General features: G+C 33.2%; 9 protein-coding genes and 1 non-coding gene across 12 annotated transcripts; 5 read left to right on the forward strand and 5 right to left on the reverse strand.

Annotated features, from left to right (window-relative positions):
* Nucleotides 1-16,753: 16,753 nt before the first annotated feature.
* On the reverse strand, nt 16,754-21,794 carry LOC126655200 (uncharacterized). 2 transcript variants are annotated; one of them, XM_050349243.2, is made up of 7 exons: nt 21,617-21,794; nt 21,099-21,196; nt 20,768-20,919; nt 20,340-20,419; nt 18,319-20,202; nt 17,629-17,770; nt 16,754-17,513 (listed from the first exon to the last, which is right to left on the reverse strand). In XM_050349243.2, the coding sequence occupies exons 3-7, from the start codon at nt 20,904-20,906 to the stop codon at nt 16,822-16,824; spliced, it is 2,937 nt and encodes a 978-aa protein (XP_050205200.1). In that variant the 5' UTR covers nt 20,907-20,919; nt 21,099-21,196; nt 21,617-21,794; the 3' UTR covers nt 16,754-16,821. The 2 variants fall into 2 exon arrangements, with proteins under 2 accessions (XP_050205200.1, XP_050205199.1); XM_050349242.2 differs by lacking the exon at nt 21,099-21,196 and having other exon boundaries at nt 21,617-21,793.
* An 11,745-nt stretch (nt 21,795-33,539) lies between these two features.
* On the forward strand, nt 33,540-35,144 carry LOC126657149 (uncharacterized). The gene is made up of 3 exons (XM_050351791.1): nt 33,540-33,956; nt 34,044-34,326; nt 34,438-35,144. The coding sequence occupies exons 1-3, from the start codon at nt 33,540-33,542 to the stop codon at nt 35,142-35,144; spliced, it is 1,407 nt and encodes a 468-aa protein (XP_050207748.1).
* A 13,243-nt stretch (nt 35,145-48,387) lies between these two features.
* LOC126654722 (uncharacterized) lies at nt 48,388-52,812 on the reverse strand. Of its 2 annotated transcripts, XM_050348677.2 has the most exons (8): nt 52,542-52,812; nt 52,400-52,453; nt 52,184-52,306; nt 51,961-52,092; nt 51,371-51,442; nt 50,860-50,965; nt 50,725-50,782; nt 48,388-50,657 (listed from the first exon to the last, which is right to left on the reverse strand). In XM_050348677.2, the coding sequence occupies exons 1-8, from the start codon at nt 52,645-52,647 to the stop codon at nt 49,263-49,265; spliced, it is 2,046 nt and encodes a 681-aa protein (XP_050204634.1). In that variant the 5' UTR covers nt 52,648-52,812; the 3' UTR covers nt 48,388-49,262. The 2 variants fall into 2 exon arrangements, with proteins under 2 accessions (XP_050204634.1, XP_050204635.1); XM_050348678.2 differs by lacking the exon at nt 52,400-52,453.
* A 1,839-nt stretch (nt 52,813-54,651) lies between these two features.
* On the forward strand, nt 54,652-55,847 carry LOC126656497 (photosystem I reaction center subunit IV B, chloroplastic-like). The gene is made up of 3 exons (XM_050351075.2): nt 54,652-54,992; nt 55,384-55,449; nt 55,625-55,847. Exons 1-3 carry the CDS (start codon nt 54,747-54,749, stop codon nt 55,727-55,729), a joined length of 417 nt encoding a protein of 138 aa, XP_050207032.1. The 5' UTR covers nt 54,652-54,746; the 3' UTR covers nt 55,730-55,847.
* Nucleotides 55,848-57,851: 2,004 nt separating this feature from the next.
* Nucleotides 57,852-61,170, reverse strand: LOC126655332 (protein LOW PSII ACCUMULATION 1, chloroplastic). The gene is made up of 4 exons (XM_050349462.2): nt 60,838-61,170; nt 59,005-59,577; nt 58,870-58,920; nt 57,852-58,473 (listed from the first exon to the last, which is right to left on the reverse strand). The coding sequence occupies exons 1-4, from the start codon at nt 61,077-61,079 to the stop codon at nt 58,335-58,337; spliced, it is 1,005 nt and encodes a 334-aa protein (XP_050205419.1). The 5' UTR covers nt 61,080-61,170; the 3' UTR covers nt 57,852-58,334.
* A 146-nt stretch (nt 61,171-61,316) lies between these two features.
* Nucleotides 61,317-67,745, forward strand: LOC126657150 (uncharacterized). Its single transcript, XM_050351792.2, has 8 exons — nt 61,317-61,726; nt 62,053-63,087; nt 64,836-64,936; nt 65,016-65,770; nt 65,847-65,946; nt 66,023-66,418; nt 66,493-66,882; nt 66,973-67,745. Exons 2-8 carry the CDS (start codon nt 62,055-62,057, stop codon nt 67,639-67,641), a joined length of 3,444 nt encoding a protein of 1,147 aa, XP_050207749.1. The 5' UTR covers nt 61,317-61,726; nt 62,053-62,054; the 3' UTR covers nt 67,642-67,745.
* Nucleotides 67,746-85,753: 18,008 nt separating this feature from the next.
* Nucleotides 85,754-87,549, forward strand: LOC126656225 (probable glutathione S-transferase). The gene is made up of 2 exons (XM_050350740.1): nt 85,754-86,125; nt 86,965-87,549. The coding sequence occupies exons 1-2, from the start codon at nt 85,814-85,816 to the stop codon at nt 87,322-87,324; spliced, it is 672 nt and encodes a 223-aa protein (XP_050206697.1). The 5' UTR covers nt 85,754-85,813; the 3' UTR covers nt 87,325-87,549.
* A 25-nt stretch (nt 87,550-87,574) lies between these two features.
* On the reverse strand, nt 87,575-90,588 carry LOC126656226 (monothiol glutaredoxin-S10). The gene is made up of 5 exons (XM_050350741.2): nt 90,182-90,588; nt 90,002-90,075; nt 88,728-88,802; nt 88,159-88,185; nt 87,575-87,887 (listed from the first exon to the last, which is right to left on the reverse strand). The coding sequence occupies exons 1-5, from the start codon at nt 90,445-90,447 to the stop codon at nt 87,817-87,819; spliced, it is 513 nt and encodes a 170-aa protein (XP_050206698.1). The 5' UTR covers nt 90,448-90,588; the 3' UTR covers nt 87,575-87,816.
* Nucleotides 90,589-116,481: 25,893 nt separating this feature from the next.
* TRNAV-AAC (transfer RNA valine (anticodon AAC)) lies at nt 116,482-116,555 on the forward strand. The gene has a single exon. It is a non-coding gene; the product is annotated as a tRNA-Val (tRNA).
* Nucleotides 116,556-118,324: 1,769 nt separating this feature from the next.
* Nucleotides 118,325-120,305, reverse strand: LOC126654914 (probable indole-3-pyruvate monooxygenase YUCCA8). Its single transcript, XM_050348919.1, has 3 exons — nt 119,485-120,305; nt 119,015-119,386; nt 118,325-118,846 (listed from the first exon to the last, which is right to left on the reverse strand). Exons 1-3 carry the CDS (start codon nt 120,154-120,156, stop codon nt 118,619-118,621), a joined length of 1,272 nt encoding a protein of 423 aa, XP_050204876.1. The 5' UTR covers nt 120,157-120,305; the 3' UTR covers nt 118,325-118,618.
* Nucleotides 120,306-144,179: the final 23,874 nt, after the last annotated feature.

Raw genomic sequence — 144,179 nt, forward strand, 5'->3', positions numbered from 1 at the left:
TTCGTAGCTTCCAATCAACATTTTGCTTTCATTCTGTTCATGATACAATTTCAAGTGTTCTCTAGAATATGATTACTTCTTGTCCTTCCATTGTCTCCAAACGGTATGCTCCTCTTCCGGTGGTCTTGGTCAATCGGTATGGTCCTTTCCAATTGCTTTCCAGCTTTCCTACTCCAGCGCTGCCTTTTCCTTTCGCCGTATCTCTTAGAACAAGATCTCCCATTTTGAAGCTTCTTGACTACACCTATTTGTTGTAGTATCTAGCTGTTTGGTTTCTGCTCTGATGTTTGTCGTATGTCTCCTTCCTTCTAGCTGGTCCATGGGCCTGTTGGGTTTTATAGGTTCATAACGCAGCGGAATTTCAAAAATTTATCTAAAAACCCAAACCAAGATCCATGTAATTCGAATTAACAGAATAATTACTTACTTGTATGTCGAATTCAACAGCAATGTAGGAAGGAAGGAGGTGGTTCACTTTGGTGATACCTGGCCTCGGATCAGAAACGCCTCCAAAAGAACGCGTCCTCTACGAGTATCCACACGAACAGACCTTAGCCAAAACTAGTGCTTGTGTGCTAGCACTATTGCTTCACAAGAAATTTCGAATTTTAGTGATTTAGTGAATAATAAATTTCGTGATTCTCAAACCAATTGCTTAATGAGTATTTATAGTGATAAATAACACTAGGGTTTGAGACAAATTCGAATTTCAATCTCATTGCAATTCTACAAGTTTATGTTTATCAAAAACTTCTTTTTGATAATTATCCATATAAATATATATTAATTACTATATTTATTATCTTTCAAAAATAATAAATTAAGGAAAACACTTATCCTTAAATTACGAATTATATATATATTACGAATTATATATATATATATATATATATATATATATATATATATATATATATATATATATATATATATAATTAATTTATCACTTAATCACATTGTGCTTGTACAACCCATAACTGTTTTGGGTCTGTTCTTAGTGTGCGACCCTGTAGGTTCATATAACGTTGGCAGTAGGCTCGAAATCCCTATTTCAGCCCACAAGTCATAAGTGGCCTCTAACAAGACATTATGACTACCCAAGTTATATGAATATCGATAATCCGATTTAACCATTTACAATAATATTTTAATCCCTTTGTCTCTCGATATCCAGATTGAATATAAGTGTCACGACCCAAAATATTGAGCCGCAACCGGCGCTAGGGAACGGGAGTGGTAGCTCCGGAACCCGTAGCAAGCCTAAAATCACAATTTATTTTTCGCAAATAATATAAACAAACAGCGTGACACAACAGAAGCAAATATATCACATATATAAACATTTACACTAACTGTTCCGTTAACCTCGCGGGCTCTGGTTACCGTACCCTGTACGAACTGGCCTCGCGATACTATATACATCAGTTAGTGTCTCAAAACATCACACCGGCATCTGGGGCCGTGGACCATATACAAAACACGTAGCCTATCAAGAAGCATATAAACAAATACAGCAGTTGATATATACAATCAAAATGAACTACTGACTAGGCTACTATTCTGTTGACACAGGACCACTACTGCAGCATTAACAGAAGTCATAAACTAACATATACAGATGACTTCTGCACTCCAAAATTGGCCTCTAGCTAAGTCCACAAGCTAAGCACCTGAAAGACATCAAAGGTGAGGGGTCAGTATTTGGGGAAATACTGAGTGAGTTGACATTTACTAACAGTATTAATATAAAAACATAGCATCGCATTTCAAATCAATATTAATACAAAAATACATATGAACAAGTACTCGATCCTTTCGAAACTAAAATCCTGAAACATAACGTAACTCACTATTATTCAAATCATATTGATTCCAATAGTCTGACCCGGGAGCGTTCACGTTCAACCACGTCAGTCAGAACATATCTCTTAATCCCAAAGTGGCACTAGATACGGGGCTCAGGTTACTCTAACCGAGTTCACTCTCGTGGGGCTCAGGTTATTTTAACCGAGTTCACTCTCGTATCAAATTCATATTTTAACTTCCATAATCATATCATCCATGCATATCAGATCGTACCTCATAGTCAGACACGCTAGACTGACACATTACTGGTGATCACACAGCCTATTGACACCCAATAGGTAGCTAGTTTCGTTGGATCGTATACTAGGTCCTTGTACGTAAAAGCTTATTCAAAACATATAACATATCAATAATTCAAATATATGTAGTGCGATGCATATCAACAACATATAGATAATAATACCAAAATAGTATCGATTGATAATACATGAAAGTAAAATACAACTCACTGTGACCGCAATCCAAGAAATGATATGATCGATTTGATAGTACGCTCTCGCTAGTCCGCCTCTACTGACTCCACTACTTGCTGGCACGTCTGATAAATCGTTAATAGTTAGACGTGATTCTCGCATTCTTATACGTATAATACTTTTAGGTTTTAGGATTTAGTTTTGTTTTACACTTATTTACGTATTTAATATCTCTAGTCGTATAAACGACTTAGCGAATACAATTTCTCATAATTGAGAATCGCTTAACGTCCTTGACGTTTTCCATTATTATTATTTATCTAAAACGTCGAGCTAATCTCGGATTAATGATTCTCAAGTCTGAAACCCGTCTTTTCACGTACAAATACTCTAAACGTCAAACACTTAGGCCAATTATAGTTTGCATACGCGTGGGGGCGAGTTGGGGTGCACGGGTGTGCGTTTTGGTGGGTGCACGATCGTGCAACTGAGTACACGTTCGTGCACCTCAGGGGTACACGTTCGTGTACTCATTGTACACGTTCGTGTACTATGAGAAGTACACGCTCGTGTACTTCAGTACACGATCGTGTACCTCACTAGGTGCACGTTCGTGTACATCAGTACACGTTCGTGCACCCGTGGTACACGGTCGTGTACCACGTGCACAGCCCCGGAAAATGCGTTTTCCGTGGTTTTTCCTCCATTCCGACATGCTTCATCCACCCGCACTCAATACCCATATCACGGTTTCTTCAAAAACGCTATAATAAACTCAGAATCATCAAATTACAACCTAAACTCAATCCTAACCCAAAACAGCCCATTATTTCGAATTTAGCACCAAATTTCAAGAACTTTACCTTGAAACGAAGCTTAATATCCGTAGAGGACAAGATTCTGAAGAGATTGCCGCTTGAATCGCTTGAATCGGACGTCGAACGGAGAAACCGTAAAGAAACGAAGTTGATCGACGGAAAATGAAGCTTCTGGACGCTCACCCTCTGATACCTTCCTTCATTCAAATGGTTTCCTCTTATATTGAATGGCTAAAGGTTCACTTTGGTCCTTGTTCTTTTTGTTTCTTATCATTTATCTTTTAAACTTTTTAATCGTACGATTTAGTCCATAGCTAAATCGTTAAACTCTTTTATTACGACTTATACGTATTATTTATATCCTATAAATAATACAAAACCCGATAATAACACTTTCCCGTAAAAATCCAATATTTCTATTTTCGTCACAAAGTGGCTAAATTACCACTTTGGTCCCTGTACTTTATTTTAGACTTTTCTTGACATTTTTCCTTTTAATTCCAATATCGCCACTTCCGCGACTCAAATCTGGACACGTGGTCCAATTAGCTAATTAATTATTTTGGGGTATTACATTCTTCCCCCCTTATAAAAATTCGTCCTCGAATTTTCATAAAACTTGTTGGGACCTTACAATTATTCTTATACCTTCCTTGTTATTTATCAATATGTTTTGGTCACAGCTTTTCCTTTTTACTTAACTCTTAGTTTTCATGCACAGTTATAACTTCATACTTGTTGCTAATCGATTGTCTATTCCACTCTTAATAGTTGCTTGCTGTTACATCGTTGAAAATTTTCTTACTGGTACCTTCGTCTCATCTGTTATCCTTTCCGAGATAGAATGGTCCTTGGATGTACTCTTAATGTCATAGTCCTTACATCATTGCCACTTAGTTGTCATTAATCATAATCTAATGTTTTCTTGTTTCATCATTTCATTCTTAGTAGCCATAAGGTTGCTACTCGTCTCCTTTATACATGAATAGTCACGACTTGTCGACTTCATCTTACTTTATATCTAACACATTTACTGTCTTTTCACATAGCTAAGCCTGTTGCACCCTTTACTATCTACATTTCTCCATCCTTTGCTTTTCTGATCTACCGTGAATTTCATGTCATTTGTTGACTATGATCTTTCATTCCTTTTTCCGTTACCCTAAACGTTCCACTTCACGATACCTTTAATCGTGTAACTTATACAGCCGTTCTCTTTGACCGATACTATTCGTATTCTTATCTCCCTTAACTTTCTGTAGTTAATCCTTAAAAATCTTCTCGAGTCAGTAATTGACTTGTCAGTCAAAAATGTCTCTCCTTTATGTTACAATTCCCTATTTATAATAACCCCATTTATAATAACTTCACAAGAATTTCCTATATTTCTTTAACATTTAGCTACTTCGAGAACTTTTCTCGTTAATTAGCTTTTGCTTAACTTCTTTCTTATCTCTAACCTTTAACTAACTTCACCTTTAACTTTCAACATTAACAGAATCATTAGATCCTTAATAATTTAATCATTTCCTTATCTGTCATTCTTCTTCTTCTCGAAATGTTTCCGTAGTACTTATATCAGGATTCTAATTATCTCCAAATAACTTGATCTCTTTGTATTAGTACCAACTTTTGTCTTGTCTTTTACTTGTTATATTCGTTACGTCTTTCCTTCGTTTATAGCAGTTCTATTGCTGCTATTCTATTACTGCTTGTCTTCACATCACCCACCATTCATACATTTACTGAAATATATGACTATACGTGTGCCTTTCTCCTTTCTGTTAACGTAACTTACAATTCTTAAGGCTGATATAAGTAACTTTACTTAATATCACTTGTATATCATCATCATCTCTCTTGATTTATCTAACTTAAACTTTCACATCTTGCAAAATCGTATGTTTCACCATTTCGTACCCTTTTCTCTTTCTACTTCTGTGTCCTTAAACACTGATATTGATAATATTATATCTCCTTCAAATATCACTTGATATTCATCATTCGTATTACCATTTCCTTTGCCCTTCATACTTTTAATTTCCTTTTTCTATTGTATTTTTCGTTTACTATGCTACTTATTTCACCATAAAAATAATCGTTATATTCTTTGTCCTTGCGTAATTATTACGTTTCTTTCCTCTAACATAACTCTCTATCATTTCATCCTTCGATTTATCATAAGGATAAATATCGTACCCTTAAGTATTGCCAGTGTATCGCAACTCAGCTGCGTATGCTTCCCGACGATAATTCCTTGTTCATATTCTTCCTTGGCTTCATTAGTCTTATGGCAATAATTATTAGCATGGCTTTGTTCTTCTATTGGAGTTTCTTTCACAATTTTTATTCTTATTTGTTAAGAATCTTTTATTATTTGTCGCAGGGCTTTACATCCGAGTTTACTTACTAAACGACACGATTTTAAAACTTCTTTTGGCTGCGCAGCTCTTTCTAAACCACTTTTCATAAATCATTTAAAATCGTTAGTACAATTGTTGCTCAGAGTGATGACATCTCTCATCACCAAGGAGTTGCTCAAAATCGCAGTTCTTTTTCTATTACAAAGATATGATGCATGATCTAAAATTTTGAAAATCATTCTTTTATGCATTTCTATCGTGGTTATGCAATGTCACACGCGATGTCTGAGCACAATTGTACTTTGAAAAATCATAAAAACTTTCAAAATCTTCATAAAATCGTAAGTCTTACTCTAGATTATACGCTCTGCGACTATTAACGGCTTTCTTTACACTTATTAAGTATATTTCAGATTTTTGTACTGCTGTCAAATTTTTGTATTGCTGTCATTTTCTGTCATTTACAGACTGTTCGTCTGTCACATCACTTCTTTCTCCATATCTCCGATAACTCAATTAAATTCAAAGTTTTCTATTGCTGTAATCATCACATCCACTTCTGCAACATTCTATTCTACGTCATATACAGACGCAGATACCGATGTTTCACATCGACTCCCGGTACACAATCCATCTCTTTCCTTAAATTCTAAAACGTAATATGGGAATTACGTTCGCTACAAATGTATTGTGTAGTATATATTATATTATTGTTTTCGTGAGTTATGTTTATATGTTCTCTTATTAGGCGCGTGTTTAACTACAACGCTTCCTATAGGTTCTCGCTTTCCGGGGTATTATCCTAAAGGCAAAACCTATTACTGACATTCTACTGTGCAATGCAGCAAATATAAAAACACAATAATACAAACACATAAACACAATTACTCAAAGCATATAAATTACTAATACCTGGAGGTGCCTGACGCGGAACGTTAGGTTCCCTAATAACTACACCAGTATGTCGGCCCCTAACTGTTCTACCTGAGTTTCGTCCACCTCTCTGCACAAAATAAGGGTTGGTTGTAGTTCTGGAGGACGTACTGACGTAATCTGGGTGGTACTCACGTCTAAAGTAATAGGGTCGTATCGGATCACCCGACCACTCGTGTTCTGTTTCAATCCTACGGGCCATTGTAGTAAGCGTGCTGAAATGTTCGTCCACATGCTCATACAGCTCATCAAACTGAGGTCCTAAACCCCTGACATATCTATGATTAATGGTCCTATTGTCTTCGTTCAGATTAGGAACTCCCTCTGCCATCCGCAGAAAGTCAGTAGAATACGCTCCTACAGTTAACATCCCTCTAGAAAAAGAACGCATCTGCCTTCTAACCTGATTTAGGGCTATCTGCGCCTGACCGTTAGCTATGTCCGCATCTTCCCTCAAATTGCGGTATCTCCGCACACTTGACCAGAAATAGTCACCTCTGTATTCCTCGACATCTAATTCATCTAATTCTTCTTCTTCTTCAGACTCTTCTTCTTGAGGATTTTCCTCTTCTGCTTCTTCTTCTAATTCTTCTTCTGGATCCTCCTCAGGATCCTCCTCAGGGTCTTCCTCAGGATCTTCTTCAAGATCCTCTTCCGGATCTTCCTCCGGTTCCTCTTCCTCTTCTTCGCTGTATTCAATCTCCGGCGAATGTTCTCTAACTCTGTTTCTGGAAGAACTACCTATCTCCGACACAGACATAAAACCATTTTGATATATCTCTGACGACGCTCTAGTTTCTGCGTGGAATCCATTCTGATGGACCCCAGATGGTTCGCCCACTTCATTGTGAAACCCGTTTTGAAATATAGGAGGCGCTTCCTCCCGTTCTTCATCAGCATGCGACTGAGCTCCGTTTTGCCCAGACATGCTGAAAAGAAACAATTTCGAACGTAAGCGACCATCTGAGCCCATTTCACACGCAGTTCCAAAATCAGCTTATAAATGCTGTAAACAATTAGCATTTAATCCAGTCGCACGTAATTCGCAACAATTATCCACTTAATAACCTCAGTGCAAGTAATAAATACTTTACCATCTCAATCATTCATAATTTGCAACCACATAACCACTTTCTATTTCTTAGTATAAACAATAATTACTCAGCTGTGTTCGTCGTCCGTATAAACAGATACTATTCACTTACTAACTTAATAGTCCTGGTTCGCGCGCGTAATGCCACATACTACTAATGCACACATAACACAATTACAGACAACCACGGTCTGACTCTTGCTGCAGTAGTTCCTAGGTATACTTACTGACAAATATTTCCAGTCAAACAAACAATCAGACAAATTTAGCAGTGGTAACTGGACCAAACTGCTCTCAAACAAGCATTGAAACAAACTTGCAGTGGTAACTGGACCAAACTGCTCTGATACCAACATTGTCACGACCCAAAATATTGAGCCGCAACCGGCGCTAGGGAACGGGAGTGGTAGCTCCGGAACCCGTAGCAAGCCTAAAATCACAATTTATTTTTCGCAAATAATATAAACAAACAGCGTGACACAACAGAAGCAAATATATCACATATATAAACATTTACACTAACTGTTCCGTTAACCTCGCGGGCTCTGGTTACCGTACCCTGTACGAACTGGCCTCGCGATACTATATACATCAGTTAGTGTCTCAAAACATCACACCGGCATCTGGGGCCGTGGACCATATACAAAACACGTAGCCTATCAAGAAGCATATAAACAAATACAGCAGTTGATATATACAATCAAAATGAACTACTGACTAGGCTACTATTCTGTTGACACAGGACCACTACTGCAGCATTAACAGAAGTCATAAACTAACATATACAGATGACTTCTGCACTCCAAAATTGGCCTCTAGCTAAGTCCACAAGCTAAGCACCTGAAAGACATCAAAGGTGAGGGGTCAGTATTTGGGGAAATACTGAGTGAGTTGACATTTACTAACAGTATTAATATAAAAACATAGCATCGCATTTCAAATCAATATTAATACAAAAATACATATGAACAAGTACTCGATCCTTTCGAAACTAAAATCCTGAAACATAACGTAACTCACTATTATTCAAATCATACTGATTCCAATAGTCTGACCCGGGAGCGTTCACGTTCAACCACGTCAGTCAGAACATATCTCTTAATCCCAAAGTGGCACTAGATACGGGGCTCAGGTTACTCTAACCGAGTTCACTCTCGTGGGGCTCAGGTTATTTTAACCGAGTTCACTCTCGTATCAAATTCATATTTTAACTTCCATAATCATATCATCCATGCATATCAGATCGTACCTCATAGTCAGACACGCTAGACTGACACATTACTGGTGATCACACAGCCTATTGACACCCAATAGGTAGCTAGTTTCGTTGGATCGTATACTAGGTCCTTGTACGTAAAAGCTTATTCAAAACATATAACATATCAATAATTCAAATATATGTAGTGCGATGCATATCAACAACATATAGATAATAATACCAAAATAGTATCGATTGATAATACACGAAAGTAAAATACAACTCACTGTGACCGCAATCCAAGAAATGATATGATCGATTTGATAGTACGCTCTCGCTAGTCCGCCTCTACTGACTCCACTACTTGCTGGCACGTCTGATAAATCGTTAATAGTTAGACGTGATTCTCGCATTCTTATACGTATAATACTTTTAGGTTTTAGGATTTAGTTTTGTTTTACACTTATTTACGTATTTAATATCTCTAGTCGTATAAACGACTTAGCGAATACAATTTCTCATAATTGAGAATCGCTTAACGTCCTTGACGTTTTCCATTATTATTATTTATCTAAAACGTCGAGCTAATCTCGGATTAATGATTCTCAAGTCTGAAACCCGTCTTTTCACGTACAAATACTCTAAACGTCAAACACTTAGGCCAATTATAGTTTGCATACGCGTGGGGGCGAGTTGGGGTGCACGGGTGTGCGTTTTGGTGGGTGCACGATCGTGCAACTGAGTACACGTTCGTGCACCTCAGGGGTACACGTTCGTGTACTCATTGTACACGTTCGTGTACTATGAGAAGTACACGCTCGTGTACTTCAGTACACGATCGTGTACCTCACTAGGTGCACGTTCGTGTACATCAGTACACGTTCGTGCACCCGTGGTACACGGTCGTGTACCACGTGCACAGCCCCGGAAAATGCGTTTTCCGTGGTTTTTCCTCCATTCCGACATGCTTCATCCACCCGCACTCAATACCCATATCACGGTTTCTTCAAAAACGCTATAATAAACTCAGAATCATCAAATTACAACCTAAACTCAATCCTAACCCAAAACAGCCCATTATTTCGAATTTAGCACCAAATTTCAAGAACTTTACCTTGAAACGAAGCTTAATATCCGTAGAGGACAAGATTCTGAAGAGATTGCCGCTTGAATCGCTTGAATCGGACGTCGAACGGAGAAACCGTAAAGAAACGAAGTTGATCGACGGAAAATGAAGCTTCTGGACGCTCACCCTCTGATACCTTCCTTCATTCAAATGGTTTCCTCTTATATTGAATGGCTAAAGGTTCACTTTGGTCCTTGTTCTTTTTGTTTCTTATCATTTATCTTTTAAACTTTTTAATCGTACGATTTAGTCCATAGCTAAATCGTTAAACTCTTTTATTACGACTTATACGTATTATTTATATCCTATAAATAATACAAAACCCGATAATAACACTTTCCCGTAAAAATCCAATATTTCTATTTTCGTCACAAAGTGGCTAAATTACCACTTTGGTCCCTGTACTTTATTTTAGACTTTTCTTGACATTTTTCCTTTTAATTCCAATATCGCCACTTCCGCGACTCAAATCTGGACACGTGGTCCAATTAGCTAATTAATTATTTTGGGGTATTACAATAAGGCATAGTTATGTCATCATTATAACATTCAATCATTAGTTTCTTGACTCCAAGTAGACTGAAAATGATAACTTCTTATCAATTAGCATGGCCATGCATTTTCTTCAGTCTATCTTCTTCAAGGGGCCCATAGATATCTTACTCAAATACATGAGGGACAAATTCCTTCTCAGTCACTTACATTTCTGACATAGTTACTTTCATATCCAATGACAATCTATTCCATTATCCTGTTAAAGATAATGTAAGACTGTATCAAAATATGAAATAGCTATGTAGAAATCCATGATGATTTCAAGGTCAAAGGATTATACTAATAGAACTGTAATGAGAATTACTTATGACAGTGATCTATGTAGTATTCTCATAGTGGGTCATCCAGTGCCTTATTTCTCAAATAGCACCTATGATTTGACTTAATATCTCATATACATGATTAGTAAAACATAATCACCAGTCAACATCATACTAGTCTCAATGTTCTATTAAGACTAGGGATAGATGGTATATAATTCATTTATTAAACCTAAGGGTTCTACTATCAAGTCACATACTTGATGACCTTAAAAAGAATTAACCATTCAAGTATTTTAATCATTAATATAAAATGATAAAAACCGCCAATCAATAAATAATAAAATGATAAAGTCAAAACATGGTCAAACATGATTGACCTAGTGCATATCACTAACAGGGCCTCCTTAGCTCTTCTTCGTTTGTCTCTTCATTGTAGTGTTTTGTTTTTATTGATGGCATTCTAATTTCCACTGGGATGACCGCTTCCACTCCATATGTTAGGCAGAACGGCGTTTCTCCTGTTCTCTTTCTTGGGGTTGTTTTGTATGCCAAAACTACGCTGTTCAGCTCCTCCTCCCAATTACCTTTTGCTTCATCTAGCCTCTTTTTCAATCCTTTGCAGATTGTTCTATTGGTAACCTCCTTCATTCCATTTGTCTGGGGGTGCGCTACCGATGTGAACTGTAGGCTTATGCCAAGGTTTTCACAGATACCCTTGAAAGCTGCACTATTGAATTGCTTTCCATTATCATTTTATAGCGTCCTAGGCATCCCGAACCTGCATACCACTTCCCTCTAGAAGAACTCTTCTATCTTGGCTGCTGTTATTGTGGAGATTGCTTCTACTTCAACCCATTTTGTGGAGTGGTCGATTGCCACAAAGATGAACTTCTTCTGGTTTTTTGTCGTTGGGAATGGCCCCAGGATGTCTATTTCCCATTTTACGAATGGCCAGGGGCTGAGCGCCGGTTTTGTTTCTTGAGCCGGGATGTGCGATCTGTCCCCGTGCTTTGGCATTTGTCACATCTTTTCACTAGTTCTTTGGCGTCTTCTTCCATGTCGGCCACCAATATCCTTGTAGAGATGTCTTTCTCATCATGACGGTTGGCCCTTCGTGTGCTCTGTATGTTCTGTCATGCAGCTCGTTCAGGACATATTGTCCTTCTCTCCGGGATACGCATTTGCACCATGGGTGACTTGCGGCGGTTCGATATAGTGTTCCCTGATAGACCGCGTGTCGGTTGGCGGTTCTCCTCAGTTTTTCTGCTTCGCTTTGATCTTCAGGAGTTTTTCCCTCTTCAGGTATTTCCATATAGGTTCCATCCATTCGTCTATCTCTTGTATGGGGTAACTTGTTGGCACGTTAATTGTTGGTGATGTTATTTCTTCTTTGAATTCCATTGTTTGGAATTTGTCATTTTTTTCTGACGCTGCTTTTGCTATCGCGTCTGCTTCTGCGTTTTCTTCCATTCCTTTCTTTTTTATCATCCATTGTCCTCCTCGCTTTTCAATCTCTTGTAGAAGCTCCTTTGTTCTGTTATTGTACTTTAACAGGGTTTCTTCCTTTGTGGCGAACGTTCCCTCAATTTGTCCCATCACTAACTGTGAGTCGCAATGAATCTGCAAGTTCTCGGTCTCACTTCAATGGCTAAGGCTAGCCCTGCTAACAATACCTCATATTCCGCCACGTTGTTTGTCGCCATAAATTCAGATCGACTCCGTATTCAATCTGCACCTTATGTGGGCCTTTGAGGATGACTCCCGCTCTTGCTCCTTTTTTTCACCCCATTGACGTGGAGTTCCCACCGTTCTTTGACTTCTGGCTCCACCATGGAACATCCGGTCAGTTCTGCTACAAAGTCGGCTAGTGCTTGGGCTTTCATTGCTTGTCTTGGTTCGTAGCTGATGTCGTACTCTCCCAGCTGTATTGACCACTTGACCATTCTTCCTGAAAGTTTCGGCCTCTTAAGTGCCTGTCGCAGAGGTTGATCAGCTCGCACGACTATTGGGTATGCTCGGAAGTACATCCTTAATTTCTTTGTCGTTGTTGTTAATGCCAGCACAATCTTTTCAATTTCTGGGTACCTAAGCTCCGCTCCCTTTAAGGTTCGGCTTACGTAGTCCACCGGTAGTTGTTGGCCTGTCTCTTCTCTTACCAGGACTGTTGCAGTCGCGTCTTTGCATAAGGAAATGTAAAGGAATAAGGTTTCTGCATTTTTGGGCAGACTCAGCAACGGTGGCTTTGTTAGGAACTTTTTCAGATCGTCGAAGGGTTGATCGCATTCTTCTCCTCATTTGAATGTCTTTGTCTTCAGCGTGTTGTAGAACGGGAGGCATCTTTTCTCTGATGACGAGATGAACCGTCCCAGGGCCGTTACTCTTCCGTTCAGGATCTGTACTTCCCTTTAGTTTTTTGGCGAAGTCATTTCCAAGATGGCCTTAATTTTCTCTAGGTTTGCTTCCACTCCTCTTTTTGATACCATGTATCCCATGAACTTTCCTCCTTCTACTCCGAATGTGCACTTTTCCGGGTTCATCTTCATGTTTAACTTGTCGAGTATCTAAGTCATCGTGCGTAGGTCTTTGGGGTGCTCTTCTTCATTCTTGCTTTTTACGATCACATCGTCGACGTACACCTCCATTGTTTTTCCGATTTTCTCCTTGAACATAAGCTTCATTAGTTGCTGGTATATTGCTTCTGCATTTTCAGTCCGAACGGCATCATCGTGTAGCAATAGGTTCCTTCGTCCGTAACAAAGCTTGTTTTTGTTTGATCTTTTTCTTTCATCCAGATTTGGTTGTATCCTTGTGCCATATCTGCTAGGTTGTACATCACGTATCCCGCGGTGGAGTCGACTAACTGGTCGATGTTAGGCAGGGGGAAACAATCCTTTGGGCATGCTTTGTTTAGGTTCGTGAAGTCAACACACATGCGGTTTTTTTCGTTTGCCTTCTTCACCAGGACCACGTTGCTCAACCAGTTTGGATACTTGACTTCTCTGATGAATCCTGCTCCGAGTAGTTTCTCTATCTCTTCTGCTATTATTCTCTATCGTTCTTCCGAATATCGTCGTTTCTTCTGTTGGATTGGTTTCACAGTTGGGTCGACGTTTATCTCGTGACATGCTACCGCCGGATCTATTCCTTTGATGTCTGCGGCATTTGTGGTGAATGTTCCTTCAAATTCTTTGAGAACTTTTTGGATCTCCGTTTTTGTTGATTCTTTCATGTCGGCACCTATTTTCACGCTTTTCCCTGTGTGGACTTTCCAATGCTTCGTTTCCCCTACTGGTTCGGATGTTGATTCCTCACATGGTAACTCTAGTATCTCGTCTATGTGGAGTAGCTCGGTCATGGTTGTGCGGTTTTGAATTTTGCTTCTTTTTAATTTCCTTTGATCACCATCATTCCTTCCTTTGTAGGAATCATCACCCTCTCGTTCCTCGTGTCAATTACCATTCCCGACTCAGAGGAACGGTCGTCCAAGTATGAGGTCGTACGGGAGGTTTCAGTCTATGATTTAGAAAGGGGGGTAATCATCCTTTCCCGCCCTTCTGGATTTCCGAGACTTACTCGAATATACGATGCTCCTACCGTTCAGAGTCTTCCGCCTCCCGCTGCTCGAACATCTTCGGACATTTGTTTCATTCGGATTTGACTCCCTCTTGTCGCCCAATAGGTCTTCTCAGCAATGATATTGGCAGCCGCTCCAGGGTCCACCGATGCTCTTCAAATCTCTTGCCCTCTGACCTTACTGTTATCACGACCGATCTATCTTGTTCGCCTTCCGGAGGGCCAGACTTGTAAGGCACTTGACTTCCGGTAGGGTGGTTCTCTTCCGCTTGTAGCTTCGTTCCTGACCTTCTTCCTCCTCTGCCCTCCCTCTCTTGGTAGGTAGGTTTTTGTTGTCCATCTTAGCTTGATTATGAATGGTGTTGTGGATCTGTGTTGCTCTTATTGTTCCCCGCTTCTTTCACTAAATTTATTTTTGAAAACAGATTTCCACAGACGGCGCCAAATGCTAGATGCGGTGATGTTAGAGTTTATGAAATTATGCTTAATAGTATTTCATTTGGCTTATACATATGAATAGGTGTCTGAATGTCCGCTTCCTGTATGGGTGTGAGGTTGATCTATTTATAGACGCGTTGGTTTCCTAGTTTTCTTTAGTCGATGTGGGTTGTGTGCCAATGATAGTATTTTGTGGGCTTATTCCATCAATAATGTTAAAATAAATTAATATGAACACATCACACCAAACTCTTAAAACCTAACAAAAGAAAAATTAACCAATTCACAAAAGAATAGATGCAGATATTTAAAAATATTTTGTGTATACCTTATAGAAAATAACACCAAACTCTTCTAATTTAGCTTGCTTTCCCGATTTTCAGAATTGACTGCATTGTTTATAGAATTATGAGCAGTAAGCTATTACGTATTGGTACGTGTTTCCCACTTATGTTATTGCATGCCAACATGGTATCTCATACATTTGGAACTGTTGCATGTACATGTCCTCTCTTTTATGTTTAATATGGAAGTATGCTTCTCATTCATCACATTAAATGGATTCGGCACTATCTATATTGAATTGTAGTAAAAAATTACACATTAAAAATATACATAAAATATACGGATAATATACATTAAGTATACAAATCGCTGTAAATAGAAACTAAAAAAGTAAAAGGTATAATAAAAACATATATAAAGTATATATAAGATAATACCGAATACTGAAAAAATATACAAAAGGCAATGTCAAATACTGATAATAAATGATGTTGCCACTTTTGGAACATTAAGAAAATACAATAAATATATTGATAAATATACATAATTTGATTAGCATAAATATTATAATTATTAAAAAAATAAGCACATATAGCAAATGTACAGCATATGCCACATCAGTATTATGTAGGCGCCACATGAGCAAATTTATATAGTTGGACATTATTGAAAGAAATCATGTGGTTTTGACTTTCGTGAAATTTTCATGAAAGGTTTGGCCTTTTTTTAGTCATTTGGCCAAAATTTTATTGTAATGTTACTGTAACAAACCCAATTATTTATAAAGTTGAGAGACATCTGAAAGGATAAAACAAACAGAAACTGATTTGGAAAGAGATATTGTCACCATATTCTCACCAGAACAAGATTTTAACTAAGATCTTAAATGATATTGATTGGAGAATAATTTTGCAAAACCAAGTCACTAGTACACTAGTATTTTCATTTTCATAGGAACATGTGAAAGCTACATGACAATTAAAAAGCAATATCTATTAGTACAATTTTTGTGACATGGGTTTATTTTAAAAATCACATTTCACAGAGCCATTTTTTTTTTAAAAGAGTGCAATTTATATAGCTCATTTTATAATGGATTGGACTCCTTGTGTTTCTTTACCGTTTAAATTCGGATTAGTCGATACTAATATGTCATCATCTTGAATCCAAATTTGTCAAATACTATAATATGATATCCACATGATTTGAAAAATTAACAATATCAACAAAATACTTTACTGTTTTGATTCAAAATAAGCATGGCTAAGGGGTGCATTCAATTCAAAAATATAATTTTTTATTTTTTAAAATTTGCACCGGTAGGACGAATATAAACCGCAAAGTAGACAACCAGAAAAAAGAAGTTGATCTGAGTTCTGACCCAATTGATTTTATAAGAATATTAATTATTTTAGATCAAACCAAAAACCGATAAATTCGGCTGATTTTTTGTATTTAATATTTTTATACCAAAATATCACACCAAACTGAAAACAAATTTATAATTTTGATTTAAATCGAACTAAATCTATCGATTCAATTTGACTAATCGATTTCAATTCAAATTAACATACCTCTAAACGAGAGGCAAGTTATGACCAAAATTTGCTTTAACATACTTGCATCTTTTTCTTGAGAAACACTAAATAAATGAGAAATACAAGAAGAAAATACTCAAAAGATAGAAGAATGTAACACAACAGGTTAGCCAATGTATACAAATATACATGTAACAAAGAGCAAAGAACAAAACTGGAACAAGTAGATGAATAGACAATAATTTAATAACTTTTTAGCAATGTTAAACAAATGTGGTGGGAAGGGGACCATTACCATAATTGTTAATATTAATACACCAAATAAGAGTTTACAATAAATATAGAAAAAACAATCAAACTCAACTTGTCAAATCTACTACAGCATCCTCCACAAGCTCTGCCAGCAATTTTTCTTCTATTTCAACTCCCAATTTATCTAATTCCATTCTCATATTCTCAACCCACCCTTTCCCCACCACTTCCTTCCTAACCACCCTCTCCACCACCAGGCTGGACCTGTCCCCACTTTCCTCATAACTCAACTTTCCAAACCATTCCTTCATTTGGCCCCACACATGCTCCACTACCATGGATGATGGTGTTCCTTCTTGTATCAACCCGGGCACCACCATTGCGCTCCTATCGAACCCGCAACGGGTGATTTCCGCGAGTGCTGCATTAACGCAGTCGAATACGAGTTTCCTATTTGATCGTCTTTGTCTTCGCCTGGCCTCATGCAGGAGTTCCTTGTCGTTTAGGTTAGCGTATTTGTTTCTTAACGCGGGGTCGATTGGGCTTTCCGGCGAGTGCCATCTCGAAGAAAATGAATCTAATTGTGTGTTTCCGTCGAGGCCAGCTGCGGATAACAATGTCTGGATGAAGAAAGGCCAGTCTTGTTCTTCTTCCTCGGGACATATAGACATGGAAGAGGGTCTTAATGAAAATGATGTAGCTGTCTCTGCATACGAATCATCCCATGATAAGGTTCTAGCTATTGATTCTATCGGTGGTGACTTGTCGATCAAATTAGACTTAAGAGGCACCTCAGCTCCTGTTAGAAATGAATAAAAATAATTACCAATTAAAATGCAAATTTTGAGTTTAAGATGAATAAGGATGCAGAAAATGCATCGGAAATTTCTTAATAGTTCTAAAAGCTAACTAACCACGGCAATTTAGCCTGAAATTGCCAGAAGATTCTGCAGCTGTGTTGTCATCTTCATCAAAGTTGGGTTCCAAAACTGATACTGGGCTTGGTTGATCCTGGTTCTCTCCCATATTCCCAGGCTTTGCTACTGATAGGGCATCCTGCAAAAAATCAAGTTTACGGAGTTATTCAACATTCAATAGTCGGTTAAAATGATTGGAAGTGAATATTGATATTCAACTTTGGAAGCCAACAATGCAGAGCAAACTAAAAATGCTCCCATTGTCATTATAAGCTGGTAACTTGGGACATTGAAGAAGCCCGTGTATGGATAATTAAATACGAAGATGGTCTCAACGATCCCATTTCAGATTGCTATTCCATTTTTCCACTATAAATATTTCAAAGAGCATGGGAAAACACCATTTCAAGAAAAGACGCTATTTTTCTGTACTATTTCCCATTGGCGCCGACAAGACAAACCCATTTCAATGTTCCCTTCATTCCAGGTAGAACTGCAACTAGGAGGTATTCATATTTCTCCACAATCAATCGATTTCATTGTTCTGAACTTGGCATGTAGAAGAGGACGAAATCCAAAATTTTGAACACAAACAGAAAGTCCAACAAGTCGCCCAATAACAAATTAACAATAATAGCAGCAAATGCAAGCGAAACTAAACATAAAACATGAATAAGCAATACATACCTCTTGGAAAACAAGCCCTTGTTTTCTTGCCGTGCCAATCAAGTCTGGAAAAGTAGTTTTACTTGACGATCCACGTAAACCAGGGGACAGACAATTATCAAGACCACTACTATTAGCACATTGAGACGCGTCATTACCAATCTTTCCAGGAGAGGAAGGCATTGGTGACCCTGGTGTTTCAGGGGTTGCAGATTGAGATTCATCATTAGATTGAGACACACAGTCTTTTTCTTTACTTGATCTCTTATTACTTGAGAAAAATAAACTAGAAACTTTCCATTTGAAAGATGATTTTGTACTTTTTGCCTTCCTCAATTCCTTTGAAATTTCTGATTTTCCTACCTCTGAATTTGAAACATCAACGCTGAGCCCGGTATCATATACAGTAACAGATACAGGAACAGATCTAGACCTGAGAAGACTTTTAGGAGAATTAGACACGCCTTCTTCTTTGTCTAAATTATTTGATAAGCAAGAAGATGATTCCCTCGATTCTTGCTCCTTGTTAGTAACATCTACTTCAGATTTTGCCAATTTCTTTGTATCTGATAGAGCAAGCATCTCACCCAATGTGCTAGAACTTCTACGAGCATTTTTTTGCTCCTGAGAACTCCCAGTTGATGCCATCATGGCCCATCTTTCAGAAAGTCGTTTTTTTGCCTCTCTGCAAACAGATGACTCAGGAGAACACGATGCACGGCTAAAGGAAGAAGAAGAATAGGGACTCCCAAACCTATTAAGATATTCCCATGAATGTCTTGAAGTAGGGGACATGATTTCTGAATCACTAAGATTTCCCACTGCGTACTCATTTTCAGATTTGTTAAAGGAACTATCATCACCAATATAGCCATTGGAAAAAACAGAAGAAAGGAGAGTTTCATCTCTTCGATGACCCATTGAAGTTTCATCCATGGGATGAGTGGTGCCCTTTGCCACCTCTCTCGATTCTTGTGCCTCATCATCTTCCGGTACGTAAAAATCTTCTCCCTGCAATGTTCTTGGCGGCGACAAAGGTGGTGAAACTACAGTCTTAACGTCATGCGTCTTCCCAGAGCTAGGCTTCAATACTACAATTCGAGTAGGTTGAGCAGGATATTCTTCAAATTTTTGATTCGCATAAATTGGAGAACATCCAGAATTATTTTTCTCCCGAACAGTGCTTTGGCCAGTTGGAGCTGCTCTCTTGAACTGTTTATCACCTTTTTTCCCTGGTCCTGAAAATTTCTCAATATCCATCACATTCGAAGGTCTAAGAACGGTGATGCGTTTTGTCTCAGGAGATGGAGTAGACTGCACATCATACAGATGTGGAGAGAACATGGAATTGGGTTCCTGGAGAAATTTGAGGAATATATCTCTATTTGAACTTAAAACTTCTAATGCATCTTGAAATTCCTTGGACTGGCGACCTTTTTCATCTGTAGCCAATCGTTTTGCTTCCATGAACTTTTGGCGAACGAGAGTCATCTTTCTCTCATTTGCGTTCTCATGATGCCTTCCCTTATGCAGTGAACTATCTCTCACGTCTGTAGTTTGGGATTGTTGCCATATCTCATATACATCTCTATACTCATTACTCTCTTCATGGTGATGACCTACACGCTGTATTTTCTCATCCAAGCTATGATCTTGCTCCCAACACTCCACTAGTATACCTGAGTGACTTAGAGAACGTCTTGAATAGCCTCTCGAGTGACTTCTTTCTGCAGCTGAATTGGACTGCTGATGTGGGAGGGTATCAAGTCCCATCAACTTGGCAACCACATTAGGCGGGTTGTGTCTACTATCAACTTCTTTAGACATTTCTCGTGCTATGAGTGTCTTTATGGGTGTTCCATTTGATTTCTTATTTGAAGAGCTTCTTTTCAACTCGGAAACAATCTGCAAACCAGCATAACCAAATAAATTGTAGAATAAAAGAATGCAATGTTGCAAAACGCAAGCAAGTTTTGCATAAAATTTGTATCATTGCTAATCTATAATTAACAAAGACAATAAGGTTATCTCCGAAAAATTACCATTTTATCCTCAATCTGATCTCCAAACGGTGAACTCATCATCCTTGCAACATCTGAGCGACTCCTCGAGAGTGATGAAACTGATAAAGAACACTTACATGTCAAAGAAATTTTAGATTGATGACTAAATTAAAAAGAAGAGAACCTCATCATTTCATAGAGTTACTACTTGGGCAGAAAACTTAATTTGACAAGATTGGGAACTTCCCCAAGGAGGAAATCACCATCATAAACCAACACAAATATATAAATAAATCACAAGAATTATGTCGGTCTAGCTCGAGCTACTTAAAAAGAAATTAAAGAAGTTAACAATGTGAAATCACAACTTCACTTCTTCTGATCAAATCTGAAGCTTTAAATAGTCAAACAAACCCTAGAGAACCTAGTTTAAGTCCTAAATGTATGGGAACATAACGAAAGCCTACCATCACGATGTGGTTTATCTGTGAGCAGCCGGTTTCCGTTTACGCCACTGGTCAAATCGAAAAGGTTAACCATTCGACCCAAGCATCCTGGAAACTGTTTCTCTATACTCTGAGCCTTCTTATCCTGAATCCCATTCATTTTAGCACCCGCTCTGGCCGTCACAAACACATAATTCAATGTTAATCTATCAACTCAGACATATACAAGAGTGCATTTCACAGAAAGTTCATATCTTGCTTATAGTGTAGATCACACAAAACCCCAAGCTTAAGATACTCAAAACACATTCAGATTAAAATTAATATACAACAAAACAAAAATAAATCATACCCACTTCAGTTTATGGTTTACTAATCAAGAAGCAGCAATTTCAGAGGTAAAAGGAGTTGATATGAGACAAAACAAATGGATAAAATTGGCTTGGTAATCTGTGACAATTAATTAAAAGGCCTTAATTATTAATACTGAAAATTTATAAAATAAAACTTCAAGTAATTGCTAATAAGGATATGAAAAAAAAAAGTTTGAAATAAATAGCTTAAGTTCTACCTAAATTATGACCAAAGACTCAAAATTTTCAACAACTTAAAAGCATAGGAATTAATATTTTAAATCATAACTGAAACCTGAGAATCAGCCAAAAATCATGCTAATTAAAAAACAGTTTTAGATTTTAAAAAAATATTGAACACTTTAAGTAAAGCTTAAAAGGAATTTTTATTATTTTTCTAAAGCATTCACAGATGAAAGGAATAGAGAAAGATCGGATTAAAAAAAGGGTTTGAGACAAAAAGAAAAAGAAAAAAGTGTGTAAAGTGGTAAAGAAGGTGAAAATGTGGGGGGGAAACCTGGTGGCCGGAATGTGACATTCCGGTGGGAAGTGACGGTGGTGGGCGTGGGGAGATCTGCTAAGAATGGGAGTGGTGGTGGTGGAGTTGGAGGAGTTGTTAGTGACAGTGTGGGAAGAGAGAGAGGGGTTTTGATATTATTATGTGTCACCGACAGAGTGTGGGTCTTCAATTATGGAATTTTGTTTTAATTCTCATTCACATATACGGAAAATTAATTGCTTTAAAATGAACTTTGGTAAAAATACAGCAAAATCTCAATAAATTAATATTTAATTATTTTAGTTTTAATAAATATACAGAGCAATCTTAATAAATAAATAATATTTTATCTTTAGTTTAATAAATATACAGAAAAATCTTAATAAAATAAATAATATTTTAGTTTTAGTTTTGATTTAGACTGCTATATTAAAATACTTCTTACATCTCAATAGACTTATCTACTTTCTCTTTATCACACAGCTAAAAAATTATAAATTTTAAAAATAAATATATTTTTATTATATTATTATTTAATATAGCCATTAATTTATTTTATTAGAACAATTAAATTAATTTAATATTTTTTGTAAATTTTAGGCAGAAGGTACAAAAAAATCTTCGACCTTTTCTCAAAAATACATATCAATTTTTTATTTTTTGGGCACAATTAAACCCTTGTATTTTTAAAATTGAGCAATTAAATTCTTATTATTTTAAAATCGAACAAATAAATCCTTTTAGTTTACTTTTGGGACACTTACTCTCTCAAATTTTCGGTAAATATTTTAATTATTAAAAAAATTGAATTTTTTTTCTCCTATATGATTATGAGATACATGTCAGCCATTAACGAGTGTTTCTAATGGTGTTGGACAAAAGAGGTTGTAGACACCTATTTTCGGACTAAGAAACTGAAGCGTTCCATGATAATTTTCAGAGAAATCTGTCCGGGTGACAAGCTTTCAATTTGCTTGCTGGAATCTAAGGAGGCGTAATCTATGCACAGTTCTATACTTGGAGGATTAAAACGCAATCAGGCGTAATCTATGCACAGTTCTATATTTGGAGGATTAAAACGCAATTAGGCGTAATCTATGCACAGTTGTAAATTTGGAGGATTAAAACGCAATGAGGCATAAATAGCCTATAAAAATCCAAATAGATCGTAATCAAAGTCAAGAAATTGGACTAATTGCAATGTCTTGAAAGTTTATGGGTCAATTTGCAAGTTTTACGGACTGAAATTGACCATAACCAAACCTATAGGGCCTAAGGAATCTTTTTTAACACTTTCGGGCACTAAAACATACTTTTATCACTCATTTACTTAGCCAACAAGTTATAATACGAATTTAATTAATTAAATAGAGTTTAAGGTTAATCCTAATTCTCCATGACATATCACTTCACACACTTTCACCTTAGAAGATTTAAGAATATTTTAAAAGATTCTAGAAAACCCTATACCTAACGAGACCCTTATAAATACAGTCTTAATCCAGTCTGGCAAAAAGGTGGCACACAAATCTTAGAAATCAGAAGCAAAAATTTGGCCCCTTCCATTAGTATAGCGAAACCCAAAAATTACACATCACACACACGCAAATATCTAGTCCTGAAATACTAGTACGTGTTAATTCTCCAAAAACGCAATATCTGCACGGATTCAAAGCTGGATTCCGTATCCACTTTACCAGTAAACGAGTCAAGGACTCAGACCGGTAATTCTAAGGACCCTCAATATTATTCCTTTGATTTTGTCGTCAAAATTGTATGCCATGAATATTATACTTGTTGTGATTGTATATTTTAGGGTGTATGTTAGCTTATGTGTTAGTTTTAGCCATAAAATTGCAATATTTAGCTTAAACATTAATTGTCAAATTGCCATGAAATCGATGAATAAGCATGTTAATGACTGATTTAATGTGTTTAATACGTTCTAATCCAGAAACTCAGTTAATTGTAGCTCTTAGGATGCATGTTAGGTGTAATTTTGAGCTTGTTTGCCATGAAAAAACAATTTTCGAACTTGCTGCCTAAAACCTATTATTGATTAAATGAGCTTTAAACACTCTGTAAATGTCATATTTGGATTCCTTGTTTGATTTTATGCGGTTTTGACTACTTTCATGATAAATGGAGTTGAAACGAGTGAGAACGAAGCCAAACAAAACGAGCTCTGAACCTGCCGACGAACCGGCGCCGCCGCCAGAATAGGTTGGCGCCGCCGCCACTATGAACTGTCGGCACCGCCAGATCAAATTGGCGCCGTGTTCTTCGCTCTTCAACCTCCCAGATTCGCTCCCAGATCCTCCAAACTTCGATCTGAATTTCAAAACGTGTTTCCGGACCCATCAGGACTCCAAATCAGGCTCAGTTTGAACTAGACGTAGATAACTTCATGTATTTTCATATTTTGTATTGTAACGGGCCAGAACCGAAGTAAAACGGACTCAGAAGTCCAAATATGTATCATAGTGTTTACACCGGGCCCACGAGCCCGAGGCCCAGCAAACCAACAACTTTTAATGTCGATTCTGGGTTAACCCGAACTCAGAATCGACTCTAGATCAAACCATTACAACCGGTTCGGCGAGACGCACAACTCTTGTGATCTGATCGAAAGCCAATTCCGACTAGACCGATGATCAAAACCCGCGTGAGTGTTACTCACTCAAAGTCAACGAGGTTAAAAAGTATTCCCAAACTTGTATGTATATCAAACTGCCCCTGAGCATGCCAGCATTGTTTATTTCTTTCCAAAAGCATTCAAAATCCAATAATAATCAGTTAAAGGACTAATCACCTAAAATTGGCTCATTAATACAATTCCAGCCCATCACTTAAACATCGTAGGACTCGTACGAAATAGTAGTAACGTTTGTATAGGCTCTTCAAGACTCACCTAAAAAAATCAATCAATCACACTTATACATCCGGTTTAGGCTTTATGCATGTAAAATATCCAGACCAGCCAGACTTATACTATTTGTTAGAAACCTCTAAGGTTAGATGTATGGTTAGGAGTACCTGCTACTTGCCTCAAATGCTAGTTCAGATCGAGTCATATGCGCGTCAAACATGTTTACAGCTTTCATACATGTTTATATACAGCTTTCATATCCTATGAACTGCATATACTGTTGAGATGAGATATAAAACAAATATGTCCAGTAAATAAAGCCGGTAACATATAAGTGAAGCACAAGAGTCTCGGAGAGGTCCACGAACCCTCGTCTTTGGTCTGATGCACGATAAGCTTACCGGATGCGGGTAAGGTTATCTAGTCGGTTAAAAGGCATTTTCTAGTTGAACTAGGTGGCAACTCCATTTTTCAAACCATTTCCAGATCGAGAAGTCAGCAATAAGCCTTGGGTGAGCGGCCTCCGAACCCCGCTCCGCTCACAGAGGTTATTTGTTTTATTTAAAAACAAAACGGGCTTAATTATACTCAAAAAAGTAAAATGGCTTATCTGTACTTTTGTGAAAACTACGAGGGTTTTTTGTACCTTTTGCTTTTATTTTACTAATAAATTCTGGCTCATTTAAAAAAAAGAGTTTTATGAATGTTTTTCTCGGTGCAAGTTAAACTGTCCTTGTTGACAAATTTCGGTTCTCAAAATATGGGGAGAAAATAAAAAAATTCTTAAATCTAAAGAATATACAAGTGTGTAGTCTTAAGCTACAAATAATTGATGAGGTACTTAAAAAGGAGGCATACCAAAAAGATGATACTAAGCATATCCACGAATTGATGATGAAATTGAATGATGCGCACAGTTATTTTAGGAATGAGAGATATCAAAGAAGATAAAATGGAGTATAATTCTGAAAAAAAGGGAATGAATTGTATGAAATCGGTTATTAGTAAAAAGAGCTTGGGTAATAGTTTTTATTATCACAAGACTGGATAAGATTTTTGAGTCTAAAGTTTTTTCAAAGAAGGTTTTAAATGAAATTGTTGAGTATAAGAGAGTTGCTAAGGTGGGTAATGAGAATAAAATTTGAGGATCTCTATTTGCTTATAATAGAGCTAAGGTTAATAAAGCTAGACTTCACTATCATCCTCTAGCTTTGAACAATGTATGAGAGCGGTTAGGTTCCATTCTGTAGAGGTGAATGTGGAAGAAAGTAAATGAAAATTTGTGCTAATTTGCTTTGTTATAAGGACAAACCCTGGATTTTTTATTCTTATTGGAGTTTGTGATGAATAGATAGAGAAATATAGGAATAAAAAAAGATATCTAGGTTGATCCAAAATGTTTCTATCACAATTAAAAGATGAAGAGAGAAAACTGAAGGCTCTATATAATGCTCCCATCTTTTTTGACAAATGACTTGTGGTTCTAAAAGAATAGCAGAGGAGAATGGAAGCTTAAGGTTGATAAATTATTAAAGATTTCTATCTTGATCCAGTTTCTTAAGCTCTTATGGGAATTCTGGCAATAGAATGACAAGCTTATATGGTAGATTGATGTATATTTTTTTATCAGTAAATAGAAGAAAAAAAACAAGATAATACAAGTAGTCTAGAAGAAGCGACCAAATATAAACACATTTACACTAAAGAAGAGTTAAACCTAATCTTCAGCCCGATTATGCGCATATGTGTTTAGGGCTCGAGGAATATAATGAACTTCTGATGTGTTGAAGGATAGTTGAAGATGCCAAATGTCGTCACAAAGATCTTTCCACCAAATGTTAGAGCAAAATTCTACATTTATAGTTCTTGATATCTAAAGGGCATCACCCTCAAACGTAACGTCTGTCCATCTATTGCTTGTAGCCCAATTCATCGCTTCTCGCAACGCCAATAATTCCAGGATTCAAGGATCTCATATGTGTCTGAAATGGCAGAAAATTTAAAAATGATCCTAAGATGATCATCCTTAACAATGTAGATCGATGCATATTGAACAATGTACTAATGATTTATCTAGTTTGGCACTAGAGTCTTGGTAGGTTTAGAGATTTTTCTCACGAAATGATATTAGAGGATGAGTCAAGGGAACAATTTGATTAAAAATTCATTTATGAATGAAGGCCACATTTTTTGTTTAAGTGTAAAACTATGAAGTATATTACTATGGACTATAAAGATACTAAACCTATATAGAAAATGTGGATTCATAAAAGCTTGAAAGTTAAGAAGAAAAATAATGCTAAACAGAAGAAAATTGTTCATGCGTTTTTTAAGTAAATGATGGAGGGGTTAGGCAATTAAACAAGTGAAGGAATTCATAGCCAAAAATGTTAGGATCAGGAAAATTCTTGAAGAGCAGAAGCAGGAATTTCGCTATAAAAATCCTCTATTATTAATAAAAAAAGTGGTACTAAAATACATGTTTTGACATTTTATTTACAACTTTACATTTTCTTTTCTGACTTTTTTCATTTACGAAAAAGACCTTTTTTTTAATTTCATAAATATCTTTTTTGGTTTTTAATTTCGATTTTCGGTTTTTTCGGTTCGATCGACCGATCCGACCGGCATTTTTTTATATAGTGTAAAATTAGTGTATATATAGTGTTAATTTTTATTTTTTATAGATTTTTTTCTGGAATTTTTTATTTTATTTTTTTATAGTGTCGCAGTAGTGTATATATAGTGTTTTTATGGTGTTTATATAGTGTAAAATTAGTGTATATATAGTGGATAAGTGGTGTATAAGTAGTGTATAAGTAGTGTATTTATGGCATTTTGTAGTTTTTTGTGGTTTATACCATGAAACACTACAAATACACCACCATAAACACTGCAAATACACTATAAACACTGTAAATGCACCATAAATATACTAAAAACGATATAAATACACTATTAATACACCAAAAATACACTAAAACGTAAAGATATTATAAAATTATTACAAATGCACCATAAATCAATATTTTGTTTATAAAATCAGTAGCAATAAACAAATTTATGAATAAAAGAAGACAAAATAAATAATTATATGAATAATAGAACAATTTTATAAACAAAAAATTACAGATCTACAATAATTTATTTACAAAATATTTAAATCATTACAAAAAATCTAAAAAATTACACAAATCTAAAGACGGGTCGAGAAATCCATAGCGCGAACGGAAAAGACGAACGGACTAGCGCGAACGGAAAAGACGAACGGAAAAACGACCGGAAACGACGAGACATCCATCGAAAGTAGACGAACGGAAGCGTGACCGGAAAGACGAACGAAAAAGACGAGCGGAAAAGTAATCGAAGGAGATAAACTGAAAATCAAATGAAAAAGAAGAGAGAAGAAGAGAGAGAAAAAAAGGTGGTTATGTAAAAGTTTAACCTAAAATGAGATAAGATTTTTTTGTATAGTGGGTATTTTTGGTAAATAAGTTAGCTTATTAGGTAGCCTTGGATAAGAGGAAAAAATGGACCAAAATAGTGTAAATACTTTGCAAAAAACATGTATTTGAAAAATAATCCCATAAAAAAAGGTAAAGTTGTTGCTAATACTGAACATAAAGGTAATTTATAAATGAAATCGAGAGACATGGCGGTTCTTTTATCTCTTAATTTATTTATCTTTTTTATTTTTATTTTTATTTTTACTTTTATTATCCATATATAATTTAATTAATTATCACTTTAATCCTCCATTTTTTTAATTTTTGTTTATCCAATTTAATCACTTAAATTCCGATATTTACATATTATTTATAGACAAATAAATAATACGATTTCATAATATATTATTTCTCACCGATAATCTTTTATCTGTCGATCTCGATTATTATATTCTTGTCGTTCCGGTTGTTCAAAACAAGACATGGTGCCTACTTTAGCAATGTCAAATTTATGGGATATTACAGCTGTCTAACAATACTATTTATAAAGGTTAGGGTGATCTAGGGTTAGCTAGGGTTAGGTTTTTGTCAAATTATTATTATGGCCTTTTTTAATTTTAATTAATATTATTAAGATAGGTAATTAAAGAATTTGGATTAAGAAAAACTACTCTAAAAAGAGCAAATCCCGTATGAAGACTTGATGGTTAAGAAAAATATGCCTAAAAATTAGTGTTGGTGCCCCAAAATATTAAAAATGTCTCTTGGGACTCTTAAGGATTTGGATACGGTCAATTTTAGTCCAGCAAACTTGCAAATCGGCCCATAAACTTATAAGATATTGCAATTAGTTCAATTTCTAAATTTAGACTACAATTTTTTTGAATTTTTATTGGTCATTTGTTGCTAATTACGCTTTAATCCTTAATCCTTCAAGTTCGCAGTTATACGTTGAATGTTTGGATTCCAACAAGCAAATTGATATTTCGTTATCCGAACAAATTTCTTTGAAAATCATCATTGGACGCTTTAGTCCTTTATCATTTTTTACCTGTCTGGAAAATTGGTGTCTATACGTATATCTTATTTATTTTAAATTTTTTACTCAAAGTAATATGAAGCTATTCTATCTCCTAATATTCAAATTAAATTAAATGTATTTCGAAAGCACTAGAAATAGTATCCCATTGACATATTATTTTTCAGAGGTTATTATTAATTAATTTATTTTATTTTAATAAAATAATTCCAATTCCAATTTTAATTTTTCTATTTCAATAATAAATTATTATAGTTAAGCTATTTTTATAAAAAAAAGAACAGTAATTTTATTAGCTGGAATCGGTATGAAAAAAAAAATAACGTACACTAGATTCACAAGTTAATTACAATGTTTGAGTAAAATCATTTTTTTACATAAAATTAATTTAATATAAACAGGAATGGGTTTCCATAGTGGACCACAACATTCTAACTTTGTAAAATAATTTTTCCACTAAATTTGTTTGGTCTTATTTTAGAAGGCACTTCACATGCTTATTATGTCTTTACTAAAAAGGTTTTTTTTTTAACCTTTCAATGCTTTAGAAACAAATCTAGTTACTCCCTCCGTCCCACTTTAGAAGTCTCATTTGACTTTACACACAGATTAAGAAAACATTAATTATTCTTGTCTTTTCATATTTTTTCATGTTTTGCCCCTATTAATGATAGTGAAATAAGGGTAAAATGGGGTATTCAATAGAAAAATAATCTAAAAATAGTAATGGGACTTTTTAAATGGGACATCCCAAAATAGAATATGGGACTTCTTAAACGGGACGGAGGGAGTATTATTTTGAGGATTTAATTGTTTTTCCCGCTAGTGTGGGACTTAGTCTAGATGGTTAAAGATGTCTCTATGTGCATTAAAAAAATTATGGGTTCAATACATACTTTCGTAATTAACTACTAATAAATTGAGCCTTTAAAAGTCGTACTCTATCTTTAATATAAAAAAATTATTTTCTCCCGGATGAGGTCAATCTAACCTTCCCAAATTACAATTAATTAAACTTTTTAAAATTACAATTTTAAAAAAATTGTTGATAAATATATTTTAATTTTAGTCAGTCACATTTTTTTTCAAAAAAAATACCAAATTTGTTCAGTTTGTTTTAATTATAACCATGTTATCAATTATATCCTAAATTTAATCGGTATTTATCCAAAAACTATATTAGATTTGGTTAGAATTGAAAAATATTATAAAATGTTTAGTGTTTAATAAGTGATGGTTAAAATTGAAACATATTTATTAAAAATTGGTCATTATTGATAATTTTGAAAGATTTGGTTAAAATTGACTTTACCATAAAAATTGATATATTTAAAATTATATATATTTTTTAATTAAAATTTTAGCGTTTCTCATCTAATTAATAGAAAGCATATTTAATTTAGAGGTTGAATCATTAAAATAAAATGGTCAGGTAAAAATTAAAGAGAAGTTACACTCTATATATTTCTTTAATTTTGTAATTGTTTTTTGGTAAAAAATTTATTTATTATTAACAAAAATATTTTCTTGGACATTTGTCAATTTTTAAAAAAAATATACTAATAGTCTATCAAAGACATATTTTTAAATACAAAATTGTAAAGAAAAAGGAGTGTATTTGATGAATAATTTAACAAAAATAGACATTTTTATAACAAATATAAAATTAAAAGTCGATCAAATGATTAATATGTTTTTACATTGAATTGTTAGTAGAGTTATTACCAACTATTAAATCCAATCTTACTGTTCTAACACGTTGCACTACTAGAAATTTCGACATTACTGATAGATTTTAGCGACAGAATTAAATCTGTCGGTAATTTCATTTTTACCGATAGACTTGGCAATGAATTATCAATCCGTCTTCAAGTTTTGGAAAAATTCTTGGTGGGGAGATGTACCGTCATATTAGTGACGGATATTCCGTAACTTTTTTGTCTGTAATTTGGCGGTACCTCTCCCCGCCAAATTATAATCAAATTTACTGACGAAATACTACATCTGTCAGCAAAATTTAGCGACGGATTGGTAAAATTTGTCGCTAATTGTTCACCAACAAGGTGCGTTATTTTGTTCTAGCAATTTAACGACTGATTTTTCCATTGGTCACTAATTTGCCAGCATTTAAGTAAAATGCAACGTTTGAGTTAAACTTGCCGACAGACTCAATTTATCGGTAAGTTTAACCTAAATTAGCGAAGAAACCCTTCTTTTTTTGTTTTTTTTTCTTTCTCTCTCATTCCTCTTCTCCTCCGGCGATTTCTCTTCCCTCCTACGATTTGCAGTTCCTTCTCCTCTGGCGATCTCTTTCCTCCCTTCAGTCCGCAGCTTTCCTCTCTCTCCGGCGTACTCTTCTCTCTCCGCTGGCTGCTACCCACTTGTCGTCAATCGTTCGTCCAACATGTAAGTTGGTTTGTGGATTTTTTTATATCCATTTATATTAATAGATTTATTGGTTTTTTTCCCGTCAAAACAGCCTCTCCCCGCCGCTGTTCCGTTGTCCGGCCATCCTTCTGGTTCCGCTTCCCTGTTGTTGTTCGTCCTACTCCCGTAATTTTTTTTTATTTTAATATTTTTAGTTGTTAATTATTAATTAGATTTAGGTTAGTAAATTAATAATAAATAACTATTACTAATAAACTAAAATTTGTTAAATTTAATTATGAATAAACTGAAATTTAATTATTTATATTAATAATGAAGTGGATTATTTTTAAAAATTGAATTAGTTTATTAATTAGCTTAATTTAGATTAAATTATAATTTTGTTAAAATAATAGTAGTTATATATTTTTATAGATATTATATTAAACTTTATGTTAAAATAATAGTAGTTATAAATTTTTGTAGATATTATATTAAAATTTACGTTTTTCATTTTTTTAAGTACCGTTTCCAAGTGGAGCTTGCCGCTGCATCCCAGCCTCAGACCAGAGAGGGTATTTGACAATTTTAGGGGTCGCCGACAAGAACGAGCTGTTTTTATCTCTCGAAAGGGTTAAGAAGCAGCGGAGCTAAGGAATTGGTTCTGCTTCCGCATCATATCGCTCCGTCCCAGACCAGCCGATTGCGCCCCTTCATATAGTCACATCAGATTGGCACTGATGAGGAGATCGAGCAGCGCATACAAAGAGAGGTTAAGGAGCAGGTCGAGCAGTGCATGCATGTTGTAGAAGTACCGTCTAGGAGCGGGTGGACAAGCGGTTGCGGGTACACGAGGCTAACGCCGATGAGCGGCTAAACGAGCGAATCTGTTCTAAGCTGGCGAAGTTGATGACTACATTTCCACTAGGTATTCACCCACATTTCCTCACGCCCCACCAAATGATGACGACACTACACGTTTGTAGTGTCATGTGTAATATTTGTACACTTTTTCATTTATATTTTTTTTATAACATAAACGAACTTTGTAAACGTTTTTACATATTGTATATTATAGATTTTCTTTTTACCTATTTAATGTGTTTCGTGTGTATGACAATGTATGTAACAGGTTTAAATCAATAGGAACAAACGTAAAAGCGTTAAAAAACGGGAAAATTATGTCGGTACTTCATTTGTATTGCCGACCCAATTGTCCATTTTAGCAACGAAAATTTCATTGTTGAAGTCCGATTAAACAGCGACAAGTTGTACTTTAGCGACGAAATTTTTGTTGTTAAAAGAAAGAAATAACGACAAAATTTAGCGACGGAAACTCTCGTCGCTAAAGTTAGTGACATAAGTTTTCGTCGCTATATCTTCGTGTCTTGGTCGGCAAGCATTCGTTAGGTTGCCGACGAATTGATAATTTACCGTCGGTAAAGATAGTGACATACCGTTTTTAGTGTCGCTAAATATCTAGCCACGCTTCGTGACCGACAGATCTCGTCTGTCGGTAATTCGTCGTTAATTAAAATTAGTGACAGATTTCTTGTGTTTAGCGCCGAAAATTTCTGTCACTAAACACAGGCACTCTAGTAGTGTTGGCTAAATATTATCTTTTAATATTGATGGTTCGCTCCCATAAAAAACAGGTTAACCTACTTGCTACTCGTATTAAGATAAATATGTTCTAATTCTGGTGATTGAAGAAATGGATTTCAAATCAGAAATAATGCATGTCAAAGTCTGAGATCAAATAAGCATCTTATTGAGCTTGTTTTGATAATTTATTAAGATAATCTTATTATAAGGGTGTTTGGACAAAGAATAGTCTCAACCGTTTAAACAATAACACAGTTTGTCAAAACTGTGTTCTTCATCAGCAACAATCACACAGATTGCCACATCAGCAAAAGGAGTGAAGTCATGAGGGTTGCCACTTCAGCAAGACAGCTCACAGACAGCATGACAGCTGTAATCAGGCCAATAATGTGTGTTTAGAGTTTGTTAAAAAGTTGTTAGGAAGCAGTTATTTTTTTTCTTCTTAGCTTTGCAATCACAGCAAGCTGAGATTAATAGTTTGTAACATTAACTTCTTGATATTAATAAAGATAACTATTTTTCTCTCAAATTTTGTTATGGTATCAGAGCCTTGTTGCTCTTGATCTTCGTCTTCTTCGTTTAAGATAGCAGTTATTTCTTGTTTCTGGTTTATCAATGGCGTACAATTTGCCTAGATCAGAGGAATCAATCTCCTCTCCATTCTTTGTTCATCCAGGTGAAAATCCCTCACTCGCTCTTCTTACAAACTTGTTTGATGGGACTAATTACCATGCTTGGTATAGATCAATGCGTATGGCTTTGATCTCAAAAAATAAATATAAGTTTGTTAATGGTTCAATTTCTGCACTTAATCCTGATCATGATAACTATGAAGTTTGGGAAAGATGTAACACACTTGTTATGTCATGGTTGTATAGATCTGTAACACAAACTATAGCTGATAGTGTTTCAAATCTTGATAGTGCTTTAGATGTTTGGATTGACTTGAGAGATCGTTTTTCTCAAAGAGATGCCTATAGAATAGGTGATCTTCAGGAAGAAATATACACATATAGACAGAATGCCTTGAATGTAACTGAGTATTACACACACTTGAAAACTCTCTAGGATGAATTGAAAAGCTTGAGGAATTTGCCTGTTTGTGCTTGTGAACCTAAGTGTTCTTGTGGTCTGATAGAAAGAGTCAGACTGAACTTAGATAATGATCATGTGATTCGTTTTATGAAAGGATTGAATGAGAATTTTGTTACAATCAAAACTCAGATATTAATGATGGAACCGCTTCCAGAAATTAATAAGGCCTTCTCTATGGTAATTCAATTTGAAAGACAATTGAATGCTACTGGCAATAAGTTGCCTTCTGAATCAAGTGTCTTCATGGCTAAAGGTTTTAGTGAGAGTAATGAACAAGGATATGATTCAAATATCTGTTATGCTAGAGGTAGAGGTGTAAGAAATTTCAGAGGAGGAATGTTTTGAGGCAGAGGTGGTTATCTTAACTAATTTGCCAAGCAAAAACTTTGTTCATACTGTGGACAAACCAATCACACAGTTGATTACTGCTACAAAAAACATGGATACCCTCCTGGATTCCAGCCAAGGTACAAGGGAGAGAGTAGTGGATATGTTAATAATGTACAACTTGAAGAACAGGAGTACATGAATGCTCAGGAACAAATGAATGGTTACATAGTAGACCAGTCTCAACAGATGATGATGATGAACAATCAGTCTCCACAGATCATGAACAATAGACAAGATATGCATACTCAACAGCATTCAAATGAAGGGAAAATCTTTCCTTGCACACCTGAGCAATATCAGAAGATTATGTCTTTGATTCAAGCAGACAGGATTGGTGAGACACAAATTACAGCTCATGCAAATTCACTTTCATCTACCTTCAAACCAATGACAGAAGAGCAAGGTATTGTTCATGCTTGTTATTTCTCATCTAAAGGTTATAGAGAAAGTTGGATATTAGACACTGGAGCTATAGACCACATAATCTGTGAAATTGAATTCTTTAAGGATTATAAAAGGGTTCAAAATGTCCATGTCAAGCTACCAACAGGGCAACTCATAGCAGTAACTCACATTGGTTCAGTACAACTCAATTCTGATCTAGTATTACACAATGTTCTATATGTCCCAATGTTTAACTTCAATTTGATTTCAACAAGCAAATTGACAGATGACAGACATTTGTGCTTAATACTTTATCATGATCACTGTTTCATCCAGGATATGGAGACATAGAGGAGGATTGGATCAGCTAAGAAAAAAGATGGTCTATATCAACTCATGCAGGAGTCATTAGCAGAAATAAATTGTAATTCAGTTTTTTCAGTTTCTAAAGAAAATGCAGATGTTGATATCTGGCATTATAGACTTGGTCATTTGTCACACAATATAATAAAACCTCTACAGAAACTTGATTCAACAATTAAAACATCAGTGAATAAAGTCTGTGATGTATGTCATTAGGCAAAGCAGAAAAAACTGCCCTTTCCAATAAGTTCTTCTGTTTCTAAAGAAATATTTGACTTGCTGCACATTGACATTTGGGGCCCTGTAGCAAAACCTTCAATTAATGGTTTTCAGTATTTTCTCACATTAGATGATGACTTATCAAGATATTCCTGGGTCTTTCTGATGAAACATAAGTCAGAAGCAAGAATTCATCTGCAGAATTTCATTGCCATGGTCCAAACTCAGTTTTCTAAAAGGATCAAAATAGTGAGATCTGATAATGGAGGTGAGTTTGCTTGTACAGATTTCTACAAGGAACATGGTATCATTCATCAGACAAGTTGTGTCTATACTCCTGAGCAGAATAGTATTGTAGAGAGAAAGCAGCAACACATCCTCTGTCACGACCCAAATTATTGAGCCGCGACCGGCGCTAGGGAACTGGAGTGGTAGCTCCGGAACCCGTAGCAAGCCTAAAACCATTATAAATTTTTCGCGAATAAAACATCTTATTATATATAATACGTTTTCAGAAATCTTTCTTAAGTAATATAATTCAAATATCAAAATATCGCATTCCTTTCCTGAAAATGTTCACAGTACAATTCTTAGAAACCAGGGTCTTACCGAGCGATATCTCATATCCAGCACCGCCCTGTTTCTAGTCATAATCATAACTAATTCCTCTCAAGGCAATTGGTACAAAATTCAAACGGATAAAACGTCACCTTTATAAACAACTTATTTATAAAATTATATCAGAGTTTACTTTTCAAATACCGTTTGAAATTAAATCATAACTCTTATACTGACACCTACTGACTACTGCAGCTCTATAAAAACTCGCACTTTGTGTAAGCCAAAAGGTTGCCGACACAAAGGAGATGGTCTGTCTGATCCGACCACGGTCACCTGAAAGGAAACACTGTGAGGGGGTCAGTATTTTGGAAAATACTGAGTGAGCTTGCAAGTTACCAACAGTATTAATGTAAAAATATAACATCGCATCTTAAGAAAACAATAATATAAAACTTATAAACAGGTATTTGATCCGTACGAAACTAATATCCTAGCATGCGACACATCTCTCGAATAATCATATATCATTCAACCCAATCGTAAATATCAATTGCGAGTCCAACTCGTTGGTGGCCCAGCCACTAGATACGGGGACTCCAGACTACACCGTAGCCGAGTACTCACTCGTATCAAATCATATACCCAGTCGTAAATTTCATAATCATCATCAGCTCCCAGCTGTGTCATATCATTTCTCAAATGCAAACACACTTGACTGACTCAATACTGGTGATCACACAGCCTATTGACACCCAATAGGTAGCTAGTTTCTTCGGATCGCATACTAGTTCTCGTATATAGAAATTAAGTAAACATATAACTTTTCAATCAATTATAGGTAATGCGATGCGTATAAACAGTATCTATATCTATATAAAATAACTTGAATATATAATACACGAAAGTAAATTTGCCACTCACAGTGACCGCTATCCAAAACTGCACTATTATAATCCCGCAAGCGTAAGCTCCATGCGTTGTCCAATCACATATCCACTCCCACTAACTGGCTTGATAGCTTGTCGGTACGTCAGTTACTTAATCGAGTTACCTATACGTTTAATTCATAAACGTTGACTTAGTATCAAAACCCTAAGTTATAAACTTAGGTTAACATAATCGTATTTCAAATACGATTCTTAACTTTGATAATCTCTTAATCACACTTCTCTTTTAAACGTCCTAGTTTACGTTTTGATATTCAATCGAATCAAGATTGATTACACGACTTGAAATTGTTTGAAATCGAGTTTCTGCGTCGCGTCAGGGCCCAGAAAGCCCAAATCAGGATTCCTCACTCGGCGAAGGACTGCACGTTCGTGCAGCAGTGTACTGCACGTTCGTGTGCAGTACGCTGCACGTTCGTGTGCTCCACGTTCGTGCAGTATGCTACACGAACGTGTGCTGCACGTTCGTGCAGTATGCTACACGAACGTGTGCTGCACGTTCGTGCAGTATGCTACACGAACGTGTACTGCACGTTCGTGCAGCAAACGGCTGCCAATGTGCAGCCCCGGGGTTCATTCCCTGGGCCATTTCCGACGTGCTTAAACGTCCAAAGTTGATTCTAACATGATTTCCATTAATAACCACTTCAAATTTCATCAAAAACGCCAATAGAAACGCGATTACGAATCGTTTAATTCGTTAAAACGAAATAACCCTTATTTATCAATTCTCATAATAAAAACGTCAGGCTTACCTCGATATGAAGCTTAGCGATGATAGAGAATCGAATTCTGAACGAATCGATATAAAGAACTCGCGATTTGGACGAGAAACGGCGAAACGGCGACGGATCGTAATCGATCGTCGAAAGCTTCTGTTTCCTTTTTAAATCCTCTGCGCATCACTTCCTTTCCTTACTCTTAAGGAAAGTTATAATATATATCTTGGCTAATTGTCCATTTTGATCCTTCATTTCTTTAACTTAAACCATTTCTCTTTTAAACTTTCTAATTTAACCAAATGGTTAAATTATTCTTTTAACTTGATTGCTTACGTATTATTTATATTCATATAAATAATACTAACTCAATATTATTATTTTCCGTCAAAATCTTTTAATTACTATTCTCAAGACTTAATTGGCTAATTTACACTTTAGCCCTTAAACTTCTCAAAAGTGACAATTTAGCCCAAAACGCATCCGCGTCCAAATTTTAAAAGGTCTTCGATTGACCCGAAACTTTTACCATATATCCTGTAATACATTTCGCGGACCTTGGCGAGATAATTTCCATATTTGTCTCAAAGTGGCTAAATTACCACTTTGGTCCCTATACTTTATTTTGGGTTTTTCTTGACATTTTTTCCTTATAATTCCAATTCTGATTTTAGAATTGAAATACATTATTAAATTCTTCGCCATAATCTTTTCCAAAACCGACCTACTAACACTTATTATCTTAATTTCTCGGAAATCCTTCCGATATCACTACTCCGGCGATTCAACACTGGGCACGTGGTCCAATTAGATACTTAAATATTTTGGATAATTACATCCTCAATGTAGCAAGGGCAATCAGGTTTCAATCTAATCTGCCTTTACATTTTTGGAATTATTGTATTTCACATGCTGTCTATCTGATAAATAGAACACCTTCTCCTATTATATCAAAACATACTCCTTTTGAGTTACTCTACAAACAACCTCCAACTTTACAGCATTTAAAAATCTTTGGTTGTCTTTGCTTTGCTTTCACTATACCAGCATACATAACCAAATTTGATAAAAGAGCAGACACATGTATGTTCTTAGGTTTTCCATCACACACCAAAGGCTTTATTCTATACTGTTTAGATACAAAGCAGATTATAGTGTCTAGAAATGTTATGTTTTATGAAACCACATTCCCATATAAAATCACCAAAACAGTCACTTCTCAAACAAATTCATCTGATTCAATCATTGATTCAGATTATTTCTTACCTATCCTTGAAACCTTAATTCATCTCCACCTCTATCACCACATATAATACCTGCTTCATCACCTATTCCTTCTATTTCACAACCACTAGTTCCTTCTCTAAATTCAGACACTGAATTTCCAGCTTTGAGAAGAACAACCAGAACATCACATTTACCAGCACACTTGAAAGACTTTACTTGTGCTTTACCCTCTTCTCTTACCAAAAACACCACTACTCCTCATGCTCTATCCAGTGTTTTATCATATGACAGGTTATCTCCTGCTCACAAACACTATACACTAACCATAGACACTATGACAGAACCTAAGACATATAATGCTGCTGTAAAGTTTGAATGTTGGAGGAATGCTATGAAAGCAGAACTTGATGCTCTAGATAAAACCAATACTTGGATTGTCACTGATCTACCAGCAGGAAAAAGAGCAATTGGTTGTAAATGGGTATATAAGATCAAATACACATCAACTGGACAGATTGAGAGATGCAAAGCCAGACTGGTAGCAAAAGGGTATACTCAGCAAGAGGGTCTTGACTATCTTGATACATTCTCCCCTGTGGCCAAAATGAGCACCATAAGAACTTTACTTTCTCTGTCAGCTGTGAATAAATGGCATCTACATCAGCTTGATATCAACAATGCATTCTTGCATGGAGACCTTGATGAAGAAGTTTACATGATCATCCCTCCTGGTTTTGAGTCAACCAATCCACAGAAAGTTTGTAAACTTCAAAAATCTTTGTATGGCCTTAAGCAGGCTAGCATGCAATGGAATGCCAAATTAATTGGATCTTTGCTATCCATTGGATTTCATCAGGCACATTATGATCCTTCCTTGTTAATAAAGAAAACAGGTTCTTTCTTTATTGCTCTGCTAATCTATGTGGATGATGTTATTTTAGCAAGCAATTCTCAAGCTGCAATCTCTGAAATCAAGGATTATTTGCATACTACATTTAGTATCAAGGATCTTGGTGTTCTGAAGTATTTTCTAGGTCTTGAAGTTGCTAGAAATTCTTCTGGTATTCACTTGACACAAAGAAAATACACACTGGATTTGCTCACAGACACAGGATTTCTAGACTCTAAACCAGTACCTACCCCTATGATTAATTCTCAAAAACTGGCTAAAGATGATACTTCTCTTTTACCAGATAATACTGCATACAGGAAATTAGTAGTTAAACTTCTGTATATCTGCAATACCAGACCAGATATCTCCTACTCCATTCAGCAACTCTCACAATTTTTAGATTGTCCAACTCAAGCACATCTTCTTGCTGCCCATACAGTATTGAGATACTTGAAAGGTGCTCCAGGCAAAGGGTTACATTTCTCAGCATCTTCAGATCTTAAGCTTGCTGCTTTTTCATATGCTGACTGGGGTACATGTCCTGATTCCAGACGATCTATCTCAGGATATTGTGTCTTCCTTGGTAGTTCTTTGATCTCTTGGAAGTCCAAAAAACAAACTACAGTTTCCAGATCAAGTTCTGAAGCAGAATATAGAGCACTTACAGCCTTGACTTGTGAAATTCAATGGTTGGCTTATCGTTTTCATGATCTTCAACAATCTCTTCCTTTACCAACATCAGTCTATTGTGATAGCCAATCAGCAATCCAATTGGCACACAATCCAGTGTTTCATGAAAGATCAAAACACATAGAAATAGACTGCCATGTAGTTCGTGAGAAAATTCAATATGGCTTAATACACTTGCTCCCAGTCACTACAGACAATCAACTTGCTGATTGCTTCACACAGATTGCCACATCAGCAGAAGGAGTGCAGGCACGAGGGTTGCCACTTCAGCAAGACAGCTCACAGACAGCTCAGCATGACAGTTGTAATCAGGCCAATAATGTGTGTTTAGAGTTTGTTAAAAGTTGTTAGGAAGCAGTTATTTTTTCTTCTTAGCTTTGCAATCACAGCAAGTATATAAGCTGAGATTGATAGTTTATAACATTAACTTCTTGAGATTAATAAAGATAACTATTTTTCTCTCAAATTTTGTTAAATAGTAATAAATGATAAAAATCATGTTGCTCTTTAAAATTATTCATGTGCAGAAAATACCAGACTGGTTTGTGCCACATTCAGACTAATCCCACTCGAGTCAGATAAATCATTTGCGGGAGAGAAAATTTTAACTCCAAATTTTAAACAGTTGCGTACATGAATATGGGTCGAATTTACAATCTCACTTAAGTCAGGAGAACGCCTTAACAGTTCACCTGCGCTTTGAGGTTGCCTTCTTTCCATTTCTAATTATATACTTTTACATTTTTTTATTCAGCAAATTTGCTGATAATTGTTTTTCTGACAATTTTTATGCTACTTGGTAATTTCTAGTATATCAAGTTTTATATTTAATTTATTTTTAAATTTTTTGTTACATTTGATTGACAATGAAAAATTTCAATTTTTTTTAACCAAAACTTATCTTAAAAAAAATGAAAATCCAAAAACAGTCAAAGATAAATTTGGGTCTAAATAAGAATTGTTGGATTGTTTAGTAGTTTTAATAGAGAGGAATGTGAATGTATAATTAAATTGTAATCATTAAAGTTTTGTTGTTACTTCTTTTTATTGATTCTCTTTACGAACTAATTTAGCTAAGCTGAAATCATTGCACAAATTATCATCATTATGCCTTTTTTCTACGTTGAAAGAAAAAAGAAAGAGGAGCCAATTCTTAAAAGTTTGGAATTTGACTAAGAGAATGATTGAAATAATTATTTTTTTCATTATTTTTTGATTGTTTTCGAAAAAAGCAAATTCCACTTTTGTGCACGACTTGAAATTATGACCAATGTATGTTCATGTTTAGGATAAAATGAAATGTTGGAATATAATTAAAGAATAGCACATCATTCCTAGTTTCCTTGAGGATAAACTTTAAAATTTGAGGTGCATGAAACTATAACAAAATTATATAAATGAATTATCAATACAATAATGGGTATCATCATAGATTAAAAAAATAGATTACTTTTCATGTATCACATGTGTTGTGTAATAAATTTATATTTTCTATGACCACTCAGATAACTGAGCAGTAAACCGCTAAATTGTGAGTTAAAATTTTTCCATTAACACTTTCTTTTTCTATTTATAAAAAAAATAAATAAATTTATATTATCTATGTTCTAAATATTTTTATTGTTCAAATTAGGAAAGACAATTACTATAAGTAAATGATTAAGTATTATATATAATATATTTATTAATTGAAATAAAATATTAAAAAGAAAATAAAAAGTAGTAAAAACAAAAAAAATACTACTACATTAATAAGGATAGATGTAAATTTCTTTTATAATATAACTCAATTTTAGATGAAGTAAAAATTTTAATATTTATATTTATTTTAAACTGCTTTTTAAAAAAAAAATGAAAATATTTTTTTTATCTTATAGTAATAAATTTCTGATGTAGAATTTGTATTCGTTTTAAATTGAATTAAATTATATTTAAACTTATATTTTTATTTAAACCAAACAAAATTATTTTATTAAAATATAACATATTAAAATCAAATAGAAATAAAGCAAAATGTTTGATTGATTTCTTCACTTCAGCTTGATTGCATATTACATATTTGCTAAATAATTATCCATTTTTCTCTTACTTTAAACTCTTTCTCGTTCAAATTTTAGAGTGAATATGCATGAGTGATGTCTAACCACATGAAATATATAAAAAAACTCTAGCTAGCAAAAACAAATAATGCATCAATCTCTAAAACTAAATAATAATATCATATTACAAGCGATCAGACAAATAATACAAAAAAAACATTTAAACAAATATTCAAAGAGGGCATAATGGTCTCAATGCAAAGCTAATTAAAATAATCAAACTATATATTGCACACCTTTTTGGACCCTTTTAAATTATTATTGGTAATTATAAATTATTAAATTTGGAAGTTATAATATGATTAGTATCATTTAGAGAAGACTATGAGTTTGGCTTCAAATGTTTTGGGGTACTCAATTAAGCTTCCTGCATACTCAACAACGCGGCTTCAATGGTTGACAAAAATAAAATAAAATTCAAATATTATTATTTTCTTCATTTGACGACATTTCCATGCATTTTCTTGTTGGTTTAATTTACATTGCAAATTGAATAAAAAAAAGTATATATTGCAATTGGATACGTTATCCGGTGAATGATTTATATTATTTGTTTATTTATTTATTTACATTAATGATTGATAAGAAAATGATATATAATTAGTATAAAATTAACTGTGATTTTCAAAAATCTCAATGATCAATCACACCATAGAGAATTAGAGAATTAATTGAATCGAATCAACTCGCAAACTTTTCAAAATCGACTAGAAAATATACAAAATTGAGTTCATCTTGACTAATAGACTCAAACTCAAATTCGAGCTATTCCAATCATCTGCCGAATCGAATTTGAGTATTAAAATATTAGACTCTACAAGCTTATACCTTTAATTAACTAGTTTATTTTATCTTCTATAATTTTACAATTTTGCTATAATACCCTTACTTTTAATACTAAAATTTAATTTTAAATTTTTGACACTAATAATTGAGTTGAAACGAGTCAAATTCACCCATATATGAGGTGCTTCTTTTTGAGATTTTGGGATTAACTTAATTTAGTTTAATATTTTATTTCTGAACTATAATGTGTTTACTATAATCTAGCCATATGAAGTGCTTCATTTTGTTTCTATCTAATTAAAGATAGAGTAGATGATTTAAAAAAAAGATAAAAATAAATAGGTAAACTATATAACCAAGTGCAACAAATGTAAAGAATAACTATATCCATTAGAAGATTATGACTAGCAAAATTTAGCATTTTAAAGATTCAATAGCTTATTAATGCTATATAATTTTTTCTCTCCTATTAATATTTGAATGGTGCACAATAAATTCAAGTAGATGCTAGTGATCTTGAAATCTTGCCATGTATTAATATTGATAATGACCATATAATACATTTGTTAACAACTTATAGGGTTAGAAGAGACACACCACCAACCTCTATTGACTCCACAACAAAACTTTCCAAATCTAGTAAATCTAAAAGATGTGAAACATAAATGTAATTCACCAAACTACAACAATTTATCCAAAACATAAATAAGGAATGATGGAGGAAGTTGAGAGATTGATTCTTCCTTAACTAACCTAATTATTAATTAGTGGTTATAGCTAATCATGCAAAATCACATTTATTAACAAATAGAACAACAAGAGAAAGCTTCCAAGTTCCAGTAAAGTGAGGTGGTTGAGGCCATAATATGTATATTTATTCACAATTATAAAGATAAAATTTATGATTTTTTAATTAATAAATAAGTAATTCTAAAACATGACTTTGATTAAGTAAATAGTTGAAATTCAAATGAAAAGTTAAATAAATATGCATATTTCTGCATTTTTATCATTCATCTATAAATCTATATGCATATAAAAATACAGTTAAAATAAACATATTTATTTTCTATTTTAAAATTTTAATTACTTAATAAATCACTAGGTTGATATCCATGAATTTAAAGATTCTACCGTTTAATTTGAAAATAAAATTCACCAAATTTATAAGATATTTTTAAGATAATTGAAGTTTAAAAAAATCTATCAATTTTTTTAAAGTGATGGATTTAACTTTCTCATTAAAGAGGTGGGATTTCAAATAAGAGATTTTTTGAGATTTTTAATTATTATAACATTTTTTTCTTAACGAATGATGGATTTTTGTTAAATTATAGATATATATCCATATGCTGTGTAAATTATTAAAAATAAAAAAGATAATTAAATAAATATAATTGTCCAAGCTATAACCACTTTTAAAAACATAGTATATTTTCTTGATGAAATGCCACAATTATTTACATATTGAATTAATACAACATTGTTTTCCCTTCCCAATTATTAAAAAAAAAAATTAGTTTCCTAAAATGGAACACTTGCACTCTCCAATTAAACTTTTGTAATTTCTTATAACTCAGCAAGCTATGATTCTGACCATTCATCTCTTTTGTATTTGATGAAAAGTTTAGCATTTTTCTTTTCAGCTTTATGATTTAGGAATTTTTCTGAATTGAGTCCTGTGAATTGAATGTAACCAGATCAAGATAATTCACACGTGTGATATTTGAAAGATTTCATAAGAAAAAGGATACAAAATTCATTTTCTTTTAAATCAATAGCGTGACATTTCTTAAGATATAAGTTCTTCACCTATTTTTGTTTTAGAAGGAAATTTAGACATTCATAGATTTTTTATAATATAAAAATATTATTAATGGGAAATAGAAGTATAATTTGATCCAAATTAAGTATAAAAAATATACAAAAAGTTTTAAAAAGGAAACTCAACAACGATCCGCCTACTCAATCATTAATTCTTTTAACCGAAAATCTACTATTTAATTTTTGTATGAGTTCAATTATTAGAACATCAAAAACAAAATTTTAATTATATTTGAGGATAACATTATAGTTTCAGAAAGAGAAACATAACATCGATTGATGAAGGAAATTTTTAAAAGTTATAATAGTAAATCATTAAAGCAACTATGAAAAGATATGAATCTCTATTTGTTGAATTAAAACAAAATTAGTACTAAAATCATGAAAGAGTTTATTGAATTAAAATGAATAAAACACTAAAATAATAAAAGAAATAGACCACTGTTGATCAGTAAAATAATCGACGATTATCAAATTAAAAATTCAATTAAAAAAGCGACAAAGAAGAAGTGGTTATGTAAGCTGGGGCATACTCTTTAAATGAATTTATTTTTTCAAAATATTCCTTCAAAATATTTTTTATGTTTTTAAATATGTTTACTAAATTTTTAGTTTTCCTAATTGGCCCTCTAATTTTTTCTGAACGACCAAATCTCTCCATACTAGAATTTCTAATTCTGCCCCTGTATGTGAGTTGAAATGAATTAATCAAAGGGCATGCATAAAAGACGTATTATTTACATTTTGAGATATGATAACCTAAACTCTTTACCGTTGGATGAAATGTTTAGAATGTGATTTTTTATTAATGAAAAAAAAAGAATGAAAGAGAAGAAATTACTCAAGAAAATCAAAACTAAATGTTTGTAATTACTAGGGCAAAAAATCTTGAATGGGCCACTCAACTCAACAACTCTATTATTTTGGTGGGATAGAGAAAATATAGATTGAATGAAAAGGACAGAAAACGCTTATTTTCAAAGCTTAATTTTCGAATTAACAGTAAAGAATGTTGAAAATTGCATAAAACATCTGATTTGTTCAAATAATTTGATTTACTGACAACAAATCTTTTGTAATAACATGGGGAAATATACAGTTTTTATAATCATAAAATGGATAAAGGATCCTTTTTTATAATTAAATTAGAAGTAAAATCCAATTTCTTAATCATATGAAGATTTTGTAGACAAAATATATACGGCCAAAACTTAGCAAGCGAGGACTGAACTTGCTCCACTAATTGCTTTCAAAGAATTGTCATTATATGTAATTTTCAATGGCCTTGTTCTGTCTTACTAAAAAAAGTAAAGTTAGAAAAAATAATTGTTTTTATTTTATATTAGTACTTTGACAGCTATATGTTGCATTAACAGTGGTGGTTTAAACTATAAACCATCGAGGAATAACTTTTCTTATTCATATTTAAAAGTTTAATTTTTTTTATATAATATATATATATATATATATATATATATATATATATATATATATTTATATATATATATATATATATATATATATATATATTTATATATATATATATATATATATATAAATTAGACATGGTGCATTATTATATAAGTTGGTCTATAATAAAACAACTAAAACTAAAACAATAGAAAAAAAATTATTTTATATAAATAAGCTAATAATAAGCAATACTTATTCAAGAATTATCTCTCTTTTGGATGATCAAGCATTCAAGTTTTTGCCTCATATTGTGCAAAAGAAGCAAGAGAGGTTGAACAATTTGAAACAAAACAAAGGTATATAACATTATTCATGAGAAACTTTAGTTCTTATGATTTTGGGAATAGTTAAATGGGAAAAGATGCAAAAATGATCCTAACATATAGTCAGAGTCTCTTATAAGCACCTCATGAATTTCAAATTTCAAAAATAAATCTAATATCTTGAATGCGCATAAAAAAGACACAAAAAAGCTCAATTTCGTTTACATTTCTTTTTAACACCGTCTAATTTTGTATTTTGATGCATTTTTGAGATATGAAATATATGAGTTGCTATGCTATATATTAAGGTCATTTTTGCACCTTATTGTCCAAGTTTTACTCCTGCTATTTTCGAATGCAAAACAAATCAAAAAGGAAATAAGGCGGCCAGAAGCGACGAGCAGTCGTGGTCAAAGCTTGGCTACACCGAAGCACTTACCAAGTGCGAAATTGCTTCAAAACTTTATCTCCAAAAAAGATATATTTATATTCGGTGGAAGAACAGAAAAAAAAAAGGAAAAAGAAAACGAGATGAGAAAAATAACAAGTGAGTACAAAGAAGAGGTGAAACAGAATAATTAAAATAAAAGAATAACCTCAAAATAGGTAAAGGAAAAACAAATGACGATTGGATACTAAGAAGTGATTGTCCGCCCTATTCTTGGTTCTACATTGATTTATATTGTTAAAATTGCTCCAGTGAGAAAAATATTATGAATGTAGAAACAAGATATAAGTAAAATATAATGTTCCTAAAATATTTAATAGAAATATTATTAACAAAAGCACCTAACTCGAATTATGGATAAAATACTATGAAAATTAAACTATTTACAAAAATACAAATTGCCACCTAGCCCAGGTCAAGCTTCACCTTCCTTTCTAACAAGGCAAAACAAAGCATTTCAAACCCCATCAAGGATTGCCTATCATATGAGGAATTTGTGGGGCTAATGCCAGGTGGTATTTGTCCAGTTCAATTAATTAAATCCAATGAAATTAATTAATTCCATAAGACATTAATTATTGTATGATTGTAAATTGCTCTTAAATTCAGATATCAGGAGACTGTATAGTACAGAGAATCTAATATACCTAGTGGCATTAGGCCATTGGCTTGGAACAATATTTCATCCATTGCAAAATGGTAAGATAAGCTAGTAAAACTAAAATTAAATTAGGTTAGTAAGCTAAAAAAGGTATAGTGTACAAGAATGGCAGACTACATCAGGTTTGTTTTGCAGTGCACAGAAATGCATGAGTCATCATGCATATGGAGGCCATTGGTTAGGTGAGCATCAAAGCAAAATAGTAAAGTGATTTTATCTACCAGTCAGGGTCTTCTAAGTTAGGTTGTAAATTATGACAATAACATTGCATACTTGTAATTATTTCACCAAATGAAGAAACAAGAATGCTTTTATTAAAAGCAGAGATAGTAAGTTAATAATGAATGAATTTTTTTTTATTAAAGATAGTTTACGACTCTTAAATTCTCAATTTGATAGTATTGTTAGTAATGCAAGTAAGATTCCAACCCATGACCTTTTGATGTATTTGGAGACGGCTTAACCATATAAACTAGTCCCACACTGGCAATAATGAATGAAATGGAACAGTGTATATTGTGCAAGCACAAGTATCAGATGTACCAAGAGATAGGGGCGTGCATTCAATTCAAACCGAACCAAATCAAATCAAACCAAATCAAACCAAACCAAACTGAATTATAATTTTATTTTTAAAACAAAACCAAAACCGAACTGAATTTAAAAGAATATAATTTTTTCAAACCAAACAGGTCAATTCGGTTTGACTTTTGCGCTTCGTATGATTTTTTTGATTTGATTTAAACTGAAACTTAACTAAAAAAATTTATAACCCAAACTGAACCGAAAAACCAACTTTTTTTGTATATTGTCAAACCGAACCGAGTCAGTTTGGTTTGGTTATTTGATTTGGTTTAATTTTTGCACAAACCTAGAGGTGCTGTTGAGGTTACCTTATGATTTCCGGACAGGATTTAGCATCAACTTATGACAAAAATTCGGCCGAATGGTTAGGCATCATTGTGCCGACCAACATTCATGGCGTCAGATCTCACGAGTAAACTTGTCTTAATTGCTTGTTGCTCCAGAGTACATTGTTTGTATATAGTCGCCATCTTCAAGCTGGCTTTCTACAGTTGTGAACTTATCTTCCACTTCTTCTATATCCTTTATTTGCCATCTGAATAATCAATGTGATCAAGATTGGTAGCTGAGCTTTAGATGACCTGTTTCACAAGGCATGGGCTGAAAGGTACAGCTTCAGTACTTTGTAATGGTCTCTAAATAACTTCGCAACACATTTAGTAAATCAAGGACCACAGATAACTCCAAGCATAAATGTTTTACTTCACTGTCATCAGAATATATCTGCTTCGAATTCATCGCTATACGGTTTATCAAGAAGCAAGCGAGGCACTTTCTCTTTGTCAACTGACATCTGAAAATAAGTGGATGGCCAGTCATGGATATTAATGATATCTTTGCAGAAATGATGACTGATTTCACTCTTATCTCCATGAAAATGTAAAGACATGCCTTCGTCTCGGGGAAATTCAAGTTGGCGGCAAGTACGAGAATAATGATTTCTCCATGAATCACTTGCTGGAATGCACTTTGGTTCTAAATAAAAATCAACTCCCGTGGAACATGTCTCCTCATTCAGAGCCTTTGTCATAAAACAAAGGTGACTTTCAGGAGAAAACAAAATGCTGCTAGCTTTGGATATGGTGTCACTATACGAATACTCTCTCAGACTTAGACGGTTTGGTGTTTGTGGCAGCGATAAAGAAAAACCATTAAGAACTGGACATAGATCATCCTTGACTTTAGGAGAACGTTCTCCAAAAGTATGGCTTCCGTTGCCGGCTGAAGGAGAGAACTGCAGGGAGGGCAGAGTTGGAGAATGATATGGTAAGGATAATGTCCCTAACTCACTTGCACTAAGCCTGTCATCCAATTTCTGCAAGTGGACATCCCCATGAGAATGATATGGTAAAACGGATAGTGTCCCTAACTCACTTGAACTAGGCCTGTCATCCAGTTTCTGCAAGTGAACATCCCCATGAGAATGATATGGTAAAAGGGATAATGTCCCGATCTCACTTGCACCAAGCCTGTCATCCAAATTCTGGAAGTAAACATCCCCATGAGAATGATATGGTAAAAGGGATAATATCTCTATCTCACTTGCACCAAGCCTGTCATCCAAATTCTGGAAGTAAACATCCTCATGAGATCTAGGTAGGATGGGAAGCAGGCTTTGTTCTGCATTTTGAAAATGTATAGATGGGTTGCTTTTATCTGTCCCAAAATCCCAACCTAACCGAAGAGGTGGGGACTGTCTTCTATGAAGAGATTGCATAGGGTAGTCGAATTCAGCCAACTCTTGAAGATGTCCCGACGTAAATGAGCTGTGTTTCTTACTGTGCAAGTCAAAAGCTGAATCGCCTTCGTTCCATATGATCGGGGCAATTCTTTCTCGTATTTCATAATTAAGCTCCATCATTCCATCGTCAAGATAGGTTCTAAGAGGATAATAGCTTGGAGAGTAGGGATTTGGAAGCTCTCCCTCTCTTGGTATTTCCAACCAGCGAGATGAAAAGCCAATATCCGATGATTGTTTATATTCAAGTTTCAAGTCAGTTGCAGGCGTACACTGAGTTTTATTGAAGCGCATATCTGACTCCAGAGAAGGTAAAGACCTAGACTTGGAATCAGTCTCTAGTTTCCTGGTCTTCGAAAGCTCAAAATTCTGCAAGAGAGCATACGAACCATTTGTTATGTCTAAGAGTTTTACTCAGAAGGTAAAGGGATCATACCTTTTCCTCAATGCTTTCAGGGAAAAGCTTGCTAAGCAGCACAGACACAAGATCATACCTGAGAAGATTTCTTGTACAATCCATAACTGTAGAACAGTGAAAATGAAATGGCTTATTAACAGTGATGTCACTCACTCTTTAGAACAGGGTTCATCAACTTGAGGAAATGAAGAATTTATAGCCAGCTGATGTAGTTTATGCCTTTTTCTAGAAAAGATGTCTGCTATCTTGCATTGGGATCCTGAAGAATGAAGATATGATACAGTAGTTAAGTTTATACAGGCCAATGATTTAACCATCTCAGCGTAGTGAAAAATTAAGATGGACAACCTAGGGAGACAAGAGACAGAAAAATTATGTATACATATTTACAGTTTGATAAATTCATCCTGCCACCTATCAATGATTTAACTTTGGAAACAAGTGTTTATATGAAGGTCAGCTATATCATTTGTAAGAGAATACAAGTATCTCCCTTATGTTTCCGATAAGATGGCATAATGAATATATATCAGAAAACATAACGGAACCTCCAAAAGGATTCAATATTTTCCTTCAGCATCTCTTAGCAACCAAGAGAAGAAAATTTTAGAATTGTTAAGGCTTTCTTTTAGATGAGGATAGAACCAAGGTCTTAACATCTTACCTTGTTCCTCTATGGTCTCCTCTATGCTGTGTGCATTTTCCAGAAAAGTACCAGCCATCTTCATGTCTACCACTGCCAATTAAATGACAATATTTGTTAATTGACATATAATGGAATAACCTAAGAGTTTGATGTATGGCACAATTACTGGCTTAGCATCAGCAAATTATGACTAAACTAAGAAAGTTAACTAGAATTCATGTGAGATGTAAAGTTGAAGTACTTATAATTTAATCGTCCATCTTCACATGATATAATGATAACACCAAAAAATAAGCATTACAAGAAGATAGTTCGTTTTTATCTTTTGCAGGTGGGCATCCATTTTCTCAATTCTAGTTTTTAGTTTCAGTTTTGCTGTCTGAATCTCTACCATTTTCATAACTTCATTTTCTCGAGAAGCATGTTTTCACGACCATCCATCGGGTATATCCAATCCAAACTTCAATAGTCAAATTTACATTTAATGTGACAACAAAAAACACAATACATAATGCAAAACCATGTAACAGGAGCTCAACTTACAACAATTAAAAATGAACTAGAAATAAACCCAGATAACAGAAGCTATAAATGATCCAATTCCTTACCCGACTTCTTCACTGCCTTCTCTCGTACCGAATAAACAGAGTCAAAATTACGCGGAGTTGTTACATTTTCAGAAGGAAACAACGAGGTATTAAACTCCTTGAGCCTATTCTCAACAACATTACTTCTTCTCTCTGCAAAATACACAAACTTATAACAACAATACACAATTAAATAGGTTTAAAAAAATACACCGAACAAGATCAACCTATTTCTCAAAATTACCTCTAGATTCACTTGATTTGACCGTCGAGCATTGATTTTGATTGCGAATCTTATAACCTGCTGCATGATTTTCCTTAAATTTCTTGAAAAACGCATACTCCGAGGTTTTCGGATTATCATCAGCTGCGATTTTGAATCAATTTAAAATACTATTAGTTGTTCGCATTTCTCAAAATTGAATTTTAATATATTATGAACTAATTTAAACAAACTCACAAGCTGAAGTCTGATTTCTATCGGTTAATTTATCATTATTGCTGCTGCTAATACCTAACAAGAATAATAATTAAAAAAATTGAAAGAGATTAGTTTAACGAATGAATTAATAAATAAATACTGATTGAGTAATTGATATTACCTAGGGTTTCAGTAGGGAGTTTGGAGGTTTGAAATCCGTGGAAATTTCTTGGAAATGAGGATTTGATCGGCGACGGATTGTTGATTTTGGAAGATTTTCTCTTCATTGAAATTGAATTTCATCCATTAATCGGTAGATTAATTGCTAATGAAGCATTTGATGTAATGTGGTTGGTGTGTGAATGAATTTGTTTGATTGATCTTGTAATTATTGATTAAATTTGAGGCGCCAAAATTCTGATTCAGTTTTATGGTGTCGATGAAGATTCAAATTCAAGAACGGTTGTCGATTGGATTGGGTCATCTAGCTGTTAATACGACGCCATTTTGAGTCTTGGATGTTCTCAACTTAGAGCCCAGTAGTGAGCTCGTCGAATCCTTCAAATTAGAGCCCATTGGAGAGCCTATATCAGAATCCTTCAAATTAGAGCCCAGTAAAAAGCCTATACGTATCCTTCAAATTAGAGCCCAGTAAAAAGCCTATACGAATCCTTCAAATTAGAGCCCAGCAAAAAGCCCATCCGAATCCTTCATTTTCATTTAAAATAATTTAATGTGACACCATTTCATTTCTCACTAACATGTAGTAATAAATAATCATCGCACATTATTTGCAAATCAGCAATCTATATAAAATCACCCATCTTCCGCTGCCGACGGCTACCGACGAAAATAATAATAATAAAAAAAATTATAAACGGTTATAATTTTTGTTTGACAAGAAAAAAGAGATAATGGATATACTTATCTAATACTCCATCAGTCCCATTTCAAAAGTATCTTTTCATTTTACACAAAAACTAAAAAAACATTTATTATTATGTTCTTTTCATTGTTTTACTTTTATTAATGCTAGTGGAATTTTCATATAATATCTTGCAAGAGAAGTTTGATATAAAAATTCACTAAAAACATAAATGAAATTTTTAAAATAGAATATGAGACTTTTAAAAAGAGACTGAATGAGTAGATAATTTTAGTTTAAAAAGGAAACAATAAATATAATTAACCAATAGATAATTATATTTTAATATAGTTTAATTATTTTCATAGAGTCAGAGGTTCGTACAATTTAAATATTTCGGCGCGAATAACCTACAAGATCATAAATTTATTTTTTAAAAATGTTTTTTATTTGAAAATTGGAACTTAATATTTTTTTTATTATTTCACATACACTATCGATATCTCTAATTAAATTAAAATATTTTGGTTCCAATTCATATAATACACCTATTTTTATTAGACTACTAATAATAATAATTAAAGTGTAGTTATAGTTTCTCATATATGTCATAATTCACACTTTTATCTTCATATTTAAAAATCAAACGATTTAGTCCTTCACTTTTGTTCCCGCCAATGATTTAATCCATCCGTCCATTTTTGGTGTTAATCAACTAATTCAAAGGATATAACTAAAAAAATTCAATTTTAATTTGGTCCTTAAACTTATTTTTGATACAAATATAAATAAAAATTATGAATTTATGAAATTTAATGGTTTAATAAATTCAATTTAGTTAATTTTAGCTTCTCGTACTTTTTAATTTTTTAGATTTTAATTTTAATTTTTTTTACTTCATTTAGTTTTTAAAACTAAAAATACTAAAAACAAAAATAAAGTTATTTTTAAAAATTAAATTAAATTTGTTAACTCACTAATTTAATAATAATATAATTTTTATTTAACCATATTAAAAATATAAGCTTAAGGAGGAGATTGAAATTTAATTTTTTTAAACTTAATTTTTTGATTCAGTTGACTAACATTCAAAATGTGAATGAAAAAGAAGACTAAATTGTACATGGAATAAAGATAGAAAAATTATATTATTTGAATTTCAAGTAGAAAAGATAAAAGTGGAAATTATAACATACGTAGGGAACCTAAGAGTAATTATTCATAATTAAATCATTGAATATAAGGAAAATTAGAATAAGTAAGTGAGTCCACAAACACAGATAAAGAAAAGGATGAGTTGTAACAACATTATCCAAAGAAATGGGATATATGAGATATGGTGCATAAGTGGCATCACCCTAGTGGAGGAAACGATTGACATTATTTTCCAAAGATGAGATAATTCTTCTAAAATCCAAAAAACAAACCAAATTTTGTGTGTTCTATTCAATCCCACTTCACCTCTCTCTTTTTATTACATTTTATTTTTGGTGCTTCTGTTTTACACACACAAACTCAATCATGGCTAGCTGCAGCATGCCATCTGCTGCTTCAGGATTCATGTTAACACCTAATGTTGCAGCCAATACTAGCACAAGTTCCAGGGGTATCATGGTCTTTTTTCCTTCAAAGACTAACAACAATTCAAGGCTTGTAGTAAGGGCAGCTGATGAGGGTGGTGCTTCTGCTCCGGCCGCCACCACCACAGCTGAAGGTGATGCTCCGAAACCTAAGCCACCACCAATTGGACCCAAGAGAGGAACTAAGGTAACTTGATCATCAAATTTTGTTAGTTTTTTGCATAAATATGGGACCAATTTTCCACCAATTTTTATGTATTGTAAATTTTAAAAATTCTTAGATGTAACTATAGTAATAGGGTGGATATAATATATATGATGAAAAGAGTTAAATATTTAATTTTGTTATAATTTATGTAAAAAAATAGATAAAAATTAAAGGTGAACAATTATCCACCTTATGACTCAGTTAGAGATAAGATTTCGTAGTTGGAAGAGCTCCACACATGGTCATATTCATAAAATTCCTTAAAATCGAAGGCCTTGTTTAGTTTAAATTGTCGAGAAAATCATAAATTAGTAGGTGCTTATTATAAAGTAATATTGAGATGACAATTTTGATGTGTTTGAATAAATAGGTGAAGATTACAAGGAGAGAATCCTACTGGTACAAAGGTACCGGCTCGGTTGTAGCTGTTGATCAGGTAGATGTTTTTCTTTTTACATTTAAAATCTTACATTGAAAACATATGACGGTTATATCAATGATTTAAAATGTCTAGAATTTAATTATTAAATTGATTATTGTACTATTTTTTTATCTTAGTAATTTAAGATTTTTTTCATAGACAATAAAGTGATGATTTTTAATTGAAACAGGACCCGAAGACACGCTACCCGGTCGTGGTTCGATTCGACAAAGTTAACTATGCAAATGTATCTACAAACAACTATGCATTGGATGAAATTGAAGAAGTTAAATGAATGTGATAATGTGTGTATCGTAATTTTGATTTTTTATTTTTATGTTACTCCACTCTCTAGCTTAAGCTTTGTTATCTATGTCATCAATGTGTAATATACTCCCCTATTGATTCTCTTACATTTTGTTGTCTTTCTTTTCCTGCTTGCCATGGTAAAAGTAAACTTTATCTTCATAAAATTTTATTAGTGGGAGGACCTAACTTAGAAAGTTTGATGTCAAGCCATATTATACACACAAAAATTATAGAAAAAGATTTTTCTGTGTAAAAAAAATCTCTGTGGACTTTTCTATAAACCAAAAAGATCCAATTACTATAATAAGTGATGTGAATAATATTAAACTAAGTAAAATGATTTAATTGGTATACATAAAATATATTTTAGTCTCCCAACTTATTGTCAATCTAACTTAATTTTAAAATTGGATAAATATATAAGTTCATATTAACTAATTGTAATAAGTATTCTAAGTAATTCAATAAATATAGATAATTTAATATACATAAATGATATTAAAGTAGTATATCTTTAAAATGAATTAATTTAATAATTTACTAATTAATTATAATAAGTATAAAATATTCTTAAGAATAAAATAAACTATAAAATTCCATATACTTCGATCTGAATATGTGCATGATTAACACGCGCCATCATCATTTTTGGCGTGTGGTAGTCATGCACCATATCATTATTGGCGCGTGGCAGCCAACTACGGTGGCATGTGACAGCCACACGCCACACCCCGATAATAACAACCGCCAACAATCAAAGACTACTTAAAATATAATCTATACTATCTTATTAAAAAAAAACTTGTTTACGTTGAGTTCATTATGAATATTTTGATTATATAAATCTATTTTAATTTTAATTTTTTAGTCTCAATATTGAGTTAATAAATAATTGACATTAATTGTTTTCAATGATTATATTTTTTTCAATCAATATATTGTTTAACATATTTTATAGTTAAGCCTCAATGAAAAAATTATTTTATTGATATTTTACTAATTTGATAATATTTTTATTGAGTTATTCAGAAAAGAATCTTTTACATTATTTTTAACATTTTTGACTAATTTAAATTTAAAATAAATTGAGCAATTAAAATATACTTTATTTCTATCAAATAAGTCTTTTAACTTAATCATCTTATTCCGAAATTGAATATTTTTAATTTATAAAAGAAATATGCAACGACCTTTTTAACACAAAAAATTTGCACATGGCCCTCTAGGGGCGAGCGAAAACCAAATCAGACTGAAAAATCGAACCGAACAAAAGTTTGTTGTTTAGTTCAGTTTTTGTTGAAAATGGTTTTGTTAATTCAGAAAAGTTTAGGGTTCAGTTAACGGTTCGGTGTTGGGGGTTGTAAAACCAAAACAACTGAAAACCCAACCGAGCCGTTTTTTTTTAAATTAATAAGGATTTTTTGAACTTTAGATCTAAATTTCAGGGCTTTTTTTATTATTTTACCTAAATTTTAAGATTTTTATTTAATTTTGGAAATAAATCCGAACCAAATTTTAAAATGGAAACTGAACTGACCAAAAATTTCGATCAAAGAAAATATTAGGGGTGTTGTTAAAAATACTACAGTTCGGCGGAAGATTTAGAGAATTTCTGCATTGGTCGGTTTCGGTCGACTTGGAACCGAACCAAACCAAACCAACCAATGCTCACTCCTATGCTAGCATAGTGTACAAACCAAACCAACCAATGCTTCCACAAACACTCTCTTCCCCATGATAAAAAAAAAAGCTAAAAATAAATACTACTCCCTCCGTCCCATAAAGATAGAAAAAGTACCACCTTTTTTTGTCCCATAAAAATAGAAAAAGTAGAGTTAGTTAAGTCAAAAATTATCAAAATACCCCTACATGTTTATCATAAAACATTAAATGCATATTTTGAAAAGATAAATAAATGAGTTGTAAGTGCTATAATTGGTAGAGTGGCTTTGGGAAATGTACATAACTAATTGATTACAAAGGGTAATTTAGATAAATTATCACAAATTACCTATAAATAACTACTTTCTTAATTCTTGTAAAATGGGTACTTTTTCTATCTTTACGGGACGGAGGGAGTAAGTTTAAACAAAATCATAGATGAGGAATTTGCACTTTTAATGATTCAACCAATTATAGGAGATGAACCAATCATTGGAGATTCCAGCAGGTATCCAATCAATCTACAAAGCCTTTAGGTTTTTGGCACATTCACTTCTCACTAATGTTTGCATTACTCAAGACAACATTCTCGTTTCACGAGTGCTTCCCTCTAAGACGGAGCAGCCCTCTTCCTAAGGCGGAGCAGCCCTCTTCCTAAGGCGATTGCTTCCCTCTAAGATTCAGATACACATTTAACTTGTGCGATAGTATACACAATGAATACGGAATGAATCAAATTATTCTATGCGTATAGTATTAGACAGGCACCAAATGTTTCTGCAAATCATGCTTTACTATAAGCATGAAAAGACTCGAACAACTACTATGTTGAACAAATGGGACTCTAGGAGAATATGACATTTTAATAAGAAAACAATCCTGCAACCCGAAAGAAGTAGCACGCGTACCAAAATTGAGCATGTAAAACTCTAAACTCTTCCATCCATGCCATCAAGAAGGCCTGACCACATCCCTTTTACCTGTGGCAACTGTGCAACAAAAGCATTCCAAGGAGGGTATCCAACACCACTGCCACGAACTCGACCATCTAACCGCAAGGACAGGTACCTGTATAAAGAATACAGGCAATTAACTTTCTTATGGAACCGTTGTCCTTACTTTCCAAGAAAAAGATAGGAAAAGAAAAGACGCAAATTTCTAAATCAAGTTCTCATCCTTGCAATTGAATTTTGATATAGTGACTTCAACAATGATGCCCACGAACCCTTTTTCGAGTCCTACATTTTGGAGTTCTGTTCCATTTCCGGGAACACTTATAATATCACTTATTCTTATAAAACTTAAAAAAACTCTATATTTAAAACTTATTCTTATAAAAAATATCATTTCATTCTTTCCTGTTCATACGTTTTTTTGCTACAGCATTTTCATTTCCGTGCTACTTAGTTGAAAAAGATTCTAAGTTAAACTAAAAGCTAAATCAAAAGGTAAAAAAACACATACACCGGAGATTCAACAGAGACACCAGCCATATTCTTCTGCTCATCTAACCACCTGCCATTGCACATATATATGTTTTCTGTGAGAGAAAGTAAATCTTGAACTGAACTCATAATTTCATCTGACATGATTTCTTACTTAGACCAGTCAGAAACAATGACTGGATTCAGCTGCCAGAGACGCTTCCTTCTGGCTGTAATCTCCTTCATCTCCTCACTTTCATCAAACTCGAACTTCGGCAAGTTACCATCGGTAGCAAATGGCACAACAAGTACCCCTCTATCCAAGAGACTCTGAGTGAAAGGTTCACTAAGTCTAAAAGACTCCAAAATATAAGATCCCGGGCCTGCACAGATGACAAGGCGAGCAAAACCTCTCAAAGAACTGATGGGGATAACTTTTTCGTCAACCACACGGAGCTTAAGATTTGAAAGGTTTTCTTCTCTTGAAAGCCTGGCCACTTGTGCTTTCTCAGCAGTATTGTCCCTGTAATATAGGAATCCAAAGATGGATACTGCTCCAATGTCGATGCCAAGACCTTTTAATGTCTCTGGGATTTCAGCTGCTCTTGCTGGATTTGTCAATGCCGCTATCAGCTGTGTGGTTGCTATTAGTCCTCCCAGACCAGCACTTGCAATAAAAGCTAGATAAAAGAACATCCGCAGAGTCCGAAATGGAGAGAGAACTTCACTCCTTATCCTGGCTGTAGAGCTGGAGAACAAATAAAAGAATAATTACAAGGAAGCCTCACTTGTAAAAAGAACCTGATAGCAGAACATTGAATGAAAACATCGAGTCAGAAACGACATTGACTAGGCATAAGTCACTTCTTATGTGATGATATCCAACAGAATCATCTACAGTTAAAATTATAAAAACAAAACTTGCATAGATTTGCGCAACACAGTTATTTTTTCGTGATGCCATACAATATAGAGCTATCATCATATATAAACTGGAGAAAGAAAAGGGGAACTTCCTCCGTAATTGAGGACCTGCACAAAAAGTTCTCTACACTGAAGCATTAACTAAGAACTACGGAGTGTCAAATGTGACCACTCTCGATTAGATTGCTTATTTTAGTTTCCAATGTACCCTGAAGAAAAATACTCTACTTGAGAGATAGAATTGCAGAACAGATCACTACATAACATTCTTAGTGGTTACTTCACAGATTTTGTTTTAACGGAATGAGAAAAGCCGAATCCCGAATTAGGTTTCTCAGCAACTATTTTTGCATTTATAAGCCTACTGCACGTCACCAAGCACCATAACTCAACTATAATTCAGTGAAAGCACTCGCCTTTCTTAATCATAAACCAACCCTAACTCTTTGAACACAATTAAAAAAATCTAGTTGACCCATCTAAGCATTTCACAACATGCTGCTAAAGTAAACTATGTTGCACGGAAACTTTTCAATTATCAAGTTTCGGCATCTCATTTCTGTTAATTAAATGCCTATGAACATCCCAAACTCTATATTTACAATATATTCTCATAAGAAATGTGGTTTCTCCATTTCCCTTTTTGATATTGTGAGTTTCGGCCTTTCCATTTCCGTGCTACATAGCATCGAAATCAAAATTTTCTTCTCAAAATTACAACCAAAAGTAGTGTTTCCAATTAGAATTACTACCATCCCGAGAATCTAAAATTTCAGTTCAAACTGTCCACTGAAACTGCAGCACTCATAAAAACTAAACCTAATTGCTAACAAAATTCCATCAATTTTTTCCAATCAGAATCATGGGCAACTTCATAATCTACTGAACTAATAACGCTATTAACATTAAAATCTTATTTACAAGCACCGAGCTATAGCTCAAATAGTACAAACGCAGCACTCTGCCTGCCAAGGTCGTCAGTTCTATTCCTCCCACGAACGCTCTCCTCCCGATTGCCAAAAAGAAAAGGTAGAATCTAAAAAGAAACAAAAGAAAATTAACAATAAAGATAGAAAGAACCCACCTGATATCAGGAGGAGGTGATGATGGTTTATTAGAAGCAGAACAAACAATTGAGCCCCATTTTTGCTTATTTCTTCTGTAATCTACTCTGCTGCATGCTCTGTTAGTGTAAGAAAACAAACTATGTCTGTGATTCACAGTTTGAGAACTTCTAAAGCTGAAGTACTTGCTATTACTATAATGATGCAAATCAAGAGGTATAATTCTAATATTATAGGAAATATTTGCCACGAAATAAGCCATTGATGGCTCCAATGGAAGCCAGATAAACAGTTGTAAAAAGAATTTTTGTATTTAAACCAAAAAAAAAACAAAAAGTGGGAGTTATAAGCAGCGGTTTGTTGGGTTTTTGATATTTGGGTGCCTCAAAGGCACCCAAAATTCCAATATAGTGCCTCTTCTGGAATTAATTCCAGAAGAGTGCCTGGGACCACGTGGTCCGCATTCTAGGAATGCGGACCACGTGGTGGTCCGCATTCCTAGAATGCGGACCACATTAATCAGAATATTAAATCTGATTAGCAGTGTTCCGCATTCTAGGAATGCGGAACACTGCCAATTTACCGTTGGGAGCTGGTCTCCCAACGGTAAATTAAATGCGTTCCGCATTCATGGAATGCGGAACGCATTTAATTGGCCGTTGGGAGACCAGCTCCCAACGGTGAGGCTGCCTATAAAAGGGATGGGGGGTTTTTGATTTGTAAGGAAAAATAGTTACTAAATCAAAGAAAAAAAATGAGAGTAGAGGGGAGAAAAAAAAGTAGTTTCGAGGTTATATTTTGAAAAATATTTCGGGAAAAAGTTGGAAGAAGTTATATTTCGGAGCTAAACGGATCTATTCGTGAAGTGTTATATTTTTTATTCGATATTTATTTAAAGGACTACAAGAGGTTAGTACGTGTAATTTTTTTAATTATTGTATTAAATAATTTTAGTGTTTATAAATGTTAGAAATTTAATAATATGTAAAATTGTTATAAAATTAATTTTAATATAGCAAAATATTAGACTTTAATTATAACTTAGAAATGCATGTAATAAGGAAGTGTATAATTAGAAATTTCATACAATTATATTAGGATATGTTTAATTTATTTTTATTTGAAAAAAATATTAGAAATAAAGTAATAGTAATTACGATTGATATGTTAACGCTATAAATTTAAGATTAGCATTTTAAATATAACGGTGTTAAAATTTGCTGTTTATTAATTAGAAATGACGAGTCCAAATATATCTTTGTTGATATGGTGTGATGGCCGTATTGTGAGTTCTCCGTGTGGAATAGAATACCACGGGGGTCGTCCGGTTAATATGGCGCTTAGCGAGAGAATGAGTTTCGAGGAATTACAAAATATTTGTAGAAGAGCAGTTTCTACCGACGGGGAAGTAGAAATTTCAAAAATCTACTTCCGGCTTCCAAGAATAGTTGGGGGTGCGATACGGTCGTACTCGTTGTTTTCTGTGGAGAATAACGAGCATGTGTTTGGAATTCTGAACGAGGTCGTGCGGTATCCGCAACTCGAGATTTTGGAATTGTACGTGGAATACGAGGCCGTGGTTCGCAACAAGACTTTACTAGATCAGTTGGTCTTAGGTGATTCAAGCGGGTCTGAGAGGGGTAGTGGTGAAGAGGAAGAAGAGGAAGAAGAGGATTTCTACGACAGCAACGAAGAGGATGTCGAGGAAGACTTAGGAGCAGATTCACAATATGAGTCGCAACTTCCTGAGCATGTAAGAACGGCGGATCTTTGCGACTTTGACGTCGCCCCGGAGGATGATGAAAAGATTATGTGGGATCCTGGGATGGAATTCCGAGTAGGGATGGTATTCCCAAATCGCGATGCCGTCCGAGCTTGTGCGACTACTTATTCGGTCGGGGTGGGAAGAGAGTTCAAGGGTCGCCGGACTACCAACTCGACAATAGTGTTGGCTTGCAGGCAGAACCCTGTATGTAAATGGTGGCTGCGCGCTACACTTCTGCAAGCAACTCAGACGTGGACGTTGACAAAATATATTGGCCCGCACACGTGCAATCAGCTGTTACCTGATCCAAACCATCGGAATTTTGGGTCTGTTGCAATCGCAGACTATATCAAGGGTCAAGTAAAGCTGCAACGTGATATACGGATCGATACCCTCAGAGCTGGAATTTGGCAACAACTTGGAGTTAGGCCTCCGTATAAACGAACCTGGAATGCAAAGGAAAAGGCAATAGCTGATGTTTACGGTGGCTGGTATGAATCATTTGGTATGGTTCACAAGTTCATGAACGAGATGATGCATGTCAACCCTGGATCTTTCTGGGATGCAGAAGGTATACGCAATAACTCTAATTTGTTATATAACGAGTTGCTTCAAGTAATAATTCTAATTTTGTTGAACTTGTGATTTGTAGGCGCTGAGGTGTACACCGACGGGATCCTTCAGCCGAAAGTCGTAACGTTCATCCGAATGTTCTGGACTTTCAAACCGACAATTGAAGGGTTTCGTTTTTGCAAGCCAGTTTTGTTCGTCGACGGTACTCATTTGTATGGCAAATACAAAATGACCTTGTTGATCGCGTCGGCAATCGATGGGAACAGTCACATCATGCCACTGGCATTTGCACTTGTTGAATCTGAAAGTACTGCCAGTTATGAGTACTTTTTTGAACATTTGCGTGAGCACGTGATTTGCGAAAGGAAGGTGGCCATTATATCTGATCGGCACGCTGGAATATTGTCGGTTCTGAAGCGTCCTGAATGGGCCGGTGTCGCCCACAAGTTTTGCATCAGACATTTCTGTAGTAATTTTCAGACCAAGTTTAGGAACAAGGTTTTGAAGAAGCTGGCGGATAAAGCAGGTAATGATTTTTTACGAGTCATTATAAACGCTACATAGGTTATTATTATGCGCTAATATTATGGTTGCCACATAGGCCGAGCATATCAGAAGCACAAGTATAAACGCTACATGGCAGCGATCGAGATTAGAAGCCCAGAAGCGTATGCATGGCTGACTAAGCAAGAAAAGCGGCCTAAAGAAAAGTGGACAAGGGTGTATGACAAAAAAGGGCAACGGCACAATGTGATGACAACTAACTATGCTGAGTCTGTCAACGCGACACTGAAGAATATAAGGGGGCTTCCGATCACATCAATGCTTGAGGCAATTTTTGCGCGGATGGTTAAAATGTTCGACACGCGTTGGAAGACGTATGAGGAGTTGATTGCTACAAACGTTCACTACACCCCAATATGCATCCAACTACTGAAGCAGAGGGGGGAGAAGGCCCGTTTTCATACAAGTCAGACGTACGACCGTTCTACGATGACATGCAAAGTGGAAACTAGGAAGAACGGCTCAAATGGGAGAGGAGGAAATACCCATACGGTAAACCTTCAGCATAAGAAATGCACGTGCGGTAAATTCCAGCAATTTAAGTTGCCCTGCTCTCATGCTATGGCCGTTTGTGCAAAGGAGAAGCTGAACCCTCTTGAGTTTGTGCATTGGCATTACCAGACCAAGTTTGCAATTCAATGCTGGAACACTCCATTTAAAGTGTTACGTGCCGGCACATACTGGAAGAAGTCCGGCGTAGACGAACCCCACTTCATTCCAAACCCTGAATGGCGTCGAAAAAGAGGGCGTCCAGTCAACCAGCGCTTCAGGAACGAGATGGATCAGGAATACAGGGAAGATCCGAGTCCTAACTGGTGTAGTAGATGTTGTCGCCGGGGTCACAATGCAGGAGATTGTACCAATCCTATCCGAGATGAGTAGATTATGACTGTTATCGTGTAATAGACAAGAAGTAGTTATGACTGTTATTGTATTTGTGATGACTGTTATTGTATTTGTGATGATTGTTATTGTTTTAATGAATGTTACTTTATGAATGTATTATTCTTTTGAATCTCCTTTTAGTAATTCTTGCGAATATCATTCACTAATGTATTATTCTTATGAATGTTTGTTGTAATTTTTAATAACTGTTGTATGTATTTTTTATTTCAGCTATGGCTGAACGTCGGGACTACTACACTCCTGGGCCGTTGGTGCCAGACGTTCTGACAATGCAGGACGATCACAGATCCTCGGTTATTTGGGATAACCAGGTAAAATCTTGTTTTTTATTGTCCTAATTTGGTTATAATTTTTAGTGTCCTAATTTTTATATAATTTTTATATTTTCAGGGCGACGAGTCTTCCTTAGGGTCACGTTCGAGCGCCAGACTTACTCCATTTCACGAGCTAGATTCTCGCATCAGGAATGGGATTATTCAGACTGGCATGTCTGGTTTTCTAGCGATGCGCCAGTTTCCAGTTGACTTGTGCCTTATCACAGCTCTTGTGGAGAGGTGGAGACCAGAGACACACACGTTTTGGTTTCCAGAGGGCGAGTGTACTATCACGCTGCAGGACGTGGCCATCCTGACAGGGCTCCCAGTGGATGGGACGCCCGTTACCGGACCTCGTATACGGGATTGGAACACGGTGTCTGTTCCGCTTTTAGGGAGGCAGTTAGAGGTCAGCCGTCCCCGTAAACCGGGGTCCTCGTGGGTCAGTGGTGCTTGGTTGTCAGCCCAGTTTGGAGGTTGGACGGTTTTGCCTGCGGGTGCTACAGAGGATCAGGTCGACCAGGCGGTTCGAGGCTACCTTTGGGCTGCTTTACAGGGTCTGTGCTTTCCGGACTTAAACAGTGGCCACGTGGGCGTGAGGATTCTTCCGCATCTGGCGGATTTAGGCCACTTGCGCGATATTAGCTGGGGATCGGCTGTTCTGGCGTATTTGTACCACGAGCTATGCCTCTGCGCCTCCGCTTCGGCGGACAGACAGAACATCGGGGGCGCCGTGTGGATTCTACAGCTCTGGGCTTACGAGCGACTTAGGCCATTGCGACCCCGTTTGGCCGACTTTACCGTCACGGGGGGATTGCCTTTGGGTGACAGGTACAATTTTCGTATGAAGTTATCTTAATTTTACGTTTTTCAGTACGCTTAAAATATAATTTAATAATTTGTGCAGATGGGGGGGGCCGAGACAGCGGGAGCGGGGGACAGCACGAGTTCCCAGACACTCAGTTTCTCACTTCAGACTGTTATTGGACGGGCTGCGTTACGACGATGTAAGTTTTAATTTTTTTTTTGAATTTAACTAACGTCCTGACAAATGTTAACTAAATTTTTAATTTACGTGCGCAGATCGTTTGGCAGCCATACTCCGACGACGTTCTCCAGTCCATCCCACAGATGTACCTGACAGGGCGACATATTTGGCGTGCCCGAGTACCAATGATCTACTATCACATCGTGGAGTGGCACCAGCCGGATAGGGTTCTGCAGCAGTTCGGCTTACAGCAGCCCATTCCCCTGCCTGCTATGCAAGATCGGCGTCTTCATAACATCCAGTATCAGGGGAGCTACAACTTTGATGAACTGCTCTCAGATTACATTCAGATTTGGAACAACAGAGCGGCTTACGTTGTTCAGGGTTACCAGCTCCAGCGTCCACCTCACTACCATTCAGCGTATATGGAGTGGTTTCGGAGCCGCAGCCGGCGTTGGATTACCCATGAGGGCGCAGCGGCCGGACAGAGTGTACGTATTTATTTTATTATTAAATTTCTCTTATTATTGTATACACTGACAATTTGTTTCTTTGATGTAAACAGCGCGACACTTTCGAGATGATCGCCCTTCAGAGAGACGCGCGTGCGTCTAGGATTGGGACTGCTGCACGCAGTTCTCAATTAGCTTACGGAGAGGAGCGCCGTGACGTCACACTGCCCCCACCAGAGCCAGCAGTTCCGGCTTACGTACTACCTCCTCTTCCTCCCCTGACCATCGATCTAGCTCACATCAGGGGAGCGCGTAGACGGCAGCCTAGAGTCGCCCCGCCTCGCGAGCGCCCGGCAGACCCTATCCCCCCACCGGTCTACTTCCACTTCGATCCTACAGCCACTACAGACAGACGGGGGGAGTACTATGGCCCGACTCAGTACTACGGTTCCACTTCCACTTCAGCATCACAGCCTCCGTGGCATCAGACCTATTTCCCACAGGTTTCATGTCATTTATAATTTAATTTATTGCTTTTTAACTCGTAGTTAAATATATATTTTAAATGTTGCGTTTTTAACTTTGTATTTCAGGGACCCCAGGTATCATCGTATCAGGTCCCGCCTTCGTCGATGCCGTTTTTTGAGCCGTCGTACGGACAGACAGCATATACCACTTCTCTGGGCACACCACCGGCGTCTCAGTTCCAGCAGGCCACACCGACGGCGTCTCAGTTCCGGCAGGCCACACCACCGGCGTCTCCGTTTCAGCAGACCACACCACCGCCGTTTGCTGCATCAGATCAGTATTACCGTCCAGCGCCATATACAGATGCTCAGCCGTTCACGTCTTTCGATCAGTGTTACCGTCCCACGATGCCTTCGGATGATCAGCCGTCGACGTCACATTCGCGGCCATCTTCTTCTCACCAGGCCCAGGATCCATCACAGCTACATTTTACACTATCAGAGTCATGGTTATTCGGTCCGGAGATCGGTTCAGAGGCGTACGAGGAGCTTTTATCACGACCGGATCTCACACCTCCATCTTTTAGACTTCTACCGCCCACACAGGAGGAGACCGGTACTGCACCACCAGCAGCAGACGTTCAGCATTCAGCTCAGGACGAGGACGCATCCGACAGCGGCGAGAGCCCTCCGGTACCCAGACAGTTTCACTCGATCACAGACAGCTCGCGGCACCGACGAGAGACTCACGGTTTGAGGGTACAGAGACCGAGGACTCGTAGATATGAGGATTAGATTTCATATTTTTCTTTATTTATCGATTTTTGTATTTTAGTATATGTTGTATGTTTACTATATTATGTATATTATATTCGTGTGTTATAATTGTTATTTTGTTATCAGTGTCTGTTATAATCATTAGTTAAAAAAAATAAATATTTATATCGTCTGTTAAATTTTGTCGTTTATTTCTAAGCGTTTGTTAAATTCAGTATCGTCTGTTAAAATTATTAGTTAAATAAAATAAAATTATTTTACATTAATTTTTAGTTTATAATTATTTAAACAATTTTTTATTTTTAAAAATTTAATAATCAGCAATGATTGGGCATTTTAGTGCCCAATCATTGCTGCCCCAATGATTGGGGAGACAAAACTGTCTCCCCAATCATTGGGGAAGCATGTTCCGCATTCCTAGAATGCGGAACATGCATTAATCACCTGATTATATATTAATCAGGTGATTAATGTGGTCCGCATTCTAGGAATGCGGACCACCACGTGGTCCGCATTCCTAGAATGCGGACCACGTGGTCCCAGGCACTCTTCTGGAATTAATTCCAGAAGAGGCACTATATTGGAATTTTGGGTGCCTTTGAGGCACCCAAATATCAAAAACCCCGGTTTGTTGGATGATGGTTATGGCGCCACGATTAGCTGCTGTTACTCTTCCAGCAAATGATCATGATCATGGGCTGGATCATTTCTTTAAGGCTTATCCCCTTAAAAACCCCTCACCTTTTACCCCCAATTCGTTTGCACCCTCACGTTGCAAAACCACCAAATATACCCAAATTATGACCTTTCACTTTCAATTGCACCCTCAAGCATTAAATTGATCTCTTTTCACTTGAAAAAATAGGTTTATTTTTGTTTTAAATAAATTATTAAGTCCTATTTCAAAATATATGCTAAAATTTAAAGTATTGATTTGAACATTTTTCAAATAAAAAAAGGTCAATTTAATGCTTGAGGGTACAATTGAAAGTGAAAGGTCGTAATTTGGGTATATTTGGTGGTTTTACAACGTGAGGGTGCAAATGAAATGGGGATAAAAGGTGGGGGGATTTTAAGGGGATAAGCCTTTCTTTAATAATTTAGAAAAAATTAAAAAAAAATACTTTTTTTAAATTAATACTCCGTCCCATTTTAAAAGTCGCATTTGACTTTACAATGATTTTTATTTTTTCATGTTTTTTCATATTTTATCTCTATTAATGATAGTGGAATTTTCTATAAAACTCTTTTAAGATAACTAAAAGAAGGGTAAAAACTAAAATGGGGTATTCAATGGAAAAATATTTCAAAAATAATAATGGGGCTTTTTAAATGGGAAATTTAAAAATGAAATATGAAACTTCTTAAACGGAGCGGAGGGAATATTAATTAAAAAAAATAAAAAAAATACTTCATTTTTTTAATATTATAATCTTTTAATTCTAAAATATATTTTAATTAATAAAATACTTATCTCTTATTATTTTTACTCTCACTTGTAATTCTTTTTTTCTCTCTATCTTTTTCTTCTCTACTTGTCTCTGTTCTATTTTTTCCCCCCATTTTTCTTCTTTATTTTTTTCATTATTTCTCTTCCGTCTCTCTGCTATCGCTCCGCCATTGCTCCGTCGTCCCTTCGCCGTCGTTCCTCTGTTTTTTCATATTTGATTTATCGATTTTGTGATTTTTACATTTTATTTCAATTAAACCTAAACAAATTGATTTTTAATTTTTTTCCAATTTTTAGATCTTAAAATATGTAGAAAAATAATTTTCGGTTAAGAAAAATAATTTTATGCAAAAAGACAATGTCTGATTATCATGTTATTATCACTGTATTATCATATTATTATCATAACACTGCAAAAAAAATTCTACAAAAGAAAATTGATTATCATTTGGTATCATAACATTATCATATGTCGTTATCATAATATAATCATATGATACCGAAATGGTAATATTTTATGTTACCTATATTATAATGTTATGATAACGAGATGATGATATATATGATAATATTATGATAAAACAGTTTCTAATTATTATGCCAGTATCACTATATTATCATGTTGTTATCATAACACTCTAGTGTGATAATGTTATGATAATTAGATGATAATGAAGTATGATAAAGTTATGATAACGTACGTAAAAAGAATTTATAAAAGAATTTCATAATAACAGTATGATAATATTATGATAACTAGATGATAGCGGAGTAAAATTACAATTATTTTAAATACTCAGAGTATGTAATAACCCGGAAATTTAAGGGTTAAAATATAGTCAGGTGTCTAATATTTTATTAGACGGTAGTAGGTAAATTAAATTTAAAGATAAATTTAATTTACAAGTGTCCCGAAATTTTTATTATGGCTATAGGATTGCAAATTTAAATTTTTAGAATTTAAATTTGATTAACTATATAGTTAACGGTGGCAATATGGATTTATGAACTGGGTGTAGAATAATTCATAAGTCCCTAGCGAATATTTTTGGTGCTAATATTCGCGAAATATTTTAAAAAGGTTATCGTGTAAATTTGATAAAATTTGGAAGCAAAATTTTTATCAAGCGCAGTCAATGCACGCTTAATAAATCGAAAATGATTTATTAAGAATAAAATATAAGTCGGATGGGAATAAAAAATTCTTTCTATATTTTATTAGATTTTTGGTAAAATTTTCACGAAATTCGGAAGTCGTTTCCATTTAGGCTACGAACAACTAGTTTAGAAGTTGGTGTAAAGTGCATGATTGAGCTAATATTAAAATGTACTTTTGTCAATTATATAAATACACTTCAATTGTTAGTAAATGAGCATCAGAAGCTCATTTGGTCCAAAACCAAATAGAAAAGGAGCTGCTTCCTTCTCAGTTTGTGCGGCGACGATTAGGATTTCGTCCGTTCGATCCGTTTCTCCATTGTAACTCCGTTTCTTCAATGATTACTCAAGTAATCGAGGTATTATACCCGTATTAAACGTTTGTTTTGATATATTTCGAATATATATTTGTTTATAAACGGTTACCGTATCGAATCGAACGTAAACGTATTGTTTTTATGTTTCGAACGTGAATATGGATAGATTGGATTGTGTATACGTGTTAGGGGCGAAAAAACGGGGTTAGAGCATGTCGGAAAGCCCGGGAAATCAACTTTCCCAAGGCTGAGCACCCGGGTGCACGAACGTGCACCATGAGAGGGTGCACGAACGTGCACTAGGGTGCACGAAAGTGCACTACCCTGAGGTGCGCGATCGTGCACCATGCTGAGGCGCCAATGCGTGGGGATTTTTTTGGGGCTTTTTGCCCTAAAAACTTGACATAGTTTCGTTGATCCGAAAACGTTTTAAAATGATAACTTCTTTTGGAAGAAAGTGAAAGAGTTTTATAACCTAAACCTTAAGAATTTTAAAAGGAGATTTTAAAAGTAAAGTTAAACATTTATAACAGACTTTAAAAGAGTTAAAGTCGACGTTTAAATGGTTTTAAAGAGTTAGCAATCGGTTTTGCTAAATGCTTAGTATATGACCGAGAATTGTTTTGACAATTAGGTCTATATTATAAATGGTTTTTATTAGGTATTGCGATACCTAAAATAACTTCTAGAGAGAAGTTTAAACGTTTTCTCAAAATGAGAATTAATACTATGGTTTTAAAAGAAAACAGACCATAAGTGTTACGTGTTTATATGATTATATGTTTGACCTAGATCTGGGTTTCTGGAACTAAATATTATATAGGAAACATATATTGATGTGTTTTATCCTGTTTGCTTTGTGTGTTTAGTCCGACCAGCTAGCCAGCAGTCTGACCTCAACCACAGAATTAAATTCCAGACCTAGCGGTGTTTGTGAGTTCATTTGTTTACTTTTGAATATTAGTATTTCAATTGTTTTTAAATTCATAAATCGCACTAAGTATGAAACTTAGCCAAGGAAGATCCACTGAAACGAGCTATCTATTGGGCAACAATAGGACTGTATGATCACCGGTGATAATGAACTAGATAAGAGGTAAACCTTATAAGCATACATACTGAGATTAGGTTAAGTCAGATGCTTGTAAAGCGGCTTAAACCTATTGGGTAGTCCTGAGGTGGCAGTGACTTAAGATACCCAATAGCAACTAGAAGGGGGGGTTGAATAGTTGCCACTAAAAACTTTGCGGATTAAGGATTTGATTAAAACTAAACTAATGGAGGTTTGAGAAGGAAGAACACACAAGATTTATAGTGGTTCGGTGATTAACACACTCACCTACATCCACTTCCCTCAAACTAGAGGTTTCCACTAAACTTGGAGTTTTTACAAGTTCACTCCCAACTTAGGTTTTCAAAGGCTCAACCCAAACCAACAACTAACAACAACAACCTATAGTTTTTCTAGGCAAAACTACAAACCAAAAAACAACAAGAGTTTCTAGGGTTCACTCTTAAACCAACAAATTACAAAGGTTTTTCACACAAGATTTGAAGATTGCTTGAGAGGTTTGAATGCTTTTGTTGTCAACCCTTTTCCATACACAATAGTATGATATATATAGGCCTCCAAACAATTCTTCCCGTTACTCCTTTTGTGTGAAGCAAAAGAGTAACAAATCAACTTTTCCAAGAATGCCTTGCCAGACAAGGTTCGCGCCCGCCAACTTCACTTCGCGCCCGCGAACGGCTCCTTGGACAAAGTTCTCAACGGTCCTCTGCTGAAGTGTCAGCACCTCGTTGGGTGTAATAAATGACCGTTGCAACTCAACTTTTTTGAGATTTAAACTTCGCGCCCGCTAGGTGCACTTCGCGCCCGCGAACTAAACTTCGCTCTCAACACTTGTTGAATCTGGCACTCGCGAGCTTCAGCCCCTATTCATGTCTGATTAAGTTCGCTCCCGCGAACTAATGTTGGCGCCCGCCAACTTCCTCTGGACAGCTTGGTGATCGAAAAATTCGATTGTCGCTGGAGATGTCCGATTTGCTTTTCGAGTGTTCCGGGGGGTTCCTACACACTTAATTAGAGTGTTAGAACCTTTGGTGTTAATTGTCATGGTCAAAATAGAAGAGATTGAATCAATTAAGGTCCAACATTCTCCCCCTTTTTGACTTTGACAATTAACACAAAAAAAATAACTTGAAGACTAAACTTAGACTAAACTTTGTCTCCCCCTCAATTGATGCATATAATACAAAAAGAGAAAAGTTAAGTCAAGTTGAGATATCTCCCCCTTTGGCAAAATCAAAAAGCAAAAATAGAGACGACGGAAGCATAAATTGCACGAGTTTGAATACGACATGAAAAGCACAATGACATTAAGATAAACATAAGAAAACACATGTGTGTTCCAACCACACTTAGAAAAACAAGCAACACAAAAAGACTATGAAAAGAAAACATGACATGCAAGTGAAAGTATGCAATGGGTAGGTTCAATCTTCATCATCATCGGGGTCTTCATTGTGAGGAGGTGAAGTGGAGGGAGAAAATGACCAATGAGAGTCAAATTTGTTCTTGAGATATGTCATCCCTTCCTTGATTGTATTGACCTCCCCCTCAAGCACTGTCATCCTTGACATCATATGAACATTTTGTCCATAAATAGTTTCAAACATTTGAGCTTGAGACATGGTTGCAAAAGGAGGTTGAGGGTTACTTGATGAGGCATGGGGATCCATATGTGGCCATGATTCACGCTCTTCTTGCCTCATTGCCCTTGCGGCTTCCTCAACATCTTCCTCAATATTAGTAGAGGAGATCCTTCTTTTCCTTGCTAGCCTTTCAATTTCACCACCAATGGCATTCTCACCAAACAAATATTGAATGGAGTTGTCACGAATCAAGATGGCTTTAGAAGAATGCTCAAAATGCTCTTGGTCCAAGGGAGCACATTTCCAATGAAAAGGTTGAGGATTAGCATTCTTGACTTGAGAAGTGAGGGCTTTGGCCTTTTTGACTAGGCACGTCACAAAGGAGGCAACCCTTAGGTGACCCCCTCTCTTATCAAGATCAAAAAGGTAATTCATAAAGTAGAAGCCACAAGAAAATTTAATACCTTTTGTTGCAAGATAGAGGAAAAACACATCTTTCTTGGAAATTTTCTCATTGCCCTCACTTCTTGCATGAATGGAGTGAGTGATGATGCGATGAAGGATGAATAATGGTAGGGTCTTCAATGTCTTGGCGGTTGCGGAATTGGAACGATACGGTGTGATGGTGCTAATTTCGCCCCAAAATTCCTCAAAGTTGAACCGAACATGAGAAGGACATGTAGGATGCCCCCATTCAAAGCCAAACGCATCATCAACTTCTTCTCTTGATAGCCGGTAAAGCCTTCCTTGAACTCGAAAGGAGACCCCAAAATAACCAACTTCTCCATCTTCCTTGCGAATGATGTAGAGTGAAGAGAGTACTTCGCGAGTCAAATTTTCATACCCATCATGGTGATGAGAGTAGACAAATTTCCTCCACCCGAGATTGTCAATTAGTTCCAAAACATCTCTTTTCACATTGCTTGCTTCTAAACCCGTAAAATCTATGTAGCGACTAGGCAAAACGGGCCTCTCATGGAACTTACTAATCCTTAAGTTCAAGGTCTCTTGATCATGTGTTGGAATTTCCACTTGTGGTGGAATTGCTTCTCTTCGGCTAGTAGAAGGGCCTTGAGATTTCTTGCCTTGTGTCTTTCTTCTCAATGAGCGAAGGGGGGAATCCATGATGCAAGTGAAAAATGATGATGAACAAGAGTATTTGATGAGAAAAATGAGTGATTTTGGTAGCAAAAGGTGTTAGAATTGTTGTAGAAAGTTGTAAACAAGGGAACTACTAAAGAGGAGTATTTATAGGCATGAAAAACGACTCCAACGGCTAGTTAACGGCTAGTTTGACCCATTAAATGCATTGAAAACCGTTACCAAACGGCTAATTTTTTGAAAATTCGAAGGAGTTCGCGCCCGCGAACTAGGGTTCGCGACCGCGAACTCGCACTGCTGAAAATTTCCTTTTTTTTTTGAGATCAAACTTCGCGGGGGCGAACAAGAGTTAGCGCCCGCGAGGTTTGTCTGGACACAAAAAAATTGACAAAATTGAAATTTTCAATTAAAAGGAATTAAGCCTTGATTTTTAATAGTTGGAACACATTTGATGTGAAATGAGGGACTATTCAGTTTAATTCATGAGTAGAATCAACTAGCTAAGGTCCAATCATTTAATCATGTTATCACAATAAGAGAACAATACATAGCATGAAAAATAACAACCATAGAACCAAAGAAAACATAAATTCGGATGCTTAAAATACATAGCAAGCAAATCACAATAAGGTAGACCCATCAATCATACCAATTTCTCTTAAGATAAAAGACATCCTTTCCTCATTTAAGGGTTTTGTGAAAATATCCGCCAATTGATTGTTTGTATCAATGAATTCTAATACAACATCTCCCAATTGGACATGATCACGCATAAAATGGTGTCTAATATCTATGTGCTTGGATCTAGAGTGTTGGATCGGGTTCTTGGACAAATTGATCGCACTAGTATTGTCACATTTCAAAGGAATATGATCAACCACAATTCCATAGTCCTTGAGATGTTGTCGAATCCAAAGAACTTGGGTACAACAACTTCCCGCGGCTACATATTCGGCTTCGGCCGTGGACAAGGCAACCGACACTTGTTTCTTACTATGCCAAGAAACAAGACAATTGCCTAGGAATTGACAAGTTCCCGATGTACTTTTTCTATCTATGACACTACCGGCATAGTCCGCATCCGAATAAGAAACAAGGTCAAAGGAGTTATTCCTAGGATACCAAAGACCTAAGTGTTGTGTGCCCATGAGATATTTGAAAATTCTTTTGACATGAAAATAATGAGATTCTTTCGGACAAGATTGAAAACGAGCACAAAGGCAAACACTAAACATTATATCCGGTCTACTAGCGGTAAGATAGAGTAAGGAACCAATCATACCTCGATATTTCTTTTCATCAAAGTTCTTACCACTTTCATCCTTGTCAATTTTAGCATTGGTGGGCATAGGGGTTTTGCTTGTCTTACATCCATCCATGCCAAATCTCTTGAGTAATTCTTTAGTGTATTTGGCTTGATTGATGAATATTCCTTCATTACTTTGCTTGATTTGAAGCCCCAAGAAGAACTTAAGTTCTCCCATTAAGCTCATTTCAAATTCATTTGTCATGCACTTTGAAAAATCCTCACAAAGCAACTCATTAGTAGCACCAAAGATTATGTCATCAACATAAATTTGCACAACAAGAATGTCTTTAAAACTTCTTTTGATGAAAAGAGTGGTATCCACTTTACCCTTAGTAAAACCGTTTATGATGAGGAATGTGCTAAGCCTATCATACCAAGCTCTAGGTGCTTGTTTCAATCCGTAGAGAGCCTTGTTAAGTTTAAAAACATGGTTAGGAAATTCAAAGTTTTCAAAACCCGGAGGTTGAGAGACAAAAACTTCTTCTTGAATAAAACCATTTAGGAAGGCACTCTTTACATCCATTTGATAAAGTTTAAAATTCATATGACATGCAAATGCAAGCAAAATTCTAATAGCCTCTAATCTAGCCACGGGGGCAAAGGTCTCATCATAATCGATACCTTCCTCTTGGCTATATCCTTTGGCAACAAGTCTAGCTTTGTTTCTAGTAATGACTCCATCCTCATCAAGTTTATTTCTAAAGACCCATTTTGTGCCAATAATAGAACCAAAGCTAGGCCTAGGGACTAATTCCCAAACATTACTCCTCTCAAATTGGTTGAGTTCATCTTGCATTGCAATCACCCAACACTCATCATTGATAGCCTCTTCAATGGTCCTTGGCTCAATTTGAGAGAGAAATGCAAGGTTGTTAGAGGCTTGAGATCTAGTGAATATACCTCTTTGGAATCCATCAAGTACTTTCTCTCTTGGGTGGTTCTTCGTTGTTCTTGTCGCTTTAGGGAGTTCCGGGTGCAGATCTTCCTCTTGTGGAAAGTCTTCCTCAAGTGTTGTTTGCATTGGTGCACTTTCTTGAGGTTTCTCTTCATCATCCATCTTGTTGAATGTGAGATCAACCTCTCCAATGTCTAGTGATCCAAAATGATCTACAAAATCCATACCTTTCCCATCAAGTGTATTGTTTTCATCAAAAACAACATGCATAGATTCTTCAACAAGCAAAGTGGATTTATTGAATACTCTATAGGCTTTTCTACATGTAGAATAACCTAAAAATATGCCTTCATTGGATTTTGAAGCAAATTTATCTAGGTTATCCTTTGTATTTAATATGAAGCATTTACACCCAAAAACTCTTAGATATGAAATGTTGGGTTTTCTTCCCATCCATAACTCATAAGGTGTTTTATTCAAAATGGATCTTTTCAAAACACGATTTTGCACATAACAAGAAGTATTGACGGCTTCCGCCCAAAAATAGCTTGGTAATTTAAATTCATTTAGCATAGTCCTCGCCATTTCTATAAGGGACCTATTCTTCCTTTCCACTACCCCATTTTGTTGGGGAGTTTTAGGACACGAGAACTCATGAGAAATACCAAGGTCTTCACAATAGCTTTCAAAAAGATGATTTTTAAATTCACCACCATTGTCACTTCTTATACTCATAATATAATATCCCATTTTGTTTTGAACAAGTTTTGAAAAACTTTTAAAAGCATCAAAAGTGTCATCCTTATGAGCCATGAAAATAACCCAAGTATATCTAGAGTAATCATCAACAAGGACATAGGTATAGTGCTTACTACCCAAACTAGCAACTCTAGATGGTCCAAATAAATCCATATGAATCAATTGAAGAGGTTTGGATGTACTTACCACCTTTTTGGATTTGAAGGATGACTTGTGTTGTTTCCCCATTTGACATGAAGCACAAACTTTGTCCTTCTCAAATTTAAAATCCGGAAGTCCAATCACAAGTTCTCCTTTTCTCAAGTTGTCTATCAACTCCATGTTAGCATGGGCAAGCCTTCTATGCCAAAGCCAAGGCTCGTTCTTTGTGGACATAAGACACTTGAGATTCTTGTTAGAAGTTGAGTCTAAGTCAATTATGTAAATATTTTCACTCCTTTCTCCTCTAAGGATGGTCTTGTTATCACTAACTTGAGTAATGTAACAAGCCTTAGAGTCAAAAGTGACTCTTAAGCCACTATCGCATAATTGACTTACACTCAACAAGTTATGCTTCAAACCATCAACTAATAGAACATTTCTAATACAAGAAGATGAGTTTGAAGTCTTACCAATCTTACCAATACCAACCACTTTTCCTTTTGCATTGTCACCAAAGGTTACATAGCCACCATCTTTTGATTGAAGGGTTGTGAATAGCTTTGAAGTTCCGGTCATGTGCCTTGAGCACCCACTATCCACAATCCAAGGTCGATTTTCCTTGATGGCTACTCCTTTGCCCTAAAACACACAAGAAAATTAAGAACTTTTAGGTACCCAAATGTACTTGGGTCCTTGAGGGTTAGTCTTGGAATCATCCAAGTGAATCAAGTTCAAGTGGATTTTCCTCACATAGCACCTTCCATTTGTATGCCCAACCTTCATGCAATAGAAACATCTAATGGTTGACTTAGCCTTTTTGGGCTTAGGTCTCCATGTTTTAGAATGAGTTGAAGGAGCATCCTTACCACAAGAGCAACATGTGTGAGGTTGTCTTGGGTTGGTGTGAGCATTCTTACCCTTGGGTGGTTGTCCCTTGGGGTTGGGACCTCTAGGCTTAGCATTCTTGGGAATGCTTGGTCTAGTGTCCTTAGCCTTAGCATTTGTTGGAATGCTTGACTTGGTAACTTTAGGCTCATCATCCTTAGATGTGTTGGCCTTAGCTTGTGGAGGATCAACATCCATCTTAGTCATAGAAGGACTAGAGGGTGTTGTCTCCTTTGTGAACTCCACATCTATGGAAGAAGATTGTATCATTCTAGCTCTCTTGAAGGTGGTTCTAGAGGATGGAGATGATGAGCAACTAGCCACAAAACCCAATCCTTCCTTAGAAGAAGAAGGTCTTTGAAAAGTCAACATCTCATCTAAAGATTGTTTTCCCTTTTGAAACTTAGTCAAAGAAGTTTTGTACTCAATCACTTCCTTCTTTAATTTCTCATTCTCTTCTTTCAAAGAGTTGAGAGAAGTGAGATTGGAAGTATTGAGTAGAGAAATTGAATTTTTTAAGGATTCATTTTGTAAATTCAAATTAACAATTTGTTTTTGAAAATCATTAATTTTAGCCTCAAGTAAGGAAAAATCTTCTTTGTTTTTCACAATTTTTCTCTTATAGCTATTGACTTTCTTAGCCATAGTTTTCATCATTTCCACCTTCTCATCCCCACTATCACTTTCATGGTCATGGGTAGAGAGATCATCAATAGAAGAAGAGGAAATAGAGGAGTCATTGTGTACCTTAGTGGAAGAGGCTTCCTCTATATTGGCCATGAAACAAATGTTGGCTTTTTCACTTTCATAATCCTCATCCTCTTCACTAGAGTCATCCCATGTCACTTTGTAAGCCCTTTTCTTGACATCTTTATCTTTCCTATGTGATCTTTGTGGATTCTTCTCATTGTTGTTGCACTCATTTTTCATATGGCCTTTCTTACCACACTCATAGCATTTCACATCTTCCTTCTTGAAGGGTCTTTTGTGAAATTCTCTCTTGCTTTTGTCTTGCTTCCTCTTGATGTAGTTGTTGTATCTCTTGGTGAACAAAGCCATTTCTTTGTCACTCCCATCATCCGAGTCCAATTCAAGAAACTCATCATCACTAGAGTAGCTTGACTCTTTAGCTTCCTTTGCCTTAGTTTCTTTGACCTTGGTCTCCTTAGCCTTCAAAGCTAGCACCTTTTTCTTTTCTTCTTTAGGCTCTTCCCTTTCAATGTACATTTCAAAGGTAAGAAGCTTACCAATTAGCTCATCGGTGTTGAGCTTTGTGAGATCATTTGCTTCCTCAATGGAGGTGACTTTTGACTCATAGAGACTCCTTGGCAAAGACCTCAAGATTTTGCTATTGACATCCGCCTTGGAGTAGTGCTTCCCATACTTCCTTAATGCCTCAACAATCTTGAGAAGTCGGTTGGTCATCTCGGTCACCTTCTCTCCGGCCTTGTGGAAGAACATCTCATATTCTTGAGTTAGGAGTTGAATCTTCTTGAACTTCACTTCACTAGTTCCTTCATGATGATTCTCAAGAGTAACCCATATCTCCTTTGCGGTTTGACAATGAAGAATTTTTCCTCCTTCTTCTCTAGAGAGTGCATGATAGAGAGTGGACATGCACTTATTGTTTTTCAAGTAGGCAATTTCCTCAAGGGGAGTCCAAGCATCTCTTGGCTTATTCACCTCAACACCATCAACAAGATTTGTAGGACAAACCCATGGCTTCCTTATGCATTGCCATAGATTCACATTTTCACTATCAAGATACTTCTCCATCTTTTGCTTCCAATACGCATAATCGGTACCATCAAAGTATGGTCTTATGGAATTGTTGAGAAACCCTTCCATTGCTTTTGGATCTTCAAACTCTTGCAATTAAGCACAACTAGAGCACCAAGCTCTGATACCACTTGATACCCAATAGCAACTAGAAGGGGGGGTTGAATAGTTGCCACTAAAAACTTTGCGGATTAAGGATTTGATTAAAACTAAACTAATGGAGGTTTGAGAAGGAAGAACACACAAGATTTATAGTGGTTCGGTGATTAACACACTCACCTACATCCAATTCCCTCAAACTAGAGGTTTCCACTAAACTTGGAGTTTTTACAAGTTCACTCCCAACTTAGGTTTTCAAAGGCTCAACCCAAACCAACAACTAACAACAACAACCTATAGTTTTTCTAGGCAAAACTACAAACCAAAAAACAACAAGAGTTTCTAGGGTTCACTCTTAAACCAACAAATTACAAAGGTTTTTCACACAAGATTTGAAGATTGCTTGAGAGGTTTGAATGCTTTTGTTGTCAACCCTTTTCCATACACAATAGTATGATATATATAGGCCTCCAAACAATTCTTCCCGTTACTCCTTTTGTGTGAAGCAAAAGAGTAACAAATCAACTTTTCCAAGAATGCCTTGCCAGACAAGGTTCGCGCCCGCCAACTTCACTTCGCGCCCGCGAACGGCTCCTTGGACAAAGTTCTCAACGGTCCTCTGCTGAAGTGTCAGCACCTCGTTGGGTGTAATAAATGACCGTTGCAACTCAACTTTTTTGAGATTTAAACTTCGCGCCCGCTAGGTGCACTTCGCGCCCGCGAACTAAACTTCGCTCTCAACACTTGTTGAATCTGGCACTCGCGAGCTTCAGCCCCTATTCATGTCTGATTAAGTTCGCTCCCGCGAACTAATGTTGGCGCCCGCCAACTTCCTCTGGACAGCTTGGTGATCGAAAAATTCGATTGTCGCTGGAGATGTCCGATTTGCTTTTCGAGTGTTCCGGGGGGTTCCTACACACTTAATTAGAGTGTTAGAACCTTTGGTGTTAATTGTAATGGTCAAAATAGAAGAGATTGAATCAATTAAGGTCCAACAGTTCCGGCCCAGCAACCTTATACAGAATTAAGATGGCTGTAATACTTAGGTATGCAGCTCATCCTGTATTAAACAATAGTTGAGCATATGCATTATATATGATAGCATTATAACGTAACAGGACTATGGTTTCATTTGGATCGAGGACTGATAATATTTATATATACCGATATTTTGTATATACGCGATTTTGGTATTTAATTGTAAACCTATCTACTCACTCAGAAATATTTATATTTCTGACTCTGTTGTTGTTTATCATTTTCAGGTACCTAGCTACCGGGTCTGGTCGAGCTTCCACCCGTTTCCATCAAGGAAGCTTATTTGGTTGTTATGTAAATAACACTTTAAACTCTTAGATGCTGCAATAGTGTATATAGTTGTGCTATGCTTGTAGCCACGTCAGGGTTCCTCTGTCTATATACTCTGATAGGAACCTGACTTTGTCTATCTCTTTTAGGTGGCTACTTAATAGGCATATGGTGTTTTATGGTGTCCCCTACGGGTGGGCCAAGTTTCGTGTCTTTGGTTTGCAAGGACACTGAGTGTAGTTTAGTTGGCCTTACGTTTGAGTGCCTGTTGTGCATGTTTTAAATATGTTTAATATAACGCTTTGAAAGGAAAGTGTTCGATATATTTTATTAAACATATTGCTCGGATGCGTGGTTTGAGACAGGGCTGCCTGTGAGGCAAGACACGTGAGCTAAGTCCCTGTATCACCGCACCGGTTTTCAGAAATGCGCGTGGGTCAGAATAACTAGGGTTATTCAACCAGCATTTCTGAAAACGCGATTTCGTTTTACGTATATTTTTAGAACTGTTTCTAAGTTAAACAGAAAAAAATGTTTTAACGGTATTTTCTGAAATCGGAACGTACGCGAGGTACGATTTAGATTTATATTTGCAAAAAATTTATAGAGGTTTTAGGCTTACTAAGGCTTTCGGAACAACCATTCCCATTCCCTAGCGCCGGTCTCGGCTCGAGTTTCGGGGTGGAAATCGGGTCGTGACAGAGTAGAAAAATAAATCTGCAAAAATCTTGGAGTATTTTTTTAAAACTTTTCCGTTTCTGGTAAAAAAAAAAGGGTTAAATTGCAAATTCATACATCAACTTTGACCTAATTTGCACTTACAATATAAACTTTTAAACTTGGCAATGTCGGTAATGAACTTTTCACTTTTGGCAAATCGATACACCGATATTTTTTGAGAAATTTTTACTAAGTTGGAAGTCGGGATTGTCACGTAGGCTGACAAGTTGGAAAATAAACGGTGTTTCGATTTGCCAAAAAGTAAAGGTTGATGCGTATTTTTGCCAAAATTTTAAAATTAGTGTTGTAATTACAAATTACGCTAAAGTTTGTGATTTCATTTGCAAACGTGCCAAATTACGTGCAAATACTAAAATCCATTGTGTCAGTATACGTGTTCTTTCCGGTTTCCAACTCAGCAAAATTGTCTCGGTAAATAATCGGTGTATCGATTTGCCAAAAGTGCAAAGATCATTACCGACATTGTCAAGTTAAAAAGTTTATGTTATAATTGCAAATTAGGTCAAAGTTGGTGTATGAATTTGCATTTAACCCAAAAAACAATTATTTTCAGTTTTTAAAGTAAGTACGTAAAATTCCCAATAATTTATGAGCAAATTACTAAAACACCCCTGACATTTTACATAATTTATACTTTAGTCCCCTTGTTTGAAAATCAAATGATATGGTCTTTTACTTTTGTTTTTGTCAACGACTTAGTCCTTCCATTCATTTTTAGTGTTAGTCAACAAAGTTAACGAACTATATGGCCCCTCACTTTTGTTTTTGTCAACGATTCAATCTCTTACTTTTGTTTTTGTTAACGATCTAATCCTTCATATTTAAAAATTAATTACTCTTTAGTCCTTTAACTTCGTTGACTAACATCAAAAATAGACGGAAGGACCAAACTGTTGACGGAAACAAAAGTGAGGGGCCATATAGTTTAATTTTCAAACAAGAGGGATTAAAGTGTGAATTATATCAAATGTGAAGATCTCATAGTAATTTGCTCATAATTTATTAACATTTGGTTTTTTTCAATAACTCTTTTTATTTATTTTTATTAATTAAATTGTAATAAAGATAAATATCAAATATATCGTAAATAAATTGTTATAAAATATTTAAAAAATAAATCAAACCAAACAATTAATATATCTGAAAAAAATCTAAAAAAATCCTTAATTTACGTCATAAGAATCCGCAGATTCAGGTGTTAAATATTTTCGATCATCATTGCATCGTTAGAATTTTCATATTCAATGTGTTTTTTTTTTCAACATCTATATTTCAATAATACGACAATAATTCTTGTTTCATCAGGAAGTCTGAAACTAAAACTCCGACATACGCTAAATAGTTTTACTCTAATTAATTCCAACACACCAAAATAGAAAAATAATATCATCAAAACACATCAAAACTACACAAGTTTATAATGGAGCAATTTATTATTAAAAAAAAAACAAATAATCTTTAAAATATAAATCTTAATCACTCAAAACTATCCCACCTTTAACTCCTTAATTTTGCAATTACACCTTAACGTAAGAATTTTTTTAATTTTACTCTAATTTTGGGTTTTATGTTTCAATTCTACCCTAAAGTATTAAATTAACCTCTTTTTATTTAGAAAAAATTTAAAATAATCCTTCATTTTTAATCTATATTTCAAATAGACCCTCATATTATAAATAATATAAAAAAAACCTTCGTTATTACTAAAATCAACAAATAATAATTATTTTTGATTTATTTTATTAATTATGAATAACTTTATAATATCAACAACTGTCATTTACATAAAACAAAACCAAATCGATTTATGAAAAATAATTTTAAAAAAGATCACCTAACTAACATAACTAACATAAGTATTAAATATTTTTTAGTTAAGTATTACATTTTTAGTTATGTTTTAAATATTTCATATATATAACATTTTATAATTTTTTAATATTATAAATATATCCCTATATTTTTATTATTTACACGTTTACACCACGTTTCATGTCCTTCATATTTTAAAAATATCGTTTCTCCGTGTCCGTTTCGTGTCGTTTCCGTTTTCCATTTCCGTTTCCGCGCTACCTAGGTGATCACTTCTTTTAATTATTTTGTCAAATGTACTCAACCAAGTGAGACCAAATTACGATCATGTATTTCTCCATTACGTAATTCCGCATTCCTTTAAAGATAGTGTGAAAAATTTAGAATTGATCCTCGCTTACCGAAATTGAAGACTCTCCATCTTCACGGTTTCAGTTTTTATCGTGTATTGTGCATCCTCTACTATCATATTAAAAAGTGAAACTTTGTGAGAGAAATTTGTAATAAATAAGTGGATCCTACATTAATATACTTTTTAGAGTCTAACCATTGTGAAAAGAGAATTATAAAAAAAGGATTAACACATTTAAAGTTCGTAAACTATCCAATTTATGTTTAATACATCCTTCATCTTCTATTTGGATCTTTTTAACTTTTGTACTTTTATTTATCATATTTTTTGGCCCTAGGTAGAATTCTGTCTACCACATGGTTGCATTCTCTAAATTTTTTTGTTAGAAGATGGTTTTATCTTTAAATTACTCCTACCTTATAATATTTTTTCGTTTATATTTGTACCTACAAAAAATTCATTTGTACCCTTTTTCTAATTTTTCATTTTCAAATGTACCTCAAAATTTATGTTTTTAACAATTTAATTAATTAAAAGATGCAAATAAACAATTAAATAGAGGGGTTATATTATACTTTTTCTATTTATAAAAATATAAACAAATCCTTTAACTTTAAAACTACTCAAATAAATCCTAAAAATTAATCGTTTTGAAATTTTTTATTTAAAAAACTTCCGACCCACCATTGTACTCTTTCGATTTACGAATCCGCTATCAAAATCCGATAATTTTTGTACAAAAAATAAATTTCTTTTTTTTTTAATTTTTTCCAAAGCTGCCCCTCCTTTCATGAAATTAAATAGAGCAAATTACTTAAAGGCCCCTGAGGTATACCATAATTAACAGTTTGGTACCCTTTGTTTCAAAAGTCTACTTTTTTTTTGATAATTGGGGAGGGAGGAGCGCTTGTGGGAGGATTTGAACCCACGATCTTGGCATTTGCTGCTGCTTATACCATTTGAGCTACAGCTCGTTGGTAAAAGTCTACTTAATGGTCTCTCAGTTTTAATTCCGTTAACTGAGAGATCCTTCTGTTAATTTGAGGGACTAAATCGTTTAACGGATTGAAACTCAGGTACTAAATCGTTTAAAAGTGAGGGACCAAATCGTTTAATAAAATTAAAAGTGAGGGACCAAATCGTTCACAAAACTAAAGGTGGGGTACCAAATCGTTTGAAAATAAGTGTCGAAATTAACGGAGGGACCTAATAGTTAACAGAATTAAAATTGAGGGACCATTAAGTAGACTTTTGAAATAAGGGGTACCGAACTGTTAATTATGGCATACCTCGGAGACCTTAGCGTAATTTGCTCAATTAAATAATTAGGCCTTTTTATAACTATAAAACTCGGAAATTAAATATTCAAAGGACAAAAAGTTAAGCTAGATAAGGAGAGAAAACACCATCACCATCTTCTTGCCACAAAATGGAGCAAGTGAAGCTACTAGGAGCTTGGCCAAGTCCCTTCAGTTACAGAGTAATATGGGCTCTAAAACTCAAGGGTGTGCCCTATGAATACGTAGACGAGAACATCTTCAACAAAAGCCAGCAGCTTTTACAGTATAACCCGGTTTATAAGAAGATCCCTGTGCTGGTTCATGCTGGAAAATCTATAGTCGAGTCCAATAATATTCTTGAGTACATCGAAGAGACTTGGCCACATAATTATCCTTTGCTTCCTGAAGATCCTTACGGTAGAGCTGTGGCTAGATTCTGGGCCAAATTTGAACAGGATAAGGTAAGAGTACCATTTCTATGATCACTATTCTGCTAATTTACATATTCCGGTCGGGGTGTGTGTTTTCGGGTATAAACCGAATTAACTTATTGAATCAAATCGAAATTTTAATTTAGTTCAATTTTTTGTTAAGTTCGGTTATTATTAACAAATTTGAAAATTTTATTTAATTTTGTTCGGTTCGATTTTTGGTAGAGTTTTACATGATGTTATTTTTATTTTTTAGAAATTTAAGATATATCTTAATTTTTGTATGACTTAGATATTATCCTCTACATTTGTATATAACTGAAGATAACATCAAAATGATCAACCGGATTAAATAATTCTTTTGTTTCGGTTATGCCATCATATCGTGTTAACATATGACATGATATTAACTGGATTAAAAAAATAATTTCATTTTATATGTTGATGTTCAACTTATCGTCTTGTTATCTAGAATTAACGAAAATAGAACTAAACTAATTGTGTGATTTTTCTATATAGATGGGAATGTGACAACCCACGTACATATGAAAGGTGTATAGATTCAACTATGACCAAATAACTAGAACTAGTTGATAGGCGGTTGAATCTTTACACTTATAAACTCATTTATATTTGCATTCCTTAACAATATGGGATTAACTTTAACAGGATTAAAATAAAAATTGACGGATTTTATTCTTATACATCAAATAAAAAAAAGTTTAGGAATTTTGTTATTACAAATCACGAAAAGGACCATGACGACGGTGTAAATTACTCCAAATACTCATGCATATGCATATTCTCACCAATTTTTCGAGCATAATGATTGAACTTTAATTATATAAATGTGTAATCTATATATGCAGAGTTCGGTTTTCTTTGGCTTCTTTATAACTGTAGGAGAAGAGCAAGAAAAGGCAGTGAAAGAAGCAAAAGAATTATTTGGAATAATAGAAGAGCATGGTCTTGGAGACAAAAAGTTCTTTGGTGGTGATAACATTGGATTAGCTGATTTAGCCTTTGGATGGATGGCTGGTTGGCTTCAAGTTATGCAAAAAGCTGCTGGTGTTGAATTAATGGAAGCTCACAGCTTCCCTCGTTTACAAGAATGGATTACCGATTTCAAAAACGTTCCCGTCATCAAGGAAAATTTTCCTGATTATGACGGAATGTTAGCTTATTTCAGATGTAGAAGAGCAATGTTTGTTGCATCACCAGCATCATAAACAGCAATAAGTTTCCATGCAATATAAATGAAGCGCTCAAACATATGACTATAAGTTTCCGTGCAATATAAACGGAAACTATAATTGCCAGTATATGTTATACTTTCTCTTTGAATTTCACTATCATGTTTCATTGTGTAAACCATACCAATAAGGGGAAAATATTTCAAATTGAAGTACTGTTGAGGATAACACAAGAAATTCAATAGATTATCAGTTAGCATATCTGTGATGTTACTAGTTCTTGAAATTTAAAAAAGCTTCTACTGTGATTAAGCAACAACAAACTCAAATGATTTCAATGTACAATTTAACTGAAGACTTAAGAGATCAATAAACAGGAGTTGAAATCGGAAAGAAAATTTATACTAATGAGATGAAATTACTTTTACTCCAAATTAGCAAAGGCATGGCGCGAGGTGTGTCTTCCTAACTCTCCAAGATTCACTATGGAACCGGATTTCAATCAATACAACAATAGGGATTCAGGCCCTATGTCTTTTTGGCATTGGCTTCTAACAACAAAGGTTCAATTTCTCCTTTCCGGTATAGCTTCACGGTATCTGCATTTGAGTTCATAAAACAACATCAAATTGCCAAAACTTACTTTGGTCTACAGAATCTACTAGCAACGCAAAGAACCAATCAATTTCCACTTGAAAGTGATATCAAATTGGAAGTAAAAAATGTGTCAAACAGTTGTTTTTCCAGTAACAACAATAAAGGCAGAAAAGTTTTAATACCACGAAAAAATGTTTAGAGTTATCAAACGAATGTTATACAATTAGATGAGCGTATCTGAGCAAGAAGATTAAAGGCATTTAAAGAATGTACCTGTGCAACCTCCAATGTGTTTGCCCCCTGAACATGAAAGTCGAAAAGAAATTGAACATTCATTAGCATCAAGCACATAAAGAGTATGTTATTGCACGATAACATCTTTTAGTAAGAAACAGATAAAGACGCTAACATAGATGGATTCATTATTCAGCTTTATCTTAATTTTTATAAGTCATGTTTGCAGGCAATAATGAAATCTCCTAGCTTCTCTCTGCACCACCGGGAAGACATAAATCTAACAGGCGATGGCTTAACTTTTTGTCGGGCAGTTAATTTTCACAAGCACCTTAAACTCTAAAATGGTACAACAAATCAGAGAAATCTCTCAGATATATAATAATGTTGGTGCTTGAAATTAAATTGGAAAAGTTAGAGGAATAGAACCTCTCAAGAGAGAGCATGAGTACATAAAACACAAGACAGTGAGAGACACAGCCTCCCGTATTGCAACAGAAATGAATTATACACTATCTGTTTTGTATATATCTTGTACAGATTGTGCAAGAAAAGTAAACATGTGGATAATACATCTTCAACCCGCAGAATGCTATAGCAGTTCTTACCAATAAATACATTTGGAACTGTGTGTTGTCCAGTAAGCCTTTCAAGTACCTTCTGTAGCTGAGGCCCTTGGGCACCTGAAAAAGAAATCAGAAGAAGTCCTCAACCAGTGCAAGTTCTGTTCGATTAACATATAAAGAAAGTGCCTCGTCATCATAAATGAAAATAGCCATTCACGTCAATTTCAAGTCCAATATCATTAAATTTGAAAACAAGTATGCATCTAACTAACAGTTTCATCCTTTGTTGTATGGAAACAGAAACGTTAATATGAGAAATGTGAGAAATGTATAACGATAAAGCAATATCTTTTCTGGAAAAAATTATAAATATGAAGTATTGAAGTTTTAGAATCATTTTCGGAAGCAGAAACGAAACAACGTAATATGTATGACTCGACAAATTTCCATGCAACATAGGTCCAACAATCGCAACTACCGCAACATGTAATGCTGTATATCATTGTTTTTTTCTACTAGTAGAAGCCTAGTTTTGCCCAGAGGAACAAGCAACAATAGTCGGTTTTCAAAAAATCTACAACTGATTATATCAATATCAAAAAACAAAGACCTAATATTTCTAGCCCACTTTTCAAATTTCTATAACTAATCATACCGAGTCTTCATCCCCATAACATAATTGGAAGAAAAGATATAGAATTCTAGCGTCAATAACATCAGCATCAAATGGCCTTAGTCCTAAGTTAATTGGAATCGGCTACATGGATTCACTTTTCCCATTTAGTACGAATTGAGACAATCTCTTCTAAAAGGCCAATAGTTGTTAAGTCATTTGAATTATTATTAACCAAGTTTGCTTAGGTCTACATCTCCCTCTCTTCACTCCTCTGCCTTAATATATCCAACCTTTCTAATGGAGCATCAACTAGTCTGCGACTCACATGACCAAACCATCTTAATCTATATTCTCGTAACTTATCCTTAACAGAACTAACTGCTACTTTTCTCTGAATAAATATTTCAACATTTTACAACTAACTATATCAAACAAAGCTCCAACGCAAATAAGATGAAAAATCTACCATTTCGAGCCTAAATTTCATATCTACAACTGATCACATAAAATGAGCCCCGAACTTCTCTTAAATTGAAACTTAACCTAACAATTTCACCATTTACCTCTAAAACTATACTCCATCCATCATTTTCTTTGCACGTAAGTCTAGTTTTGCCATACAAATAACTGAACCACAAAACTCTCATTGAAGCCAAAAATTCAACTACTTAACAATGCAAAAAGTACAAGATTCACATACCCAATTCATCCAATTCTATAACCAACGGTTCCACTCCAAGCTTCTTGAACAAAACTTTCACTTCAGACGAATACCTGCACATCAATTCAAATACCCAAAATAAAAAAAAGCATCAACCTTCAATAAAAACACTTCCACAAACTAAAAAAAAATCCAAACTTTACAAGAATTGAAACTCACGAGCACCAAGATTTAGAGTAAACAACAACTGGGTTTTCAGATACAGTCTTTTTGACACTCTCCTCGAGTCTCGACCCGAACGAAGAACTCATAGCTCGAATTGAAATCAATGGTCTGTGCTTTCTTGAGCCATTGACTCCAAGAATTGTGGCTGGTTTAAGGATATTATTGTTGAATGGACAACATGAAGTGGAGAGAGGGCAGAGAGTGCGAGAAGATTTGAGTGGAATAAGTGTGAGATTGGTTAGATTGTTAGCGATTGCCATTCTTTTCTTCTGAGTTCTTTGAGCTCCTGTGTTCTTGATTTTGTTGGCTGGATTTTGATATTTTTCACATGGGATTTTGTTGATTGTTGAAATAAGAAAGGCTTTCAACTAAAACACATGTTAAGGTAGATACAAAGTGTTAGGAGTCAAAAACTTGTAACACTTCCCACCCCCTATCACTTTTATTTATTTATTGATGACTTCATAATTAAAAGAATAGATAGATTAAACAATAAATAGTACTGTCAATGTTATTTAAATTTTTAATTATATCTCAAAAATTATTTTTACATTTATTCTAATTAGTTTATTTCGATTGGTTAGAGACTTTAAAATCTATTAAGACTGCCAAGACTAATGTCGTAAAAGTAAGTGATGATATTTTTTTTATCAAAAGTCTAAATAAAAACATTTAAAAGATAATAAAAAATACAAAATTCTCAAAAATGTAAATATTTTTCATAATTATAAAATGGAACGAGTATGCAAATAATTCATTTTGTCCATAATGGAGGGTGTTTCATATAGTTTCATATAAATTACATAAATATTTTTTTCAAAAAGAGTTTAGTGAAATAGATTGGTTTAAGTAGCAATTCGCCATCTTAACTTATAAGTAATGAAAAATTAACACATAAATTAATTTTGTGGGTAAATCAGTCATGAATTTGTTGATTGTGGAATATCAACCTCATTTTGGCAAATTAACTTACAAGTTGAAAGGAAAAATTGTCAATTTAAAAAACAATTAGCTTATAAGTTGGGTGGGTGGGTGGGGTGGGGTGGGGTGGGGGGGGGGGAGTTAATCTCCTCACAAAATTAATTAATGCTTTAATTCATTACTTATAAGTTGAGCCGACAAATTACTATTTAAATCGAAATAGATTGATAAAAAATCTTATTTTCTCTGATTCATGAAAAACTTACGTGAAAACTTCATATAGGATTTTGTCAGAGCGTATGATCAAATGTTTAATAAAACAAAAATACATAATTTTTGATATAAATCAAAACATTAAAGTATTAATCTCCTCACAAAATTAATTAATGCTTTAATTCATTACTTATAAGTTGAGCCGACAAATTACTACTTAAATCAAAATAGATTGATAAAAAATCTTATTTTCTCTGATTCATGAAAAACTTACGTGAAAACTTCATATAAGATTTTGTCAGAGCGTATGATCAAATGTTTAATAAAACAAAAATACATAATTTTTGATATAAATCAAAACATTAAAGTATAGTTCTGAATCCAACCTTTTTTTTTATTAAACACTTATGAATTCGTTATAAAACACCTTAAAACCTTTAAGAAAAACTTTAAAAATACATGTGAAACATTGATGAAAAACTTATAAAATAAATAACTTACAAAAGCAATGAAACAAACATGTAACTAGCAAAAACAATAGCACTAAACAAGATAAAAATCTAATTTCAAAAAGTATTAGTGGAAACTATGGGAAACAAACGCAAATCTTTGAAAACACTAAATAAACAATCGATAAACAAAATGGAATTTTGTGTGAGGTTTTTAAAAACATGGTAAGATCCACACTATTGACAAAAAAGGGGACCGCGGAGCACGATTTTAGAGACGACGATAAGTGGTTGAGAAGAGCAAGCGGTGGTGACATTAGGCGGTTATCGAAGTGCAGGCGGCGACTGTGAAGTGCTGGTGGCGGAAACGAGAGAATAAATATGATATTAGGTTTTCTAATAAAGATAACCGGTCAGCGACAATATCAAACAATGAGAACATCTAGGGGCAAAATCAAATAATTTGATCGTGGCCACGTCTCTTCGCTGAAGATAATGGTGTTATGAAGATGAACGTTTATCACAGATAAGTGTCTTCCAAAATTGTCGTGATGTATACCACTTTTGGCACTTCTCCTTTAAGGATAATGTTTTTAATTCTGGCAAAGTATCTATTGTTTTTGATAATCCAAATGAAAATTTCCTCTTCAATCAAAAAAATTCAGCTTCACCAAACCAAATAATTAACAATGAAGCCCTAGAATTGGAAGGTGATGATTTGATCATAGCAACTAATGTGAATCAAATATCAGTACTGATGGACCAAGTCCTTTTTCATCTCTAATTTTGACTTTAACAATCAATTTAGTATGTAAGAACCAATTAAATTAAAATTGCTTTATAAAATTAAATAATATATATTAAAAAAATTAGTCTATATATATATATATATATATATATATATATATATATATATATATATATATATATATATATATATATATATATATATATATATATATATATATATATATATATAAATTATCAATTTACATAAAAACAAAATTACTTATATATTTCAATAAAAATTATATGAATTTGTCAAATATTTAATAATTATTAAAAGTATTTTTTTAAAAAATTAATATGAATAATTTACATATACATCATTTTCTATCATTGACCAAATTACACATTTTTAACAAAAATGATATAGTTTTAGACTTGAGAATAGATAAAAGTACCCTTATCAAATAATCAAAACTTTAATATTAAATCGAACGATAGTATACATATCGCGTCTTTTTATTTTATTGATGATTATTTATTTGTGATAGTTGATAATATAAAAGATATGGATAAAAGAGTACCTAATTAATTTTAAAAGTCAAAATAATATATTATAATATAGTAGAGATCATATTTTAAATAAAACAATATATGTGGTTCTAGTGATACCCGTACTGAACCGTACCAAACCATTAGGACCGAATCCCCGTACCGAACTGTACCGAAAAATAAAATCTCCAAACCGATTCGAACTGATTACTGGTGCGGATCCAGAGATTCAATTTTTGATATCCCCGGTTTTTGGTTTGGTTCTGAAGATTTATCAATTTTCGAATTTCCCCGAACCGTGCTCACCCCTATAAAATTTGAAGGAGATAAGCTATAGGGTGAGTTCTTCAAATTCTTTTCATGATATTTGGTTTTGATGAATTGTGATGGTGAGTGTTCCATGTTGAAGTTTCTTTAAGATTTTGATGCATAAACTTGATGAATCAACATGTATATAGGATTTATGATGAGTTTCTTTATGATCCGTTGATATTCATGTATAAACATGATAAAAAGAGTTATATGGATAATTTATATGATTATTTATAAATTAGAAATGAATAGATATGGGTTTTACATAAGCTATGATATTTCGAGTCTTGCATGCAATGGAATTAGGGGTTTGATCATGAAAATTTTCACATGGATATGATTGAAATCATGTATGATATGTTCGATATGATTTTGATTGATTTTGGATGAACGTGTGCAAAGTTAAATTCTAGGGACTAAATGGTCAATTTGATAAATTTAGAGGATTAATTTAATATTTCATCAGAAACATGATTTTTGGAAATTATGAACTGATTTATAATGATTTGAAAAACATAAATCATTTTGGGACTTAATTGATTAAAAATCAAGGTTTTGGGTGAAAATGGTAAATTCTGAAATTTCTAGGCCCATTATGGTAATTTTTCCAAATATATAAATTTTGATGCCAAGGGGTTGGATTGAGACCCAAAAATAAAGATTGAGAATCTTGAATAATTTTGAAAATAAAATGGTAAAGAGGGTGAATTTGTAAAGTTTGATAAGTTTAGGGAGTTTTTTGTACTTTTACCAAAATCCTAATTTTTTAGCCAAAATGGGTTGATTTGATTAAAGATATGAAAAATAATATTTTAGTAATATTATTGGAAACAAATGAATTGAATTTTTATTGATTTTAAAAAATATATGTCGGTTTATGCTTTGTTAAAGGAAATTTATCGTTTTCGCTATTTCGCTTGATAAAGACGTATTCGGAATATGAAAAATGATTTCAAGGATTATGGAATGAAACCCTGACCTGGAAGGAAAACCTCGGTTTACGGGATATGAAGTTCGAAAACGAAAACGATATCGTCGAGCATTGAGTGTTGCAATTGGCCGACGAGGTATGAAAAGTGTTACAGAAAGAAAAAGGAAAGGTTTCGTAAAGTATTATTTAAAAATATGTTTTATCGTGGAAATTATTTTACGGAGCTAAACTCCATAACAATTTCAAATGTAAATAAAGAAAGGAAGTTTCAAAATAAAGTGATTGCAATGTTTGAATTGTTTGGATGCTATATGGTTGGTGTATGAGTCTAAATGTTTTTCCAAGAGTTAGAATGTGATTATGTGCATTTATACAAATATTAATTCGTTCGCATCTGTTATATTCATTGCATTTTGAGGCACCAGGATCCAAACCTTCGTGAGTTCGTATTGTCGGGAGGAGGCGAACGATATATGAGCTGTACTTTTATTTTCGGCATTAATTATTATGAATTATATGCATATGAAATGTTTGGAAAATATATATTATATATGTTTTGAAAAGCTGATATTGGTCCGAAGAAACGATCTTACCTATTTGGCGACAATAGGACTAAGTGTACAATAGTAACATATGTAAGTATGTATCGGATTAGAATTGAATGATATGGTATATGCGAAAGGGAGATAACAAAAATTCATAACGGCTGATGGTTAAATGCCCCAGATCATGTGTGACGGCCACTGTATGTGTAGCAACGGTTAAGACATTGGGTTTAAGATAAACGGTCGACGATTGTATGCGCCAGGTCAGTTATGACGACTCATGTTTGCATGGAGATCCCCGGATATGAGTAGTGGCAGTGGTTGAACCCCGATTAACAATGAATTAAGATATAATGATTAATTGTGATTCGAAGAGATAACTATGAATCGAGGAATAAGATTTTGTCTCGTTTTTCATAACTGGTTATATATATTTATATTATTTTGTTAAAAAGTCTCTCTTGTTTGTAGAAGATATTCACTCAGAATTCTTACTGAAAAAGAATGAAGAAGAAGATGTACTAATTATAAGACATATGGTCAAAAATAGCCTCAAGATATTTTTCAAAAGATTCTTTTTAATCCAAGTTTGTTGGGCTACAAGACAAGTCAAAACATTCTATAAACAATTTAAAAACGAATAGGAGAAAAAAATCACGTAGAAAACTGTTATGCCAATTTTGCCAAAATTAGTTCCTCTCTTCTGTACAATCAGCTTGTCCGTTTCTACACATGTGCATATTAAAAGACAAACAACAGGATGTGAACAATGTTTTACAAAATGATGATTTGTAAAAAAGAAATGTTCTAGATGCATGTAAAAGCATTTGAGTTTCAACCTTTCAAATTTTATCAAACCTACATACCTTTACAAGAAGGCCTATACACCATCAAATAGCATCCCAGCTTGATTCATCTTTTGAGTAGGGTTCTTCAATTGCAAAATCTTTCTTATTAGAAGCTAGATTGATCAACTTCCAAATTAGCTTTTATAATTATCAAGAACACTAAAAAGCAAGTATTAAGTGTCACTTGATAAAAGTTGTGAATTATCAGAATTAGGGGTAACTTTTAGCTAACAATCTTTTCAATTTTGATTAGTGGTAGTTTACTAATGGTTTGCAAGAGATTTACTTAATATTTTTTAAGAATAAATATGTGTTACCTTTGTTTAACTGAATATGTAAGACTGTATATGTGTAAATATGATTACAAAATTAAAATCATTTTAACACCAGAAACTTTAAAAAAATTTCAAAAACCTATTTTGAAAAGTATCTTGGTATGAATAATTTTTTATTACAAGGTCAATTGATCCATAGTTTGCTTTTGACAGAGGTTAAACAACTGGCTTTCGATGAGTTATGGATTAAAGTTTCGGGGAAATTGCTTAAGTTTTCAATTGATGAATTTTTTTAATAACCAGACTTAAATGTACTGGAATTGCTTACATGAAGTTTTATGAAACTTCAGTTTCTAATTTGAAAGTAAATTGGTGAGGGAACATTAAAAAAATATCAAAAAAAATGTGTGGAGGACAGTTTTTTGTTAATGCGTTTGAACCAATGAGAATGAGGCTTTGCAATTGGCTGTTTTATATTTTATTAAACTCTTTTTATACAATAACAAGTCTAACTCAATTATTCATGATGAACATGTTAACATTGTTGGTAGCGGAGAGATGCAAATTTTTCATGAAAAAAAGATTTGTTTCACAATACCATTGAGTATTTGAAAAGCAAATTGAATTCTACCAAAAAATGTGATTTTTTAAAGAAAAAATCCAAAAATGTTTGTGTTCCTAATTCTTTCCGATATGATGAATTTTCACTAGCATCTCAAACTTATTTTTTTGAATGTTGCCCTACTAGGAAAGAAACGTTGCCTTTTTATTTTGGCAATGTTATCCCTCGTATATTGAGATGGAATGAGACAACTCTACGGGACCGCATGTATTTGATCCTTACTATTTTTGATCAATTAGCTGAACATGTATCTTTAAATATTTGTTTTTTTAAACTATTTTTGATATGTTCATGACAACTAGTTAACTATTAGTTCACTATTAGTAAATTATTTTTTAGTTTTTGGCCAAATGTCGTAAAAAGGCCAAACCTTTCATTAAAGTTTCACAAAAGTCCCGAACTTTCAATTTTGTCGATATTGGCCAAAAACTGATTATTTGGTTTCAATTGTGGCCAACTCTCAATTTGATTTCAATTTTGTCTATGTGGCGCCTACGTGGCATGCACATATATTGAAAGGTCATGACTTTTGTGAAACCAAATAATCAGTTTTTGGCCAAAATCGGCAAAATTGAAAGGTCAGGACTTTTGTGAAAGATTTGACCTTTTCATTTGGCCTTAGTTTTTAGGCCTAATGTCTTAAAAAAACCCCGACCTTTTAGCCCCTTTTCAATCATACCCTGACGTTGAAAATTTGTCAATTTTACCCTATTTTGCATTTCTGTGTTTCAATTGTACCCTGAAAAATTAAATTAACGTCTTTTGCGTTTGGAAATTTGTTTAAAACATTCACCATCTCTCGCATATATTAATTGTATATTTTTAAAATTTATTTAAATTTAGTTAAATTAATTAAGAATTTAAATTAGTGTTAATTTGATTATGATTTTTAGTTAGTTTTTAAAAATAAAGTACTTATTTGTACTTTTTTGAATAAAAAAGAATTTAATTTCATGTTTAGACTTAATTAATTGAATGATTTCATTATTTAAGTAAAAAAATTAACAAAAATTAAAATATTGGGGTACAATTGAAAACGGAAAATTCAAAAGTGGGTAAAATTGACAAATTTTCAACGTCGGGGTGGAATTGAAAAAAAGTATAAAGGTGAGGGGTTTTTGAGTGATTAGGCCAAGTTTTTATATATTTTGTGTTTGTTTTCTATTTTTTATTCAGTTGCAATTACGTAACTTACACCCCACTCTAACTTATTTAAAATTGATACCAAGTTTGTTTGATGTTTTTATAATAAGAGTTAATGTCAATCACGAACTTTACACGTTTTCATTTTAATCACGCAGTTTAAATTTTCTCATTTTCATGCACGAACTACCACTTTTTCTCAAATTCATACACGGCACTGAGGTGGCACTCATTCATTAGTGTAAAATGACATCCACCTCAACAAATTACACCAATAGAGCCGTGAGACATCAGCACCGTGTATGAATTTGAGAAAAAGTGGTAATTCGTGCATGAAAATGAGATAATTTAAACTGCATGATTAAAATGAGAAAACATGTAAAGTTGGTGAATTTTTATGACTTTAACCCTTATAATAACAGGTTATAGTTGGTAACATGTTAGTAAACCTATATAGTTGTCCATTTTATAAAGTTTATATTTTATTTTTGAACAATTAATTTATAAAATGGTAAAACTACCATTATTTAAATTGTTGGTAAACTAGCTTCATCTTTCACATTTTATGAATTTGTTAACCAAATTTTACAAAATATAATGTATTAGTAAACCATAAAATACTATAAATTAATTAATCGGTAAATCACTAGCTGATTATCTCACTAATTTCTCTCAATTTCAAAACAAACCATTAATAATATTTTTAGTAAATGATTAATAAACTTTTTAATAAAACAACGGTATACTGAATTATTTAAAAATAAACATCAATTTTTTTATATATTTTTATAATAATTTATAAGCTCTGAGGGTACATTACACACACAATAAACCACTAATAAACGAGGGTATATGTAGTTTGTAACCATATATTGAAAAAATAATATTGATATTTGTCATTTTAATTGGAATCGGTAAACTTTTGGATATTTTTATGTAGCCAGTCAATAAAGTATTAAATTGAACTTTATTGTTTTTTATTTGTTATCAACTGTTCGTACAAACTCTATTGGTATGTAAAGATTTAAAAGAATGTTCGTGAATTTTATTGGCGAATAAATGTCAAATTGAAAAATACATATCTATCTTTATTTTGGTATATTACGACATATTTTTCTGTTATGTCCCCGTTGTTCACATCTGCCGGAATTATTTTTTTATTTTCCTTCCCAACATTTATCCAATCTACGTTTCTTAGGTCTTCTTGCTGGTATCTTTCTTATTGGAGGAAGAACTTCAAACCTTTCAATTTCATTAGAGACATCTACATCATTTTGACTAGACATTGGATAAACAATTAACTGATATATTTTCCCCGAATTCTCTTTTGTGAAAAAATGTGAACAATATTCATAAGGATCTAGTGTAATTTGCTCAATATTGAATGTCATATGGACAAGGCCGCTCATTAATTTCAAATCAACAACAAGTACATTTCTTTTCCTTAAGTTTCACTATAAAAATGCTAGTACCTTCTTCCATATTGTATATAGATGTTACTGATGGTATAATATGTTACAAATAAAAAATTGATTAGGTAAACTAAAAAACAATTGTTAATATACGATAGGTGAACTTAACACACTATTAATAATTTGATAAACCTTGAATTCTCTATTAGTAAACAAATATGATCCTACAACGAAACAATATGAATTAATTAACTCACTTAAAATGTTACCTTGATTCTTAGAGAAGTTGCATAATTATCCCTAAGCGCTGCTTCAGATATATTGGTTAATTTAGTGAAAGTAGAACTTACAATATTTTTATTTTTATAACTCTATTCCTTACTAAACACCTTAAATACTCTAAAAGGGTTGATATTGTAATTTTATGTCGGCTTTATGGATGCATTAATAGACTCATCAATGTTTGATGTCATTGTTGAGTACATATTGTATGTTTAATGTGCTCTTGCCTATTGGTTGAACCTAATACCTACAAGGTATGGTCGTATGCTGACGTCTATGCCATCAAGCTCTTTCATGAAGTAGTCGAAACTCCGTAATATGTATGCCTTTGCAGCAAAACAAATATAGTCTTTCAAACTCTTAGGATGACCTCTAAACCTCAATTTTACATTATTCAAACAATGATGCATGCAAACTCTATGACTATCTTGAGGAAATACTGAAGTTGCATCCTTACATATCCATCATGCCCATAGGATACAATATAAAGGTTGTCTTTCTCACCAAAAGCTCCTTTAAATTTTCAAAATAATATTGCCAAGAAGTATCATTTTCAGAATCCACAACACAAAATACAAAAGAAAAAATCTTACCACTCTCGTCTTATGTAGATGCAGTTAGTAGAGTTTCTCTGTAGTTTGACTTTAAAAAAGTCTCATCCACTACAATAATCGATCTACAATAGCATCAATCCTTTATAGATGCATCACGAGCCATGAAAATATATTAAAATGTGATTCAATCATATGTATGTAAATCTACAACTGATCCCAGGTTTGTTTACACTAGCATGTACAAGAAACTTTGCAAAATTGAATAAGAATTGTGCATTTTACCTCTAACTTGTTCAAGTGCCTTTCCACTTGATCTCCATGCTTAATTATAATTCAAAATTACTCCATAATATTTTTGAATGTGAGTAATAATGTCAGCAAGTGCATAAACTATTTTAACATTCAAGAATCTTGATTTTATCACTTCACCAATTACTGAAGATGTCGCTTGTCGTTTTTCTTCCATTTTGATTTCTAAAGGACATGTGTGAATGTTTTTCAATCTTCTAATAACAAAAATATTTATTTTCCCATCCCTTGAATCCCTCATTGTCCATTTGCAATTATCGTCTAGGCAATTTATCACATTTTCCAGCTTACATGACTTACACACTTTATATTGAAAGTGGTTTTCATTAGTTTAGAATCATAGACATTATTTTAAAAACCTCTCATCTTTGAAGATTTGCCCAACGTAGACTTCTTTGACAGTTCCTACTGATAGAATTTCATAATCAGTAGGTTTATTAGTGGCTAATCTCGTATGCCTACATTTCATTTCAGCATATTTTACAATATCTATTGTTTTGTTACTGCATAATGACTTCATTGCTGATTCTTCATTCATACTAATGCAAGGTTCATGTTAGTATCAATGAGTTATCGCTGAATTTCACATGTTGTGATGCACAATGAAAAATGTATCATTCTTGTTTCTTTTTAGTTCAATGTAAAATTGTTGGCTTTCGTTGTCCTCAATATCTAAAACTTGCTGTTTTTTTCCAACTGATATTTAATGTCCGATTTAATTTCCTAATCGTTCACCTTCAACATATTATAAATCATTGATTTTAGCTTTTCAAAATCTCCATCTTCTTTAACTAAAATCCTTTTATTTTTTAATTAGAGTAGTAAAAATCATCCCAAACTACATTGTAGCAAATAAGAATATGTAATGTTGTTATTCCTTCATAATAATAATGGTTATTTTATAGTAAGTAGATCAGATTTTCTCATATAATGCACTAATAGTAAACATGAAGTTCTTTTTTATTATAAATTCAGTTAACAATTAGTAAATTCATTGTAAAATTACAAATGTGGCTATTCATGCAACGAGGAATCCACATTATAGTATAAAGAACTTCATGTTTACTATTGGTACATTATATGAGAAAATGTGATCTACTTACTGTAAAATACCATTATTATTATGAAGGAATGACAATATTACATATTCTTTTAGTACAATGGAGTATATGGTAAGATTTTAACTACTTAAAATACAAAATCAAAGAGATTTTAATGAAACAAGATGCAAAAAAGCTAAAATCAATAATTTGTAATATACTGAAGGTGAACGATTGGAAAACTAAATTGGACATTAAATATTAGTTGGAAAGAAACTAGCAGGCTTTGACAATCCTATATTGCACTGAAATGAAACGAAGTAAGAATGACAAATTTTCCATTGTACATCACAACTACACCTGTTCATGGGTTAGAGTACCCGCCCTCCCAGACCTCTCCCCTTATGGTCGGGTTTGGGCATTAATTTTTTATCCCAAGCCCGACCCGAGCCCAAAAAAGCTCGTTGGGCTTTCATTTTTTATAATTTTTATGTAAGCCCGAAAACCCCGATCTGAGCCCGCATGTATAATGTGTAAGGGCCGAGTTTGGGTAGTGAAGATGAATCCTGAATTGGGCTTAGGTTCATATAAAATTAGCAAAGCCCACGAAGCCCGGTTCGAGCCGACCCATGAGGTCTAATCACAACAACAATATGTGAAATTTAGCAACAACTCATTGGTATTAACAATGAACCTTACAACAATATGAATGAAGAACCAACAATGAAATAACTAGGTAGTAACACAATAACAGATATTGTAAAATATGCTAAAATGATATGCAACCACACATGATTAGAAGAAGAAGAAACCACTAGTAAACCTCATGGCTATGAATTGTATTAGAAGCAACCGTCAAAGAATATATGTTGGGAAGATCTTCAAAGATAAAAGGTTTCTAAAATCATGTTTATGTTTCTACGCAATTGAAAACCACTTTCAATATAAAGTGAGTAAGACATGTAAGCTGGAATATGTGATTAATTGCATAGACGATAATTGCAAAAGGACAATGAGGGCTTCAAAAGACGGGAAAACAAGTATGTTTGCTATTAGAAGATTGAACAACATTCACACCTATCCTCTAAAAATCAGAATGGAAGAAAAACGGCAAGCGACATCTTCGGTAATTGGTGAAGTGATAAAATCAAGGTTCTTGAATGTTAAAAAAGTTTATTCTCCTGCTGATATTATTACTGACATCCAAAGAGATCATATAGTAATTTTGAAGTACAATAAGACATGAAGATCAAGAGGAAAGGCACTTGAACAAGTTAGAGGTAAACCATGCGATGCTTATTTAGTTTTGTCAAGTTTCTTCCACATGCTAATGCAAACAAACCCGGGATCAATTGTAGATTTTCACACATCTAATGGAATCACATTTCAATATGTTTTACTTGTTCTTGATGCATCTATAAAGGGTTGACGCTATTGTAGCCCGATTATTGTAGTGGATGAGACTTTTTTAAGGTCAAACTACGGAGGAACTCTACTAACTGCATTTGTACAAAACAGGAGTTGTAATATTTTTTTCTCTTGCATTTTATGTTGTGAATTCTGAAAATAATGCTTTTTGGGAATACTTTAATAAATAAAAGGAGCTTTTGGTGAGAAAGACAACCTTATTATTATATTTGATAGACATGATAGTATATGTAAGGCTACAACTTCAGTATTTTCTCAAACTAATCATGGAATTTGCATGTATAATTTTCTGAATAACATAAAATTAAGGTTTAGAGGTAATCTTAGGAGGTTGAAAGACTCCTTTTTTTTGGGGCTACAAAAGCATACACATTATAGAGTTTCGACTACTTCATGAAGAGCTTAATGGCATAACATCACAATACGACCATATCTTATAGGTATTGGGTTCAAAAAATGGGTAAGATCACATTCAACAGACAAAAGATTATCAACAACGACATCAAACATTGACTGAGTCTTGTAATGCATCCATAAAAGCAATCAAGAAATTACAAATATCAACCCTTTTAAAATATTTGAGGCGTTTAGTTCAAGAATGGAGTTATAGGAATAGAAATATTCCAAGTTCTACTTTCACTAGACTAACAAATAAAGCACAAGAAACGCTTAGAGATAATTATGCAACATCTCTAACAATGGAGATAACATTTCAGCTTAGGTAATTAATTCATAATGTTTTACTGTAGGATCATTTTTTGTTTACTAATGATTTATTAATTTAGAATTAAAAGTTTATCAAATTATTAATTGTGTGCATTAAGTTTACTAATAGTATACTAACAGTTGTTTATCTAATCAATATTTTATTTGTAATAGGTTACACCATCAGTTACATCTATATACAGTGTGGAAAAAGGTACTAGCACTTTTATAGTGAAATTCAAAGAAAAGAAATGCACTTGTTGTAGATTTCGAATTGATGAGCTGATGTGTCCATATGCCACTGCAATATTGAGCAAGTTTCACCAAGATCCCTATCAATATTGTTCAAATTTCACAAAAGAAAATTTGGTGAAATATATGAGTTAAAGGTTTATACAATCATGGAACGACAAGTGACGGTACATTACAATGTACACAATGGTGTTTTTTTAAATCGATATACCAATTCCCCAAAAAAGGAAAGTAGGTTGCTGACGTTGCCAAGTTTTAAAATTTATGTTGTAATTGCAAATTATGGTAAAGTTCGTGATTTAATTTGCAATTAACCCAAATATAAAATATAAAATGGACAACCATAGAGGTTTACTAACATATTATCAACTATAACTTGTTATTATAAAAACATCAAAAAAAACTTGACATCAATTTTAAATAAGTTAACAGTGGGGCGTAAGTTACGTAATTGTAAATGAATAAAAAACAGTAAACAAACACAATATATATAAAAATTAATAACAGTTTACTGATAGTAAACTAACAGTTAACTATTTATCATAAACATTTAAAAATAGTTAAGATAAAATATGTATTTAAAGATACCTGTTCAGCCAATTGATCAAAAATAGTACGAATCAAATACATGCGCGCGGTCCCGTGGAGTTGTCACCTTCCATCTTAATATACGAGGGATTATATTGTAAGAACAAAAAGCTAATATTTCTTTTATAGTAAGGCAACATTCAAAAAGCCAAGTTTAAAATGTTAGTAAAAATCCATCATATCAGAAACAACCAAGAGCACAAACATTTTTTGATATTTTCTTTAAAAATTTATATTTTTTTATAGAACCCAATTTGCTTTTCAAAAACTCAATAGTATTATGAAACAAATCTTTTTCCCATAATTTTTTTTCATGCTCTCCGCTACTAAAAATGTTAATATGTTCATCGCAAACAATTGAGTCAGACTTGTTATCATACAAAAAGAGTTCAATAAAATATAAATCAACAAAATTGCAAAGCCTAATTCTTATTGCTCCCACGCTTTAACAAAAAAACTATCATCCATATATTTTTTCTAATTTTTTAATGTTCCCAAAATAATTTACTTTGAAACTAGGAACTGAAGTTTCATAAAGCTTCATGTCAACAGTTCCAGTACATTTAAGCCCGGTTGTTAAGGAAAACTCATCAATTGAAAACTTAGCAAATTTCCCAAAACTTTGATCCATACATCATAGAAAATCGGTTGTTTAACTTCTCTCAAAAGCAAACTATGGACCAATTGACCTTGTAATAAAAAATCATTCATACCAAGATACTTTTCAAAACAATATTATTAAAATCTTTCTAAAGTTCACGGTGTTAATATATTTTGAATATTTGTAATCACATTTACATTTACATTATGACTAATTTTGACTGAAAAATGATCCACTCGCTTGATAAAATACTCATGGTCCCACATATTTAGTTAAACAAAGGTAAAATATATTAGTATTTCAGTTTTGGTCTTAGAAAATATTAAGTATACCTCTGGCAAACTATTAGTAAACTGCCAGTAAACAAAATAAATGCGAATATATATCACAAATGTAATTAATTTGAAATCCAAAAATTACGGCTACTACAATCACCGGAAAGGATACAAAAGTTAAATTATGTATATTTACCTGAATTACTAAACCAAACTGACATTTAGGTTTGGTTCAAATCACAAATTCAGTATAATTTAAAACTATTTTTTCGACAAATTGCTTTGTTCTATTTTAATTTTCTTTTAATAGAACCAATGGAAATAAATGCATAATCCCAAACATACGAGCCTTAAATTTTAAGGGTTTGCTAACAATTTACATATCTTACAAATTGAAAATCACAACAGGTTGTAACCAAGGTCAATTCATGTATAAACTAATCCTCCACAAACTCTCTTCACTTATACAAAAGTAGGTTTTGCATCCCTTCCATTTAAAAAGAAAAGCATTAACAGGTTAATTGCAGACAAAAACGCCAACATATTTATTAAGTTACGAGTAAGCTACTCACAATTCACAACAAGAACATTAGAAAATCATAAAGCTAATGCCTCAAGTTCCACTACATAATGTAGTTAATAAGTATTTAAAACCCAGAAACATATAATCGATGTTGAATTGCTAATATAAGTCAACAGATTTAGAAACCCTATCAATGTCATCCTAACGATGCCATTATGCCACCTAACTATCAATCATTCAAATTGTTCAATCAATCATACAAATTTTTCAATCAACCAATCATTCAAATTGTTCAATCAATCATACAAACTCTAACAACAATTTCTAACAGAAAAAAATTAAAATAAATTACCTTAATAGGTATAAGATCATCACCGCCAATCTTCTCCTTTTGAATATGGGTATTGCTATTCGCCGCCCGCTTTTACTTAGCACCGCACAGGCAAAAGACATTTCTGCCCCTCTAGCAAAATTTCAAAAAAAAAAAAATTCTCTCAACTCATTCGAACACACTCGAACAACTACGTAAAAAGTCGAGTAAAATGACGGATAACGAGTATAATTCGTCGGGAAACGAATATCGACGTTCGGAAACAAATTTTTCCGGCTTTTCCGAAATAAAAAATAGTTTTTTTAAATTTTTATTTAAATTTTTTAAAGGGGGACGATTGCGTTTCACGTCCTCTCCAGAGGAGGGGACGCCGGAATTCGGCGTCCTCTCCGGAGGAGAGGACGTGAAAACCAACGTCCCCTCTAGAGGAGGGGACGCCAATTTTCGGCGTCCCCTCTTCTAGAGAGGACGTTCGGCGTCCTCTCTAGAAGAGGGGACGCCGAAAATTGGCGTCCCCTCCTCTAGAAGGGACGCCGAACGCCGGCGTCCCCCTCTTCCGGCCGCGACCGAAACGTCGCGGCCGGAAATTAATATTTTTTTTTAAAAAAAAAACGTTAAAATGATTTTTTTTAATAATTACAGTGATTTTTTATTGCATATTATTACGACTTTGTATTACATATTATTACGACTTTGTATTACATATTATTACGATTTGTTAAACGTAAGTATTTATGTTTTGCAGGTTCATTTAGAAGATTATGGCGATTTTCATCTCGTTCGAAATCCGACATTTTCGTAAAATATGAATTTGAATAGAGTTGAATGAGTTGAGAGGATTTATGTTTTTTGTTTATGAGTTGGTTTTCTATTCAAAAAGTGAAAAGGGCAAAAATGTAATGTGGCTGTGCGGTGCTAAGTAAAAAGGGGCGGTGTTTAGCAATCCAGTTGAATATTAGTCACTAAAAACTCTTCAAAATCATCATCTTCTTTCCGTCTAACAAATCTAGGTTTCTTACTTGAAGATGGACCTTCGACAAAATCGATTGTCCTTTTGCTTGAACAGAGGTAGGGAACCTGCGCACATAAGAGAAGTACTACGGTCAATAATCAAAGGAGGCCAACAATTAAGGAAAGGAGAAGCATCAGCGAAATAGAACTACAACTCATCGTAGGGCAAAGAGATTCACTCACAAAGGATCATTGATTCCCTCTGTTGTCCATTTCTTATTCATTCAGGGTGCTCGGCCCGTGCTCCTTTCAGCATTGCAATCTTTTTTATAGGCGATTTCTTTATACTTGACCTAATTTTCGCCATTATCTCTTTTTTTTGTTCGACAAAGATTTAAACAAAATAACTAATTCGAAAAATGATATAATGGCGAAATTTAAGCCGAAAATCTATGAAGATAGAAGTTGGAGATACATGCAAATCAATTTGATTTTCTTTCCCAAACTGTTACCATATCTTTTGCAAAAGTGAAAAGAAAAGGTGAAAAATTAGCCTAAATTTATGTTGCCTGTATATCTGAAAGAATCAAGCTCTAACGGTATAATTGAGATTAATTTGGGCTAAGCCGGTATTCTCTCTACTCTATATTTCTCGGGCTTATTAGGTGTTTACTTAAAATAAGAAAATAATATGAAATATTACCTCAGTGTAGAAAAGATATTAAAAATATCTCATGATTTTTGTCTAATTATTTTTGTACTCTACGTAATATTCAGAATTTTACTCTCATATAACTTTCAGTCTCTCTCCTCTCTCTCTCTCTCTCTCTCTCTCTCTCTGGTTCTCTTTTCTCCATTTTTATTCTCTCCTTCTTCATTATTTCTCCGCTATTGCCTCCGCCGTCGCCTCCGCCATCACCTCCGCCATCGCCTCCGCCATCGCCCCGCCATCGCTCCACCATCGCCTTCGCCGTCGTTCCACTATTATTTGAGATTTAAATTATCGATTCTGTAATTTTTATGGTTAATTTTAATTTACAGACCTAAAAAATATCGATCTTACAATTTTTCAGTTTTCAGATCTAAAAATCTGTAGAAAAAAAAAACGATTTTCATCTGAAAAAAATAATTTTCTGCAAAAAAACGATTTTCTATGAAAAAACAGTGTCTAATTATCATATCATTATCACTACGTTATCACGCCGTTATCATAATACTGCAGAAAATAAAAAAAATCTATGGAAAATAATGTTTGATTATCATACTGCTATCATAACATTATCATGGTGTACTTTGTCATAACACCATATTATCATAACATTATCATGACGTACTTTATCATAACAGTATATTATCATAACATTATCATTATCATGATCTATTTTATCATAATAGTATATTATCATAACATTATCATAACGTATTTTATCATAACATTTTATTATACCTTATCATATTATTATCAAACGGTATCATATTATTATCATCAAATTTATCATATTGTTATCATAACATTATTTATCTTTTATCATAACTATATCATACTATTATCATAATATTATTATGACGTACTTCTATCATAACTATACCGTAATTTTTTATCATAAACTTATCATAATATTATCACAATATACTTTATCATAACAGTATCTAAAAATATTATCATAACATTATCATGACGTAATTTACCATAACTATATCATAACTTTATCATACTATTATCATAATCTTATCATATTATTATCATAACCGTATAATATTATGATATTGATATGATAATGTTAATAATATAGATATGTTAACGTTAGTTATACCGAAATGATAATCAAGCACTTTTCTTAATAAAAAATCGTTTTTCGCTGCAATGTTATGATAATGATATGATAACGTCATAGTGATAACGATATGATAATCAGACGCTGTTTTCTGCAAAAAAATCGTTATTTCTACAGAAAATTATTTTTTTCATCATAAAATTGTTATTTATGCAGATTTTTTAGATCTAAAATAGAAAAAATTGAAGAGCAATTTTTTCAGATCTGAGCGTTAAAATAACTCGTAATAATCACCACGAGTTAAGAAAAAAATTGCTAAAATTTAATATAGAAGAGCGGCGGATTGGCGGCGAAACGACGGCAGATCGGTGAAGAATTGGAGAACGACGAAAAAAAAAAGATAGAGAAGAAAAAGAAGAAAAAGAGAAAAAAAAAAAGAAGAAAAAGAAAAAAAAAAGAAGAAGAAGAAGAAGAAGAAGAAGAAGAAGAAGAAGAGGAGGAGCAGTAACTGCTCTGAGAGTATAAAAATAAATTATAAAAAAGAGGGAGTAAAAATATAAATAAACCAGGTAGTTATATTAAAAAAAGCCACGTCAGAGTAAAAACAGAAATAAAAAAAACGGGAACTATTTTTCATATCTTTTTTTTGGTCAGGTAATTTTTACAATTATTTTCAAAAATGGAGTGTTTTCCCTAATTTTCCCATATCTCTCAAACTTCAATGGGTTAAAATTTAACTTGCTAAACTAAAGAAGAGCCCATTTGTATAAATACTAATGATGGGCCAAAATGGAAAAGCCATACAAGCAAATGAACTCAGTCCACCTTCTTTTTCCCGCGAAATCTTCGAAAACGAAGTCGTTTTCTTTTGGCGCCATGCCATTCTAATAGCGGACAGAGTCTTCGCTTACTGATTCTAAAACGCGCATTGCAACAATCTGTACGTTTCTCTTCGATTTTGATCGCTCATCGTTTTCAATTTATGTTTAATTTCGTATTTTGTTTTTCAATCGTTAGGGTTTTGAGATTTCTATTTTTAGGTTACGCATTAACTTCCATGTCACATTAGTTCATTACATTCTGATTGCAATTTTGAATTCATATAGATAGATTTTAGAAAATTTACTTAGGTTTTTGGAGCTTATTGATGGGCATAATTGACTTATTGCGACGAAAACAAATAATTAAATAAAATTGAATTGAATTTTAATTTTAATTGTTTGAAATTTTTTCCAGACATAGTGTGTAATGTATGCCATGAAATATTCCCCTAAATGCAATTCGTCTCAAAGAAATCAGTTTGCTCACGCGTATTTTATTTATTTTCATCGAACGTTATGTTATTTAATGTCTGATTAATATTCTTAGAAATAGATCATAAGACTATATGGACTTTCTCAATTAATATTTGTTTCCAAATTTTAAGCTCCATTTAATGAATTTTTGGCATACACTTTGATTATTGAAAACAACTCACTGGGCAACCTAAAATTATATAAGTGGTTGATCCGAGTTTCAAGTGGGTCGGATGTAGGGGTTTGACCTTGATATGTTGCAATCAAGGTTCGGTGGTAAGTTCATGATTAAACATGTCAATGTTATAATGCTATAATGTTTGACATGGCTTCACAATCATGCTCATTTTTGTTTTTGATTTCTATTAATTGAAAATTTGAAATCAAGTTTCTCATTGAATTTTGGAACATTTCCAAATGTCTACCTTAGATTGACTGTTGTAATCCATTTTTCAATTCTTACATTGTGTTTGTGATTTCTATTCTAGCTCCTTAAAATCTACTTTGTTGCACAAAAATTTCTCCAATACTAAATTTCCGCGGGTGAAAACTCTTTTGTAACTCTAAATTTAGATATTTATAACATATTCTTGTAAAATATATCAGGTTCCCATTTCAGTTTAGGCGTTTAATATTTCGTCATTTTCATTTCCGTGCTATATAAATCATGAAAATCTTTGGATGTATGATAGTACAGTACCTAGCTACTTCATTTCTCACTTGTACTGAGCTTACTACTTATCAGAGACATGCATGTTAGGTGTTTTAATAGTTTCTTCTATTGATATTTAAACTTGATTCCTGAAATCGATGCACTTGTGTACCCATTTCTCAAGACAATAAATCTTCAAGGCCAGGCTTGTTTCTTGTACATAGCTGGCTTGTTTTGGGTTTAGCATGCATCCTCACACTCTTATTCCTTATTTTGTCTACAAGAGGTGGCCTTTGACAACTTGGTTTTGTCAAGAGGCTATGGCGGCCTGATCTGCAGGGTTCTAGTTTGTCGATTTGCCTACTTCTTGTTCTCTCTATAATCTGTAAGTATTTTAGAATTTTAGATTTTGACATCTCAAGTACAGTAGACTTACCGGGGCATCATATCTAGGATCTTGGTGACAAGATATATGCTATGTAATTATTTGTCATCAAACTTATGCATCACCAAGAACATCTTCTGAAATGGTTTTAGGCTTGGAATAAATGCACATGAAGAAATGTTAGGAGAAGATTGAATCAAATACTAGAACTTTAAGGAATGATTCACAATTAGTTTGGAGTTAGTTGTCGAATTCTGCCAAATCAATTATTCATGAATCATTAGAGTTAACAAATCATGTTAGTGCATGGCTATTGAGTTTTTCTTTTCCTTGAGTGAATTTTTTACGGATATAGATCAATTACTAGTTATTTAGTTATACTTGATGATTTGGTCAAGAAGACACATATAAGACATGATTGAAAGGATCAGAACCTATGAAGCACCGACACTCCGTCGGAGTGCCGTATCTAGGGGGTCGACACGGGGACACGCCGGGGATACGTACCCGACACGCCACGTGGCGTGTCCCCGTACCTTTGACTAAGTCAAACAAGGGGACACGCCGGGGACACTTCGGGGACACGCCAGGGACACTTCGGGGACACTTCTAGTGGCATTTTAGTTAAATTTTAGATTTTTTTTATGGATTTTCTTTTATAAAAATAAATGGGCCCAAACTCAAATACAATTAGATAATAACTTAAAGTAAACCCTATTTTTAATTTTAAAAAAAAATTAACAGCCCCTATTTTAAAATAAACACAGCAGCCCTTGTTTCAGAGCAGCCCTATATTAAACTAACTTATGTATTACTTATGCATCTTGTGACATAATATTTATTGTTTTTGCATCTTGAAACCTTATATAAGAGTAAATATATATTTTTAAAAAATAAAAAAATTGCCGTGTCCCCGCCGTACCCGTGTCCTATTTTCTTTTTAAATGCCGTTCCCCGTACCCGTACCCGTACCCGTACCCGTGTCCGTACCCGTACCCGTATCGGTGCTTCATAGATCAGAACATAATTAAATATGGAAAATCTAAATAGTATGTGATGATAAGACAGACGATAACAAAAATTCAAGTAGTAGATATGTATAGTTTGGTTTTGTATTATTATATTGGAAAGGGGTCCAAATTAGCATAGCTATTAAACTAGATTATCCAACTACACTTTAAACGTACTACAAGAGTACAATGAAGCATAATACATATGTAATAAGAATTTGTTGGTCTTTTTGGTTGTAAGTGAAGCTTATATGGCATTAAGTGGGTTCACACACAATTGAGGAATTCTTAAGTCAATATCCTTCCTGTTTGTGTTAGGCTGAAAGCTTAATAAACATTTATAATCAGTAGTAAGTTGAGAAACTCAGGGAAAGTCCAGAAATAAGAAATTATTTCATCACATGTTTGTGTCTACCAAGGACTGGGGCAAGTGGACCTGGAGGAATTATCCCCTAGGATAAGTAAAATCTGAAATTGGGTTATTGCACAAACTGAATTAAATGGGTCCATGGTTATGATATTGTGGTAATAAGGAATGGTGACCATCCCATGTGTTTACATTTACTCTTTTTAGCAGGGATGTCCGAATATGAAGCACTTGAAATAATGCATGTAATATAGCTATAGTTACACCTTGGTTATTTGACGTGGTATTAGAGTTTCTATGATCGAATTATTTAGAATTTGATTTTGGACACTTCTAATTTAATTAAATTAGTATCTTGATCGTAAAGTGGGCGAGGTGTGTTTATAGTTAAAGTCTCACGTAACGGTTTGAACTTTTGAGTGAATTGGTTATTAATAAAATTGACATGAAACTGAGCTGTGGGAGCCAGTTTTTGGAGAAAACTGAGTTGCTGCATTGAAGTGTGGAAAACGATTGATTGATGGGCCATTGAGTTGGAGAGACCTTTTAGTAATTTCTGAATCATTGGTATGGGGCTCATGTGCGCTGTTTTTAGGCTCTGACATTTTCAAATTCTCAATGGACTTTGTGGGCTTTCTTTCCTAGACCTGTTTTTCTTTCAACTCTTACTATAATGATTAGAGAGTGAGTAGTCAGAATTTCTTGGAGGCTCTGTTACATTATATACCAACATTGCTAATATGAACTGCTAAATATCTAACTGAACACTGAAACAAGCTAATTTATTCACTAAAATCTTAACAGAAGACTAAGTTTTCACTAATTTGAGGACCTACTACTCTCTTGTGCTTGAATGTTGAGTTTGGTTTTGGTTTAGAAGTCTCAATAATGGACCCTTATCTCCTTCCTTTTTCATGCTGATCTCTATCTTTTTATGCATTTCCTTGTCCCCGTATAGGCTTTAAGGCCATGTTTTTGTGGGACTTGAATGGTTCAACCCTTTAGCTCTTTGGACTCCAAAAAGAGTCGTCACCCATACAACACATTTATTGATTTGGTTGAATAATTCGTCCTGTTTTTTAAGTAGAAGCTGCTAGTGTAATTTTATTAGATAAAGCCGTTGATGCTCGTGTTGTGTATGATGTGATTTGAGTTTTGTACTAGCTAGCGAGAATAATGTTCTCTGAATGTAAGTTAATGTAGTTACTGGAGGGGTTAGACCTTGAATTTGAACATAGTTTCTGCATCTTCTATATAAAGATTTTGGTATTTAGACGAGTAAGTTTTTGTTATAAAGCTAAGGATGGAGAATGATTGGCTTCTCTGTATATATTTAACATTAGCAGATGGTACTGGACCTGGTCACAGTCTAGACGCCTCTATTAGGGGCATATGGCCAAAATTTAGTACTTCTCAAATTCCCAATCCATTTGTCAGAACATAACATGCAGATAGGCCTGTGCATTATAATGGTTCGTTTATATTTATTTGCTATTTTCATAACAAATCATGAACTTTACATAAAATTTTATTTTAATCATGATTTTTAAAAGTTGTCATATAAAATCATGACCTTTTATTTTTTTTCAAATCTATTACCGATCATTTTTGCAGTGTATTTTCATCTTTAATTTGTTTTCAAATCAGCAAGATTCTGGTTGTCACGTCAGCAAAAATACAAAGAAAATTAATTTAATGATAGATTTAAAAAAAAAGTTCATGGTTTTATATGACAAATTTTTAAAAATCGTGATTAAAATGAAATTTCGTATAAAGATTATGATTTTTTTATGAAATTAACCTTTTTTTTTTTCTTTTTCTTGCAAAGGTGAAATGAATTACTGGACTCTCAAATGTTTAACCCCTCCACATTAACACTGGGTACAATCTCTTAAAGTTTGAGTATGTAGGTTTAAACCCAAAATCTCCATCCTATAATTTCCGCCCGCTATACCCTACAATCTAATTTACTAATTTTTTTTTGATAAAACACATCTATGTACTTATCCATTTTTTTGATATTGAATATTTATATTAGTCAATATCGTACATTTTAATTATATAGACATTAGGTGTTATTGTCATGAAAATAAAGTTACATTTCATGCGTTGCTAGTGCTTTTGAGATAATTTGAGATAAAACTTTTAATCGTTTCCAGACCTTAATTATTAAAATTTAGTCCCTTAAGTCCCTTTAATGAGTTTCATATATTCATTATTTGTTTTTTTTAATAACTTCAAGTGTTATACAATGCTAATTAGTTGTTAGCGGAGTTAGCGGGAATATTAAGCAAATTTTAGACTATGCTAACACTGCCTACGTGAGTGTTCGGGTCGAACACCCAACCTTGGGATGTATATGTGAGTGGCGTAGCCCTAAGGGCAAGCCCTCAAGTACTATATTCATTATTCGTAATGTTTTTAATCTTTTACTTAAAAATAATAATTTTTGTATAGATTAATAGATTGATAATATATATTTTTTACGTTCAGGTATTTTCTTTTAATTATGTATTTTTTAATTTACAAATAAAATAAATTTTTTGTTTCACATTCATTTATGATATTATAAATTTGTATTTTTTTTTCTAAATATGTTAGGAAAAACGTTATGTATATATTAAAATAATAAGGAAAGTATTAAATTTATAATTCTAAATTAATTAATTTTTATAAAAATTATTTATATTTAGTTATAAATTCATTAAAGTTTCACGTTAATGATGATTTTTTCAATATTTTTAACTTAAATCATAAATTAATTATAACAAAAAGTTAAAATTAGTGACTTAATATGTAATAGTTTAATTCCTTGAGTTATTCTTTTAAAAAATATATATTATATAGAATCGAAAAATAATGCATTTATTTAAAAGAAGAATTAAAAGTATAAAATTAAAGGATTAAACAGAATATTTTTTGCTCTGAATTGTCACCGAAACCTTTCAGTTATGGAGGAATTCAATGTCTATGAAATCAAAAGTGTAAGATTATAGATAAATAGAAGTACAAGAATCCATTGCTAAAAAAAGTGCATGGATCTAAATGTGTTATGCCTAAATTTCAATTTCTTTTATTTGAATTGGTTGTAATTTTTTAAAAATCAAAATATGGAACTATCTATATATAGTATATTTTTTAAAACAAATAATTTACGTTTTCATGTTTAAATGGTTAAAATGTATAATTTATTATGCTTTAGGAATAATTTAATTTTTAGTTTTAATGTTTCTTAATTTTGGGATTTTTCTATAAATTTTTGGAAAATTTTATTCTTCTATTTTAATATTAAAATTAAAACCTACCACTTGTTGACTCATTTGGTTTTAAATATGGACAACAAGTATGAAACTTTCCCTCTTTTTTTTGTTGTGGGTCGCGCCTCGCCGTAGGCGCTGAATGAATGAAATGAGTGGATATCTTCCTTGAAAATTTCCAAGTTATGTAATTGAAAAGTAATGATCGATCAAGCGAGAAGTCAAAAGGGTCCCGTCCCTGTTTCGAATCCCACTTTGCACATGAGACTTGTTGGATGCATTTGAAGGAGTTGTTAAGACCTAAGTGGAAGGCCTGAAACTAGTCCCTCCGAGTGTTTACGCAGGTGGTCGGGTTTTGCTCTAAGGGTGGTCGGACTCCACCGGGGATTCTCTCATCATAAAAAATAATAATTAAAATTAATCTATTTTCTTGAAAAACTATTGGTTTTTGTCCTTTACACTATCAAACAAACCATAATATTGAATGAATATAGCCACTAGTTATTAGGCCCCAGGTTGAAACTTCTAATGTCCTATTCTTTATAGCTCCAGTTCAACAATGCTCATAAGATAGAATTTCCCTCAATGTGGCAGGCGTATCTTTTTTAAAATAGTCAAATGCCAATTCACCGCACTTCTTTTATTCCCTGGTACACTGCTGTATGCAGCTTCTTCTTGTTCCAGCCGTTTCTAAGGGACCACTTTGCTAGATTTTGGCTGCTATCCATCATATTTGGATTACATTTTCCAACTCTCGACAACAATGGTGTCGTGGTGTAGTTGGTTATCACGTCAGTCTAACACACTGAAGGTCTCCGGTTCAAACCCGGGCGACGCCATTCTTTTTAACATTAATTTTTTTCACCAATTACCAGTCTCTGCCCATTTTCTTATACTAAGATAATTGTGTTTTCTGTCACAATTTTTTTTATTTGCATTGACATTCAGTGGCAGAATGATGTGTATCGGCTCTAAAAAGGAAAAATAAGCAGAATGATGTGTTGTTTGACTATTTTTTTAACAAAAAATCTAGTTAAAACGATATTATATTTAGACTATTTTTTAGAAGAAAAATTGGCCAAACTATGTCCAGTCTAGGTAGCACGGACAGTCGGACACGGGAAAATGGCACACTTGGACACGGCAAAACAGTGTTATTTTAAGGTCTTCTATATAAAAAAATGAAGATTTGTATCCAAAATGTCAAGTGTCCGACACGTTTCCGAAACAGGACACGTCGATTGAATAAAGTGTCTGTGCTATCTAGTGGACAGTTTAATTATTTTTTTAAATTTTCTACACTAAATGAAATGTTTGGTCCAAAAAATTCAAAACATGAAAAAAAAAAGAGAAAGATATTGGATTTATTAGTGAAGATTTTTAACGGCAATGGTGGAATCTAGGGGGGCGAAAGTCATCCGTCTCATCGTTCCTTGGGGCCGCCCGGCCTCGCCTTTCGTAATTCCACCCGCTGTTGACATCGCACAAAACAAAACACGGTTTAACAGCTGATTATAGTTTTTTTTAGCTCTTCCTAACTGTTTTCTAGCTTGAGTATATAATGCTTTACAGAAGGGTGTTAACTGTAATTTTTCTTTCTTGGAGAGCTTTGTGGCTATATCCATGTGCAAGGCATAGGAGAGCCGTCTTAAACCAATATAATTATTCACTAAATTTAGTCAAACTATAAAAAATTATAAAAATCATAATATTATTAAAGGGAATACTGATGTGCAGTTCATCTTGTATCCTACTGAACTCATATGCTAATGGGCAATTTACCAATTTAAACAACTGAACCAGTGAACCTTTTCTTGGATAATTTGTGATGAATGTGTGACAAAAAAATAGATAATAGGATGCACCTTCCAATAGAGAATAATATTGTTCTTGCTTATTTATTCCCTAGTTGGCAATATAAGAAGAAAAAGGATTTGATTCTTGAATTATTAATTGTTCAATGTATGAAACTTAATGACAACTAGGAGAATACTACTACTCACTTCCCATTTTATCTTAGTTTCTTGATATAAGAAATAAGAGGAGAAAATAATGAAATATTGTTTCTTAATGAATCTATGTATAAATTAATGTTTGCTCCATGAATTTTAAAAATTATTAGTCTTTCATAACATGTTAATTTTTCTAGTTTAGACTCTCCTTAGTAGGAGGTTTTAATTATATAAAAATCTGAAAGTCAAGGAGAAAATAATGATATTTCAAAATTGAAACAAATACAATAATTCAGACCTTAACTTAAGAAATTATAGCAGTTATTTCTTAATTTTATATATATTTAGGGCTAATAAGTAGTGAGTTTTATGATAGAAATTAATAATTTTATTACATCGAATTAATGAACTATCAGCTATCCAGATAGATGTAGTTCATGTGAAAATCGAACTCGAAACCCTTATAAACTCTCATAAAGTGAGAATATTAATAAGATCAATCATAATTTGTTACCCATTAGTAGTAGTTGGCAAATGGCAAGGCTTAAATTATGCCTTTCTCAGTGATCATTATTCCCCACTAGTACCAAACCATGTTTCAAACTTAAACCTTAATAACTAGTAATAGAAAAGAAGAAGGCAAATGATTTGAAAGAGAAAATAAACAAATGTCATTTCAATTGATCATTAAAAGTATAATACAGAACTGTATGAACTAAAACAAAAAAAAAAAAAAATAGAAGCCAAAAGCCTCGTCATCCTTAGTAAACAAAATCCCCAAACTTGTCAAAATTTCGGGTCTTCGGAGAGGGCTCTCTGTCTGTGCTATCTTTTCTTAAATATAGTAACTTTTTTTCTTGTGTATCATACAAGTATATAATTTGTTTTTACAACTAAATAGTAATCTTGTGTCTGGTTAGAAACTTATATTTTCTTCCGATTCGAGGTCTTTAGAATTGCGAAATGCAACGTCTATGACAAGCCGTGGTTCGTTTATTTTGTTGCTTAGTTTCTAGTTTCCAGACACTGCTGATGTCTTGTGAAATTCTCATGGCATCTGAAGATGCACCAGATAGCCCTCTCTTTGTGAACCCAACTGCATACAGGCCAGATTTTCCTTTCCAACCGTTGGGGAATGGTGCTTTTGGGAACCCATTTTTGTTGAAGAATTCACCTTCCTGTTACATCATAATACCAGTTCAAAATTAGTTAAATTTGTCCACTAAATTTTAGTTCTAATTATAGAAAAGAACCTTCCAAAAACAGTTTTTTTAATAGGACAAAACAAAGCCCATCTCTCTGACTTTTTTTAATATCTGAACAGAGGAATTAGAACATATTCTCACCTGAAGCCAATATGGGACATTACTGCGGTATCCAGTAGCCAAAATAACTGAGTCAATGTCAAGAATTTCTCCATTAACTAGCTCAACTTGTCCACGTGAAAACCTCTTGATTCCAGGAACTACATTAATATCTCCAGATCTGATCTTCTCCAATGTACCAATATCCAATACAGGGGTTTTTCCATGGCAATTCTTGAGCTGCATTGGTCCCATTGACGGCCTTTTTAGCCCGTAACTCTCGACATTTCCGAGAATCATCCATGCGAAGAGTAGCATAAGCTTGTCGACCAGCCAGAGTGGTAGCCAACTCATTAACAGAACAGCCATTTCAAAGGTTGATTTTCCAAATATTTCTCTAGGTAGTACATGTACCTGATGATCAAACATAGAGCAAAAAAACTATTAGAATCTTGAATATAGTAAAAAACTTTAAAATTGTTAAAAAAATATAGAGTGATTTAGATACTTACTGTGCTTCGAACAACCATTGATGGAGATGCATTGTGGTTGCAAAGATCAAGAGACACTTCCATGCCAGAGTTACCACAACCGACGACTAAAACTTTCTTGCCAGCGAATTTCTCACCGGATTTATACGAACAAGCATGAATAACCTCACCGCCGAATTCATTCAATCCTTCGATTTCAGGCATTACACACTCTGCATTTTCCCCAGTAGCCACTACTAACCATCTGCAAATGTACTCAACTTCAGTACGACTAGCCCCGCTAGTCGAAACAGTCTTGACACGCCACAATCCGCTAGTCTCATCGTATCTAGCAGACTGAACACACTCGTTGAACTTCGGGTTGATCTCGAAAGTCTGAGCATACGACTCCAAGTACTGGATAAACTGTTTCTTTGTAGGGTAGTCAGGAAAATCCTCAGGAAATGGCAGTTTAGGAAGCTGACAGAATTGTTTAGGAAGGTGAAGTTTAAGCCTGTCGTAGGTACGTTTTTGCCATAAAGAAGCTATGCATTCTTCTCTTTCGAGAACAACGAAGGGCACCCCTTGTTCTTTAAGACAAGCTGCTGTAGCTAGCCCGGAAGGTCCGGCTCCAACAATTACTGGTCCATTCACCCAAATGCAACGACGAGAGAAGAAGTCTTCATGATCAGCTGAGCTAAATAGATTTTCCATTGTAGTTTTTGTGTGTTCTTGAGTAGAAATATTTTGTTTAGGTCAAAGTTTATAGAAAAATGAGAAGTTTTTTTGTGAAGATTGTAAGAGAGTTTGAAGATTTGTAAGCTTAAGTTTGTGTTGTTGTTGTGAAAGGAGTGGAATGATGAGAGGAGAAGAGAGGGGAGGGGTCCTTAAATAGAGGACTTAGCTTAGAGAAATGCATGTGAGAAGTGGAGAGTTAATGCCTCCTTCAAAGGAGGGGTCCTACTCAAATCATAAGGGCTTTAGTTTTTTTTAATTTTTTTTTCATTATTATTTTATTGCATTTTAGTGTGTTTATACTATGCTTAATCATATTACAAGGATCATGCATCTTTTGATTGAGTTCATTTTTAATTTTTGTGTAATTTAATTTATTCCAATCTTGTATAGAGGTTTTTCTCATTAGGAGAAGTTGTAGCTAATATGTGTTTTCTTTGTAAGTTGAAGGTTCAATGGGTTGATAACTTTAAAATAGAGTAAATAATTCTTTCACCTATTTTGAAGAAGCAAATAAACACATACACATATATACAAACATTTAAAGTTCGAACTTCAGTGGCATAGCCGAAAGGGAGTTTTTACCCCTTAATTAAAAAATATAAAAAAATTCAAGTAATTTTTTTAATTTTATCATCTCATTTAAATAAAAATTATCGATCCCTTTAATTTTAATAAATTCTATATATTTTTATAAAGAGAGAAGATACTTTGCTCGTTTAAAATTTTGATTTTTGGCTACTGTAGTAAGAATTATATCCGCTATAATAGAAATTAATTTGAATGTGAAAAGTGTCATGTCAAAGTTGGGAACCATCCGAAACACATTGTAAATCTTGTACTAAAGAAATTCTTTTACTTTTTTATTATATAGTTTATATTTTTTTCTTTAAATAAATAGATTTTCAAATCAATGAAAATAGTAATTTAAGTTTTCAATAACGGATGTTACAAGGGCTTTTAGTGAATGATTTTAATTTTTAGTTGAATTTTGTTTTGAGGAAAATTCTACAAAGTCCCTAATGTTAAGGTCACGCTACTATTACCGACCAAGGCATGGAATTGTAATGCTTTTGAAGTGAAAACATATTAACATGTGCTCACTGATCTCGATGCAAGCCCCAATATCCATGTTATTCCTTCATGAATTTAAATTAACTTCTCTTTGTTTTGAATTTCAAGATGATTATTGTTAGTTTTAAAATTGGAGTGAGAGTTTTAATGGAATTTCTGAGCTCCAAAAGATGTATGAAATTATTTTTAGATTTCAACTAAATTTGAGTTTGAGAACTTACATTTCTCCGATGAATTGTTATTTTAAAATAGGGAAAAGGGTCATTTATATCCTTATGGTTTGTCTACAGGATCAAATGAGCCCTTAACGTCCAAAAAGGTTCAAATATGCCCCTAACGTCTTATAAAGTGAACAATCAGACCCCTATTTTAACTTATAAATGAGACGTTGGGGGTCTGGTTGTCAACATCGGAGGGCCTGAATGTTCATTTTTTAAGACGTTGGGGGCATATTTGAACCTTTCTAGACGTTAAGGGGTCACTTGATTCTTGAGTCGAACCATAAGGGCATAAATGACCCTTTTCCCTTTAAAATATAGTTTTTATATGGATGTTATCTTTAAAAATATCCTTTTATTCCTTTTTACTAGATATTTTCTTTTTTTAAAAATCAAAAAATTTCAATAATGAACTCTAAAAAAAATTATTGTTGTCCTTTATTTTACTTAATGGAGAACAAAAAATATTTATTATTTTTATTTTCAGTATATTTATATAAGAGTAGTTTTTTCATTTAAATAAAATTTTAATAATTTTTTTGATATGCGTATTTCGTTAAAAAAAAAGACATTCGAAAAAGAACATGGAAAATATTTTTTTAAATATTACTACTTCGTTAATTTAAATATAGTTGTTTATTTTTTTAATTTTTTTATCCAATTATAATAAATAATTATCGTAGAAATAATTTTTATTTAACATCCATAATTGACTAGCATTTATTGTTATGACTGATATAAGCATATAATAAAATATTTATAATATTACTATTTTTATAAAATGTGCTTTTAAAAAGTTGATAATTCTTTTAGCATAGGAATACTACATAAGAGATTATTAGCTTTTAAGTTTATATGACAATAATTTCCACTAAACAAGTTCAAGTCAAGAATTAGAAGGAGAATGAGAGTGACATTCAATTCTCATCTCATCTTCCTTGATTCTATTGGACCCACCAAAGAAACTCATAAAACCCTATTGGATTTGATTATTTATGAATTTTAATGCTATGAAAGAAAATAAAATAAAATCACTAAAAATGAGAATCCACGTGGCAGATGGAAAAATGCTGAGTAGGATATGCATGATACGCCCACGTGGAGAAGATCAGCCTAGTTGATAAAAATTGGGGCCTAATGTCACCATCTAAGACCCCTCAGATGGGTCCAAGCATTGGGATTGCGACTTGAAAGGCTGTTTCGGCCCACAAAGCCCATTCTGCCAACTAGTTCTTCACACTACACTGCTCTACCCCACTTACTTGTCAAAATCAGCAAATATTTTAGTAATTTTTTTGCAGATTTTAAAATTTGTATTATTGTTTTTAAGTATGAGAATATATTTGTTTACTAAATCCCATGCACTGCTTTTCTACCTTCCAACCAAACAAAAAAAATCTGTTCCCAGTTTTGATACTAAAACTAGTGGCCTCTAAAACCCTAATTCTTTCACATTTGCATGCTCAATTATGACTAGGGTTTATCATTTTGGTTTAATTGAAAAAATTGTAGGGTTTAACATTTTAATAAAAAGCTTTGGGGATTAGATTAGCTAATGAACCTCTTCATTCTCAATTAGAAAAATATTAGCTAGTTTACTTTTTTCAGTTTTATTTTGGAAACATAAACATAATATTACTCCCTCCGTCCCGTAAAGATAGAAAAAGTACCACCTTTTTTTGTCCCATAAAAATAGAAAAAGTGGAGTTAGTTAAGTCAAAAATTATTAAAATACCCCTACATACTTATCATAAAACATTAAATGCATATTTTAGAAAGATAAATGAATGAGTTATAAGTGCTATAATTAGTAAAGTGGCTTTGGAAAATGTACATAATAAATTAATTACAAAGGGTAATTTAGACAAATTATCACAAATTACCTATAAATAACTACTTTCTTAATTCTTGTAAAATGGGTGCTTTTTCTATCTTTACGGGACGGAGGGAGTAGTATTTTAAGTTGCAATTCATGTGATTTTTTTTCCTGAAATAGAAGTTAATTGTTAGAAAATAGGTGCTAGATTAGAAATGTTTATAATTTATCTGGAAGAACAGATTGTAAAAATTGAAATCGAACCCGTAAATTTTGAAACATAGTTAGAGAGCCTAGCTGACCCTCTTCATGCGATTTAGCACCAATAGTGAAACTAAAAATAAAATATATAGTTTTTATCAGTTAATTCTTTTTTAGTTACTTTACTTTATCTACCTCTATAGTCAGTAGTTATTATTTTCTTCTCTCGCTTCTTTGTCTAGTTTCGCTACTAAATATAACTCGCTGTATCGAATTATGAGAATTAAAAATCTAACTTCCAATCTCCGTAGATTACATAATGTAAAGGTAATTACTTAACAATTAATTAATTTTATACGTGATCATTATAAATACTAATTTTATTACTATAAATATATTAACATTTTCATATTAATTAGATATTTCCACGTATGCTTATAGCAAATGGAAGAACAATATAAAAGCTAATTTTTTTTTGACAATCGAAATCTTTCATTAATAAAAGCAAATCTAAATGCTCACATTAGAGATAGAGGGTGTGAGAGAATCTAATTCAAAGATTTTTTGAGCTGTAATTAAATCAAGCTAATTAATTATAAATATAATTAATGTGCAAAGAAAAAACCTAGGTGTTCGTTTCTTACTATACGTGGAAACTTAACGATATTGCTTTGGTAATCCATAAATATTTAGAAGAGCGTGATCCCCTTTTTGACACGCGTCCTCTTAATTAACAATTAATTATTGTAAGCTTTCCATTAGCTTAATTGATTTAAAATCAACTCTGATTAAAGTTAGGGTTAGAATAGCTAGGGTTCGTACTTTCATGAGTTAGAGTTAGTGATCATGATTCAATTGTAAAAAAAAGCTTTTTGCGAGGTTGTGCATGATAAATTTGAGTTGGAAATTTCTTTTGAGGCAATCATCACTAGGAGTGTGCTAACCAAAAAGTTAAATCGAATTCAGTTGAAAATGATCCTTTTTGTAAAATATGTTTTTTTTTAATTTGGTTTGATTTTTAATTTCTAAAAAGAATAAAAAAAACCCAACTATATATAATTTTTTTTTTAAAAAATAACATTACTTCTTTATTTATAAATAATACTCCCTCCGTCCCACTCTAATTGACAAAATAACTAAATTATAATAACCAATACAAACTAATAAATGACATAGATAGTTACTTCTATACCCCTCTATTGATAATGGAGCTAATTAATGCTATTAGTATATTAGTCAAATTTTCATTAAATATTCACCATTTTCCCATAAAAAGTTTAAATTTAAATGAGGGTAAAGATGGAAAGTTAAAGGAAAAAAAATTATAGTTATGTTAGTTTTGTCAATTAGAATGAGACACCAAAAACTCCATATTTTGTCAATTAGAGTGGGACGGAGGGAGTATTAGTTTTAATTTGTTTACATGTTAAAATGTATTTTCTAGAGTTGTCTATTTTAAAAAAAAAATTATCCCAAAACTCTTGCTCATTTTTAATAACTAATAATTTACAAAATTATTTTTTTATATTATTTTTATTTAAAATTCTCCAATAAATTAGAACTTATTGTTATCTATCGAGATATATTAAAAAAATGAGAATCAGTGAATATAACAAATAAGACTTCAATTTTTATCTTTAAAATTTTGAAAGGCAATAACTATTGTTTTATTTTGATAAAATCAAAACAAACTAAATTTTATTTTCTCAATAAGGTTCAATTTATATCTTCATCATCGGTTTTGAGATTGTCTCTACCGAAATGAACAACGACTGTAAACCTCAAATGATGAGTACGATGATGTGCATACGATTCAAATAAAATTAAATCAAACTGCAACATTTTTATTTTTAAATCAAATTGAATAATTTTTTTAATTTTTCAAAATCAAATTGAATAAATTTATAAAGATGCAATCGTGTTTAAATTAATTTTTTCGGGTTGATTTAATTATTCAATTTATATTGATTTTACGTACACTAATAACAAATAATGAGTACCCCACACCAACCCACTTGGTAGCTTCATATCTTTAAGTAAAAAAAATTGAATACATAGTAGCTAGAAAAGAGAGGGAAGCATGTGCATGAAACCTTGAATCCCATAAGAATTCTCTCCTTTTCATGAAAAGATTTTAGAGGTATGAGTTTGGCGTTTCTAAGGTTCTTTTTTAGTTGCCATTACATTGTAACATTATTATAAAACTTTTGCTTTAGAAATGAACATAGAGTGTTGTAGTACATATATTTTGTTCAAGTCCCATCCTCTAGCTACCAAATAATTTATTTTTTGTACCCAAAATTAAACTAAAAGAAAGACTCCAAATGGAAAATAACAAAAGAGGATGCAAATGTATATGATTAAATTATGTATATATCAAATATACATAGTCATATCCTATGGATATGATATGATGTAGATTTTTTTTATATGTGTGTGTATTTTAGCTATGATTAACCTTATTGCCTCCACCACCAGCCTTGCAATGCTCCACATCCAGCTTCAAAGTTTTCTACTTTTAGGATGAGATGGAATAATAATTTTTTGGGTATTAATATATACTACTTCTTTTATATTATTACTTTTTTCAACTTATATGTTAATTTAGCTTTTGATTTTAACATATATGAGTAATTTACTATATAGATTAATTCTATTTTCAAATTGACTAGAAAGTAGTCTATTATTATCACTTCGATTACAATTACATAATTTAGCGTAAAATTAAGGATATACACACAAAAATAGAAGAAAAATCGATAATAATTAATAAATTTCTAGAGCTTATAGAATGACTAAGTATATTTACGGAGAAGCAAACTTAGTTACAAATTTATAGATAAAAGTAAATGTTTTTAAAAATAATGATTTGATTGCCTAGTTCTACTTTATTTTTTTTAGTTTTAGACACATTTAAAATCAATTTTTTTGTTGTAGTAGAAAATATTTAAATTTGATAAAAGATCCTAGCTAGAGCTTTCCTTTCCTTTCCTTTTCTAAATTAATATTTTTCTTTTCCCATTGCTTTCTAAGAGCATATAGGCGGAGGTACTTGCTAGGAAGAAAGAGAGTGAGAGTTCTTATTAATATTGATATTAATATTAATATTATGTAGCAAACCATTAATATATTTACATACTATATATTAAATAACACAAAAGTTTTTGATAAGTCTGAAGTAATAATAATAAATAATATCACGCGTAAATAAAATTCGTAAGAGTCTAAAAAAGGCGAAATGATTAGCATATCAGTGCCTTTCTTCGAATTTCATATAAATATTTAGCTGTGGAAAATTTCAAAATGCAGAAAGTTAAAATTGATTATAAAAAATAATACTACAAATAGAGCTACTTTTTATTGGAAATGTGCAAATTGGCGGTGCCACTATGATTTAATTATATATGTTCTATAATAATCACTATTCAATTTTGCATTTGCTAATGGATAGTAACTCTGTTTACATTGGAGATTTGAACCAATTCCATATCTAACAATACAAAAAAATCAAGTAATTTTATATTACTAATTGAGTGATTTTATTAGATTATTTGTAAATGAAAATTAAAAAAAAGAATAGGAGAAGCAGGGCCACATCTTCCCTTAACTTAAAAAAAATTATACATGTTATATACATATATTATATATTGATTCTCTTAAGTTAATAATTTCAATTTTTATACATTATATAGAAAAATAATATTAATTTAAAGCAAATTAGTTTTTTGTAAATAGAAAAATTGAAGATTCAAATAAACTGATGACCTTTTCTAATATTGCTATATTTACCATCATTTTTAGGCCTTTATCAAATATATCACAATGAATTTGGATCTGATGTACCGCGATGCTATACGTCTATATGTGTAAAATTAACCTTATATGGTGTATATAACATCGAAATATAAATATTGGTAAAGATCAAAAGGATGATTGTAGATATAACGCAATTTCAAAAACACAGTATATTTAATAAAAGAGCAATGCTATATAATTCAATATTTTTAATTCATCTTCTTGTACCGCCTGATGTGACAATTAAAGAGTGAATTGATTAAATTCTGTTTTTTGAAATGGCTCAAGTTGTAAACAAATAAATATATTTTGCCATTTTTTAAAATTATCATTTTATAATTTTACACTCCATTTCTTTTTAATTATTAGCATTTTTCCTATAACTCTCTTTTTATTTTTTAGTTCTGATAATGTATTTTTTTTAATTATTCTGACAGTTAAATTCACTCTTTTATAGTATAAGATTACTCTGATAAAGGATTACTTATAAGTTATAGGTTAACCTAGAAGTAAAATAATGAATATGGGAATGAACATCCTTAATTAGGTGAGATTATACATACACATATATATATCAATTCATGATTAATTTAGGGCCCATATAAGATTGCAATGAGGTTCTTTTATGCATAATTTCTGATAAATTTATCAGTTTTGTTTCCATATATATATGTATATTAAATTATTATTATTATTGCAGTACAATATACCTACTCATTGCAGCCACAACACTAAATATTTAATACCCTCATTATTGCCAAGCTATAAAATAATGCACTTATCTAGCCACCCAATCATTAAACCAACAGATTTATTCTCTCTTCCTATATGTATATCCACAGTTTGTCAAAAAAATATACTATAAATATTTTGAAACCTAAAGCTTATAGTATATGAATTCATAAGAGTTAATTCACATATGTATTCTATAACCATTACAAAATAGGGAAAAAACCTTAAAAATTTGAAAGAAGAAAAGTCTAATATTGTTTCAAAATATTACTGTCTAATTAACTAGAAATTATTGTTTTGAAATTTTTACTTATAAAACAAAATAAATTGTTTCCGCAAAATAAGATATCCGATTCGAACGAGAATTATATTAATTATATATGAAAAGTTTAAAAGTGCAGTTTTATAGTTGGAATCTATCAGACGTACACGTAAACAAATCACTTATTAGGGCTTGCATGAAACTATTTGAATGAGATTAATATTTTTTTAAAGGGAAAAGGGTCAAATAAACTCCTAACGTTTAGCTTATCGTGCAATAAGGACCCTAATGTTTTTAAAATGTATCATTTAAACCCTCCTTAAGGGTCCTCGTTTCAATTTAACAAACCTTAGGGTCCTCGGTGACCCCTAAGAAGGGCTTAAATGATACAATTTAAAAATATTAGAGTCCTTATTATATTTTTCTGAACGTTGAAGGCTTATTTGATCTATAGACTAAATGTTAGGGACTTATTTGGCCCCTTTTTCATTTTTATCATAAGTCCTACTATATAGTCAAATTGTAATTAGGAGATACACATAGATAGGAAGAGAGTCAATTTTGTCCTTTTGCTACCAAAGTAAAATAGAGATCACCACATAATATCACATGGCAACAAGAGAAGTTTAATTAGAGGAATATTAATACACATATATAATTAATACAAATGAAGGGGATAAAATCTTAGCAAATCTATATATGCAACTATAGAAACATTAATTTGTTTTCTTTTTGTTTTGTTTATGGAATAAAAGACACATTAGAAGCTTAGAAAGATTTAGCAGATCTTTGTATATATATTCATAATTTTCATCTAATTTAATTATCTCATGTGACTCACTACTAAAATGTCTCATTTATATGCCCAAGTAATTAAATGATTATTGGAATATTTCTTTGCCATGTGTTTTGGATTTTTGTTCTGATATGAGACCATTAAAATCTTAGTCAATATGATTGGAAACAATTACCACTCATTATTTCTTATATATTTATAACTTGTGATTCTTGGCAAAAACAATATTTATATATGATGATCAATTATATATTACTCTAAAAATATACCCTTTTCCATGAACTTGAAACTCAATTTGAATCATATAACATGGCAATTTATTTTGATTCATTTGTTTTAACATTTTCTTGACTGGTCAAATGCAAGTATTTTAATTAGGCGAAATGTATTTTTTTTATCACGAACTATAGGTCGTTTGCTATGTATATTCGATATTAAATAATTTATCAGTCTGCTCCAATATATATATATATATACGAATCGTTTCGTATGTCTCCATCTGTCATTCAAAGGATCTAATTAGTGAAAATAAAATATAATTTAATCTCTTAACTTAATTTTTTAATAAATAAATCCACAACTAAATTTTTAAAAAACAATTCAAGAATAATTAATATAATCCCTTTTATATTTGTATTATCTATTTATAATTTATAAATTTATTATAAAAATAAATTGAAGGACTGTATTATCTTTCTTTTTACCAGTTAGACCCGTTAACTAACAGCCATATATATTTATTATGATCAGATAAATATTGGATTAGACTGGTATTTATTTAACGATAGAATATATATGGCAAACAGTCTGCAGTTCTAGCTAGAAAAATACAATTTGCCATTAAAATATTTATTGAAATATAAATTTTGTTGAATGATTTGATCTCTAAAATCAATAAAATGTATACAAAAACCCTTTCAAGTAGGCATCCAAGTTTTAGTGAGATTCTCAAAAGCATGTAGCTAGGCTGGGATGTTTGATATAGCCAATGCTCTTATTTGATATCAAATCCAAAAGCTATCTAAACCCTTCAACTGTTTCATCGTGAAATTTATTGAGTTTACAGTTCAAAATTTCAATTAACATCATCTCAACTTCAGACAATACAAGATTTGAATTGATTTTAAGTATAGGCAATTGAATCTTTGGAAGATAGATTCAAGATTTTACTCATGGATTGAGCAATGAATACACAGCACAAAAATGAGCAACTTTTTGGATTTAACTTGAGTACTTTATTTTTTTTATAATAATAAGTATTTCAGTAATAAAAATATAAGAGTACAACTTCATTCCAAGTTGCATAAAAAGCACATTCAAAAATTATAAAATAAAAATCCCAATCAAATAATAAAATTTTATATTGATAATTTTCAATAACATTAACATAACTTTTAATTGTATAATTCGGCGATTCAAACTTAATAATTTTCATATTTAAAATTCTTGATGATAAAAAAGCAAATTGGAACAATATAAAACAATATCGAGGATATATCTGAACTTTTTTCACTCAAATTTCAACAAATGGCTACAATTGAATTTTTTTAGGATTAATTGTAAATTAATATACGAACTTTATACTGATTTGCAATTTACAACACGAACTTTAAAATTTGGCGTTAACCACACCAACTTTCATTTTTGGGCAAATTGGTACACCGACTAATCATGCAATAACACGTGGATGTATATTACAATGTTCACGTTAGTGTTTTTCTAACTCGGTATACCAATTTACGAAAAAATAAAATAGTGGTAATTGTCAAGTTTTAAAATTTGTGTTGTAATTGCAAATTAGGGTAAAGTTCGTGTATTAATTTGCAATCAACCTTTTTTTTTATTGTAGAGGGGGGCACTTGTGAGAAAAAAATGAACCCACGACCTAGCAGAATGCTGTTTAGCGCTTATACTATTTGAGCTAATTAAAACTGAAAATTGGAAAATGAATTAAAATTAACAATTTAAGAATTTGAACTATAAACAAAAAATTTAAAAAAGTAAGATATTTTTAAATGATTAAGTCTAAATTATATGGATGATAAATTTTCAAGTAATTTGCAGGGCTCATTTATAATTCAATTTTTAATACCATATAAGAGTGGCTGGGTGAGACGTCCATTTCCTTTATGGAATTATTGATAATGAAATTATCTTATTAAAATCTCAATATCAACCTACTCGAGACCTCTTCTATTCAATTATTTTCCGATAATTCCTTTTTTTCCCACTTTGAGAACGTCAGACATACGGGGTATTACAGAACATGGAAGTTTTTCGTCTCGTCGATACAGTTCTATCGATTTGAACCACGATCAATTATGAGTTTGGACGAACCCGAAATTCGGTATGGAAGTTGTTGTGTTTGCTAACGTCGGGCTCGTGGGCCCGATTTATATTTTATGTTACATTCTTAGGCTTATTGGCCTGATTTACATTAGTTCTGACCCTTTACTGTGCATAAAATTAAATTTCATCAGATTATCTACGTCTGGGTTCAAACCGGGTCCGATTCCGAGTCCAAACAAGCCCGAAAACACGTTTGGAAATTTGGGTCGAAGTTTGGAGGATTTGGGAGTCGAGTTCTTGAAGCAGGGAATGAAGAACACGGCGCCAGTGTGACTACCGTCGTCGACAGCTTGGGGTGGCATCACCGCCGGTTCATTTTAGCGGCGCCATCAGTTATAGTGGCGGAGACGGCTTTTGTACAGCAGATTCAGCAGTTCGTCATTTCGTCGTTTTGGCTCGGTTTTTCATGTAAAAATACTCAAAAATGAATAACAAATACAAGGAATACAAAATAAAAAAACATATACTGAGATTGATCTAAAGTGTCTAAAATCGAATTTTGACAAAAAAACCACTGATTTTGTGGTGAATTTAGATAAGGCAATTGAGGTAAACAAGCTTAAAAACACCCTACCATGCGTTCTAGGCCCTCTACTTAACTGGATTTCTTGATTTAAGCATATAAAATATATAAATTCAGTGACTAACATGCTTTTTCATTGATTTCATGGAAGTTTATTAAAAATACATAATTTGGCAATTATGACAATTTTATGACAAAATCATGAAAATGACTAAACATGCATCCTAAATCATTCAAATCAACAAGAAGGAATACGACATCATAAAAGTGATAAAGAGGGTCCTCATAAGTACCATTCTGAGTCCTTGGCTCGCTTGCTGGCGAAGTGGATGCGGAATCCAGCTTTGAATCTGTGCAGGGCTGTGTTCTTGGAGAATTAACACGTGTTTAGTGTTTTAAGACTGGAATTGAACAAGATTTGTGCGTGGTGTGGGCTAGGGGGTTCAGCCCATGCTAGTGTTTTTTTAGGGGGGGATCTAATTTTGCTCTAGGGTTTTTACCTTTCTGGTCTGACCTCTAACTCAGCTGTCTTAAGGCTGTATTTACAGTGGTGAATTAGGTCTGGGATTTACTTGAGTATATTAACTGTTTTGCCTAGTTAGAGTTTAGGTTAAGGTTGAAGAAGTATTAAGTGATAAGTGATTAGGATTAGCTTTTAATTATTTATCTTAGAATTTATTTTTAATTTTCGGAGTTGGACTTGCTAGCCAGTAAAAAGGTGCTAAAAGTCAGTTTTTGTGTCTAAAAGTGTCAAAAAAGGCTACTAAGACCCTATCGGTTTTGGGTATGGTCAACTTTAGTCCGTAAAACTTGCAAATTGACGCATAAACTTCTAAGATATTGCAATTAGTCCAAATTCTGGACTTAGACCATAATCTCTTTGGATATTTATAGGCTATTTGCGGCTAATTACATTATAATCCTCCAAGTTTGTAGCTATGCACAAATTACGCCTGCTTAGATTCCAGCAAGCAAATAAATAGACCGTCACCCGGACAAATTTCTCTGAAAATCATCATTGGACGCTACAGTCCCTTAATTATCACTTTTTACCTGTCCGGAAAATAGGTGTCTATAATTACAAAAGAGTTATGATTTCAAAAATGATTGGTTTTCTGTAAGACCTAAGGTTTATCTCTAGGGTTAGTATTTGGATATTGAACGTGCATTGACATAGTATTTCAATAGTAGATTAGACGAGCTACGAGGCTGACAACCACGTATCGAACTAACTATGAGTTTACAATTACTTTTGCGTATTATTATGTAAAGTTAGGGGTGTAAATGAACCGAGCCGTTTGCGAGCAGCTCGGTGTTCGGCTCAATAAGAGCTCTGTTCATGTTCGTTCGTATTCTAAACGAACCGAACTCGAATTTGATTTTATGTTCGTTAATATAAACGAGCCGAACATGAACATAGTGGTGTTCGGCTCGTTTATGTTCGCGAACAGCTCGAATAAGAGTTCATGAACAAGCTCGTGAACGAGCCCGATTAAGAGTTCATAAACAAGTTCGTGAACGAGCTCGTATATAGTTCACGAACAAGCTCGTTTAGAAACTCGATTAGGTGTTCGCGAACTAATTCATATTTAGATTAATTTGTATAATTATGTTTCTGATTTATTCAGCTCATATTCGTGAACGAGTTAGATTAGATTGTTTTTAATTTATTCAGCTCATATTCGTGTTTATTCGTTTAAAAGTTCGTGTTCGTTCGCTTATCCGCTAAACGAGCGGGCTCACAAACGAGCTCGTTTAGTACTTATTGAGCTCGTTCGTGAGCTCGTTTGCGAACTTGTTTGTTTAGCGGCTAAACGAACGAACACGAGTTGAACACGAACCGAACATGAACACTATAAAATTTAAACAAACCGAACATGAACACTCTGTTCAAAGCTCGGCTGAACATGAACCGAACATGAACAACTTGTTCGCTAAACGAGCCGAACATGAATACTCCAAAGCTCGGCGCGGCTCGGTTCATTTACACCCCTATGTAAAGTTCTTTATTATATTATATTATAGTAAATGCATCGCATATCGTTTGAGATTATATCATATTTGACTTAATAGTATGAAAACCAATATACTGTCATGCTACTTATAAGGTGTCAATAGGATTGTGTGATCACCGGTGTCGGGGTAAGTCGTAAGTGTTTGTCTTGACTATAATTGTGAATGGTAAAGGAGGACATCATATGTCAGATACGAGGTAACTCGGTAAGAATCTCTCTGCACCTGTATCTAGGGAGTACCCGGGACTAAGTAATGGTATCAGTAACTCGATGGAATTTCTCGGAGCAGTGCCACATGGTATTAGTAACTCGGTTGAATATGCTCGGGACCGTACCATAAGGACTAAGTTGTTTGATATGGTTAGACATGGATATAGTACAAATAGTCAGGGATATGAGTTTGGAGTTAGAGTTTTGATCAGATCTAATATTTAGATTATGTTTATAATTGTTTATGAATATGCGATCTTATTTTATATAACGCCTAATGTCTTATAAAAACCATGACCTTTCATCCCCTTTTCAATCCTACCCTGACGTTGCAAATCAGTCAATTTTACCCTATTTTGTATTTTTCATTTCAATTGTACCCTAAAACATAAAATTGACCTTATTTTATTTGGCAAAAACTCTCGAAATTGATCCTTTTTGTATTAAATTAACTTTTTATATTAAATTAACCATTTTTGAAGAATTCTTTTGAACTTTTGTCAAATAAATAAAGGTCAATTTTATGTTTTAGGGTATAATTGAAATGAAAAATACAAAATAGGGTAAAATTGACTGATTTGCAACGTCAGAGTAGGATTGAAAAGGGGATGAAAGGTTAGGGTTTTCTAAGGCATTAAGCCTTTATATAATACCATTAGTAACGTGTGAACTTACTCAGCTTTGACTGACCTTTTAATGTTTCCCACCTTTCAAGTTCACAGTATTATGAAGTGGTCGAGCTTCCATCTTTTGTTTCGGAAGTCTTAGTTAAAGTATTTATGGGAAGCTTATGTTCCTATCCAGAGCTGCAGTAGTCAATAATGGTAGACCTAGTTTGTATCGAACTATTTAAATTTGTGTTTAACTCTGATACGATATTTATGTTTGAATACACTACTAGAAAATGGTCGATTAGCGACATATTGAAATCCGTCGCTAAAATCAAATTTAGCGACGGATTTAGCGGCGGATTTCAAATATGTCGCTAAATCCTAAAAGAAACTGGCGGGATTCTTCCCGCCAAATGGTTTTAAGCATTTAGCCACGGATTTCAAAATTCGTCGCTAATGTGCTATTTTTAGCGACGGATTTGCTAAATGCTTATTTTTATTAAAAAAAATACTATTTTTATTAAAAAATTATATATCAATTAAAATAATATTAATTATAAAACAATTTATTAAAAAAAATAATTATTTATTAACAAAACAAAATAATTATTTAATAAAAAAATAATTATTTATTAACAAAATAATTATTTATTAATAAAATAATTATCTAGGAAAAAAATATTATTTATCAAAAAAATATTATATTAGAATACGGGAGTAAAGTGTAATAGTAATAATTGTTTGTTTTTATTAAAAATAATTATTAAAAAAATAATTATTTTAATATACGGGAGTAAATTGTGGGAGTAACTTTTTATTACTTTCAGTTATATTTAAATATAATATACATAGATATGAAACAAGATTCTGAGTTGATTAAGATGGAGTCATGCGCGGAGGAACTACAAGGTTAAAGAGAATTTGGTGGGAGCAATGTGAAGGATGGGTGACCTACTGGGAAGTTGAGATATTTTCGAAATTTGCGGGTGGTTGATAGTGTGTGGTGTATAGCGGGTGAGTGTGTGACGGTGGATGATCGTTTAAATAATATTTCATTTCATGATTTTAATTAAAAAGTTATTTTTTTATTTTTTTTTATTTTTAAAAATTAGCGACAGATTTAAATTCGTCGCTAAATCCATCGCTAATTTTTTTAAATCCGTCGCAATTTTTATTTATTCTGTCGCTGAAAATTTAGCGACTAGAAATCCATCGACGGACGTAGTAGCGACGGATTTTCTTCTTTTAGCGACGGATTAAAAGCAGGATTTCTAGTACTGATAGAGTTTTCTATGTTATGATAACCGTTTGAACGTATATTAGTTATTATATGTGAAACTAGTATTAATGAGATGGAGTATATGTTGAAACAAGGCGTTGTATGCTACATGAGATTTTTGTGACCCCAATTTCTATGTTTATACTAATAGTTTTCAGATATATTTTCAATGTATATGATAAAGAGTTTCTGAAAACGTATTTCACGTGTTGTTAAGATTTGAAAAGCAAAATGTTTATTGTGGTTTTAGGCTTGTTACGGGTTTCAGAGCTACATCTCTCATTCCCTAGTGTTGGTCTCGACTTATGGATTTGGTCCGTGACAAAGTTGGTATCAGAGCAATGATTTAGTATCCTAGGCCATTGCTATATGTGTTATGTGTTATGTGGTTTGAGTACCTAGAAACTACTGCAGCATATAAGATGTGAGTCATGTCTTTTGCAAGTATTCTTCTATTTTTTTTTCAACGTTTCCATCCTTCCCGCTTGGGGATATAAGTCTGTGATATATGTGTGTTTGTGCGTGCGAGATAGACGAGGTATTTATATGACTCGATTACAAGGCTCATGTATTCAGCAATATATACCGTGAAGATGTTGCCAGAGTCAATAGACAGTAGTGATAAGGGGTAATTGACGAAAACGCATGGATTCAGAAAAATGGAAGAACTTGATAGTTACAGTGTTTAAGGTCCGGAGAACTTACAGAACTAAAGGGTTATAACTTATTTAGGTTATTGTTTAAACAATTTTGAAAGTATAATTGTGCCTAGACCCGATATACTAATGTATCATTGCCACGACATAAATAAAACTGCATCACTACATACATGATTAAGAGAAAAAATAATAAATGAATACATGCATCAGTAGAATATGCATCATATATTCTGTTCAGACAAAAGGTAAGTTGTGGCAATTTTTTGGAGATGAGAGATGTCATCATCACCCTGGTGCACATCAAGAAAGTAGAATAAAATTTTGAAGATTTGAATTGAGCTCCCGAGTTGCAGCTTCGGTAGTACGAACTTATCATAAAAGATCAAATAAAACTAAATCTGTTATTTTAGTTAAAAACATTCTTAAAATAAATATTTTCGCTCATTTTACTTTCAACTCTAATCTGTATATTATGGTTTTATGATTTTCAGTCACCTCATGAAAATATATTAACCATTATAGGAGCAGAGAGAATGAAAATATACTAACCATTCTTGATGTACAAATTAGAATAGAAAAAAATGAAACAAGCTAAAATAGTCATTTTAAAAATATTTATATCCAACACTACAAATTTAACTCTATTCTTTTCATTTTTAAAAAAAATAAATGTTTATTCAAATAATTATTAACCTAAACAGAAGTTGCACCTAACTCTAAAATAAAAATAAAATCATCCTCATAAACTTGAGTATGATCTATGTTATTTATCTACCCTCAACCACCTAGTTTGACTCAATGCGACTTTAGAAGAACTTGATCTCCTATTTCTGCTCAACGCACCTTCAATTGAGAATATAGTAATACATAAACACAAAAATAATCAATATTAAACATCTTAATAATAATATTAATAAATCATAAATCACATGGCATTGAACATGGAAAAAAATGAAGTTCAATATAGAACTAAAACTAATTAAATAGAATGCCAATAATAGAAGAACCTCCATTAAGTTAACAATTGAATTAATTATGTAAATAATTGATTTATTAAAAATGTAGGTAACGTCACTCTTCTCTATTCCTTCCATTCCTTATTAACTAATGTTCACTACAGAATCCAGAAATAATTATAAAATTGTCATTGATAAAATGATTTATAATAAATATATAAATTAAAAAACGGACCTAGGAAAAGTTAATGGTCAGCAGATGTCCATATTATTATTTTGAATCTTTTAAAAAATGTGAATATAAATTTTAATATTATAATGTTTTCGTCTTAAACTTTATAACATTATCCACTTTCAAATTTATATTTTATCAACTTTACCAATATTAAAAACTTTAAGTATATGATCCACATTGTAAAAAAGTTATGATCCGCCACAATATATAATTATATATATTTGAGTTATTTGTAAAAAGAAATCTCCACCTTCTACAAAACTAACAATTTAGACACCATCTTAAATACTTCATAAATAATAACATATTCGTTTTATGTTTAAAAATTTTAACTCTGAAATGATTTTTATAACATTTAAATGTGTACGTAGCAATTGCCTCTCTAAATTGCATAGACAAACTATTGTTTTTAGAGTTTTTTCATATAAGAGGTGTACATAATTGTAACTATAACGTAGTTGCATCATTTCGTAGGAACCGAATTTTGACGCGTATGAATAAATTCGACCGATATTGATGAGTTCGCAAACATTACAAAAATTAACTAGAGTGATATACATGAAAAATACCAAAAAGAGAAAGAAGGGTATGAGTTATATTAATTTTGGATGGTTTGAAACAGTAAATTACTTGATTGAATAATTGCATACACAATTATTAATTGTGATATTAATTCATACAAAAAATTATGATATTAAAAAATAGGCTTAATGACATAAAAAAATCATGAACTTTAGCGTGTTTTGCAAATTTAACATAAATTTTCAATTTTAGCAAATTAATACATCAACTTTTGATTTTTTGCAATTTTAACACCGATCAATTTTCCGTCAGAAAAATATTGATGTGGACGCTGGAACAGTAGTTATTCTGGTGTACACATCATCATTTTTCTCTATTTTTCTGAAGGAAAATTGATCGGTGCTAAAATTGCAAAAAATTAAAAGTTTGTGTATTAATTTGCCAAAATTGAAAGTTTATGTTAAATTTGCAAAACACGCTAAAATTTGTGATTTTTTACGCCAATAAACCTAGAAAATAACATGTATTAAAAGGTATTATATCTGTCCAGATAAATGTGATTTTTTTACTAATGAGTTATAATTTAAATATGAAAAGCGCTAGACAGTAAACTGTTAAGTCGTGGTCAAATTCTCCCATTAGCGTTCTTCCTTTTCAATTATTAAAAATAAAAAACGTGATATTTTTTTATGAATTATATGAATATTAATATTTATTTTAAATTATTTTTGATACGGACAAAGTATTGGTTAAATTATTTATTATTTTAGAAAAACATTTTTCAGTTAATAAATAATGAAGGGAGTATCAACTAATTTCGTTATTATTTTTATATGAAAAAAAATGTTTCCCAACGGTTATAATCGGTTGATGGGGTCGGTAAAACAGTTTGATTTGATTTAATTTAGTTGCAAGTCATGTTTGTTCTCTTGATTAGTGTGTTGTTAGGATCATTGCACCTGGCAAAACCTAAGCCTTGCATGTGGCAATTATTTTATTAATTTTCATTTTCCTAAAGTAAGAATTAATTCATTTAATAAACTCCTTGATCAGAGATATAAAGTGTATTAAATTAATAAAAATCCCAATTTCAAGTAATAATCCTTTTTGTCTCTTAAAACTAGGTGCCGCCCCTTATAGCTTAGCACATTCCACATATAGAATTTAGTCTTCCAAGTAGGGAAAAAGAGAGGGTGGGTTTTGATTAAATTATGGAATTAGGGGATGAACATGTGGTGCTTCTTAATTAGAGATACATTTATGTGGTTGGTTCTTCTTGTTTATCTAAACCTACCTTTTTTTAAGATATATAGAATTTACTATGGATAAATAATGTATTAATGACTAATTTTTATATTGGTATATTTTTTCTTAATATTAAAAAATAATATTTATTCTATATTGGAACATGGAACAATTAATTAAGTTAAAGATAATAATGTACATTTATTAGGGGTAAATAAGATTTTTAGGTTTAAAATTATTAACCAAAAATAGAAGGTGTCCTATAATTTGAGACGCCCAAAATAGAAAGGTGGCCTATTTTTGTGGGACGGAGGGAGTATTAAACATAAAAATTATATTATAAAATTATTACCTAATTTTTTTTAGGATTATTTTCCAAATACCTATTTTTAGCAAAGTATATACAGTATTTTAGTCCTTTCCCTTATTTTCTACGTTACCTATTTTTCTAACTTATTTATAAAAGTATCCAATATATATAGAGCCCTTATTTCATTATAGGTTAAACTTTTATATAGTCACTCTTTTTTCTATCTCTTCTCTCTCAAAGTTGTCTTTTCTTTTCTTCTTTTTTTCGTTTGATTTTCAGTTTGTCTCCTCTGGTTACTTTTTTGTTTGTCTTTTCCGTTCGCGTTTCCGTTCGTCTACTTCCGATTAATTTCTCGTCGTTTCCGGTCATTTTTCTGTTCGTTTTTTCCGTTCGCGCTACTCCGTTCGTCTCTTCTGTTCGCACTATGGATTTCTCGACTCGTTTAAATTTGTGTAATTTTTTTAGGTTTTTTGTAATGACTTAAACAATTTATAAATAAATTATTATAGATCTATAATTTTTTGTTTATAAAATTGTTCTATTATTCATACAATTATTTATTTTGTCTTTCTCTTATTCAAAGATTTGTTTATTGCTACTGATTTTGTAAAGAACAAATTGATTTATGGTGCGCATTTGTAGTAATTTTATAATATATTTACGTTTTAGTGTATTTTTGATATATTTATACTGTATTTCTGGTGTTTTTCGAGATATCTATTTTTTCTTGGTGTATTTCTGCCATTTTTTAGTATATGGTGCATTTACAGTGTTTATGGTGTATTTGCAGTGTTTATGGTGTATTGGTAGTGTTTTCATGGTATAAATCATAAAAACACTACAAAATGTCAGATATACACTATAAATACACTATATATATACTATATATACACTAATCTTACACTATAAAAACACCATAAAACACTATATATATATATATATATATATACTATTGTTATATTATATAAAAAAAATCCAGGAAAGAAATCTATAAATAAAAGAATAAATTATTAAAATTTGAAAAATAGGGTTGTGCAATCGGTCGGTTCGGTCGACCGAACCGAAAACCGAAATTGAAAACCGAAAAAAGTATTTGTGAAATTAAAAAAAATGTATTTTTCGTAAATAAAAAAACTCAGAAAAGAAAAATCAAAACTTAACAGGTAAAAGTGTAAATAAGTTACCGAAACATGTATTTCAGAAAATTACCACAACTTTTTTTAATTTAAGAATTAAATATAAAATAATAAAAATAAATAATTAATAGAGAAAAATGAATTAAGTTGTAAATTTGTTTAGCACCATGAGAAGCACGATAATCTCACTCGATTAAATTGTTGTAAAACTTGATCCATTGTAATTTCATATCCATCCAAACAACCTTTAATTTTACTTTTAGAGGCAAAATAATATCTAAACTATTATTGTGTTCAAAATAATTTCCATATTTTTTTAAGATTTAATATGTTAATTGTAGACACCTATTTTCCAGACAGGTAAAAAGTGATAAGAGACTGAAATTGTAATACCCCGTAAATTTTTAAGCTATTAGATTGTGCCACGTGTCCTAAATTGCGAAATTTAGGTCAAGTAGGTCGAAATTGGAAACCGAGTTGAGAATCATAGTCGGGTTAAGTTTATTAAGTTAATCGCGAAATAATAATTTTACTTGATAATTATTATTCGTTAGAGCGGATATTAGCGGGACCAAGGAAAAGTTAAGAAAATAAATATAAAATAAAGTATAGGTCCCGAGCTAATAATTTTTACGCTGTTGTCCGTAAAATATCTTTAAAAATTTATCGGTAAAATTTCGTGTCATTTGGAGATTGTTTTAATTTTGGACGCGGACGTTAATTAAGTAATTGAGTTAAAGTACGAAATTGAGCTGCTTGAATTAAAGTGTACGTTAACCATTATATATATAACATCATCATCAACTTCATTAAGAAGTTACAGAAGCAAATTTTCATCATTCAAACGATCAAAACTTCGGCAATTCGTCGTTTTACCGTTTCTCGACCAAATTCGACGGTTTTTGTTGCTAAACGATCATAGAACGAAGGGCTATCAACGTACGCTAGTCGTTTTAAGGTTTATTTGGTTGAATTTGGTGGGTTTTTGGATTTAAACGATAGGTTACGGCGAAACTGTATCGCGATTACGTATTCGATTCGTTTTTAGCGTTTCTATTATGTTTAAGGATAGATTTTGATGTCGTTTTGATGCCGAATTCGTCCGTGAGCGTTTTAAGCATGACGGGAGGCGATTTGGTGATGTTTCGGGGCAGCCAGGGGCTGCTGCCCTCGACCTCACGTCGCGCCAGCCAAGGGCGCGACGCGAGGTGGTGAGTCGCAACGCGAAGGAACCCTTCGCGGCGCGACACCCCTTGGCACGACTTGCCAAGGCTTGGCACGACGTGCCAAGGTCAAACCCGAGCCCCGTAGATCGTTTTCAACCCCTCTTGATGCTTGGAACTTTGACTAGACGTTTTTTAAATCGATATGAACCTACGGACTCCGGAAATGTGCAATTTGGGCTAAGAACATGTAAAATGAGATTAGGGTTTTGATATACGGGATGAGACGTTTAGGGTTTAGGTTTAAGTCGTAAACCTAAAGCCGTATAGTGTTAGTATCAAAGAACGATAGTTAACGAAGGAATGAAGTGAGATTAAACGCGATTAGAAATCGACGAGTTATGTTTATGTTTATATCTCGAGTCTAGAATATCTACAGAGTTAGATTCTTACTCGAGTTATGTTTGTCTGTTTCCTAGATCCGGCGAGGCAACCAGCTACCGGACAAGGAGTTTGACGGGGTCATGTGATCAAAGTTTTTGGAATAACAAGCAGTGAATTTATAAATGTTTACTTTTGATGTATTGAAAATGCATTGCTTTCTAAATACAACTGTTTTATATGAATCGCATAGCATGACTTATAATCGAAATGCTTTGTATGAAGTGCACGCATCATTATCTTAAAACCAGTATAGATATGATGAAACATGCTTTTCTATTGGGCGGATATAGGATTATGTGATCACTAGTATAATCGAGCGCTATACATATTTTGTGGTGTGTAAGAATGTGATACGAGGTCAGCTTGGTTGAATTATCCCGCAACCTGTATCTAGTGAGTCGCCTTGGTTGAACTATCCCGGGACTCCGCTGTATAGATGGATTAAAGATAGTATGAGGCATAATGGTTCGACTATCCCGATGCCCGACTAGACGGAATGGTTGACACAGTGGAATTATCCCGTAACCTACCGTCAAGATGAAAGTATTAATTTTGATTGTGAGGAAGATTTCAAGGAATTGAGGAATAGGGTTTCAATCGGAAGTTATATTTGGATGCATATGAATAATGATTTACAACATTGTTTTGTTTTATATAATGCTCATTAGTAAACTATGAACTCACTCCGTTTCGACTGACCCCGTTGTTTTAAACAATTTTCAGGTGAATAGTCTTTTTGACGTGACAGACTTCTATTCTTGCTTCAGAAGTCTGTTTAGAAGTGTGTACAAAGGAAGTGTGTATCGTTAGTGCTGCAGTAGATTAGTCCTAGATGTATATACAGTTTTGTCAAACGGTTTTATGTATCTTTATACTCTGATGTTTGTAAACTTGAATAGTTTTACTGCGCTTTAAACCGTTTATTTTTTATGTGCGAAACCGGGCAATGCTTGATGTGGCATCACATTGTAAGTCCCTAGTTTCTATGGATGGTTTTCAGAATGTAAATAGATGTTTGACATCTTATTGTTTTAAAAGGTTTTCTGAAAATACTTGCATGATGGCTAAGTGATTTGTATCGCGAAAATTTTATAGTGATTTTAGGCTTGTTACGGGTTTTGGAGCTACCACTCCCATTTCCTAGCGCCAGTCTCAGCTCGAGATTTTGGGTCGTGACAGAAATGTCCAATGATAATTTTTAGAGAAATTCGTTCAAGTGACGAGCTATCGATTCGTTTGTTCGAATTCAAGCAGACGGATCAATGCACAACTGCGAACTTGAGAGATTGAAACGTAATTAGCCGTAAATAGCCTATAAAAATCCAAAAAAATGTAGTATAAGTCTAGAAGTTGGACTAATTTCAATATTTTAGAAGTTTATGAGCCAATTTGCAAGTTTGACGGACTGAAATTGACCATACCCAAACCCATAAGCTTTTTTTAATACTTTC

The sequence above is a fragment of the Mercurialis annua genome, linkage group LG7 (genome assembly GCF_937616625.2).
Source record: "Mercurialis annua linkage group LG7, ddMerAnnu1.2, whole genome shotgun sequence".
Taxonomy (NCBI): domain Eukaryota; kingdom Viridiplantae; phylum Streptophyta; class Magnoliopsida; order Malpighiales; family Euphorbiaceae; genus Mercurialis; species Mercurialis annua.

What these genes read in the sequence shown, in the direction of transcription:
- LOC126655200 (XM_050349243.2), bottom strand. Translation starts at nt 20,906, where the DNA reads ATGAATGGGATTCAGGATAAGAAGGCTCAGAGTATAGAGAAACAGTTT. An exon ending in ATCAGATTGAGGATAAAATG is followed by an intron (nt 20,203 to 20,339) that starts GTAATTTTTCGG and finishes GCTGGTTTGCAG; the next exon opens with ATTGTTTCCGAGTTGAAAAG. An exon ending in AAGGGCTTGTTTTCCAAGAG is followed by an intron (nt 17,771 to 18,318) that starts GTATGTATTGCT and finishes GATTTTTTGCAG; the next exon opens with GATGCCCTATCAGTAGCAAA.
- LOC126657149 (XM_050351791.1), top strand. Translation starts at nt 33,540, where the DNA reads ATGGCGTACAATTTGCCTAGATCAGAGGAATCAATCTCCTCTCCATTC. An exon ending in ATAGACAGAATGCCTTGAAT is followed by an intron (nt 33,957 to 34,043) that starts GTAACTGAGTAT and finishes TGTGAACCTAAG; the next exon opens with TGTTCTTGTGGTCTGATAGA. An exon ending in AAATATCTGTTATGCTAGAG is followed by an intron (nt 34,327 to 34,437) that starts GTAGAGGTGTAA and finishes CCAATCACACAG; the next exon opens with TTGATTACTGCTACAAAAAA.
- LOC126654722 (XM_050348677.2), bottom strand. Translation starts at nt 52,647, where the DNA reads ATGAAGAGAAAATCTTCCAAAATCAACAATCCGTCGCCGATCAAATCC. An exon ending in ACTCCCTACTGAAACCCTAG is followed by an intron (nt 52,454 to 52,541) that starts GTAATATCAATT and finishes TATTCTTGTTAG; the next exon opens with GTATTAGCAGCAGCAATAAT. An exon ending in CTGAAAGCATTGAGGAAAAG is followed by an intron (nt 50,658 to 50,724) that starts GTATGATCCCTT and finishes GCTCTCTTGCAG; the next exon opens with AATTTTGAGCTTTCGAAGAC.
- LOC126656497 (XM_050351075.2), top strand. Translation starts at nt 54,747, where the DNA reads ATGGCTAGCTGCAGCATGCCATCTGCTGCTTCAGGATTCATGTTAACA. An exon ending in GACCCAAGAGAGGAACTAAG is followed by an intron (nt 54,993 to 55,383) that starts GTAACTTGATCA and finishes TTGAATAAATAG; the next exon opens with GTGAAGATTACAAGGAGAGA. An exon ending in CGGTTGTAGCTGTTGATCAG is followed by an intron (nt 55,450 to 55,624) that starts GTAGATGTTTTT and finishes TAATTGAAACAG; the next exon opens with GACCCGAAGACACGCTACCC.
- LOC126655332 (XM_050349462.2), bottom strand. Translation starts at nt 61,079, where the DNA reads ATGGCTTATTTCGTGGCAAATATTTCCTATAATATTAGAATTATACCT. An exon ending in TCACCTCCTCCTGATATCAG is followed by an intron (nt 59,578 to 60,837) that starts GTGGGTTCTTTC and finishes TTTGTTCTCCAG; the next exon opens with CTCTACAGCCAGGATAAGGA. An exon ending in ATTGTTTCTGACTGGTCTAA is followed by an intron (nt 58,921 to 59,004) that starts GTAAGAAATCAT and finishes GTGCAATGGCAG; the next exon opens with GTGGTTAGATGAGCAGAAGA.
- LOC126657150 (XM_050351792.2), top strand. Translation starts at nt 62,055, where the DNA reads ATGACGAGTCCAAATATATCTTTGTTGATATGGTGTGATGGCCGTATT. An exon ending in CGGTTATTTGGGATAACCAG is followed by an intron (nt 64,937 to 65,015) that starts GTAAAATCTTGT and finishes TTATATTTTCAG; the next exon opens with GGCGACGAGTCTTCCTTAGG. An exon ending in ATCAGACCTATTTCCCACAG is followed by an intron (nt 66,883 to 66,972) that starts GTTTCATGTCAT and finishes TTTGTATTTCAG; the next exon opens with GGACCCCAGGTATCATCGTA.
- LOC126656225 (XM_050350740.1), top strand. Translation starts at nt 85,814, where the DNA reads ATGGAGCAAGTGAAGCTACTAGGAGCTTGGCCAAGTCCCTTCAGTTAC. An exon ending in CCAAATTTGAACAGGATAAG is followed by an intron (nt 86,126 to 86,964) that starts GTAAGAGTACCA and finishes CTATATATGCAG; the next exon opens with AGTTCGGTTTTCTTTGGCTT.
- LOC126656226 (XM_050350741.2), bottom strand. Translation starts at nt 90,447, where the DNA reads ATGGCAATCGCTAACAATCTAACCAATCTCACACTTATTCCACTCAAA. An exon ending in TATAGAATTGGATGAATTGG is followed by an intron (nt 88,803 to 90,001) that starts GTATGTGAATCT and finishes TTTCTTTTTCAG; the next exon opens with GTGCCCAAGGGCCTCAGCTA. An exon ending in ACACATTGGAGGTTGCACAG is followed by an intron (nt 87,888 to 88,158) that starts GTACATTCTTTA and finishes ACTCAAATGCAG; the next exon opens with ATACCGTGAAGCTATACCGG.
- LOC126654914 (XM_050348919.1), bottom strand. Translation starts at nt 120,156, where the DNA reads ATGGAAAATCTATTTAGCTCAGCTGATCATGAAGACTTCTTCTCTCGT. An exon ending in CAATGGTTGTTCGAAGCACA is followed by an intron (nt 119,387 to 119,484) that starts GTAAGTATCTAA and finishes TTTGATCATCAG; the next exon opens with GTACATGTACTACCTAGAGA. An exon ending in ATGTCCCATATTGGCTTCAG is followed by an intron (nt 118,847 to 119,014) that starts GTGAGAATATGT and finishes ATGATGTAACAG; the next exon opens with GAAGGTGAATTCTTCAACAA.